Source organism: Cajanus cajan, chromosome 9 (assembly GCF_000230855.2).
Source record: "Cajanus cajan strain Asha chromosome 9, NIPB_CcT2T_4, whole genome shotgun sequence".
In the NCBI taxonomy this organism is placed as follows: Eukaryota; Viridiplantae; Streptophyta; class Magnoliopsida; order Fabales; family Fabaceae; genus Cajanus; species Cajanus cajan.
Window position 1 is genome coordinate 12,080,529 of NC_138525.1, and position 144,179 is coordinate 12,224,707.

The window sequence follows — 144,179 nt, forward strand, 5'->3', positions numbered from 1 at the left end:
TTGAGCTCGGCTATAAGCCAGGTTGGTACAAGAAGTATTTTTAAAATTGTTATTTATTAAATGTAAAGAATACTGTTCTTACCGGAGATCGGTCGTAGGAACGATCTGCTAGGCAAGATTAGTGAGCCTTCTTCACTGGGTACGCTTGTTGTTCCAAGGCGGGGGTGATACCTGCAAAAGAGACTCTGATACTAAAGTTAGTGTTTGTGGATGTATGAGTCTCGTATAAGTAATGCACGTACCTTTGTGTGAATTAGGGTTTCATTGGGTCTTGGGCCTGAGATCAGTTATGATCTATTTGGATGTCGGGCTGACGTTGTCTGACGCGTATCCGAGGTCACTTCATGCTGTGATGTCGAGCTCAAGCTCGGCATGACGATACGAATAGTACAAATACTTTTTTTTAGTTAAAAAAACTTTAGAAAACACTTTTGACTTGAATATTTCAACCACACTTACTTAGGGAGAGTGAAAAGGAAGTCGGGTAGAATTGTCACCTCAGTAGAATTAGTGTTGATTCTACTTTTTCTAGAAACAAATCAATATCATGGATACAAACGACGTCGTAATTCCAAAGTGTGGACTCAATTTTTAATTATTTTATTTTTTGTTTTTAATGGCAAATAGCATTCTTAAATTGTACTCATTGATGTGCTGTTATTTTCAAACATTTTTCTTTTTGAAATAATTCTCGTTTTTTTTAATCTTATTAACATTAAAAAAAGATGCATGCTATTGTCAAGTCTTTTTGTTGGTTTACTCTACAAAAGCGTCAAGATATCTTGATGACTTCGGTCCTAATAATTACTATTTAGTGTGATAAGTCTAAAATGGACCTCGTCATTTTGAAGGATGTAGCTTAGATCTTAAAAAAAAATGCAAACCAGATAATGCGATTGATAGGATTGTGAAATTACAATTAAAAATAAATTAAATTTCTCTTAAAAGTTTATAATACAAGGAACAACATAAATTATTTTTCATGAAGATATAAGCACATTTAATTGGTATTTTATCACATAATTAGTAAGTGGATTTTTAATATTTTAACATATTATTTAATCAACAAAACTGAGAATTAGGATTTAAAAATTCAATCAGAGAAACATTAGTTCAAGGTTTCAATCCGCCAGTAAAATTTTCATAGTTTAACAATAAATCTGAATTCTCAATCAACCTAATTCAACACAAATTTAATAATAATAAAAAACAGATTTAAATCTAGATATATGAATTTCATCAAACATGAAATACAATCCCGATCTCATAATTTTAATAAAATTCAAGAATAATGAATGGTTAAATTACGCGATTTAAGTTATTTTAAGTCTAAATCTAAATTTAAATCTAAATTTAGATATGAAATTAATCTTTAATATCTATTTTAGATCTAAAACAAAATTCATAATCATGAAAAACAAAAGAAAAACCTAAAATAAAGAAGAAGACAAACAAAGAATTCATTCGATAAAAAGATCGAAAACTCAAATTTTATCGAGTTCTTGATCATCTAGAATCGATTGACGAACTAGTCACACATCATAATCATGTTGCAGTAATCCAATTCGTAAGTAAGAGAGAAAATCCAATACAGAGAGAGGGAGAGAGAGAGAGAGAAAGAAAGAAAGAGAGAGAATTTAGAGAAAATTATAGAGAAAGCAACTCTAAAATCTGAAAAATTAGGAATATCATATCAAGTGTACATGTGTTACACTTACTTATAGACTACACTAATGGGTCTAATAATCTGAGTAATTAAAGGTTTAACCCACTAAATAAACTAATTACATCATTAAACAAATCCTAACATTACAATCTAAAAAGAAAAAGAAAATAATATGCAAGATCGCAACTTTACAATGCAATTTTGGGTCACTTAACATCCAAATTGGCCTTTTCTTCCAGTAGAGAAGTTGTAGAACTCTCTCTTATCTTTCCAAGGACACCTAGAACGCCTTAATCCAATGTCGGGAGTTCTAGATATGACCTACAAAAGAAATAATGTCAAAATAGGAAAAATTATGAAAATTAACTAGAATTTACAACTAAGACCAAACTGACTCACTAGAACAAATCAAAATTAATATATCACAATATGATACTAATAAAAGTTATATAAATAAAAAATAATGCATAGAAAGACATACAAAAATTGATCTATCAAATGCCCCCACACTTATTCTTTTGCAATCCGAGGCAAAACTCACTATAAAGCACTACCAAATAAATTTTTTTAAAATATACAAGACTATTAGATACCCATTTAATATCAAATTTCCTATTTTCTATAAATTTTGGTGATTTTTAAAAATATCAAAAATTAAAAAAATTGAAAAAGTGGTCTAAATGATGGAATTTGGCAATTTTCCACCTAGTTTACTCTTAAACCCTAAGCCCTAAATGGTGGAATTTGGGAGAAAGTTTGCTTAGAATCACTTTTACCTTTGGAGAAAAAATTTTAACCCAAAGAAAAAACTCTGAAAACGTGTCTGTGAGCAATATTATACAAAACCACAAAACTCAACAAAAATGGTTAGAGTAAGGTTAGTATAAGCAATTTCACAACACAGATAATAGGTGTGATAAAATCAATACACAATGACATGTATTGAAACCAAAATAGTTCACTAAAACAAATGTCAACCAATTCATCAATTTAAGACACTTATAAATGTAAAATAAGTCCAAAGTAATGTACTAAAATACGTATTAATTGTGCACTATCATATAGGTAGTGAGGCAATTCCTAAGCCTCCTTAGGATTTATTTTGATGTGTTTGATGAGATGTATGATGTTTGATATTTTTGTGGTTTTATGATTATGAATCTATTGAATTATGATTATTCATGTTGTCTCTTTAGGGGTTAGGGATGTATGCATAATTTGAGGGTTTCATGTGATTTCTTTGATTCCAAAAATTTTCGTATAAACATGCCTCAATATTTAGGCAATTTCTCTCTTTGTGATTAACCAAATAGAGTTTCATTTGTTGGTATGGAAATACAATGTTTGGGGCTACATGTTTAGTTAATACTCAAAATCACATAAAAATGTTAAGAAATGATAAAGTTATGTGAGTCGCATGTCTTGTGTGCAAAAAGTAACATTTGTTACTTGTAATCGTTACAAGGAGCCTTAAATGCTCGAATTAAGTTTCATGGTATTCATAAAAGATGTAGCCTTAAATGTTTGGTTTCTCACTACTAGAAAATTGTAAAATAGCGACCGAAATTTATCAGTCACTATTTAGCGACTGATTTAGCGACCGATTATGAATAATCAAAATAAAGACCGATTTAGAGACCAAAATAAGTCGTCAGTAGAAAATCGGTCGCTAAACAAGAAATTTTGATTTTTTTAGTGACAAAATTAAATTTGGTCGCTAAATCAGAAATTTTGATTTTTTTAGCGACAGAATTAAATTCAGTCGCTAAATATTAGTTAAAATTAGCGACAAAATTCTATTCGATCGCTAAATATTAGTTAAAATTAGCGACGGAATTGAATTTGGTCGCTAAATATTAGTTAAAATTAGCGATGAAATTGAATTCGGTCGCTAAATTAGAAATTTTGATTTTTTAGCGACGAAATTAAATTTGGTCGCTAAATATTAGTTAAAATTAGCGACAGCATTGAATTCGGTCGCTAAGTATTAGTTAAATTTAGCGACCGAATTCAATTCGGTCGCTAAATCAGAAATTTTGATTTTTTTAGCGACGAAATTAAATTTGATTGCTAAATATTAGTTACAATTAGCGATGAAATTCTATTCGGTCACTAAATATTAGTTAAAATTAGCAACGTAATTCTATTCGGTCGCTAAATATTAGTTAAAATTAGCGACGAAATTCTATTTGGTCGCTAAAAAAAACTTAAAAAAAATTATAAATTGCTTCAAAGTGATGATAATATTGTTATTGACTATCAATCCCATTTTCTTTTTTTGTAAGAGCAAGACATTAATTTATAATAAAAAAATATTTATATGCACTCCTACATAATTAATACCAATAGTTATTTATGTGAAAAAATATTTAGAGGTTTTTTTTACGATTGGATTTTTAGGCATTTTTTTAATTAGAGTATATGAATTTTTTAAAATTTCTTATTTATTTTGATCCATATTTATAATATATATTTCTAACTTATGATAACTTTGTTTTTAAATAAATTTTTATATTTAAATTTTATTGATAGAAGAGATGTGATTAGGGATGGCAATGAGGCCCCATGGGGGCGGGTAATAATAAATTCATCCCCACCCCGCTGAATGAAAATTAGCCTCATACCCACCCCATATCCGCGTGGGTATCCATGAATTTCTTGGATACCCACGGATATCCATGAATATTTATAATTTTTTTTAAAAATTCAAAAACTATATTACAAATAATTTTAAGTTTATATTTAATGTCATTGAAATATTAAAAATAAAAATTCAATGTTAATTTTGAACTTGTATTTAACGTTAATTTTGTTGAAATAATAATAAAAATGCAAGATAATCAATAACTTAAAATACATCAATCTCACACAAGTAAGTGAAAGTGTCATATCACAAAACTACAATAATTCAATCTCATAATTTCAAACGACAGTAAACAACTTAAAATACATAAATTTTATTACTCCAATCAAAGGTAGAAAATTAATCAAATTACATCCAACATAATTCTATATATGGATAGTTTTAGGGTTATGTGATAAAGGATAATTAGGATATTTAAGAAATATTATTAAACAGGTATCCACGGATATGGATATCATCATACCCGTCCCCGCCCCGTTCATAAATGGGTAAAAAATTATTCGTCCCCATTATCCGCGGGTACCTAATTAGCCTATCTATTTATTATCCGTAGCGGATTTTACCCGCAGATACCCGTAGGTGCAGGTATTTTTATCATCCCTAGATGTGATATCTTAAGGAAAAAAAGAATTATAACATCCTCTCTTTTTCTAATAGGAAGAGTACAAATGTATTTTCTTAACTATTAGTATTTCTTTATTGTTGTGTGATAAAATTGATTATTTTAAATTATTTTAGATTATTTAACTAGAATCTTATTAATAATTTACTATATGATTTTAATATTTTTGTATAACTAATATCTGATTTTAAACTTGATATGAAAATATTATGATATAACTAGATAAGATTTTAAATTAGTATTTTATTAATGGTTGATAACATTATATCTACCGTTTTAGTATTGAATTGATAACATGATGTGGCGAATGGTATATTATGACTTAATTGTTCAATTAATTTTGATGTGAGTATGTTGACATGAAATGAGATGTTGTATTGAATATGAATGTGATGTGATTATGGTTCCTCACACTTATGACCACGGATAGCATGACCCTTGGGTAAGTGATGCTCTAGGGATGGCATGACCTTGGCATAATGTGGGATGTGTGAGACAATTAACAAGTATCACTTATGACAGGATGACACGACCTTGGGCAAGAGATGCTACAGGCGTGACCTTGACATAGTGTTAATTATAAGATTTGTGTTGATTATGAATAAAATGTGATTATGGTTCCTCACACTTATGACCAGGGATGGCACAACCCTTGGGTAAGTGATGCTACAGGGATGGCGTGACCTTGACATAGTGTGGGATGTGTGAGGCAATTAACACGTATCACTTATGTCAAGATGGCACAACCTTGGGCAAGAGATGCTACAGGGGTGGCGTAACCTTGACATAGTGTTAATTGCAAGATTTGTGATAGATTGGTGTGATTGTGAATTGTGATGTGAAGATGATGCATGATTGATAAAATTATGATATATAGAAATCCTTGTGAATATTTCATTAAGTAATGAGTTATGATGAAATTGTTATAGATTTTCCTTGTGTGCTTTACATATAGATGTTTTCTTTTCTCACCATACAAATTGTGGATGTTTTAGGTGAGGAAGATCCCACTATGAGTGACATTTAGAATGCCAACAGTTGAATTGTGGGTATGTTCTAATATTGTGACATCGGGGCAAAGAATTTCTAGGACATAGATTTTTATATGAATTTGGAGTTGTATTTATTATTTTGAAAACAATTTGTAAACTCTTAGGTTTTATTTTCCAAGTTTTATTTTCAATTATTTTGGATATTGATGAACAGTTATGAAGATTTTACGTGAACCCTTTTTACCAACGTTGAAAATTGTATTCGTTAGTTTTATTTACATTATTACAAGATATGTGTTGGGGTAGTAAGGGTGTCATAGTATGCAAAAATTATTTTATATTGAAAAGAAATGTATTTTTTTTATTAATATTCATGATAAACATTTTGGGATAGAAAGATGTCACATTTAGTGGTATTAGATCATGTTAATCCATCTGACCTATGTGTTATATATCTTCCATGTTTCCCAAGTGTGTTTTGTGAAAATGTTGATGTGATTTACAAAGGTTTTGCTTGCTTTCTAGCAAAAGATATGATTAAAACAAGTTTTGAGCACTTTTGTAAAATATTTTTTCTTTAGCACGAAAATGATGTAATTTTTGGGGATGAAAACCCTATTTCAAAATGGTTTCTAGTGTTTAAAATGTTCTTACCAAGTGTTAAATATATGTTTACTCATTTATTTTGTGAAAAACTGATTTATGAGCAATTTAACACTTATAATCAAATTTTGGCACTTTTGATGCACCCATTGTTTTGTTTTATGCCGTTAGTTTCTAAGGTTATTTAATTTTATATTTTGACCTCAAAAAGGAATTTATAACATGGATAACCTTTTTGAAAGTATTAAGGTTTATTTTTATTATTTCCTATTGAAGAATTGAAATAATGCGTACCAATCAATAAAACAGTTAATTCATGAATTTTCTATGCTTTGTATAGTTTGAGGAACTACGATGTATATTGTTTTATAATCTAAATTCTAGCATGGCTAGCATTGAGAGTTGTGTAATTGGTTTACTAAGGACCACATGGTATTTGACTCTTGAACAAATCATTTCCCCAACCTTTATGAAATAATTCCTTTTCATTATCCTTCTTCGTCCCCATGCTCTTGACTTTGACCTAGCTTTGAAATTCCACTAATTCTTCCATTTGTGTATATTTTTTAGTTCTTCTTATTAACTCTTGCATATCCAAAGGAGGATTTTAACATAGACTATTCACAAATGCTCTTGGTTTTAATGTCATGTTCAATCTATCCATAGCTATGGTGGGATTTAAGTTTGTCATTTCCATAATGACTTTGTTAAATCGATCCATGAATGATCAAAGGGATTTTGACTTCTCTTGCCTTTAGTTTTCCAAAGCAAGGGATGTCAACTAATAAAGGAAACTTATGGCAAACTAGACTATAAACAAAAATGTTAATTCTTCAAATGAATCTATAGATCATGTTGGTAGCTTTTAGATGTTCATTAAGATCGGTCGAACCATCATATTTCTCCAGAGGAAGACTATTCCAATTATTGATATGTTGCATTCATGATCATTTGTGTAAACGAATGCCTATACGATCGCTCAAGACTGTTGGCTATGAGGGTAGCTATTGTTGGGATAAAAAAGGTATTAGGGAAGCTTGATCATAGGCTATCGAATATTGCCCCAAATTAGTCTATATATAAGGTGTTGTTGGAATATGATGAGAGAATGCCTCGTGAGTAAACTAATATATAGGTATCCAAGTTCTATTAAGACTTCATAACTTAGGGATGCCAAAATCGACCCAGACCCTACGGACACCCGCAAAAATGTTCGCATATGGGACGGGTAAATACTCGTTTATATGGGGATGGGTATATATGAATAACCAATTTTATTCGGACCCACAAAAGCAATAAAATGGACGTCTACTATGAAGCAGAGGAGCTCCCAAAGTATGGAGGCAACACCATATGACAACAAGGAGGCTTGAAGCCCAAACAAGTTGGTTTTAGTAGCCTAGAATGGGTTGTTCCAAAATCAGAACGGTCCGTTCCCAAATCTTACTAAAAAGACCTAAAACCCTAATTGAGAACGGGCCAAAACGGGCCGTTCCAGTGCAGTTCGTTATGGGACACGTTCAAATCTGGAACGGGTCGTTCCACCTTTAGAACGAGTCGTTCTAGGTTTAAATTTAGCTCATAACTGAATGATCCAAAACATGCCATTCCGAATCCGGAACGGGCCATTCTAGTCAGGTTTGACATCTATAAATAGCAGACTCGGGCACTATTCTCAGGGACGGAGAAAAAATTGGTCTAAGATTCCTTATAGCTCGAAAATCCTCTCTCTCTCTCTCTTTGTATTTCTTGAGATCTGTGACACATCTGTGTAGTGTGAAAGGTAGCCAAAAAGCACCTAATAGATCCTCATATCTAAAGATTCAACACGATAACAAGTTTAACAATTTATTCGCCTCACATTTTGTATCATATTCTTTTCTTAACCCTTTTTTTTTCTTCTTTTTTGATTTGTTGAAAATAATTTTATGTACAGAGTGTATGTGGTTTGTTGTCTTCAAGATTATTTTTTAGAAAGTATTCAATATACAATAAATAATAACATTAATTGAATAACATTTTTATCTTTAACGTTATTTGATTATGAGAGTTTAATGACTAGCCACTTGTTAGCTTGAATTCTTGTGTAAAGATTATTTCAAAAAAAAAATAGTAACGTTAACTCTATCTTTAGCGTTATTATGATCGTTCAACGTTTATTTATTTGTTAACTTAAAATATTATGCAAGTTTCAAATAAAAATGCAAAAAAAAGTTTTTTTCTTCACCTATAAAGGTTATATATAAAACATGACAAAATATATTTTTAGGGTAAATTAAATATTTATAAATTTTTGTAATTTTGTGTAATTAATTAAAGGTACTGTGTTTTTACAGGCGTCGTAGGGTGCTAGTACCTTCCCTACACGTAATTGACTTCCGAACCCAATTTTGATTTTGAAGATTATTTTTAAAGGGTTTTTCAATGTTTTCCCCTTAAAATAAAATATTGGTGGCGACTCCATTGAAAAATAATGTTTGGGTCATCCCGTTGTGATTCCGGTTACAACAGTATAGAACGAGTATAAATCAACAAAATTTAATGGGTATGAGTGTGGGTACAAGTGCTATGGTACCCAACCAACCCCGCCCCACAATTATATATATATATATATATATTAATATAATAATATAATTACTTAATAATAATTTTTTTAAAATTCTATTATGATATTATAATTGAAACCCTATCTAACCTCATTTTTTCTTCTTGCAATCTTGTGCTTCACCAATCCATTGTGTCCCCGCTCGTCGTCTACCTCACATCTTGCCTTTCATGCTTGTCACTTACCATATCCCTGTGTCATCTCCGTCGTCTGCCTTGCGTCTCGCCTTTCATTGCCACCACTTGCGTCTCCTCCTTGTGTCACCACTTGCATCTCCGCCTCACATTGTCGCTTGCATCTCCACTTATGTTTTTGCCTTGCATCGTTGCTCGCATCTCCACCTCGTGTCACCGCTTGTGTCGTCGCTCATGTCTCCACCTCGTGTCCTTCCGTCACCACCACATTGGGACTACTAATTGTTGGAAGACTTGTCAGTCGTAACTTTATATAACATCATATTAGAGCTGCTAATTGTTAGATTTAAAAGCTCTCAATTATTCTTACATATGTTTTATTTTATCCTCTGATAATAAAATGTTTTGATTTATTTTGGGAAAGTTTTATATTCCAACTTCAGCAAAGGTAATGGAATAAAACTAGAGAATGTATGAACCGATTGAGTTATATTTATACTATATTATTCGAAGAATGCTGATAGTTTAATTTGGTAGGAACTTTCAACAAATTGGTGTGTTTGTATGTGATTGTTGTAACACCCTAGGATTTTTTTAATAATTAATATGACTAATTAGGAAGATAATAATGATTTTACTTTATTTTATGGTTAACAGTTGTTATTTTATTTGTTTTAATTGATTTAATCATTAAGAGAAGAATTAGATATAATTAAAGATAAAGGGGTTTTGAGAAATAGATAGTCATTTATTAGAAGAGAGGCGGATAAGGGCGCATTATTTTACATCTTCACGTTCTTTGACGCTCTGGTGCTCTGAAGAGAACCCATCTAGAGAGTAAGGAGAATGGATAATCGGAGAGGAGACAAAGGCTTAGATTTCATACATTGCATCACTCTATGTAAAGGGGGGAGTAAGAACACTCATCTTTGGGAATTGGGTTTATGCATGAAGGATAGAAGGATTGGCTCCCAATTCCCATAAGTGCTATGTTTGATGAAATCTTGTTTGCGTTTGATGTTGTTTATCGAGTAGATTCTTGATATGAATTTTATTTAGTAATCTGATGCTTTTAAATTAATTAATTGAGTGTTCTGTAAAAAAAGGGTTAGAATCCTGAGGGAGAAGAATTGATAATTTTTAAGGGCAAGAGTTGTAGAAGTTTAATTTGATGAATTCATATTGAATGGTGGATTTTCTGAACATAAAACGAGTTTTGGTCAATTAGAATTTGCATGGTCAATTATTGCGATGTTTGTTTTGAGATTACTATTCCACTATTTGGTGCGTTTGGGTGTTGGATCGCATGTGGTGCCGGGCTCGGGTGCTTAGTGTTGGGTGTGCCTTCATATGTATGAAGGCACTGCCGAGACGTGTTGATGTCAGGTAGGGAGATATTTACACCGGGCATGGAGAGCTCAGGTACTCTTTGTCTCAACTTAGAGTTGGGCATGACCAATTGATGCCGAGTGGGACTAGTCAATGTCGAGCATGACCAGTCAGTGCTAGGTGTAGTTGTAGAAATCGAGTGTAGATGTCGGGCATGTGTTTCCATGTTAGCATAGACTGTCAAGAGGCTTTTTTATGATGTTTTGAATGGTGTTATTATCCTGTTGTCGATTGAAATAATGGGCCTCATACAAGTGGCACAAGAATGACTTATTTAATGAATTGTTTGGACAATGGTGTTGATGCTTGATTATATGATCATGGATGTGTATATATGCTTGGTGAATGATGATTATTATCTTGATAGTTAACAATAAATGTAGATGATTATAGATGTTGGTGAATGATGAACTATATGATGATCACGATGTATTTATATAGAAGCATTGCATGGTTGTGACATGCATCATACTTGCATGATTCTATGGTTCTGATGGAAACCTAATTTTGTGGTTCTGGTGAGAACCTGTTGGTGTTCTGGTGGGAACACTTTTGTGTTGGTAGCCTAAGGTTAACTTGGGGCTTAGGTATCGACTGGATATTCTTGATGATGATGAGCAGGTACCTCATGCATTTAGATGTAGGTGCACACCGCATTACATTATTGTGTATTTGTTTGAAAGTGTAATTTATGGTGTTTACAATTGAAATTGATGCATTAATTATTGGTATTGTATTTGTTATCATGAAGAGAAGGGGTATTGAGGATTGCGACCTATTCCCTATAGAGTGAGATTTTTCTCACTCCTTCTTTGTTTGTTGATATGTTTTTGTATGTTTTATAGAATATGATCCTTAGTCTTTGTATGTTTGCTTACTACATTGCTCTCATTTCTTCTTGCAAGAGCCTAATAACATATGAAAGATTAGTCTAATCTCCCATTGCTACCTACTCTGACATTTGTTCGGCTTATGAAACTCCAATGTTCTTTTTTGTAGTTACTATTACTTCAAGTAGTCTACCTACAAAGGAGACAACAATAATGACCCTCAAAATCAGCATAGTGAGTGCTAAAATGTACCTACATGAGGGCATAATGGTAATTTTCTTCTCCTTTATCATACCACTAGTCTTTGACTCGATGATCCAAGTTCCTCTTATTTATGGAGAAAATAACTATACCTACAAAAGTCACTCTAATGATCAAGTTAGTACTCAGCCTTGATTAAGATGTTGTAATAAATGTTGAAATAAATATAATAATAAATACAAAATCTAAAAAATTCCGTTTCATCTAACAACATATTACTATTTATATTATATTCTTATCGAGTCTCGATGATGAGCCAAAATTCTATTGTGATTTTGATAACCTTTTTCTTTATTTTGTTTTGAGTTTCGTATGACTCCTCAACCTCAATAAGCTCATGTCTTGCACATAATTTTAGCCCTTAAGCTAACATCTATAGTTCCCCGGATAGTCCTTAATTATGAGCCTACCAAAATAAAAAATTATCGAGAAATAAAAATAATATTATATTACAATATATACTATTTATCATAAATATAAAATATAATTTATATGCTTACAGATATCTATTTATATAAGTTTTAAATATAATTTATGCATTCAAACATAGTATTTATTTTTATATATAATTTTGTTTATATAAATTTTAGTTATGTGTAATAAACATTTAACTTGTGCAAACATAAACTAAAATAATAGTTATATTTAAAACTTGTATAAAGAGATTTTTTTAACATATAAACCATATTTTTTTATTTAAGATAATTAATTTATATTATGCCACAAGATTATTTTTAATTATTAATAACTTATTTTAAAATTATTAAATTTTAATTTATAAATTAATATGATAAAAATAAATTAGATCAAAAGTTAAAAAAGAATCACTAAAAATACTTCTTTTAAAAATAATTTCTAAATATACTCTCGTGAAAAATAGTCATTCACATTTACTATATTAGAGTTATTTTTATTTTATATAACAAAAGATTACAATAAATAAATGTATTTTACATATGAAAAATTATAATATAATTTAAATTTATAATAAATAATTTTTTTGACCACATAAATTTTATGATAAATAATTTATATTGTGATTTAAAATTATTTTTAACTATTGATTAATTTTTTAAAATATTATATAAAAATAAAGTTTATTGGATTAAATATGTTAATCTCTAAATTTTTGTCAATTTTTAATTTTGGTCCCTAAACAATTTTCTTTTACTAACTTTAGTCTTTGAAATTTTGCCAAATTTCACCGTTAGTCATTAATTTTTTTTTTCTCTTTAATATTTTAGTCCCTAACATCAATTTTTTTTTTATGTTAATGGAGAGAATTTTCAAGGACTAAAATTAAATAAAGTTTCTTCAAGAACTAAAAATAAATATTGACAAAAATTTAGAGATTAAAGATATATTTAATTTTTATAAACAAATAAATATAATAATTAAAAATTGAATGAAATAATAAATCATAAAAATCTCTAAAGACTTATTGAAGGAAAAATTCATAGAAAGATTCTCATAAAGAGAAGTCCTAAATTATTTATATCACAATAATTTATATGTTTAATCTTAATATCTTTCTATATCAATAATTAAAAATAATTTTATATTATAATATAAATTTATTATTATATATTTAAGATATCATTTATTTATATTCTTAAAAATGTATTTATTCTATATTTTAAATATAATATAATATATATTTGAAAATATTTATTTGAATAACTTTAATTATATAAAATAAATGATGTATAACACGTGTTGAAATTCAGTAAAAAAATAAACTCATGTTAAAATATTAAATTATTACATATGTAAATATAGGCACTATACTTGAGTCAAATGTTAATGATGGGATAGTAGAAGTAAAAAATCTAGATTCAAATCTATCCTTGTATTTTTTTTTTAAATGTTAGTTAATTATTTTTAATAAAAAAAACATAACTAAAACACGAATATGTTAGAAAACATAAAAGGAAGAAATTATTTTTTTATTATTGGTTGAAGATACTTTTATGATAAAAAAAAAGTTAATAAAATAATTTATAATAAGAGAATTGTTAGCAATACATTTTTTTAATATATTTTTTATTAGTTAAAATTTATTGAGAGTAATAAAATCAAAATAAAATTATTAAATATGATGTAAGATACACAATTTTTTTTTTTATATTTTAATAAATTTTAATCTATTAAAAAAGTGTTTAAATGTATTAGAAAATGTGTTTTTATCTATAGTAATCGAGTACACAACCTGATAAATTGTGGATTAGAGTCATTAAAGCTAAATATGGTTGTACGAATGAGATTCTGCCACACTTTGCGACGAAACAGAGAATGTCCAACCTCTGGCGCGATATTTGTGCAGCTTGGAATTTGGTGAAGCCTCATGTTCATCGGAGATTAGGTGATGGTGCAACTATTAAGTTTTGGTTTGATAGTTGGGTACATGTATGAGGCCTATTGGGAAAAATCCAAGTCTCATATCGACTAGAGATTAGGCAATTAAATAGTATATAAGTGGAAAACAACTCTCACTTTACAAGCCGGTTTTGTAGGGTTGAGTTAGGCTTAATCCACTATTCTAACATGGTATTAGAGCCATTTAGATCCACTTTAAATGGGTCACCCACCATTGATGCATGTGCCATAGGCATGAGGGGCTGTATTGGGAAAAAACCCAAGTCCCGCCTATCCTAGATCATTAAAAAGGACCACTCACCATTTATCCACGTACCAAGCCTAATAGTGCTGGACGTGAGGGGGTGTATTAGGAAAAACTCAAGTCCCACATCGACTAGAGATTAGGCAATTGAATAGTATATAAGTGGAAAGCAACCCTCACCTTACAAGCCAGTTTTGTAGAGTTGAGTTAGACTTAATTCACTATTCTAACAAGACCATCATTCAGTCAGCTTCTTCTTTTGTTCCTATTAAAGACCTTCACAAGCATGTTAAGGATTACGTTAATGAACAGGGTGAATGGGAGTTAGACCACATAAGAGAATACATCCCAATTGATACATGGTTGACCACTAAAAGACAACAAATTCCCAATGAAGGGAATGAGAGTGATATGATAATTTGGGGTAAGACTATGGATGAAACCTTTACTTTGAAATCTGCATATGAAACAATTGTGCAACACCATTTCTCAAACAAAGAACAAATCTTTAAGATTATTTGGCGTTGGTATGGTCCTGAGAGGATTCGTGTTTTCCTCTGGAGAATAGCCCACAATAGCCTAATGACAAATGCTTGGCGTGTGAGACGTGGTCTGACAACTAATAACTCGTGCCAAATTTGTATGCAAGGAGCAGAAGATAGTCTTAATGTACTAAGGGATTGTTCCTATGCAAAGGAAGTTTGGAAAAAAATTCTTAACAACCATACGACAGGGAAATTTTTTCATGATAACTTGTTAGTCTAGATGAATAAGAACCTCACAAGAATAGGATATTATCCTATAGATTGGGACATTTTCTTTGCCATAACTCTCGATTCCCTTTGGCATCGTCGTAACAAATTCCTGTTTCAAGATCTGCATATCAAGTCAGACCAGTTAGTGGCAGAGATTAATGCTCGTACCTATACCATCGCTAGAAGTCGAGTTCCGAATTCTTCTTCTACTGTCATGTCATTCAAGCAAAGGGTGACTAATTCTCCTATACGATGGACTCTTCCTCCAACTAATCATATAAAGCTCAATTGTGATGGTGCAGTCATTAAAGGAAGTGTAGCCTCATGTGGAGGAGTTATCCGTGATAACATGGGAAGATGTTTAGTAGCATTTTCATGTGAATTGGTTGTTGCTCTATTGCTAAAATAGAACTAAGGGCCATTCTTTATGGGTTACAAATCATTCAGTAACGTAGGATTAGAAGAAGAGTCTTGATAGAATCCAATTCCAACATAGCTGCTAATCTTATTAACAAGGGATGTTCTCACTCACATCCATGTTTTGATTTAGTTCAAGAGATTATAAGCCTGATACAACAAGAGGAGAAGTTCTTTAGATTTATGATTCTCCTCCTGTTTTTATTCAACCATTGTTACTAGCAGATTTGCCTGCTAATTTTTCTTTTAGTGGAATGTAATTTGGGCTTCTAGCCCCCTTGACTATAAAAAACTATAATAATCGAGTAAAAAAAATAGAAATAAAAAATGATGTTATCTTTTTAATTCTAAATTATAGATTTTAGATGAATTTAATTTAATTATAACTTATATATTATAAAAATACATATTTATTGCTGCCAACAAATACCTATTTATTAAAAATTGAATTTTAATATTATAAAATGCATTTATTTTTGGTATAAAATAGTAGAGTATTACGTTAAAAAGGGAAAAATATGGTAATGATAGAGTATAGAAGAGTTAGATGGCGAAGAAGATGGACGGCAACGCATGGTTCATGTGCAAAACAGAGAGAAAGAATAAGATTTGACTCAAACCAAATATTAGAAGAAACAGAAAGCGAAAGAGAAGAGGAGAGAGAAAGAGAAGCAAAAAAAATTCAATCAGATCGAATACAATCTTGACGTCCGCAGCAACACAACACAACACACCACTCTCTCTCTCTACTTTCTCTCTCTAAAAAAGAGCACAGCCAGAGCACAATACTCGAGAGAGATAGAAGAACAGCAACAAACCCTAGCCAAGTAAGGAGCAACTCGACCCAGCTCAGCTCTACTCAACTCAACTCATCATATTCTTCAACACAATTCCAATTCTTTTCCCATTCCATTCTTTTTTTCTTTTTTTGTCTCATCCATGTTTTCTCTGAAGTTTCAATTCCTGGTAGGTCTCGTGGTTTCCTCGCTTTTAGTCATGGATCGTTGATTTACTCCACGTAGGGTTCGATAGACCCATTTTATTTAGCTACTATTTTCGTTCCTTTTAGTTTCGGTTTTCTTTCGACTCAACGTGTTTTGCTTGGATTAAATTTCTTTTATATCGTACTTTTTTTTAATTGAGTTTAAGAGTGATCGAGAAAGAAGCTAATTTGGTAGAATTTTAAAGGCTTTTTGTTTTTTTTTTAATCCATGGACGTGGTTATGCAGTATCTAAAAGCTGACAACTAAAGATGGATTTTAAAGGCTTTAATGATTAGTGTGATATGTTGTGGTATTTTTATGCTTCTTTAATTTTTTTTAATTAGTGTATCGGTTTATGGGTGGTGTTTTGTGGACTGTTGTTGTTGATTTGGATCTGAAAATTCCTGTGTTGTGCAGAGGCTCATGCGGAGGGTTTTTGAAGAGTGCACATTTCAATGTTAGTGTTTGATTTGGAGGCACAGTAAGAGATTGGAGTTTGGTTTGAAATGAAACGTTGTGTGGGTTGAAATTGATAGTTTGTTTGTGGACATGTTTTGTGTACTAGGTTGTTGTGGTGGTGGTTGTTGTTGGGCTTAGGTTTGTGATTGTTTTGAAAGGGCAGTGATAGTGAAAGAATGGTGCCTCCTGGGCAACCCACGCAGATTGGTAGTGCCCAGTCTGTGTCACCGTCCCTTTTGAGATCGAATTCGGGAATGTTGGGGGGTCAAGGGGGGCCTGGGCCTTCACAAACTTCGTTCCCTTCGCTGGTTGCACAGAGAACCCAGTTTAACAACATGAACATGCTAGGAAATATGCCTAATGTAGCTTCCTTGCTGAATCAGTCTTACCAGAATGGAATTCCGAATTCTGGGCTTGCTGGCCCTGCGAGTAGCCAGCGTGCTGGAGGCGTTGATGCTGGGGCAGAATCGGATCCGCTATCTGGTGTTGGAAATGGGATGAATTTTGGCAATCCTATGCAATCAAATTTGGTGAACCATGGTTCGTCTGGTCAAGGTCAGGGTCAACAATTTTCAAATGCTTCTGGTAACCAGATGTTGCCAGATCAGCAGCATTCCCAGCAACTTGAAGCTCAGAATTTCCAACAACATGGTCAACAGTCAATGCAACAGTTCTCTGCTCCTCTGAATGCTCAGCAGCAACAGCAGCATTTTCAGTCGATTCGAGGAGGGATGGGTGGTGTTGGACCAGTGAAGTTGGAGCCACAGGTAAACAGTGATCAGTTTGGGCAGCAGCAGTTGCCATCAAGGAATCTTGCTCAGGTGAAACTGGAACCACAACAACTTCAAACTATGAGAAATATGGCTCAAGTTAAAATGGAACCCCAACATACAGATCAGCAGTTTTTGCATCAGCAGCAACAACATCAACAGCAACAACTGCTCCACATGTCAAGGCAATCCTCTCAGGCTGCCGCTGCTCAGATGAATCATCTCTTGCAGCAGCAGAGAATTTTCCAATATCAACAACATCAGCAGCAGCACCAACAGCAACTCTTGAAGGGAATGCCTCAACAACGGTCTCATCTACCACAGCAATTTCAACAACAGAATATGCCTATGAGGTCTCCTGCAAAATCAACATATGAACCTGGGATGTGTGCTAGGCGGCTGACACATTATATGTATCAACAACAACATAGACCTGAAGTAATAATTATGCTCGATATTGTCTTTTATCTGGATATGTATATCTTCTGTCTTATATGATGCGTTTCCACTTGATGTTATGCAGGACAACAACATCGAATTCTGGAGGAAATTTGTTGCTGAGTATTTTGCTCCTAATGCCAAAAAGAAGTGGTGTGTTTCCATGTATGGAAGTGTTAGACAAACTACTGGAGTCCTTCCTCAGGTCTGCTGCAAGTGAAAACCTTATAAAATATAATAACTATTACTGAATCTCTGATGCCTAGATAACTTCATATAAGTTAGTCTCTTGATTATTCAATAATGTCTATTGTCATGTTCCACTGTACTATTTTCATTTATTAGCATCTTGATTTTGACGATGTGATTTCCATATTATGTATCAAGCAACTATTGTCTTGAAAATTCTGTGGGAATCAAGGTACAACCATTTTAGGTTCATGAAGCTAACCATTAGTTTAAGCTAACATATTGATTGTTGAAATATTTTTAGGATGTGTGGCACTGTGAAATATGTAATCGCAAACCTGGCCGTGGGTTTGGTAAGTTCTTTTTGTAATTTTTCAGTTTAACTTTGTCCAGTTTTTTGGTCTGACACCATCTTCCTATTTGGGTTTGAATTTTTAAACATGTCAACTGTTTAAAAATATGATTGTGCTGCACTATCCTTTTTCTGAAGTTTTTGATGTGTTTTCAGAAGCAACTGCTGAGGTTCTTCCCAGGCTTTTCAAAATTAAGTATGAAAGTGGTACGTTGGAAGAGCTACTTTATGTTGACATGCCTCGTGAATATCATAATTCCTCCGGCCAGATAGTTCTAGATTATGCAAAAGCAATACAAGAAAGCGTTTTTGAGCAACTTCGTGTTGTTCGTGATGGTCAACTTCGGATTGTTTTCTCTCCAGACCTGAAGGTTGTTTATAGGAATAATTACCTTTAGCTTTTAACTAAAACTCAGGGCACATTATATTATTGACATTATCTTTACACCAAAAAAAAAAAATTAACATTTTGGTTGTTATTTCCTTTTCAGATATGCTCTTGGGAGTTTTGTGCTCGGCGCCATGAAGAGCTCATCCCGAGAAGATTGTTAATACCTCAGGTTGGTGATTAAATAATTTATTCACGGGAGCCTTTGTATCCCAGTCATGTATCAATAGATGCTCACAAGATGTTCTGCTATGATGATTATTAGATATTTTAGGCTAAGAATTAGACAGGATTTATATATTTGTGCCAATATTATTGAAAGGTTTGATTTTACTTGGTATATGTTTTGCCAAGCATCACGAAATGTATTCTTGGTTTTGTTGCTAGTTATGTAGTTTGCCAGGAATGATTTCTGTAGATATCTTTGGAGTAATGCTTATATATTTAGATTATTGATTCCAATGGCAATGGCAAGGTGTTGTACATTAGGGTTATTTATTCCTATATGTACTCTATTGTTGTATGCAGGTTAGTCAGCTTGGAGCAGTAGCTCAAAAATACCAGGCATTTACTCAAAATGCAACACCCAATTTATCTGTTCCAGAGTTACAAAATAATTGCAATATGTGAGTCCATTTTTTCTTGTTCTTTATGCTTATGTCCGAGCTTGAGACTTTTATTAATTATCCAATTGTGAAATTGTTATGACGTACCTGCAAAAATGTTGCTGCTCTTTCAAACTTGTACTTTCTTTGTTTATTATCTGGTAACTTTCTTCTTCTGGGATCATGCAGTGGTCCTTGGCTTATTTTCCTTTTGAGTTGGAGTTTATTATGTTCTCTTTTTGTCCTGTCTTTTTGGGTTATCCTGCTGGGTCTTTTTTATGATTCTTGTACTGAATGTGTTCATAGTGGTTTTTAATAAAGTCTTATATTGAATGTGTTTATGATATAATAAATAAAAGAACACATGACTTGGCTTACTTAATATGCTATTGGATTCTCAGACTACCTATGGTTGACTCCCAATAAATGGGAGATGGTACAAACATTTGTCTTATCCATGATATATCAAATTTTTATGGCTAAAGTTTTTCACCTGTGTTCTTAAGCCATTGCATGTGTCCTAGACTAAAAGAGCTTAGGAAATTGACATGTGTCTTGAAATGTAAGGTCTCATCATAATTGGGCTTCAGGGATGGGTCTGATTTGCCCACTTCCTATTTCACTTATACAAAACTTGTGGTCTAACTTGAGTAGGTTCACTTGATTTAACAAGTCTCTGTTTTCCTTTTCCTAATTCTACATGTTGCATTACTGCTTTTTCAGGTTTGTTGCATCAGCCCGTCAGTTGGCAAAAGCTTTAGAAGTCCCATTGGTCAATGATTTAGGATATACAAAGAGATACGTGCGGTGCCTTCAGGTAACGTTCTACTTGTTGAGGCATGTCCTTTAATATGTAAAGTTGAATCCCATTGTGATTTCAACTACTGTATCTGAACAGAGTGACAAATGTAGATTAGGAGTGTGTTCATTTAGGGATCACCTATCTTGTGGTCCAGTCATTGAGTTAATATTTGCATTGAAATCTTTCAAAGACTAAATATAAATAAAATCACTTCCTAAATGCTTTTCTTTAGTTTACATATTCTCCTTGAATATGTATTTCCATTTTTAATGTTGCAAATTTGATGAAGAAACCTTGCTATGTAGCACTTGGTTTCTTTGCCCAAATTTCTGTCTTTCTTGGTACTGTTGTAATCCTGCCTGTTGAAATGCTATTTTGGGAAAAATTGTGAGCTGAACACCCATTTCCCCGTTTTAAATAAAGCTTCTTACTTGGTCCAATGTTTTAGTTTGTGTCTAATTGACTGCAAAATATGGCAGTTTTTCTAGTTCACTGATAAATTCTACTTCTACATTGTTTCTCAAATCGCTGCTGACCCAGTAATGTTTGACTAATATTTTCATGGTGTTTTTTTAAATATTTTTTTGGTAGTTTTTGGGTGTGGTTATCAAAGGTATTCCTTTAATAACTTCATTGTGCTACCTACAGAGAATGTTATTATTTTTTAGATTTTCAATGGATAAGTTAATAAAAATATATTGGAAAAATTATGAAATTATGAACTCATCAGATATGTATTCCGATCTTTATTGAGTAGGGTCTACTGATTTAACATGACTAAGCTTTCCTTTTCTTATGTTGCAGATATCAGAAGTGGTAAATAGTATGAAAGATTTGATAGATTATAGCAGAGAAACAGGGACTGGACCCATGGGTAAGTTAATGATCTTTTGTTTATAACGCATTGTGAACGTGGATGTGAAAATGGTTATGAAAGTGTCCTGTTTAAATAAAAGGCCCCCACTATCTTATCCACGTATATTGTTGCAATGTTCATTTGCCATATCTAATTGAGCAATGGGCTTTATATAGATGTGGAAAGCCTTAATCTCAATGCATTTACCTTTGTTACTTTATATTATTATCTGGGTTAAATTATTTATTTAATCCACATAGCTTTTTACTAAATAAATCGAGTTTAGTCACCACTATTAAAACTGAATATAATGGTTTCTATAATTTCAAAACTATGTAAAATAATCCTTATTGTCAGATGCCATTATGTCCCTATGATCATTATTTGTATTTATTTATTTATTTATTTATGCCAGTGTAAACTGGCACATTGCATGTATGAAAATTATAGTGATTTAGGTATAGTAGAGGAACAAGAAATAAAAGAGACCAAATACATTGAGATTATTGATGTTGAATTTATTTGATATGATTTGTTAATAGTATGATTAAAAACATAAAGCATTAACGCTTATTTATACTAATGGTCTAATATCAGATCACAACCTAAATAAGGAAACAAATCATGAAATATTGGGAAACAGAGAAAATAATCTTAGAAAATTTAAGATGCTGTAAGTTATTCTGAGAATATAAATCAAAGATATTTTTGGATATTTTTCATGTATTTTAATACTCCTTCTCAGCAAAGGTAGTCAACATCGAGATTCTAGTTAGACTCAGGAAAGAGTCACAGAATCATAAATCATGAAATCTTAACACAAAATGTAAGATTCTGAGATATATAAAATTCAAATATATGCATCTAACATAGTATAAGTAAGAGGGGAAAAACCATGACAACACATGAAATACTTAATTAAGCTTAAATATCATAATTGTAGATTCATAAGCATAATAAAGTTGATAACTAAACTCCATACAGAACTGAAATGACCAACAAACATCTTAAAACACTGCACCGCAGTAGCAAAATAACATAAAACACCTAGTTTAGACTTCTAACTCTAAGACTCAATTAGTTTAGAGTTTTGACCAACAAAACATTTGAAGGTTCAGAGGAGGCACCACTAGAACCATCTGCGGCGCCAGCTGAGGTTGGGTTTGTCATCTTCAATAAAAAAGAACATAAACAAGAAACAAAACCCGCCAAAGACTTGCTAGCAAAACAGATTTGCATAGGAGGAGGAAATAAAAGAGTTATAAAGTGGGACTGCAGGAGATAGGTATATTTATTACCTTCGACTCTAAGGCTTTGACACTACATAAAGAGCTTCACACAGCAGTTAGTGCAAAGTGGATCTCCAGACACACTAGAGGATAGAGGAGAGTGCTCTGGTGCTCACAATATTTGTGCAGCTGTTTAGGGAACAGTTCACGAGAGGTTGAAGAAGGCTGGGGCAGTTTTGGGGGAGGCTGGGATGGTGTTTGGTTTAGTCGTTTAGGTCTAAGTTTTGATGGGCTTAGTTTTTTAGAAGCCCAAAACGATAAATAAAAAAATAACTTGACCCAAAACATAAAAAAATTGGAAAATGGGGTGAAAAACAAATTAGCTAGCAAACACAAGAAAATCAACGAGTCCACTGATTATACGTTCCAGAATAGAGATTTTATCAATTCTGCATCTAAACGATTCTGATCATGGACGAACTCACCCTTCCATGGTAGAAGCGTAGAATCATGCAATTTTACAAGGCAACTCGTGATTTTGACTACCATGCTTCTCATGCTAAAGGATAAAGCTTACTATGCTTTAAGCTTGTAACAAATATACTTTTAAACATAATATGGGTTGCACCAAACATTTCCAAAATGATTATCATCTTAGAGATCTGGTTGGAATGTTGCATTACAAAGGATTGAATTCATCACCTCATGCTTATGTCTCATCAGTGAGATAGGAGAAATCACCATTGGTGTTAAGAGTATTGTGTATGCTAATCATCTCATCTGTGCTATTGTACAGTTAGTTTAGCTGTAGTTAGCCCACTAAATAGCTGTCAGTTACTCAAAAAAGAAAAACAGCTCAGTCACTGTTGTAAGGTTTGCAGAGTGAGCTAGCTCTAGTCTCTAGTATATAAACTGATCTGTCTATCAGACTGTAATAAGAATAAACATTATTAATAACAGAAAATAGAATCACATATTGTCACTGCAATCTCTTTTTTCTCATTATAGAATTCTTTTAATCATTTAAGATTTATAATGGGAGGTTGTGTTAGGATATAGAATAAAGGGAATTAGAATAGTTATTAGTTAGAAAGATATCGTGGGCTAGGCCCATCACATCTATAAATAGGAGGTTACTTGGTAGAGGGGAAGATTCAGATTTGTTCACATTTGTAAATTGAGCATTAGCTCTTTGTGAAAGGAGAAATCCTTTGTGAAGGGGAAACCCTTGGAGGAGATATTTCTCTCCTATTTTTTGTTCTTTTCAACATATTCAATAAAATCTTTCTTTTCTTTATCTTTCCTAATTCTTGGTTCGTAACAATTGGTCCGATCTGCTGGATGTTCGAGGGAGAGCCAGTGTTACTAGAGATGGAGGAAGCACATATTTGGGCCAAGGGGAAGCTGCTAGTCTTTGTGGGTACAAACCCATTGGGGTGGATTGCTAAGGCTGAGAAATTCTTTGAAGTGCAAGAAATTCATTCTTTCCATAAGTTGCAATATGCTTTCATGAGCATGGAAGGAGTAGCAATGAGATGGTTCTACTTTTGGAGCCAAAAGAACCCAGATTCTGATTGGGAGTCATTCTCCACATCATTGATCAAAAGATTCTTGAAGCAAGAAAAGAAAAGGGACAAAGAAAGTTTGAAGATCAAGAATCATGGTGGCGAAAAATCTGAGATTAAGAAGAGACTCAATGAGGTTTCAGAGATCAAGAAACTCATTAATGAGATCACAACAAAACTTGGGGAAAAAGATAAGTTTCAGGAGGATCTTGATCACCTATTGCAAAAACAGGACTTGACAGAAGACATTGGCACCAGCAACCCAGTTCTGGGCAGATTCAAGAAACATGCAGAAAATACCAAAGGCAGTGAGTCAGATTGCAGAGGTGACCTGGTACATTCTTGGGAAAAACAAGTGGAGTTACCCACCTTTGATGGAAGCATAGAACAGAGAATTAACATGAAGGGTAGCAGTCTAAGGTGTAACAGTAACCTGTTGCAGTTCTTGAAGTTAGAAAACAATAAAAAAAAATAGTTTCAATCATCAAGAACAACACTATATGTGGTGGGGAAGACCACTTTCTAGGCGAGCCTTCATCATTAAACATTGTTGCATCTATGGATGACAACAGGACAATGGAGCCTAGGCAAAAGGAAAGTACGAAGGCAACAATTGTGATTCAAGTTATACGAAGTCCACCCTCATCTACACTACCACCGAAGCCGCCAGACACGGGTTTGTATGCAGTGGCAAAAGGGTTCGTTGCTGACCCATCATGGGTAGACAACAAAGAGACACATTCTGCTAGAGCAAGTGATTTGGCTCTAGAGGATGAGAAAGAGGAAGGGGTAGATTTGGAATTCTACAAAGTGGGTCCAATTGCCCAAACCTATGAAAAAGTAGTTTTTTAGGGGTGTTGTTTCACTTTAGTCCCAACTATAGTGTGTTTTGATGTCATTTTTTTTTGGTTTTCAGATTCCAACCTTGTGGACAAGGTTGATTTTCAAGGGGGTGGTATTGTTAGGATATAGAATAAAGGGAATTAGAATAGTTATTAGTTAGAAAGATATCATGGGCTAGGCCCATCACATCTATAAATAGGAGGTTACTTGGTAGAGGGGAAGATTCAGATTTGTTCACATTTGTAAATTGAGCATTAGCTCTTTGTGAAAGGAGAAATCCTTTGTGAAGGGGAAACCCTTGGAGGAGATATTTCTCTCCTATTTTTTGTTCTTTTCAACATATTCAATAAAATCTTTCTTTTCTTTATCTTTCCTAATTCTTGGTTCCTAACAGGTTGGTAGTCTAAATCCTAGCCAATTCATCTTTGAATGAAGCATTGTGAAAAAAGTCAATGGAATGATTGATGTTGCAAAAGACATCATGACAAAAATCAGATGGTTTGGGATGTGGATGAATTGGGGTCTATTGAACTTACTGCTGCACAAGTAGGCAACTGAAATCGATTCAAGGTATTCGGTGTCTCAGACTTGCCCTTGAGCAAGTATAACCAGGTGAATTGTGTGTGTGCGTCTACAAATGTAACATCATTGGAAACCACAAGTAGATATAGAAATGGTGCAGGGAACCACAAGTCACTAAAGATTAACTCAGAAGTCAGAAGTTTTAGTATAAACACTAGTGGATAGAGAAGGAAGTCTATGACCTTTACCAAGACAACAAGGGGCACAAAAATCAACGGCAGATTTATTCACAAAATGAAAATTACAATTTCAGAAAAACAATTTTCATTACATCATCACTTGGGTGCCGTTTGCCTAAAGAGGGTTTAGAGTGCCATGTGGGAAAGGAAATAGAATTGTTAGTGGTAGTGTTTACAACAGGACTGTGTACATAGAAAGAGACTGTAGAGCTAGATCTAAGAGTCTTACCTCTAAAGACCATAGAAGGTAATTTTTGGTGTTCATCACAGAGATCAAGTGAGAGAAGGCGTCACCAGCAGAAAAAATTCAATGGTTCAGTGTTGAACAGAAGACATTGTGGAGGAGGAGGAATTTGATTGGAAGTCATAGGTTAAGGTTCAAACTAAGCTCTTGATACCATATTGAGGATTGACAAAAAATAATTCAACAGCTCAGCGTTGAACGGTGGAGGAGGTGGAGTGGGACTTTGATTGGAAGCCATAGGTTTAGGGTTTGAGGATCAAACTAAGCTCTTGATACCATGTTGAGTTTCGGATAGAATTTAGAGCTAGGATTTGTAATATGTAAAATGAATTCACACCACTTGAAATTGATATACATTATACAATAGGTAGTTATAGTAGAGGTTAGAGACACTAAGCTCTGACAACTTTAACTAACTCTGAAGTTAGAGATGACAGCTGTCACTTTGAAAACTAAAAGGGGATAGTCTATTACTGCTGTACATGAAAAAAAAAATGTTTACAGAGTAAAACTATACTATAATAAGGTCAATCACATTTCTAAGGCCAGACTGCATTTGAGACAAAACTGGACCAAATTGCATCTGGAAAAAAAACTGGGAGGCTGCCAGGCTACATTTGGGACTGTGATAGGGGGTAGATCATAGTTACCAATTCCAGATTGTGTTGTGGAGTGACCAATCCCATAACTGGCAGCATGGATGCTATTGTGAAATTCTAGATGCATGTTAAATAATTCATAATTTCATACACGAGTGTGCGCACACTTGTGCAAATGCTCAAATATAAAATATTACCTGAAATTGGAGACATTCATATGCTGGTGATAGAGAACAGAGATGAAATCATGAAAAACCTGTGAGAGTGAGAGAGCATTTACTGCACAACAAAATGAAAAGACAGAATAATGTGTAAGAGAAAGCTGGGAAATGAGATTGAATTGAATAGAAGCAACAGAACAGAACCTTCTAGATAACAGATCAAGGCCAGAAGGTGCTGCAAAATGTCGGAAATTGCTGGAGAAGGTGCCAGCGAACAGTGTTTCACGTTCCAGAAACACAAGGGAGAACAGAACATCAGAGATGGTGCCAGAGAACAGCACAAGGTTAGTCAGATGTAAATGAGCCAAGCAGAACCGCAGAACAGAGACTATGGCATGAAGAAGTGATGTCAGAAATGAATCAAACAAGTCAGATTATTAGGGTGGGCAAGTTTACAAATTTGCCCCCCCCCCCCCCCCCCCCCCAACAAGCCCATGAAACCACACTGATTTCAGGGGTAAATAGGGATGGGTTCAATGTGTGAAAGTTATAGCATTAACAATGCATACAATTCTCAGCCATGAAAAGTGCCGCTTCAGCTGCGATGACCAGGCACAGAACCACGATGGGATAAACTATGGGCTAGATTCCATGTGGAACAAACATTGGTGGGTCCAACCACATCTGTGACAGATCATCAGGATCAGACCAATCTACATTTATTTATAAAAAATGCTATGGATTTTAGTAAATTCACGGAGGAATATTGAAGGTCACTGAAGACGGTACTGCTCTTATAAAATAGAATGGATATCCTGAGATTGATATTATTGACTTAATGTGTGTTGCAATATAGTGAAAAACATAAAGCGTTAGCCATTATTTATTTATAATAATACTATATCATAATCCAAAATAAAGAAACAAGTTATTACATATTAGGAAATATGAAAACTAATCTTAAAAGAGATAATCTAAGATACTCTAAATTATTCTAAAGATATGTACATTTTCTATATATTCAAACATCGTGTATGCTGCTGTAATTTCTTTTTCTCATTCTGGGCAAAGATGCTTTTGTTTTTAAATTTTAATTTTGGAACTATTCCTTCCGTTGATACAAGCTCTCAAGTCTTTAGTGCTTCATATGCTGGTTGGCAGATGGTAAGAGCACTTAGACAAATCATTCTTTACTGAGGTATAGTTTGTTTGGTTTCAAGAGAAGAAGAGGTATTTAATTATTATTTTTTGGGGTGGATAAAATAATTTACTAGTATACTCTTATAGTAGACAATAAAACTATTAAGCTGAATTATTAAAACTAAGGAATGAGGATACTTTAGTCAGCCCTGTTTATTTACTTGAAGCATCTTCTTCCCTTTCTGATTCCCCAAATATAGGAGGGGAGACAAAAATGGGAGGGGAGGGATTTTGGGTGGCCTCCTTATTTTCTCTTCCGTCCTTTCCGTTCCTCTCTAACCAAACACCATAAAAAGATGGAAAGTATAAGTGTGCATCTCTTTTGTTGCTTTAGACTTGGGAAAATGCGTACAAACTCTTTCCATAAGGTCTTGTTTCTTAAACAGGAAAGCTTTGGTCTTCAAGATAATTTGAGTTTGAACTTGTTGCAAAGTTTTTTTAATCAATAACTGCCAGCTGTTTGACTGTAATAATATACTGAAAATAGAATGTTTATTTTTGTTGTATTTTTTCAGACAGCTTAGCTAAATTCCCTAGGAGAACAGGTGGTGGTTCATCTGGACTTCATAGTCAGGCACAACAGTCTGAAGACCAATTACAGCAGCAGTCACAGCCACAGCAGTCACCCCGGCATATGGTGCCCCATACTTCAAATGGTGATCCAAACTCAGTGCAAACTGCTGCCATGCAAATTGCATCTAGCAATGGTGTGGCTAGTGTAAATAACTCTGTCAATGCAGCATCTGCATCAACCACCACAAGCACTATTGTTGGACTCCTCCACCAAAATTCTATGAATTCTAGACAAAATTCAATGAACAATGCAAGCAGCCCTTATGGAGGTAGTTCTGTTCAGATTCCATCCCCAGGTTCCTCCGGTAATGTGCCACAAGCGCAACCAAATGCATCCCCTTTTCAATCACCGACCCCATCCTCATCTAACAATCCCCAAACATCTCACCCTGCCTTAACTTCTGCAAACCACATGGGTACAACAAACTCACCAGCTAATATTTCCTTGCAACAACAGCAGACATCTCTTCCTGTTGAAGCTGACCCTAGTGATGCCCAGAGCTCAGTTCAGAAAATCATTCATGAGATGATGATGTCCTCCCAGATGAATGGCACTGGTGGAATGACTGGAACCGGTTCACTTGGAAACGACATGAAGAATGTAAACGGAATTCTGCCAGTGAATAACAGTGCAGGGGTAAATAGTGGCAATGGCCTGGTGGGTAACGGGACTGTGAACAGTAATTCAGGTGTCGTAGTTGGTGGTTATGGTACAATGGGTCTTGGTCCATCAGGTATGACCAATGGGATGAGACCTGTAATGGGAAATAACTCAATCATGAATGGAAGAGGAGGGATGGCATCTCTTGCTCGGGACCAAGTTATGAATCATCAACAGGATTTGTCAAGCCAACTACTTAGTGGGCTAGGAGCAGTAAATGGCTTTAATAATCTTCAATTTGATTGGAAACCATCTCCATGAGAGCCTTTGTAATCTTATGGATGTTGTGGTTCTTGGGCAGCTGCTTGTGCAGCATGAGAAATTCTAGAATTGCCTTTGGCCCGTTGGAGGTGACAGAATGCAATCGGTTAGTGATAGGTCGTTGTACTAATCTGTTATTTTATATATATAAAAGATGAAAATTTGTTGGCTAGTTTGGCTGATGGGGTTGATTTTTCTTTTGAATTCAAATGTAACTTTTAATTTTTGTATTTTTTTTTTAAATATCTTGATGGCATTCACAAACTTATCCATTACACACGCACATGCAAGAAACTTGATGCATTGGCCTGCAAACTGCAAGCGATTAGGAGCATATAGCTATGTGCATCAACAGTGGACAAGTCTGATAGCATTTTTGGATTTTAGTCCCCAGTAGAGTTTATGCTGATGAGCTAGAAAGGCCATGAAGACAATGAAAACTCAATTTATTCTCCCAAACCCGGAGTAATGGTGTCAAATTAACGTGGCATGAGAAATCATTGGATCAGTAATCGAAACTGGGAAGTGAATTGTAATGAATGGCTGAAGGAACAGCAGAGAAGAGTGGAGCTGAAGATTTTCCTCCATCGGGAATTTATACAATGTAATCTTTACAAAATGTGGATACAAAGTACTATTTAAAGTGTTGAAACCATAAAATGAAAGATGGTCCATAATTTATCATTAAGCATTCCTTAGACATTTTTTATCCACTCTATATGTCAGCATATTTCTCCACTGTTGCGGACAAAGTGGACTTGGGAACGGCACCAATTATGCTTTCTTTCTTTTCTCCATTTTTGAAGAATAGAACAGTGGGTATGCTTCTGATTCCGTACTGTGTGGCTATGTTGGGACAGTCATCTGTGTTAAGCTTGTAACATACAATTTTTCCAGCATACTCTTTTGCTAACTCATCAATGATAGGGGCTATCATCCTGCATGGTCCACACCATGGTGCCCAAAAATCTACCAGCACCGGGGTTTCACTTTCAATGACAAGGCTATTCCAGCTTGAATCTGTCACTACCCGCACTGCAAAATAGGGCCAGCCACTTACTACCAGCTAAATGCTTTCTCGGGAAAATAAAGGACATAATTTAGGTACAGTAATATCATATAATTTGTTGGTGTTATTTTTCTATCGGAATTAAAGTTTCACTTTGGTAATTGTGTTATTGTATATTCTCAAGTCTACATCAACTGTAAATGTATATTAATAAAGTGAAACTCTAATTCTGCTTGAAAAACAGCACCAATATTACCATACCAAATTTTGTCCGTAATAAAATCATAATTGAACACAAGATAAAGGATATTCAACTATTCATCACTCAAGGATATATACATTTGCGGTGCAAAATGTTAATGTCTGATATGAAATTTATTCAATGATATTTTTCAATACCCCTAATGTGCCCTTTAAAGAGAATGAAATCTATAATGGGAAGTTAAACTTAAACCGGAAAACCATTGTAAAGAAGACTATTAGTGAAATATAAGGTAATAACAATCATCAGAGAAGTGGGTTACCTTCATTTACCGCTTCACGAGCTTTGCAGATAAAACGAGATTTTCTGTTCTTGCCAGCAGCAGCAGAATAAAGAGATGATGCGTTTGATAAAGTTGATTTTGACAAAGATTTCTTGAATCCTCCGAAAGTGGGAAAAACAAGCTTCTCCCTTTTGCTGAATGGATGAAGAAGACATTGTTGGGGTCTGGCACCTGTGCCTACGGTGGCAACTCTCACACAATTCTCCAAGGCCATGATGCTACTTCACAGATAAACACCTTAGCTGAAATGTGCAGAAGAGTTTTCCTTGAGTTGTGGATATTGGATAAGCCAGTGTCTTTCTTAAAGTTTTGGATATTGTTATTTGAAGATTGTAAGGTTCTGAGAAGGCTCATATTCATGTGGATGTCATTGATGTTATGAAACCAAAGCTTTTGTCCCCACTAAAAATAATCCATTAACTATAGGAATCAGTAAGAGGTGTATATAACTGCATAGATAGAGGAGTGAGGAGAAAGTGTCCACGTATTTTTGACCCATAAAGTTAGGGATAAGTAGAAAAATTTTATAACCTTAAAAAAAAAAAAAGTAGAAAAATTTTATATGTTCCGATTTTATGGTACAAATCTGAAGGCGAGCAGTATATTATAAACATACAATATTTATAGAAAATATTGCCATTGGGAGTCATAATATATCACAATCTAAGAGTCATTTATTTTTCCGTCTAAAAATATTTCATATTTTTACAAATAGTTTCAACAACTTACGTCAACTTTGACGTATTTTATGGTAATCAATCAATTTTTTTTGTAACCGAATTAATTGAATTATTTGTTTATTAATTAATTGGTTAAATTTTTTTTTACATTAGTTATTTACCAAAAAAAATTGTAAATAGATTAATATTTTAAAATATGAATAAAAATTTGTTCAACGCAAACATTTAAGTTTATGTATATATTGTAGATACGAATAATGCTGGCTTTATAATTTTTTTTTTCAAAACTATGATTTTGAAAAAGTGCATGTAAGGTGAAACTAATGAATGTAAAATATGCAAATGTTGAAGTTACAAATAACAAGTATTTTAACATGTCTAATGCACAAATAAAGTATTTATTATATGTTACTAACATTTATAAAAAAAATTATATATATATCCAAATAAATGTTATATTTAAATATATAAATCATATTTAAAATTATAAATATTTTTAAAGATATAAATTATATTTTAAATTTATGATAAATATAATGTAGTACAATATTATTTTTATTAATTGATCATTTATTTTAAAATATTAAAATCATTCATAAATAATCATGATAAATAAAAATTAAATTAGATAAGTTTAAAAAAATTTAAAAATTTTCTCATAAAACAAATTTTTTAAATATACTTTCATATAATATAAAAATTTGTGTTTAATATATAATAGTTAATTACAAGTAAGGTGTTAGAATCTTGAATAAAATTTTGAGAATAAACATAATGATTTATAACTATATCGTGCCACTTCAAATGTACCTCAAGTGACGAAACTTTACATGCAATGTTTAAGTATAAATTATCTTCATATTTGGGTTTCTAATATCTATACTTATAAATACGTACTTGCCTTATCAGCAGATCAATATGATTATTGGAATATATATATATATATATATATATATATATATATATATATATATATATATATATATACACATATATATATATATATATATATTTTTTTTTTTTTTCAAAAGCGTGTTATTAGAAAATAAATAAATCAAATTTCAAGGTGGGTTTTAATTAGAGATGTAATATGCTAGTTACATATCAGTCAAATCAGTTAGAAAGTTGTTTTAATTGGCTGTATAAGCTCTTTATATCCCTTGTATTATCACATTTTTCATTTCAATACACTTCTATTTTTGAGATTTTAGAGTGTGTTTGAGAAAATGTGAAATAAAATTATTTCAATAATCTATATTCAATCCTTAATTCAAAATAATACGTTTTGAGACTCATACATAATCGTTGGTATTTCTACTCTTTTGGATTCATAAATTCATCATACGGCTTTGACGAGATAATCAACACCAATTCCTTTCTCCTTAACACGTGTGACTTTTCCTATTTGAAATCACGAGTTTTCAGCTATTAACAATAGCCATATATAAGAATGCACTTTTAACAGAAACTAGAAAATTCCTTCACTAGGGTCATTAAATTTCCACGCTACTTGTTCTTACCATAATCTTGCAAATACTTCATGATAACATCCTAGTTACTCCAATTTTTACAACGGGACATTTATAAAAATATTCTTACGTTCAAGTTCGAGAAGAGTTTTAGTTAAAAATTAGGTTAGGGTAGAATGATACCTAATATCTAGTAAAAATGATGTTGTCTCTAGATTTAAAGATAGTATTATATAATATTTCAAAGATAGTTTCCTATGTGATTGCGTATGGATATTGATATTGATTAACAAATATATATTTTACCAGGTGAATATAATGTACTTTTTTTTTTTTGAAAAAGGGGTAGATGTAGTATAACATCACTACCAAGAAAGAGATCCTAACTAGGTTAGCACCCCGCTCTCCATCAATCATATGCTTCACATCAGAAGTGCTAAAATTAGTAAGAAAAAGTAAAAGTACAAGGTGGGGGATCAAACCAAAACTAACCAAAGAAAGAAAAAGAAAACAAAGTTACAAGCCAATCAAGTTGCATATTCCGAAACCATATCAGGCAAACTTTATACCATCAACTTGCCCCCCCTAAATCTCCAAATACATTAAGAGAATTTAGCGAATTTGGTTGTCCTTGCTTTAGATCTTAATTGATATTCAGCATAAGTTTGCTTGCCCCTAACCAAGGGTGGACTATCAAACTTTGAGTCTGCATCAGCACCATGCAAAGTTTTTACAGCAAATCTGGTATTCCTGGGTTTGTGACCAGATTTAGCTGAACCAACTTTACTTCCCACATCTGACTCGGCTGATGCTTCCACATTGCAATCCACAAATCGACCTGCTGCACCAACTTGACGAACCTTAGCTGCTGCCTTCACATTGCCAATCACAGCTGTTACACCAACAGTCATAATTGCACCAGCTGCAGCATCAGCCTCGACACTAGAACTATGAGCCTTATCCGAGCAAAGCTGATTTGGATCATTTGAGATGTCTTCCAAAGATGGCATGCCTTCTAGCGAATTGTCATCATTATGACTTACCATAGCTGTAGCCGAATCAACAATTACACTTAACAGAATTGCAACAGCTGTTGCACCATATTTCTCGGTCATGACAGCAGCTAGTTCAGCAGCTATGATATTCTATAAGATATTCATATCAAGATATCATTAGAAGCTAACCACTTTCAATTTTACTTTATGATGATGAGTTGGGGTCTAGTGTATCATCCTAAATTTTCTAAAAGTATTAAAAGAATATTTTAATCAAATAAATAAATTTTATAATTATATTAAAGATTTTTTAAAAATGATTATGATTGTTTTTGTTAATTAAAGAAAGATTTGTGAAATTATTTGTTATATTAATAATTAGATATATAAATATATTTTTATTATTTTAACGTATTTTGATTATATTTTGTGATTTTGATTAATAGATAGATTTTATAAATAAGAATTTTTTAGATAAAGAAAATAAAAATTTTAAAATTATTTTATTTAAAGAAATATTATCTTATTTATTTATCTATAAGAGTTTTAAATAATTAATTGAAGTAATAATATATTATGAGAAATAATTTAAGATAATAGTTTATTTATTTGTTATTTTCAAAATATAGCGAGGATAATTAAATTGAGTCTTTTGTTGACGGACGACGTACACGAGTTGCAATTAGTGCTCTAATTAATTTCATTGGTAGGGTTGCCTCATTACACAAATTTGATTTGTGTGTCTTGTGATTTGGAGAAGGAGGAGAATTGAAGATGACTGGAGAGGACCTTAGAGAGCCAAACCTAGATTTTAGCGTCTATGAAGGTAAAAGAGGAGTGAGAATCTCGCTTCGGGGTATGGGTTATCCATTGGATAGTGTGATTGACCCCAATCCCATAAGTTATGTATGTGTGTGTGAGGGATTCAACTTGAACCCTGTTGTAATTATAATGTGTAATTATTGCCTTTTATGTGTATTGTATGTAATTGTATGGTTAAGTTGTGAGATGTCTCTGTTCATGAATTTATAAGTGCCCATGGGTTCTAAGAGAACCTTAAGAATGTATGTAATGTGTAAGTATTGGAGAACCAATTGTATATGTTGTAATTATTTGTATTAAGAAAAAAATTATTTAGATCATAGATACCTTTCTTTGAGATGAATTCATGAAAGTTGTGGGAATGATGTGTAATGGGAATTATGAATATATGACATGTTAATGTGAAATAAGTGAGTAGTATGTGATGTAAATATGAATAGGGGTGGGTAGACGGACCCGGGTCCGCGGACCGGTCCGTAAGTCCGCGGATTTTGCGAATAATAGGTCCATTTTTTTTAAATCCGTATAACTATGTCTAATTTTTGAGCCCGGCCTGTGAAGTCTGCGGACTTGGCGGATTTAATCCGCGGGCTCGCGGACTAGTCCGCGAACTTCACTAATTAATATTTTTAAATATTATGATTTTAATATTAAGTTGTGTATTTAATTTTTTAAATTATGATGACATTAAAATTATGTTTAGTTGGTATGTATTTGTCAATTGAATTACTTTTATGACATTTTGATGCTTTTATTATTGAAAGTTTGGTACTATTATTTAAGTATTTGTAATTATTTTTATTTTAATATTTTAGTATTTAGTATTTTAAACCATTTTAACTATTGATAAATTTTAGTATGATAAAATTTAGCTTATAAATAAAAAATATATTTTTTCTTCTAATTTTATGTATTTTTATTTTTTTAAAAATTATTTATTTTGAACCATTATTTAGGCCTGCGAACCGGTCCGTTATCCACAGATTTTGGCGGGCCGGATACGGACTTAAAAAATAAGTCCATTTATTTACGGACCGTACTTATCTGGCTCGTATAAAACGCGAGTTTTACGGACCGAGCCTTAAACGGGCTGGACCGGTCCTTACACCCACCCCTAAATATGAATACTTCATGTGTGGAATATGAGAAGTCATTATGTGATAAGACTAAGTATAACATAGCAAGGATACGACTTGTAAAATGTGTAATGATGTGAATGTGAATAATGTGACAATGCATAGAGTTTGTATGACATGCATCATATGCATAATGTGTTTTTGTGTAATAGGTATGTTGGGGTGCAAGCAAAGTCTCACATCTTTCAAACAAGAGAATGAACATAGGTTTATATACACACAATTGTCTCTATTGGTAGAAAGGTTTTTTAGGTGGTATCCAAAAACAAAACCGTGAGGGCTAGGCCCAAAGCGGATAATATCTTATCAATGTGGAGACATGTGTATGTGTGTGGTAACACCTAATGCTCAACAAGTGGTATCAGAGCTGATGGTCTGATCAGGTGACCGGCTTGACGAATATGATGGTTGGTAGGTGGATAAAGTGGAGGGTTAGGAAGCGTGTCCCGCTGTCATGAGGTCATGATGGAGCGGCGGTGCAAGCACTTAAAGTGTCACTTAGAGCGTGAGTAAACTCTATGGGCCACCATCGGATAATACTCGTGGATTAATAGTTTTCGTTGTAAGGGAGGGATAAACCATGGTCCTTTGTTTGAGGGAATGATTGTTGGGATGCAAGCAAAGTCTAAAACCCTAAACTCTAAAAGCAAAACTGCGAGGGATGGGCCCAAAGCGGACAGTATCTTACCAATGTGGAGACATGTGTATGTGTGTGGTAACCCCCAATGCTCAATAGGGTATGATATGAAATACGTTGTCAAGGAATGTTTCCTTGTATAAAAACTTGGGGATTAGTCATCCGGAATAGTTGGATTTGGAAAGCTCCAATCTCGCCCATTATGCATATGGGGCGGAATATTTATTTATATTCTTTTATTAAATTATTTATTATTAATTTAAATTATTAGGTGATTATTTTATCTTAATATAATATAGCTAAAATCTTAATTTAGTCTCTTATAATATTATAAAATTTTAATTTTGTCTCACTTCAATTTTTAAACTCAATTTAGTCCTACTTATTAAAAATGCTTGTAATATTTATCTTTCATCTAAATTTTACACATGTTGTTTAGGGAGTGCTCACGTGACCCTGAATGGGTTTGCTTGCGTGTTAAATGAGAGTCACGTTGGCTTTCCCTTCTCTTTCTGGCTCTACTTCACTTTCTCCGTCTCCTTCATCACCCTCTTCTTCATCTTCACCTCCTCCCTCTCTCCCCACGACCCCAAAACCTGGTTCCTCACCCCCCTCTACCACCACCACTCCCAGGGCCGCACCATCAAGGTCCAAACTTACCCCAATGAAACCCTTCTCAAAGTCTTCATCGTTGAAGACAGCCCCATAGCATTGGAAACCATTCTCATTGTGCATAGCCAAGGTCTCAGCTCATTCTACTACCGCCACCTCGCCAAATCCATCACCTCTAAGGGATTGCAAATGGTCTCTGTCGATCTCCCCGAAAATGGCTTTTTCAACAAGTTGGTTGAAGCTTCTGTGGAGGGTGTGACATGTCCAAGAGAAAAGTAAGAAAGACCCTTGATTTAGGTCCCCAAAAGATGGGAAAAGTGTTAGGGGAGGTTATTAACTCAATGGGTCTCGCACCTGTCCACTTGGTTCTTCACGATTCCATGTTAGGGTTTTGTTCCAATTGGGTCTCCGAGAGGGTTGAATTGGTGAGGAGTGTGACACTTATTGACGCGGCAACGAAGGGTGTTTTTCCTGTTTGGGTGGTGGATGTGCCACTAGTAGGGAGGTGGTGTTGGGGGTTTTGTTTGTTTATGGTAAGGTTGTGGGTTTGTGCTATTCCAAGAGGGTTGGTGGATGCGTTGAGGGTGTTGTTGAAGGGCAAGGATAGGGGGAGGGCGGTTGTGACTGCTACCAAGAAGGTGAATTCTTGCTTTGACATGATGGAGTGGGATGAGGGGTTGAGTGGTGTGCCAATGCAGGTGTTGTGGTCTGCTGGCTAGTCTTAGGAATGGAGCCGGGAAGGTGACCGTGTTGTCGGCAAACTTCCACGGGCCACTTTTGTTACACATTCTAGCTGTTGATGGGCTCAGGTGAGATCAAGATTTGTTATTTGTTATTCATAAGGGGGTTGCTGTACCCCCGATAAATGAGAAGTTTTGGTACTGTATCTGATGTGTATGTAAACATCATTTAAATGTCATGTCAGCCTTTTAAATAAGAATTATTTTTTATTTAAATTTTTATATTATTTATTTTTAAGTTTTTATTAATATTTTTATAATTATACGATGAGCACCGTGATTTCTCCTCTCCCCTCCGTCTCCCTCCTGTACTCCCACCTCTCCCCTGCCCCTCCCTCCTTTCCCGCCCTGTTGAGCTCTTTACCGTTGACGCTGCCACCAACCCCCTCGACGAGCTTGAATTCATGGATGAAACCCACTCCCCTCCCCTCCGCCTCAACCCCTCCCCCTACTTCTTCAACTCCCTCGCCACAGCCATTTGTCGCTCCTCCCTCCCCTCCTCCTCCGCCCTCCACTACTCCCTCCTCTCCGGTCACAATCTCCATTCTCCGCCGATGAGGTTTTCGCGCACACGTTTCACGCGGGGATTAGGGTTTTTGCAGCGAAGCCAGCAATCTTGGCCGACTCCATGGAAACAAGCGCGTAAACACTAAACAGAGATAGACACAGGATAAGAACGAGAGGGAGAGAGAGAATATGGAGAGAGATATCAAAATTCAGAGGAGATTAAGGGAGAATGGTGGTTTGGGATTGGGAGGGATGAGCGGAAGAAAAACGGCCATGGGTATGAATGAACCGTTTTTTATGTTTTTGTAATTTATAATTAGAGAGAGAGGAAGGATGTTGAAGAACAATTACTTGAAATGATTGAGTATCCCTCTCCGCCACGCTCCTCCTCCACGACTCGCCGGCAATCGCGGTCTCCGCCTTCGCTGTCTTGCTCGCTGGCCCGCAGAGAGGGAAGAAATAGGAAGCCTGAAAGATTCGGAAAAAAAAAATAAAAAACATGAACTTCATACGTGGATGTGAATTTTAAATAATTAAAAAATTATAAATGACTTAGATTTACACGTAAGTGACACATCATCAACAGTATCGATACCTTTCTTTTGTAGAGGGTACCGTAGAAATTCTCTATTCATAAACCATAAACCATGAAGTAAGAGAAGGGAAAGCCAACGTGCCTCTCATTTAACACGTTGCCAAACCCACTCAAGTCCACGTGGGCACTCCCTAAATAACATGTGTGAAATTTAGGCTGAAGATAAATATTGCAAACATTTTTTATAAGTGAGACTAAATTGAGTCCAAAAATTAAAGTGAGACTAAATTAAAATTTTATAATATTATAAGGAACCAAACTAAAATTTAGCCTATAATATATTATTTACCATAGTTGTAATCACCAATACCAAATTGGAAATCGGTCGAGAATCGGTTCAATTAGCCTAACAAATCGTTCTGCAAAGAATTAATGAAAAATTGGTAAAATTGGTCAAAATCGATAAATTACTGATCAAATCAGTTTGAATAATCCAATTCAAAAACTTAATTTTTATTTTTTAAAATTTAATTTAAAATATTTTAATTAAAATAATATATAATAAAAAATTATAATTTAAAATAATTTATTTTTAATACTTATCTCATAAATATAATTTAATAATTTATGTTAATTTATAATTTTTAATATATTTATTTTTTATAATTTATATTATATTAATTTGATATTTCTTATTTTAATTTTTTTTAGGGTTTTATTTAAACTTAAATATTATATTATATATAATTTAAAAGTTTACGTGTATATTAAATGTTAAAAATCTATAAATGATATTTAATTTTAATATTTAATGTTATAAAATTATAATATTTATTATTATTATTATTATTATTATTATTATATTTATATGAGTTTAATCACAATTTGAACCATTGAATTTTGAACTAATGTTTAGATTAATTCAATGGCCAATCAAATTTTAAAAACATTATAATTTACTACTATTTTTATTATTAAAATTTATAATCATAAGACATGAACATAATTATTTTTGTAAATTAGTTAAGTACAATCTTATTATTTATTTAAAAAATTAAAAAATATATTTTATATCTATTTTGAATTTTACCTCTTTCCATCCTAAAATAGACCGTCAAAATTGACTATAAATTTATGATTATTATATAGAAAATATTTTTTTGATAAAAAAAATTAACAATAAAATTATATGCTTAATTAAAAAATATAAAATGTGTTAAATTAAAATTTGAATATAAACTTTGTCCTAGGAAGGGATGAATTCGTTTTTTTTTTTTTAAAGTATATATACAGGATAACTAAAAAAATTTGGGGGTGGCAAGTGGTGATATACGTAGTTCATCTTTGGTAACCCACATGTGACCTTGGGTTAATTTCTAAACTAATTTCCAATATTGAATTTCTTCTTAAACTCTCTAAATCTAATTAATACATATGGCATTATGAAGCAACCCGAGGCTGTTATGCTGCAATTTTACAATCCTAAGCCTTTTATTTCTGTTTCTTTTTCAGTTTAAACTTCTTAATCCAATAGGTGTTAACATGGAATCCTAATTTAACTTCAAGTCTACACTCTACTAATCATTATAGGTCTATTTTACTTTCCTAAAAACTTACTATGCAGATTGCATTGTTCCCAAACCGAAATTACAGCCAAAATAAAGTAACAAACTAAAGATTAAAATAAGGTTTGATGCAAAAGCTATATCTGAACAATAAGTTTTTTTAACACCATCACAAGCTCAAATTCAGGGTTGAAGACCAAGTTATTCCCACCTTTCTATCCTTATGTCCATGAACCTTATATTTTATAAACCCATACCTAAACTTACCAACTTCATGTTTAACAGCATTTTAGGTTGTAAATATTCACATTATACATAAAATATAATCAAGGAAACAAGGTAACTATGGGATATATCAAAATACTTGTGAGCCTATCTTCATCTCATACCAATTTATTGCTACTCATAGCTCAAAGTCCTCAACATCATTCTAACTGGTGTCCAAACATGCTAAGTTGTTAACAGAAAATTTAAATCAACTTGACATAAAAATTTGGATTCAACTATGTAGGAGTTACATACTTCTAAACAGATGTTTAGTTACCTACTACTACTAGTCTAAGTATAAAAAAGCTTACTACTTCAACCCTCAGCTCATAAGTCTTGATCAAACTTTCTCTCTGTATTTTTATTTTTTATTTTTCTATTCAGCTTTGTTTTTAAGTTCATTTATGGTAAAGAGATTATCTAAGGCCGTAGAAAAATAGATTATGCAGCAATAATAAGAACATGTACCTACTTGGTAGTAAATAGGTTTAAGAAAAGAGTTCGTCTAAAAATATGTTCCGAATCATCTTTCAAATATTAAAATATTAATATTTTTTAATAAATTTATTATAAAATAATTATTTAATTTAATATTTTATAAATTAAATTATTATTTTAATTATTCAGAATGCTTTTCAGAATGTCGCTTTGGACATTCTATCATTTTTTTTAAGAAAAGAGTAACGATACATCATCTAAAAATATGTTCCTAATCATCCTTCAAATATTAAAATATTAATATTTTTTAACAAATTTATTATAAAATAATTATTTAATCTAATATTTTATAAATTAAATTATTATTTTAATTATTATGGAATAATGCTAGCTCTCTTTCTTTTGGGTATAAGCTTAAATGCAGGCAAGGCTAAAACCGTTTCAAATTTTTCTTCTTTTTTTCACCATTGGTACTTTTTTTTTAATATACTTTTTAGGCAGCTTTTAGAACCTTAATCAATGTTCTTTCTATTCTAGAATATATATATATATATATATATATATATATATATATATATTTATTTATTGATTTATTGATTTTTGATTGAAATATATCTTTAGTCCTTTAAATTTAAAATAAACTTATTTTTAATTTCTCAAATATCAGTTTTAAATTTGATGAACCGAAAATAAATTTATCTTAAATTTGAGAAATTAAAAATATTTAAATCTTTATATATATAAACAAACAATCAATTATGCTAGAAAACGTAAAGAGACAATCTGTTTCATTTCCTTAAACCTTGAGCACTCTTGATGAAGCAATCCTACAACCATCTTTAGGTGCATATACGTGGTACATTAAGATACTGCCAGACAATGAAGATCAAAATGCATTGGTCTTTGTAATTTATACCGGAGCATACTTGAGGATTTCTCAATATAACAACTTCCATGTGAACAGTTTATCATAACCAAGACTATCCGGACAAAATTGACCTAAGTATACACACAAGACTTGAATAATGTGATTACCAACCAACAACCAAAAAACACTGATTATCATCTCAAAACGAATAATCCTTCAAATCAGATTTTGAGTCACCCAATTCCAGGTCTGCCATGCACTCTTCCTCAGTAAGTGGTGGGAGTTGCCTTGTCTTACGCTTCATATTGTGTTTGTGCCACTCACTCTTGTGATGTTCCCTGTACAACTTAGAGTCATCAAAAGAAACATTACATGTGTTGCACTTGTTTTGCTTTTGTTGTCCCTCAGTAGACCTACTTGTAGATGAAATTGTTTGCTTTTGAATTTTTTCATTCAGTTCAAGCACAGAATCAAGATTTTCTTTGGGCAACGGTACAGGCGTATCCTCATAATCATTGTATTGCTCCACTTGGGTATCCCCGTCCACATAAAGAGAGTGTGCAAGAACTTCAAATCTTCCATGCATCTTATTCATAACAAAGTCGTGACAATCCTTATATAGACCAGGTTCCAATTCAAAAATCTGCAATCCAATCAGAGATTATACTGATATCCCTCAACACATCATGCAGATATACCAAAATCACACAATTTTTGGAAAGGATAATATTCCCATCCGTTAAGTGCAAACAGGGACAATACAGAAGTAGCATTTGAAACTCAAGAATCATGCAACAGTTATGAAATAGACTTCCCCTTTGCAACTTTGATGAGATATTTGATTGCCTTGGGGAGCTAAGGCCAGGCAAAAAGGCCAAAAATGCAGCTGATTTTGCATTAGTTACTCGTTTTTAGTTTAACAGATTGACAATGTCTATAACTAACAAAACAACAGAAACATACCAAATATCAGTCATAATTACTAACAGCAACAACTGAATACAGTGTCATGTCATTTGTAGTTTCATTACATTAATGAACATAGGCTCAACCTTGAAAACAATAACCACATAAAACATCAGAAAGAAAGTTACTGACCTAATCCTAGAATTAGATCATCAACACATGTAATTGGAAGTTGACCTTTTACAAACAAAGCTTATTTGAGCTTATGAAAGTGGTTTGTGACTTTCTTAGTTTCTTATAACTTTTTTTTAGCTTATTTCAACATGCTTCATGAAGAAACTTATCTTAAGATTATTTCACAAAGTTTAATAGTCAAATTTATGAATAACCTCAAATAATAAATTTATATTAAAAAAAGTGCTTAAATAAGTTGTTTACCCGAACACCCACAAAAAACATGATAAGAACACTTTAAAAACAGCCATAGCCATGCTTAATTTCACTTTCAAGACTTACTATGGCAAGTCCAAGCAATCAGAAAACCAGGACAACTACATTGAAAATGGAATGGAAATATGGAACTAAAGTTGTTTAAAGGAGAAATATCGAGCACTTACAACAGATGACTGAGCAGAAGATCCTTCTTTAGAAATAACAGTAGCATTCCATGCATTCAACTTTTCTAAAAGTTCAGGCACTTGGTCCTCAGAAGCAGTGACTCGTATTCTCAACGGACACCGTTTTATAGGGAAGTGCTTTTGAAGCTCTTGAATCAACTCGAGAGCCTGAATTATATATAAACACCAATATAACATGTATGGTCACCATAATAACATCATTTTAACAATTAAATAAATGAGAAGATTACATAATAGAAATATTTAGTGATGGGAAAAGTAACCTGCTTCTTGGATGTGCTGTGTGGATCAACAGCGAAATGGATTTCCCGCATGAGGCGTTCAATCATACTGATAGTGTAAGGGCGCTGAGTCTCGGGATTGTAAGTCTTGTGCATCACTATGGTCGCAATATCCCTGAACTGACTCGACAACAGTGATTCCCTCTCTTTCCCAGCTACTTGAAGCTCCCCTTTCTTTAAGATCTGTCACCCCCAAACAAAAAAAAATGTTGTTTTTATTGAACACTCTTCTTGACACTTTCTACTACTAATTGAAAAATCACAAATTTGAAAGGATTCTAGCACTAAATCAAGATAGACTCACAAAATTTGCAATTTCCAAGACAACAATAAAGAGTGTTAGAAAGAACCTAGCTAACATATCTCGTCATGAAAAATACCATCAACATTCTCTTCCTAAGACTCTATTACTAGTTGAAAACCACAAAAATTGGGTGGATTGTACTACTAAATCAGGAGAGAATCATTACACAAAATAAAAAATTCATGATTCCATGGCAATAAAATCTAACTAACATATTTGATGATGAAAAATACTAGCAAGTAGCCAGTCTCTACCTCTAAGCATATCTTGGTTTGGTCATCGGTGCCAAAGGCTGCAATCAAATCCTTGGACTTGGCGAGAACCCCTTTGGAAACATTGGAATACACAGTGTGGGACTGCAGCACTTCATCCAGGTCCTTTTCCCTGTAATAATATTTTTAAATCAAAATCCTAAACAATAATAATAATAATTAATGAATTTTGGAGATTACACGCCAGAACGCCAAGAGAGGACGGTGTTAGGGTAGCAAGCGATCTCGAAGCGCATGCCATGCTTCTTGAGACGCACCGCTGCGACGTTTGTGAGCCTTTTCTGCCCAATCGGCTGCACCAGCGTCCTAGACATCTCTTTCCTTCTTTCTCACTTCTTCAACCTCATTCAACAATTCAACTACGCTTTCTCCTTAGGCTAATAGGCTTCATTGCCAAACAAAACAGTTTATGTTTATTTTATCTTATGTATGAAAACCACACACTAGCAAGCCCATTTACCCTGACCCATGTTCGCTAAGGCCCAAAACCACGTTAGTGCCATAAAGCCCTATAATACGCACGGAAAAGAATTGCTCCTGGTCCTTGGAAAGGGCACCAACAAATTAAGTTAGTCGATAATTTATAACTAATACTTTAGCATGTTACTTCAAATAGTAAATATTTATTATATATAATTAAAATTTATAATAAATTATATATAAATAAATATTATATTTAAATATATAAATATATTTAAAATTTGTATGAATAAATATTTTTAAATATATTAGTTATATTTTATATTTTAATAAATAACTTATATTATAACAATAATATTATTTTTATTTATTGATAATTTATTTTAAGAACATTAAAATTTAATTTATGAATAATCTATATCAATATATAATTTATAATTTATCTATAACAATATATAAAGGTGCTACAATATTTTGGTAATTGTTTACCTTCGTTTTTTTGTATAAAACAATTCAGTAATTTTACTTATTCAAAGTGGTTTTTCCTTTAATAAATTATAATTATCCTACAATTTTATAACTTTCACACACAAAATATTTATAAGATATGGAGTTTCTTTATTTTGCTAATAATTTTTAATTGAATTAGTCTCTAACCTGTTGTGTTAATGTGAGAGGAGGTGGGTTGCTAATTGAGTGTGTAGAATTGTGATGAGACTCAAAACTTCTTTAGTTAATCATGTCATCGTTTTGATTTTAAAAAATGGCGATCGTTCTCTTTTAGAAAGAAAAAAAATTGTGACCCAATTTAGCTTGAACTAGTATACATACTATTTAAATGTAAGCATCAAAAACGCGTTATGGTGAGCTCTGATAGGGTTCCTGAGAAAGGAGATAATAACGATACTGCTTCAAAGAGGATGATCTCTTGTAGTGTAGTACCAAGAAAATCAAAGAGATTGAGGTGAATGCATCAAGAGGATCCAGTATGTATAAAGAAAAGTTGTTGATTCCAGTAGAAGAAGATCCATTATGCCACAGATGGTTACATTGCATGAAGATAAAAGTGTGCTTGACAATATCCCTAAGGAAACAAAAGGAGCTTCATGTCAAAAGGAAGTGGTCCCTCTTTCTGGTGAGGAGTTAATTTCTTGGGCTACTCCTTGGAGGAACACTTTGGTGGTGAATGTTTTAGGGAGAAAAGTTAATTTCAATATGATCAAGGCAAAACTTCACACAAGTTGGACAAAGAATGGGAAAATCAAAATTATAGATCTCCACGATGGTTATTATCAAGTGGCTTTTGGGAATGAGAAGGACTATAAATTTGCTTTGTTTGAAGGGCCTTGGATGGTGACAAATCATTATTTGATTGTTCAGAGGTGGAAACCGCTTTTCCTTATGCAAGTTGAGCAATCTAGGAAAGTTGTGCTTTGCATTAGAATTCAAAGATTGCCTATTGAGTTATACAATGATGTTTTTCTTAAGAGAATTGGCACATCCTTGGGAAACTTTCTAAAAGTGGATCGATTAACATAATTTATTCTACAAGAAAATTTGCTCGTATTTGTGTGGAGATGGATTTAGAGACACAGTTAATTCCTTTTATTATAAGGACTTCAAACTTAATCTTGAGTATGAAGGTTTGCATGCTATTTGCTTTAAGTGTGGGAAATTTGGTCACTAGAAAGATAATTGTGTTGAATTTTAAGGGGAAGTCAAGAATGATAATCAGTATGTAGTAGTACAACCTCTAGTCACTGAGGAAAAAATAATTTTGATGAAGATGGTTGAGATGTTAATGTCGACTTTGAAGTCCCAATTTAGCAGATATTATTAGAGATTAAGCTAATAATCACAAGAGGAAATTATGAACCTTTGTTAATAACTAAGCATACTATGTGAAAAAAGAAATATAACGAAGGTGTGACTTCAATCCAATTTTCAAAAATAATCCTATCATTGTGCCTCCAAATTTAAGGTGTTGACACTTAACACATGAGATCTCAGAAATTATTAAGAATGAGTTAGGAAACAGACTCACAACTAAAGACTATAGTCATAAGGCAAAGGAAAAAGGGGATATGGGCCCATCAATTATAATATTTAAGAGATTTAAAACATAATTAAATATAATTTTTATTAAAAATATATTTACTTAATATAATATATAATATAAATTATAAATTTTATACCAGCATTTATCTATAAACTTTGTATGTTCCCATCGAGAGATTATAAAACTTTTTAAATAAAAAAAATATTAATAGGGGCGTAATTGTACCATTGTGATAGGTGAGTTTTGTTCTGGGGTTCAATATATAAAAAAACAAAAAAGAAAAAGAGAGAGAGGGAAGCCGTAGGTCGAAACTCAATTTCGCAAAAATAACAAGCCTTGTGTGGCGTGCGTCGCCGAACTATCTTAGACAGTGGAGAATGACTTCGTCGGAGGCCAAAACCGAAACCCTCGATGGCGTCAAAGAAGAGGATTCTATCGTTGACAACAAATGCGACAAGTTCTACGATGTCTATGGTCCCCAAGTAATTTTTCCACTTTCATGGCTCTGTTGTTTATTTATTTTTAACTCCTTCTTTAGAACACACTTTCTGTTCCTCTTTTGAATGATGACTTTGAGCGTTATTTATTTATTTATTTATTTATTATTAGAATGTGATTTTAATCACGAGGAGGTGGTTTTAATTGTAACTTTGGGATGGGATATGTTGATTTTTCAAGTTTGAGTTAGAGCAAATCCATTCATCTGACCAACTTTTTAACATTATGAAATAACCTTTTTCTTTATAGCGGATTCATGGTTGTTTGTGCAATCCAATTGGGGTGAAAAGTGAAATGGTTCCTAATTTCTCCCTTTTGTGTGTTTAGGGTATGGCTCTTATGTATTTATGTAGTGCTTTTAAGTAGTTATGCTTTTTGTTGTGAACTGATACAGTTGTATTGTCCCATGAAATGCTGAAGTAATGTGTTCATTATGGTGTTATTTGTTACCACACACACGCACGTAAATGCAAAGGCGCACCAGCATAGATTACTGTTGGTTGGTCTTTTAAATGCTGTCCTAAATTGCAATCTGCAATAGTTTTGCCTTGTTATGCTTGTGTTGTTTGTCTCCTCGTGGGTTTTTGTTTTGTTAGTTTTTAGTTAATGGTTTGTTAATGTTTGTGCTTTTGCAGGGCAAGGCGGATGTTGTTTTCAAAGACGATAATTCTACTCTGAATCTTAATGTAGGCTTTTACCACCATTGTGTGACTTGAAATTCAAATCAAAGTAGTGATGACTGAGTTTTCGCTTGTCAAACAGGATGTTCAAGGACTTGTAACTTGGGTGCTTGGTGAAGGATTTATGCCGTCATGGATTTTTATCAAGGTGCAAATTGTCTTTTTTTTTTTCTTTTTTTTTTTTCCAGGCTTTGTGTGTTTCACTGGTAGTGATCTGAAATTTCTTTGTTATTCTGATATGTTTTGTAGCAAATGTTCAACATTTTCAATCTTTTCTCAATGTTGTGGATGTTATGGACCATACAATATAGTCATACTGGTTCTGCTTAATATAATTTAGCTTGGGCGTTTAACAGGCTTTGAATGTCTCACATAACTAGTTTTCTTTTGTTAGTTTAACAAAAAGACAGGTTTTCTCAATCTTTATGCCTCTTAAAGTGAGAATGTCATTAGGCTTGGAAAAAGGTTGTTAGACTCCCCTAAAATGCTTTAAGATTAAATTTGTGTTGGCTATATGGCATGAGTTGATCACTCTTGTCAATTTAAAATAGCCATAGACCTTCAACTTTTACCCTGTATGGCATATAACATTTTAATTTGCTGCAATCACTAATGTAGCACTCATGATTTGCAGAATAAACCTCTTATTCCCAAGGTGGTTATGCTCTATATGCCGGGCCTGGATGCAGCTTTGTTCTTGTCGCAGTCTAAAATGCTTCCCAATTTAAAAAAAATCTGTGGCAAACCAAGGCCTCTCCTAGCTCTTAGGTCTGTAGAAAATGTATATATTTCTTTCCTTTGAAATGTAATTTCTCTGCACTTAAATTTTTCTCCTTTTTTTTTCCTGGCTAGCTGTGTATCAGATGGTATGCAGACGATTGATGCGCTCCTAACATGCAAGGTGAAAAGAAAAAGGGACCAGAATAGTTCAATTATGAGCAAATCTTCCGTGGCATCTCAACAAGGTATTCATTATTCAAACCGATATATACAAATCTCTTTTAGTATGGAAAGTAGGTCTTGAATTTGAGGTTCTTTAGATAAGTTAATGGTAAAAAATTCCTAGTGGCTGTATTTAAAATGTTGTCCTGTCAATAACGCTATTTGGACTGCCTTATTATTTTTTCTACTCTACTAATCAAAGTTAAAGTGTACAACTGTGGCTGAAAGCCTGGAAGTCCTCGTGTAGTTGATATCAGTCCCTGTATTTTGCCTAGTGCCTACTATTAATTCTTAAAATTTTTGCATTACAGCAAAAGGAAATGCATAATCTGGAATCCTTTGTGTTAAAATATTCTGTATAGTTGATGCATGTTGTCTGACAATGTTGAAAAAGTAAGCTATTAAATTCAAATTTCTTAGGAATGTTTGTCTTTTGGTTTGTATATATGTAATATTTTTGGGGTTGGGGAAGAGATAAAAGTAGGGATGGATACAGAAGCTTATTAGAGTGAGGGAGGGGTAATAATAAATTTAAATAAACATTAAATTATAAATAAATTTATAATCGGTAAATATATCACACTGATATATCTAATATATGAATACCAGTTTTTAAAATCATAAAATTCATCAACAATATTGAATATATATCAACTTTCAATCAGTTTATCAATATAAAATCAAACAAATAATTAAAAATGTATCTTTGACCTTGTTCTTAAATTTATTTTTTACCACCTACATAGTTTAAAATGATCTCTCAATTATAACAATTGAAATAAGAAGAGTTGATCTCAAACAGATTAAAGGAGTAGTTAAATAATAAGTTAAATATTGTCTTAATAACTATATCTTTATTTTTATAAATACATTTTATCATACTATATTCTTCAAAGAGCCAAGGGAGAGGGAGAGGGGAGCAAGGCCCCTGCTTGCCCTCCTCTTGTATCTGCCCCTGGATAAAAGTCTTCATTATAGTTGACATAAACATGGCAATGATTATTCACGTTATGCCCTTATTATACTTCCTCCAGTCCTTTATATAAGATCCAATTACTTAATTCACTAGGATTAAGGAAATTGGTTAATTTAGTTGATTGCGTTAAATTATTCCTAAATTTATATTTATTTTTCAACACTACCCATAACATTAATGAGGCTTTTACTCTACCAACTACTTATCGAATTAAGAGAAATGCATTAATTAAAGGTATTTTTTTTGTCAAAAAAAAATTGACGCTAGATACATTTTAGATTGGTTCCAATAAAAAGAACCAAACACTATTTCTGATTTGGTTCTTACAAAAGGACTGGAGGGAGTACGTTGTAATGTTTGTGTATATATATGTGTGCATGCTTGTTAATGCTCAGGAATGGAATTCCTGTTAAGTTAGCCAGGAAAATAGGCTCCTTCGAACTAGGACTTGATCTGATATACATAGTTTAATTTTCATTTGTCATTATATTGAAATTACATTGATTACTTAGACCAGTGATGTCTGTCTTGTAACTTTCCTCATGGTTCATTCTCAGTTCTGAAGTTCTTGAGATTTCACTTCTATGTCTAATTTATATTTGATAACCCTTTAGTATTTTCTTTTAATTTGGGATTCTTTTTAAGATTACCTTCTCTAGAGTTCAAGTGAAAAAAGTTTTGAATCTGGCAATTCTAATACAAGGCAAGTCACAAGTGTGTTGCTTTTTCCACATGGATGGAGCAAGTTATTTGAGCTGTTCTTTGCTGATTGTATCACCAGCATTCCGTTGCAATTATATAACCCATAACCTATATAAATTTGGCCACTTTATAAAATGTGTCATCTTCATGCAGAAGGTTCTTGTGACAACCTATCATTTACGGAGCTTACAAAAGACATACCTTTCCCTGTTACATACTATACACTGTCAGAGAAAGAGCTGGAAGATAATGGATATTCTGTTAATAAGCCAGGTGATTTTTTACTCTGCTACCAATTATATAGTTAATCTTTACAAACATTTGCTTACTAGACCAGTATTTTTCTTTTGGCCTTTTCACAACAGGTTTTATTTCTACTTTGCCTGCACCTTTGGGATCTCATTTTAATGAGATGTTGGCACTTGATTGTGAGATGGTAAGTCGATCAATACCAATTTGGTTAAAAGATAAAGATACTGCTGTTTTTATCATTTAGAAATGAGGTTCTGGATGATGATAAACTTATCAGATTTTTTCCAGTCCATGGGAGCAAGTTTCTGTGTTTATAGAAATTTGTTCATATTGTGTTACTCCCTATGCTTATAGAATATTTATTTACTAGAATGAGATTAAACTTTGTTTAAAATGATGATTCATGAATCACAATGTGAAAGTGATATCTTGTAGAATTTTCTAATTCCCAATCTACAAAAGACATTGGTATTATTTTTTAAGGGCTAAATTATACTTTTGGTCCCTCTATTTATTTTTAAGATTTAATTTGGTCCCACTATTTTTAAATGGTTCAATTTTGTCCTATGATTTTTAAAAATGTTCAATGTTATTCTTCTGTTCAAATTGACATTAACGACATTAATGAAATCCGATGAAAGGACAACATTGAACATCATTTGAATATTAGATGACCAAATGGAATCATTTAAAATGTCCAATTGGATCCCATTATTTTTAAAATGTTCAATTTAGACCACTAATTTTCAAAATAAATGTTTAATGTTGTCCTTTCACCTAATTTCATTAACATCGTTAATATCAATTTGGACAGAAGAGAAATGTTGAACATTTTTTGAAAATTAAAGGACCAAATTGAACCTTTTGAAAATAATGGAACTAAATTGGATCCTAAAAATATAGGGACTAAAAATATAATTTAGCCTTTTTAAAACAATGAAGCTTAAAAATTTTCTGCAACCTTTTCAAATCTGGACATCTTTATCTCCTGGCATTTCATTTTTTTTTAATTTTTTTATCTTGAACTCATTTATCTCAATGCACAATTGCATCATTAATTGGGATTGACCATTGATGCACCAAATTTCACTTGTTTAAGACTAAACTCAGTACTAACGATTTTATTTCATATTCATGAAATTTTGATGGAGATAGCTTGTTGAATATAGTGGGGAAGTGAGAAGCAAAGAGATAGAGATAGGTGTTTCTTTGTGAAATTGATTGATTATACAATACTTAGGTTATGCAGAACATCTATATATAGAGATTCTTAATAGACTAAGTGGGGACTATTTCCTAGGCAAAGAGTAAATGGGTGCTTCTACTAATTCCTATGAAAACTAAATGCTTTTACATGTGATTTATTAACTGCATGTTATTTTAGCATTACAGAAAATATAGATTGAGGTTTTATTGGGATGCATAGGCAAAATTTTAAATAACTTCATTCCATACTGTGACAGATTAAAGTGGTTTTTATAGCTATAGATATCCTGTACATATGTAATCTTGGTCCTTATTCTTTTTTATTTTTTATTTTTCAATTGTGTAGTGCATAACAAGTGAAGGTTTTGAGCTGACAAGAATTACTCTAGTGGATTTCAAAGGACAGGTATTCACTGAATTTATTTTCTGAACTAGGTTTTGTTAAGTAAATGCATCTATTACTGATTTTAGTAGGAATGGTCATTAATTTTTAAATTTCAATAAATAATTATCATTCTAATTCTTTATATCTTGTGTTTGTTTCTGTGTGTTTAATTCCATCGAGATATATATAAATTGGCACGTCTTTCCTTATTGAAGCTTGTTGAACTTGGAGGCATTGTTATCAATCTCATTCTTAGGTAATAGTGTAGCTGCTGGCCCCACGACTGCTCTAGTGGGATAGTGCATGGCAGGATGATAACAGTTTTGAATATAATAAATATTAGATACAAATAAATAATTTAATTGCACGTATATAAATGCTAATAAATAAAAAATAAATGTAACTTTGTTTTTGATTAATATTCATAAAGTCTTGAAAACGAACTAGTGAACATAAAAAATCAAGGACCATATAAGAAACAGAATAAAAACAGAGACCTATTAAAAGTAGGGAAACATAGAGACCTGTCTGAAAATAAAAATAGTTGAACACACGAGGCTAACCCTGCCACTCTGAACATGACACACAAAGAAACAAAAATAATAGAGAAATTACAACACGCTGAAAAATAAAAAAAAAGGGATTGGCCTGAAATGATATTTGCTGGATTGCTGGGTCAATGGGCCAGATGCGGAGGTCAGCCTTAGCTGAGTTTCTTGGTCTCAACTCTCAAATACCAGCCAAGTCTGAAAGAAAGGTTTGTTGATCTCAAATCAGATGTAAAATATGGGAAAATGACAAAAATACCCAAAATAAGCTTGAATGGCACAAAGAATAAAATGGACAAGTAGGGGATTTTATCCTTTGAAAGAATAGCATCCGCAAGATCTGTGATTTTCCACTGTAGCACTAGCAGCCATGATTTGTGGCTGACTCTGCTCCTTCAAAACACTTTGACAGTAAATAAATAGGTGCTCAAGGCTGCCCAACGATGCTCCTGTGCGATAGCAGCGTTATAGTGCAGGGTTGATAACTAGGAAGAAGTTGTTTCTTGAGAACCTTTTTTCACAAAACTCTATGTTATGTTCCTCATCATTATATTATTGCCTTTTGGCCCTTAGAAAAGTACCTAACTTTTTAATTGATGATAAAGCTATAAGTATTTGTCTACAAAACACTTCATGCCATTGCATAGAGATTCTGTTTTGGTTGTCTTTTATTCTGCCTTGGTTACAATCTTTAAGAAATTGAAGTAGCCATTTTACATATTGAGACTTGGTCAACTCTTTAAAATTAGGAATATTTATGTGCACAGTGATGCCTTATTTTCTAATATTTATCTTTTCAGGTTTTGATTGATAAATTGGTTAAACCATCAAATGCTATTGTTGATTACAACACAAGGTAAGATGTTGTTTGAGTATCAGTCAATGTGCCAGTGCCAGTTAATATTGGATATTAAATTAGTATGTCGAATGTTATTCATAAGTCATAAGTTGATAAAACTAATCAGCACCCATATTATAAATTTGAGGCCTTATTCTTGAATGTGAAGACATCTCTTGATGTATTTTTTCACGTGATACAAGGCTTCACCATTATTTAGCACTTCTTTTCTTTTTTAATATTTTTTAAAATTCTTAAATTCTCAACTGTTTCAAATTTTCCTTCTACATTGAGAAACCTTTCATATCAAATCTCAGCTTTAATTGTGTTAGAATTTATTTTTTTAACATTAAAGTTTCCTTTTTCATCTTAAATTGCAGATACTTATAATCTCAAATTATTCCTTTTCATTTTTTTTTAATATTTTGCTTTCTCCTTAGATCCAAGCTACTTTTTATTTATTTATTTTAATTATATATATTTCTTATTATTTGAAATATTTTTTTAACATGTTAAAGTTTACTTAAAATAGAAAATACCCATACAGCAATACTTGTTTCTTCTAGTGCTCCCCCTAGGGCAACTGAGTAATCTGTATACTGGGTGAATTATTATATTATGTATGGGGTTGAAATTCTGAATGAAAATGAATAGATTAAAAGGATGCTGTTAGGTAACCCAAATTCTTTGTGGCAGAGATAGGCTATAAAGAGATTGGGAGATAAGACTAGGGGCATGCTTTATAGTAAGAGGCTGGTCTCAGGGAATGATCTAGGGCCCTCAAAATACTGAGAAGAACATATTAGAATGTTGTTGTTTCTAGTGCTAGAAATCCCTAATTAGATTGAGAGACTATTGGATGATGTTCTTCAGTCTTACGATACTGTTAACTATTTGTAATGAAAGCAAGCAAGTCAAAAACCAACATAAAAGTTGAAATATAAAAAAAAGGTGAAATTTTTTTTCTTTATGTCCTATTTTTCTGTCTTCCTATGATTTTAAACAAAATTGTCAATATCAAATAATGATTATGTTGCGCAGATTTAGTGGAATAACGCCTGAGATGTTAGATGGGGTGACAACAAGTCTGACAGACATTCAGGTTCTGTTACATGAGTTGTCTTGATTTAATCTTTGTCTTATTTCACATTTCAGTTTATAAGTTCGAACTACTGGTACAGTGATAAACAATTTAAGTTGAAACTATTTGTTTTGCTATAATGCTATTTAACTTCAGTTGCTTCCCATTTTCAGGAAGAGTTCATAAAGTTGGTTTACAAGGAGACTATCCTCGTTGGGCATTCTTTGGAAAATGATTTATTAGCATTAAAAATATCTCATGACTCAGTCATTGACACTGCAGTATTATACAAACACCCTCGAGGATCATCCCATAAAACTGCTCTACGGTTTCTTACTAAGAGATTTCTTTCAAGGGAGATACAGCAATCAGAGAATGGACATGACAGCATTGAAGATGCTAGAGCTACCATGGAATTGGCACTATTGAAGATAAGAAATGGTTAGTAGTTCTTCTGCATGCATTATTGCTGCAATCTTTATCTTGGAAGTTTTGAATGCATTACAGTTTAAGTGCATATGCAGATACTCTTTTAAAGCAAATGTTTCACTTTATCATGTGTAGAGAGCTATTACCATTCGTATGTGTATGAGTATGTTTATGCATTAAAATTTGTGTTCATTATTTAATACCTCATCTCAGTTGTTTTATGTTTGGCATTGCTTTGAAATTGAGCAGCATTCACAAGGGAAGGTTTTGAGGGTTTATCCTGAGAAGGAAGTAGTGGTAGCTCTTTAGTTAATACTGCCGGGGTATTTTAGAAACAGCAATTATTTGTGTGATTAGGAGGATTGATAGGATTGATTAGGTTAATGCAGTGTTATAGAATATAGGATATACATAGGAATTTCGCTGCACAAAATGGGCAGGGGGAGTAGAAACAGATAAGATTGCAATGCAGTTTAATAAGGGAGTTCTTCCTTGAAAGGTCACCTTGACCTTGTACATTGAATCAATAATACAAAAGACGTTATTCATGATTTTCTGCCAGTGTTCATCTTAATTATTATTTATTTTCTTGGGTTTGTAACACTGGTAACACACTACTCATATGAGGCCTGAGTTGTGATTCATGTATGTCTTGAACTGAAGACTTGAGAATGAAGGGAAAGTAGTTTTATTTGCCATCAACAAGCTTTTATTTTTTTCTTTATATTTCTGTATTGTCCCTTTATCTTACATGGTTTGCCATGTTGTTTGCATAACTGCTGTGACACTCTTGTAACAGGGCCTGACTTTGGTTCCCCCCCATCCTTTACACGGAAAAAGTTCCTTTCTATTCTGAGTGAATCTGGCAGAACTTCCTCGGTGATTGATGATGTATCCATAGTAAAACGGTATGCCTCTGAGTCCTCTAATGCAATTCCTGTGACCTCTGATGATGAAGCACTTGCAAAGATCAACAAGGAGGTAGATGTCTTACCTGTGCATACAGTGTTTTCGTTCTTATTAACATTTATAGCGTCTTTATGGTCTTGGTTCATTTGTTATTTTTTTGTTTCAGGTGAAGAATGAAAAGGTACACTTTATCTGGACTCAGTTTTCGGAGCTACACTCGTACTTGAAGAAACAAGCTGAAGATTCTGAAAGCTTGAATAAAAGACTGGCAGAGATGATGGCATTACTTACATGTCAGAATAACTTTGCCAAAGGGAAAGGCTTAAAGTTGAAACCCACAGCTGAACTGAAGGAAATTCTGGCTCGCATGGATGCTAGAATTTATAAACTGTATTTGTCATTACCCACAAATGCTATGATGATAATTTGCACTGGTCATGGAGACACTGCTGTCGTTCGCAGGTAGATATGCATGCCCTTTTAAAATCCATGTATTATATCTAGCATGGTTTGGTTTGGATTTCGTCAAATCTGTTACCCAAATTTATCAAGATAGTTTGGGTTGAGTTGGATTTATCTAATTTTTCTATCAAATCTGAACTGAGAGGGTTGGTTTGGATTAGGTATGAAAAATCAAAAGCTATCTTGGAAATTTTAAAAAATTATATTTTTCCTTACCATTTTCAAATGACATTTTACTGATTTATGTGCAATTTGATTTTTGTCTTTCAAATATATGATGTATATGACTTGTAATATACTGCCTGAAAGTATGTGTAGTGGTGTCGTGAATTTTTTATGGGTTAGGTAGGTTATTTTTGGGCTCATGGGTACTCGTACTTGTGAATGCCCCTATTAATTGCTGTGCACTTTTCACCTTACAAGTTACATTAACATGGTTGGGAAGAAATGAATCACTAGGGTTAGTCTAGTGGTGAGGGTATGGGGTTAATACATATGAAGTTGTAAATTTTAACCTCAGTGTGACCATTGTGCAATAAAAAAACATGTAAGAACAATTTAATGTTTGACCCTAGAATGATGTATATTTCCACGAGTCCTCATACAAAATTTCCTCGACAGGGTATATACAAGTGTCTGTTTGTATAAATCTAGAAGTTCCACCAGCCCTAGTTAAATATGACTGGCAGATTTGGTCATGTAATATATTGATTCCCCAGTGCATGGTTGGTCCTATATTTTCAAGTGTAGATAAGAAACTAAATATATGATACTTGGGCCAGAAAAACTCCTTTTTTGCATCTTTAATGGAAGCCCCCTAAGTTGACTTGGTGATTTTGATTGTATGTAGAACATTTAACATTTATAGGAACAGATCTTATATGATGCAATCCTTTGCCCTAGGCTAGCTTAATTTTTCATAAATCACTTGATGATATGGGACAAAGTCACCATTTATTAGGGTTCCTTCCACTTGTACTATCCACTAGTCAATGGAAGCTTACCCATTAGCCCAACTCTGGTGTGTGTGGTCCTGGCTGACAAACATTACACATTGAAACTTACCCATTGATGTAATTATGCATTTGAAAGGTCAATTAATTTATTGACTTTAGACAGCCGGATCATAAACAAAGCTAGGGTTGTACTTTTTTTTTAACATATTTATTTAATTCGAATTGACTTGTGTTTTAACTTGAAAAATGTTTTCTGTTTTTTAACTTTGTTTTCTCCCTTTTTGAAGGCTGAGGAGAATGCTTGCGCAACAGAATGACAGTAATTTATGTCGTGAAAAGATAGTGGAAATATTAGAAGAGGTTCAGGCCCGAGCTGAAGTAGCCTTGTGTTTTGTAGGTGTTAAGCATTGAGTATAATTATTAAAATATGAGCTGAAATTAGGTTTTTTGACATGTGATGAGTACCCATGATTTGATGGTAAACATTGTAAATGTAAATATTGTGGCAGAGATCTTAGAGCAGGAGTAGTTATACATGTGTATGCCATAGAAATGAGGGAAAAAAATTGTAAGTGGCCAAAATATATTAAACGGTTCATTTTCTGTTGAAATATTTTATTCAGCAATTGCTTAATTTTGTACTCATATTTTCTTTTGTCAGAATTTTTTTTAGTTCAAAGACACGTCTGAATCACCTGTTTAATTAAGTACTTGATTAATAATTTTTGAAATAAAAAATAATTCATAAACTATTAAATTTATTATAGTAAATTTAATAGAACTTATGTGAATAAATTTTAATGTAATTTATTAATATAAAGTTAAAAAGGATTCATGAAAATGTCAATTATTTTTTATTAAATTTTAAAAAAAAATGAAATTGAAGTTGAAAGAAATTCACAATACCTTCAACTACTTGTCGTCATAAGTTTATTTTTTGTTATTATACTTGGATATCGTAAACATTTGTTATAACTCTTCAGTATAAGGTAGATATCATGCATTCTTTTTATTTAGACTGTTTTGAATCAGGACATGAAAAAGAAAGGTGTATGACTAAAACAATTGGTTGTGATTAGAAAATTTGTAACATCAAATTTATCTAATATATTTGAATTATGAATTCAATTTTGTACACATTAAAAGTGTTTACAATAAGTGTTTAAATATTAAAATTGACTAACTCTTGATTGGATAAAACAAATAATAAAATATGACTAAGTTAACAAGTAAATATCATTCACTTACATAATTTACTTTTTTATTTTATTTTATTTTATTTATTATATATATAAGCAACCTTTAATCAAATATGCAAGAAAAATATAAAATTGCATACTTTAAAATATTTAATTATTACAATAAAAAAAAATCTTAATTGCCAAAGACTCATCAAGCTACCGGTTGAATTCGAGAGGAGTTGCTTAAATCATAAAAAATAGACATGGGTAATTGTAACAGTAGGACTCCTTTTAAGAACTTGATGGATGATCATTAGAACACTATTGAGAGCCACTTAAAAAGGACACTTTGAGAGATTTCTTTTGATAAAATGTTGTCTTCAATTATAACATTCTAGGACACTATTGAGACAATTCTTTTAATATGGCATCTTTGTTCTTTTTTATTATTGCTAAATTATTTTTTGAACAATTCACGTTTTTTATTTATTTTATCAGATTATATATACTTATTGCGTTAAACCAAAGTCAAATCATAAACACGTCTACATATTATAGTGCACTTCCATCAATTATCAAAACCTTATGCCGTAAGCTACAAGCCTCTCAACGTGACATCCTAACCAAAATGAAACACAAAATTAAGCTAACAAGAAATGATGTCATTACAATCCTAACCATCGATAGGTGTTTTACGTTGTCACATACTCCATTCATTGGCCTCCAATCCATCCACGTTAAACACATCAAAGTTTTGTATTAGCATAAGTCGCACGTTAGTATACATGTGAGTCTGAACCAAGCATGCACAAACATAGAGATACAGACTGAACAAGCAAACAAACACTACAATGAGTCACCAAAAGAATTTGTGTTGATCTTAGTCACTTCCACGCTGAAGCAACGATCAAGTTTTTGTCCTCCCAACCAAAATGAAGTGCCCCCATTTCCTCCTTTATCTTGAACCTCTCACAGTACTGCTTAACAATGAGTTTCCTTATTGCTTCCCTCACATTTGTGCTCATTGGTGATGAAGTGAACCCGGCCATCCTCAGCCTGGCCCTCCACTTTCCAGCAACCTCGTACCGTTCTATCCGGTCCTCGCCCTCGCACGCGATGATGTTAACGATGTCCTTTGCCAAGCATTGCCTCTCAACATTCATCCTGTCCTGGCTCTCCCTGGGGAGAGTTGCATCAAGCGTGTGAAACACAGCAGAGTAGTAGTTGTAGGCCTCAACAAACCTCTGAAGAAAAGGGCTAGTGTTTGTGTTCATGTCTTGCTCCACAACCGTCACAAGCTTCGGATTCAAGCTCTTAACCATTCTCAGAAGTTGGTCCCTCTCATTCACGGTTGACACACTTTCATCAAGCATGTGATGCAGCTGGAATGCAAAATTCACCACCAGAGCTTCCCCTTGACGGCAGTTGAGCATTGGCGGCGTGACAAGCGATGTCCTTGATGCCACGGCGTGAAACTCGAATGGCAAGCCGAGTTCCTCGGCGAGCTTTTCAAGGCGTTGTCCGACGATGTTGAGGCCACCGACAGGTCGCTGCACAGACTCAGGATCATCCACCCCGGTCAGTCTCACATGAGGTGGCCTACCTGGCATTGAAGCAAGTGTTTGTATTAGAGTTATGTATTGAGTTCCCTGGCTGATGTCAAAGTCTACTATGTGAACCTTCTTTTCATCTCTAACGGCCTCAGCTATTGCGCCATTTGCAGCCATGAATCCGAATTTGAAGCAAGGACAGACCTCAAACAGTATCTGCATTGCTGCTAAGCGATCTGAAGAGGGAGGTTCCTTGCATCGCAAGGCTTGATAGATGCATTTTCCTGACGAAGCCACGCGAGCCGCAAGTCCTTCCACCATGTAGGCTGCAATCCTTTGGGAAGGATCACCCTGAATTGAGACAATTTGCCTCAGATTGTTGATCATAGATGTTGCTTCCTCTTCATTCCCTTCTGAAAGTGCTCTAGCACAATCATATAGCAGTTGCTTGGGGGTCATTTCTTTGGTGCTGCTACTTATGCTGCTAAGATTGGAACAATCTGAGGATGAGGACTCCTTTGGTGAGTCATGGAGCAGCATATCTTGAAGGGGATTCGCCCACTCGGCCACCTCGCGATCAATCTCCATGCTTTGAACTGTCTCAAATATGTCTTCCTCCTCCTCTTCTTCATCAGAAAGCAAAGCCCTCTCCAGTTCTAGCAGTTTTAGTCTCATTTCTCCGTCGAAGTCAAGGCAATCCGGGCTCTCATTTTCCACGAAATTGGACTGAGAACTGCCGCTATGATGCCTTGTAGACAAGATGGAAGAGTCAAAGGGGTTATCAGCAATGACAGAAGCTCCTGAACTGGCTCTGAGAAGGTAAGAAGAAGCAGCATCAGGGTGAACTGAGTTTGCTGATATGCTGGAACTGGATGGCTCTATCAGCTCTTCTGTCGGCGAATCGCGGAAGTACTTTTCATAACTGATCTCACTGGAGTAAGAATTTGTTACGTACATGTTTCTGTGCTTATCTGGAGCAAAACTGTGGGAGGACAAGCCTGGTGTAACATCAGTTCCCTTTAGTGTGTAGAGTTTAGCATTCCTATATGATGCATCAGCCAGCTCTGTAGATATAACCAGTGACATAGTTCTCCTTTTGTTCCCTCAGCACATACAAATTTTCGGTCTGTAACAAAAACATCACAAAGATTAGTTAGGAATGTGCCATAAGATTTGCAATCAATTAAACTTATTGGGCTTTATTTTTTTTTTGATAAAACTTAAGTATAGTACCACTGATACGGTTGATGATAATCTCCGATTAGAATTGGAGTTTCATCTTAGTACTATGCATTAATATATATTGCTCAGGTCTGCATTAATATTACTGAGGTGAATTCCAGTTCTAATTAGAGAACAAAACGAATCGTACTTATGGTACTGTACTTGAGTTGTCCTTATTTTTTCTCCCCTTTCTTACCTTGAGAATTAAAAAAACAAGAGCTCACTGATGAAATCTTGTTGAACCTTCTAGGATCTCTTCTTTGCTAAAATTGGGGAAACAAAAGGAGAAGAGAGAAACATTAGAAGACGCTTTCAGTTAGAATAAATAACCAATCTAAAAATTGAAATGAACCTATGCAATTGTGTGCTTTGGACATAAACAGAATTTGTCGCATCCTTAGATCACCAGTATGATTTTGAATGTATTGAATGAGAAAATATGATCTTACTTAGCCAGCAAACAGAATTAAGACTACCCTTTTATAAAAAAATTAGCTATTAGCTTTGGTCAAATATGAATTCAGTGTTTGGAAGAGAAAAATAAATATATTTAAGGCTTGTTATTCTTTAGAACTTATGCCTGCAGATATTAAGCTGGATTACCATCCAACCAACATAACCAAACGCATTCTTGAAATCAAATGAAAATACCCTTCAAACAAAAGCTTTTGTATTTACCTAATATTCTTTAGACATTAATCTTTAAACTTATCTGCCACTAGAAAGTGAGGAATTATTTGCCTTTTCAAATATTTGCCAGAAAGAACAAAGAAATAAATCTCCTGCTATGAACACAAATTTTTTATGTTAAAAGTATGAGAGACTGATACGACACTTATTCAACCACAGTTCCAATTCATTTTGATTGGATAGTACCAATCACTGTGTTTTTCTATGAGAGTCTTAGGAGCTAAATTAAGTATCCCCTACGACGAAACAGAAAAGGATAACCAAAAAAACAGAACAATTAACTTTTGGAGAACCAACCTATGATAGGAAAAATCAAAAAATCCTTTATCAAAAAGCTAAATTCAGAAACTAGAGAGCAAAGACCAATTTTACGTAGTCTCCTAAACTTCAATTCACAATTAATCACAAGAATTGTAACTCTTATTTGAAGAAGCCACCCATGTTACAAAAATTAAACCATATAATATAATCAAGAACTAAACAAGAGATAAAGGGTACCTGATGCAAGTACAGGAAGATGTAGATGATGCTCCAAGAGACAAAGAAAAAAACTCAGCCAAGGCTTTTGATTTTGACCAAGTGGCAGAGCTTTTGATTATAGCCAACCCAAAAGACAAGACAACCTTTGATGACTCCTTAATATATTGAAATTTCTTGTTTCCTTAGGAAGGTCAGATTGGTAGAAAAGCAACAAATCAGATAAACAAAAAACAATTAACAAGAAGGTACTTGAGAATTGATATGCACAACCAATCAAATCTAATAAATATAGATGTAGACAAAGGAAGAAAAAAAATGGAGGTATGTTAAGAGGAATTGAGCAACCGGATTAAAAAAATAATATGAATTTATGAACATATGGCGTAGTCTAAAGAGGCCCATTTATTTATTTATTAAAAAATGGCAATCATGACGACTATGTGTGCTTCTGGAACCGAGTGAAGTGGTAAGAAAGTGGAAAAACAAATCCACCTAAAATTAACGAAACTTCTTGGAATGCACTTCAACTTGTCTGTCTCAGACCAAAGACATTGGCCACACGAAACTATGACGGGACAATGACATAGATACCCATCACAGACGGTGCAAACTGAAACCAATGTACACCGTTGGATTCACCTATATCAGCAACCATTGTGTTGGCAATTGTGTCTTTTCACTCTATCCTCAAGCCCTCAATTCCAACCTCTAATATGAAAACTAAGTTTTATCGACACAAACTTATTTATATTATTTAAAGAGTTGAATGATTCTACCTGAGCTGGGAAAGATAACGAGAATTGAGAATCCATATATTTCAAAATAATTTTTTTATGATAGCATTAATGAAGTTTGAGTATATTACATGATAAATCTTACACAGATGTATGGGAAAAAATTTATTGTCACTTTCACTATAGATAAAGTTAAAAATATAATATGCAAGAAGATTCTTATAAATTGATTTTGTTAAAAATATAATATGAAATGAGGATAATTTTTATTTTATAAATTGATTTTGTTAAAATTATAATATACTAAAAAAGTTTTATCTTACAAATTAATTTTATAAGATTAAGTTAACATTTAATATAAATTAATTCGGAGATACCTGCTATCTATATTCACACACCAAACTCAATAAAAACAAATCTATATTAATTAGAGACAATACCAAAATATAGTATATAAGTAAAGGAATAACCAAATCTATATTAATTAGAGACAATACCAAAATAGAGTATATAAGTAAGGGAATAACCTTACTTACAAGTCGATTTTACAATATTGGTTTAAAGTAAAATGCGTTCTAAGACAACTTATATTTTTTCCCTCCTAATAGATCCTTTTACATCTTTTTTCTACTTTTTTTAAATAAAGTTTTACGCCATATCTTTTTTTAAGGTCTTCATCTAACATTCCTGATTCACCTTTTATACTGTGTAACTTAGGGAAGGTAATACATAAAAGATAAGTGTTAGCAACACACTCCTTAATATATTCCTTTTAACACACTTATTCTCATTTGTTAGAATTTATTGAGAACTATAAAATTAGGAGAGAGAGAGACATTGAATAGGGGTGGGTCCCACCAAATATTGTGTTTTCTTATAAAGTTTTAACCAATTGAAATAATATGTTTAAAAGAGTGTGTCTGAGAGTGTGTATGAGAGTGTGATGCTGACATTTCTCTGCTTAAAAATTTTACATTAGAGTATTTTAGAAATTTTATTTATTATTTGTGCCTTTTATAAATATTCATCAAGTTTGATTCTAATTATTATTTGTAGGTTTTATAGGTAAATTACATGTATATTTATTACATTTGATCCCAAATTCATTTACACGCAATTACTCTAATTCTAATAATACAATCTCATACAAACTCGATAACTTGTCATAGTGGTTAGACACTTTACATTTATATATAATGCTTTTAAAAATTTACTTGACATTGATGTAATTTTTAATCTATTTTAAATTTATATCAAATAAAACTTAATTAATATAATTTTGAGTGGATACAAGACGGGTATAGGTATACCCAATACCCGACAGGGATGAGGATGTGGAGACAAATCTCATACCCTATCAAGTATGAGGATGGAGATAGATATATGGTATGGTAACGGGGATGAGGATAATGAAACTTATACTCGTCCCATTCCGTTGCCGTCCCTACATGTACGCAAAAATTTTCTGGGCCAACAATAATTATAGTATTACAAACAAGATTAGCCTTTGGTTTAGTGGGTAAAAAAATCTATGACAAAAAAAATAATAATTTAACCTTGTACATATGTCAAGTAAAATAAAAATTATTCACATACTAAATTAACTTGATTAATTAATAATTAGAAAGATCTTAGACCTTAAATTGTTGGTAATTTAGATGAATGAAAGATTGAAATTTTTAATTAGTTTTATGAATAAAAAATTGATTTATAATTATTTGTCTACTCTTTTCACATAAAAAATCTTGGAATTGAGATAAATACGAGTCGGATTGGACCAATTCCTTTCTTATCCAAACTTAATTTTTTGATTGATTCATTTTCTAAAATCTAAATCCAACTCAACTAAGGTCAAAAAATACAAGAGTTAAGGTAGAGTCAACTCATTTTTAATACATTATTAATGTTAATATTATGTATAATTAAATTATAAATTAAGGTAGTATCATGTTATAAAAAAAATATTAATAATTAGATAACTTTTTTTATTATTACTACATAATAATTTAATAAAATTTATACTTTTTAAAAGAATATAATATATTAAATGACCTAAAATATAACTTGAACCTATTTTAAAAATGGATCGAATTCAATTTAAAAAATAAAGTTTGTCCAAATAAATCTCGGACGGGGCCGGTTGGGTGATGCTAACCCTTATCTTACAACGCGCTAGAAACACACAAGTGGGACTATGCAAATGGGCAATCATATGGCATTGTATGTAGCAACCAAGCCACACACTTGTTTCTTTATGTCTCAAAATTTTGTGTAAAATTTCAATCGTGGCTAGTGACCTTGAATCTTTCATCATATCATAACCCCATGACGTGAGTTTCTTTCCTTCTTTTGTAAGTGGAAATGAAATTTAACTATGTCACCAACACGTTCCATTTTTTCATTTATTTACTTTTTACATAAAATAATATTCGATCACAAGATTTTCTTTATGTTATCTTCAACACCTATGCGGAACGAACTTTTAATACCCAAAATTGTGAAAGTGGGAATAGGAAAATAATTGTACTTTTTGACCAAGTCATAGTTGTGCAAGCCTTCCCTATTCTTTTCCTAGTTCAAACCTTATTACTTGCCACCAACACCAATATTGGTGGGTACCTCTCGACAAATTTCTTTCCCTTTTCTGCTACCGCGTGAGATCTTCAAAGAGCGTTCTACAGAAAAAAGACACAAAAGCCCTCATCTTTTGGGTTGGTGTAGTGGTTAGATATCAATGATCTATGTAATAAAAAATTATTAGAATACAAGTCTCACGTCAATAAAATAAGATAAGACATAACAATTTATATAACACAAACATACTTCAATGATTGAGAGACCTTTTGGGTGATGACTAAAAGCAAAATCGTGAAGATTTAGACCCAAAACAAACAATATCTCATCATTGTAGAGTATGCTCGTGTTAATAACCTTATAAAAATAACTCTTATAAAATATTCTCTCAGACAAATACCAAAATAAATAACCCCAACTTTAATATCTGAGTCGCAACAAATATCTTATCATTGTAAAATATTTAACTCTTATAAAATATCCTATCAGACAAATACCAAAATAAATAATCTCAACTTTGGTATCAGAACTACAACAAATACCATAAAAGAAATCCATAAAAAATTCATGTTTAATTTTTAGTATAAAAATACGTTAGATTAGCAATTATCACACTATTGCGAACGGAATTAATCTCTAATTCAATAGGTTAAGAGAAACCGTGATAAAATAAAAAATAAAAAAGCCCTCATCCCCTCGCATTATTTTTGAGTAAAATGATGACACAACGTTTCAACAAAGATGAAAGTAACATGTTTGGGAACCAAATTACCTTGTTGTTTTCATATAGAATAATTACCTTTTCTAATTTATTTCTTCTATGTTGATTAGTGGGGGAGGGACAAATGTATATCCAATGGTTTCGTGACTTGTAGTGTGAAATGAATCGAATGTCACCTCACGTATGTCTTATTATAGAAATTGCAAACATCAAAGAGATTAACATCCACACAAGTTATATTTATTAGCAATTATGTCTTTATCCTTTCCCTTCTTCTTATCCAAACGGACCATAACGAGAGTGGAATTATAAGACAAGAAAATAATTGACATATTTGAATTTTTAAAAAGTACTTACACTCGTTGCTCATTTTTGTTTATAATGTTATCTAATAATAATGTTTGAGCTGTACGTAACTGTCTCCACTTTTGTATCATTACAATCACCCTTTGATTGTATCTAACAGATTTTCATGATATTAGCTGGGAAATCTTTAGACAATTAAGTACAATTAATATTATCATGAATTTGATGACTAAGTGGCTTTGATGACTTAAGTGTCACCGCAATAAATATTACATGCCTTCACATATTTGGACTATAAATATAATATATAATATATAAAAATATATATTTATTTGATATATAATTATATATTAATTTTAAATAAACTTTAATAATATATTTTGTGTGTCATTATAATTTTTACATATATTTTTAATAATATATTTATATACTATATATTATATAAATAAAATAATTTTTAATAATAAATATTATATCATTATAGAATATGTGTTATTATATATCAACTTTTTTTTTGTAGTATACTTATTAATAAGATTGATTATAGTAAAATGAGTTAGATAGTTTTATTTTTAATCATGTGAAAAATCACAATTTGACTCTTTGTTAAAAAGAGAGATATTCATATTTAAGATCTGATTATACGTACCGTAAATAAATTTATTTTTAAAGGATCCACATGAAAGAAATTAATAAATAAAAAGTCATAGTCAAATTAGCTTTTGTCTTTGTTTCAACATGTTTGGTGTAAATATCAAATATTATATATAGGTTTATATGTTTGACTGATTTTTTGTAAGGTTCAAGTATGTTTGAATATTTTTTTTTATATATATACTTATTGTAGAAAAATAAATGAATAAAAAAATTTATAAGGTAAATGTATAAGCTAATATATTAAACCTCTCTTATATTAGTTTGAAATTTTTTTTTTTAATTATATACATAAATTAGTTTTAATTTATGAGGAAACTTTTTCATTTTTTTATAGAAATATTTTTGGAGAAGTACCCAAATAATTCTAAAAAAATATTTCAAACTTTATTAAAATTAAAATTTGAAAATAAAGTAGAAGTGAATTATTATTATTATTATTATTCTTTTTTTTATAGCTTAAAATAGATTAATATAAATATATTTTTTCTTGAAAACAATCTCTTTCACCCATTTTTTTCAAAGGCAACTCTGTTTTCTTTGTCTTTTATAAAATTAATATTGTTTTTCATAAAATGTGTCTTCTTTAACTTAAGTTGTTCGTTTACTTTTATGGAAAAGAAATAAAGTTCAGAAAAACTAAAATTGTCAGACGACTTTCATCTTATTTATAATTCTTTATTTTAAACTTTAATTTTAAAGACTTTATTTTCTTTGTATTTTATAAAGTTAATATTGTTTTTCATAAAATGTGTCTTCTTTAACCTAACTTGTTCGTTTACTTTTATGGAAAAGAAATAAAGTCCAGAAAACTAAAATTGTCAAACAACTTTTATCTTATTTATAATTCTTTATTTTAAACTTTAATTTTAAAGTGATCTTGAAACTAACATGGGATTAAAGTGAAATCATACATTTATTATTATTTTTTTGGACTAGTGATCAGGAAACTAAAATTCATGAACTTAGTTTATATATCCTTCTAATTTATGGGAGTTTTTCAATTGAGATAAGTATTTGACTCTTAATTTTAAAAAAAAAAACTTATAAGTTTTTAATTGTTTATAAAATAGTTAATTAGAGAACTTGTCTGAAAGTTAAATTATATAAATTGATTTTAATTTTAAAAGTTTGACTTGTTTTATTTTTATTATTTATAATTTTTTTCAATATGTGTTTTTTATTATTTAAAAGGAAAAGTTATTTTGTTTTTTTTTATTAGTTTGTGTGTATTGGGCTTGGGAACATTGAAAATCCCTTTGGTCTTTTGCATTTGGCACAACTTTTCCTTTCCATTTCCGAAAACAAAGGCGACCACAGAGACTTTGGGACACGGTTTTCCGCAAAAAGAATAAAGCAACGTATCAAATCCTTAGCATTCATCATTGAAGATTTGAGTTATACCTAACCAAAGAATTTAATTATAATAATACTCATTCAGACTAATATTTAAATAAAAGTTGTTGAGATTAAGAAAGAGATCACATGGAAAATTAGCTTATATCTCGCCATTTATAACGTTGTTTTGTACTTTTTTCTGATTTCATATTGGGCCATTAGATATGGGCCTTAAATCAAAATGCTCAATGAAGGCATTTTCAGTTGTGTGGTCAAGACTCAAGAGTAAATGGAAATTTCTATGCAAAGGGATTTTTTTTTCTTTTTCTTTTAATTAATAATGTTCTTTAAATATATTTTTAATCTTATAAAATAAATGAGTTTCGATTTTGATCTCTTTAAATTTTTCCTTATTTTTCATCTTTTAAAATTTGTTAATATTGTTTTTAATCTTTGTAAAGTATTTTTGATCCTTGTAAAATATGTAAACATCAAACTAGAGTATAAATGTGAATTTATGTTATTAACTATCCATCCTAAGCTATTGAAAGCTAAACAAATTTATAAGGAGACTTTTAAAGAAAAAACAAAAAAAAAAAAGAAGGAAGGGAGTAATGCTCAAGAATTATGTTTTCTTCAATAGTTCATCATCAAAAAATGATAAATAGTGTGTTATTGATAGTGAAATTTGTTTCAAATTTTTAATCAAATGTTTTAATTATTTGATCTCAATTTGAGATTTTTTTTTTTTGACTATGTTATTAGTGCAGGATATCCACCAGCCTAGTTGGTATTTAATCTCTATCACATGTACGTAATAAAATTGATACGTACATGTGATAACGAGGACTTTAATATTAGAGCAAATGTAAACAACTAAATTCAATTTGGTAAGCAAATGAATGAAAAAGAAAATGTAACATTGTACAAATGAATTGCTAAATCAAATCGAAAATAAAATATCTATTTTAAATGGTTATCGAAGAATATTCTAATGACAAAAATATATTTTAAAATAGAATTTTATTTTACATTTATTATACCAGAAGTGATATAAAAAAAAAATTGAGATGACTTTTTTAAAGTTAATTTGAACTTTGTTACATCCATGTAACTTGAATTGATGTATCGATGTAAAAATGGACTTTTTACACATGTTAAAACCAAAACCCAAAGTAAGTTTTAACCGGTATGAAAAATCATATTTTTACATTGATTTAAGTGTAATATTTATTATTAGATAATATATAAAAAAATTTAAATCATTTGAAATTAGATATGTAAGTTTATAAATGTAATATCATGAAATATAATGGTTGAATGTGGAGAATTTGTATTTTATAAAAAGTTATAAAATGCTTCATTTTACTAATTTATTTTGATATTATGGGGTTAATAAATCTTGATTCTCTCTTTCTTTATATTTTTATTATGAGTGATGAAAGGATTTAATATTATCCATCAAATTTAACGTGTAGATGAAAAGTTTCTTTTAAAACCTTACATCATAGTTTTAAAAATCGTACTGATCATCAAACCGATTAAGATACTGAGTTACTAGGTCAAAGGTTGAATCACTGAGTCATTAATTGAATCGCATAACCCAATTTTTATTAATTTTTTTAAAAAAATACTTATAAATTTCAATAAATTCATATTTTATTTTAAATTTCCATTTTCATCTTATTTAAAATTATATTTTTATTTTAAATAAAGAAATACATAAAAAAATTACATGTTAAACTATATATTAATATAAATTAAAAATATAAATAATATGTATATATATAATATGCTTGCAATTGATATCACAAAATAATATATGTAATATCTACATAGATATTATATTATTAAATATATAATTTAAAATTAATAATGTACTATAAAAGTTATTGAAGTTGCATATATTACAAACAAATACATTAGAACAAGTAGTCATTGTTATGTTTAATAAAATTCTTTGCTCTTCCATTAAAAGATTCAATTTTTATTGTTATTTTGTAGTTTGTGGTCCCTTAAAAAATTATGGTTGAACCGATTTGACTCACCAATTTACTAGTCGAACCAAAAAATTAACCGACTCAATCTAATTTAAAACTGGTCGAATACATAACTAATATAACTTAAAATTCAGATCGACTAAACCACTAATTTCCAATTCAAAACCGGTCCGATCAATTTTTAAAACATGTCTTACATGACTTATCTTCTATTTTCTTAGGCTCATTCTCTATCTCTTGCAACTCTCACCTTTCTTAGGGGCCATATTAGGTGAGAAAATTTTTTATTATGAGAAATGAAAGGATTTAATAATAATCATCAAATGAAATTTAATGATGTAGATGAAAAGTTTCTTTTACGCTCATTCTCCATTTCTGACGATTCTCTTCCTTACGTGCTTTGCCTACCGCCATGTTCTTCCTAGTACATGACTACCTACTTTCTATTTTTCTATAAATTTATTTTGCAAATCTTTCAGATTTTTTAAGTAATCATCAACTTTAATATTTTTTTTAAATATCTAGAGAAATTTTGCTCATCTTCTGAAAATTGAACCAAATAATTTTTTTTTAAATCTCTCCATTTCCCTTTATTCCCCCTACCAAACACTGTATAATAATAAACAACAGACATGACAAGGTTTTCCAAATTTAAAACTAAATTGACCATTTATTTTTTAAAATATACTCAACAAACAAAACATAATCCATTAGTTAAAGCATAGACAAACCCACAAGCCCATCACCCTAAACGGAAACCCAAAGAACTTGAAATAGGAAGAAAGAGGAAACAAATATATAAAATTATATAAAGGATATACTCTTCTTCTTTATAACTGTTGTTAGTCTCTACACCTTATTGGATCATTATATCCTTTAATTATTTAAAATAAAAAATAAAAAATAAGAATTTTTAATAACTAACATCTTTTAAATTGCAATAATTTTTTGTACATACTCTTTGTACAACTATCAACTTATTTATTTATTATTATTATTTATTTTATTTTAAAAATTAATAAGCACAAAGTCTCTTCCCCCTATTAATAAATAAATAAGTAGAAAAGAATACAAAGAAAAAAAGGTGAAAAAGAAAATCACCTTTGTAGGTGGCCGTGGTGATTCTTGTTTTGTTTAAGACCTTGGCGTTAGGCTAGCCAATATACGGGCCCTTTCCCTTTCAGCAGCCATAGATGAGGCCGAGGCCCAGCCTCAATGGAATGGGCCCAACACCCAACTTATGCACAGGTCTGGCTCAGTCCACATTTTTTATTTTTCATTTTATTTTTGTTATTTATATTTTATTTATGCTATTAAATGTATACGGCTTTTGACACTTGTCACTGAAATAATCTAAAATTATTCCAAAAATGTAGTAAAACATATTTGTTAGCTTAGTTGAGTTTAGAGTAATTAAATAAACAATTACATTAATTTTTAAGTTTATGTTAGTAAATTACTTTTTTTAATAAAATTTATTCTTTCTCATTAGTTTATTTTCTTTATTTCCATATTTGTTATGGATTAAGATTGAAAACGAAAATTAAAATAAAATATAATAGATTTTTTTTTTCATATTTATTCTCCCCACCCTTAATACAATCAAGTAGGTAGCAATAACAACGTTTATTTAAATTGTAAGTAACTTAGAATTTATTTGTGTAAATTTTTCTACAAACATTCTTAAGAGAAAAATCAGGAAGGAGAAACAAAATAAATCTTTTCATAAGTTAAAACTAACTTAGAATGTATAAGTGAACTTTGTAACATCATGTTATTCATAAAATATAATATAAATATTTTATTAATAATTTTTATATTTTTATTAATAAAAGTAGTTAAATATTTATTTAGTTATTTAATATATTTTGGAGTATAATATATGATATTTTATTAAAATATATTATAATATTTTATTAATTGATGGGAAGAGAACTTGTGACTATAAATAATTCTTTTAACTAGAGGATTAAAGGGAGATTAGGGTTTTTAGAAGAAGAGTTTTCTGATCAAACCCTTTATACGTCTCTATTTTCACGTACGCGTTTTAGAACTTAAGGAATAAGAGCAGGAAGGAAATCACTTCAAAATTGTGCACCCCATCATCTAGAGCTTAATTATCTAGGTAAGGGGGAGTAAAAAACCTCGCTATGGGTGTGAGCTTATCAGCTTTAGGGAATCTAAGAATGAGTGTCACCAAGTTGGAGTTAAGCATAGGACGAATCCAATTTTGCTGAAAATTTTGGAAGACAAAACTAAAACATCATTATCGATGATATCCCAAAATGCATGGTAAAATCAGCCCCCAAAATCATTAGGACATGGAGTGCTAGAACTATTCATGGAAAAAACAACAAATTTCACCTCCTTCCTTGTAAGAACATTAGTGATGGAAGAAACTTAGAGAAGTGATGGTTGATCTCCTCCTAGCTCCATCTTCAATGTCCAATATTCTCTTGAGGCATCAAAGGACTTGCACGGAAGTGATATTTGAGCTTCAAAAGCTTGAAAGAAGCAATAATGGAGGTTTGGTTTCTTCTTCTTAAAGAAGAAGAAATGGTAAATCAAGGCACAAATGAATGATTCCTTTGTGAAGGTTCTTAAGGAGAGAAATTTCTCCACGGTTTTGGACCCTTGAATAGAGAGAATTTGTTGAAAAATTCTGATCTCATACTTGAATTCCATATTTAATCCAATTGAAAAACTTGGAATTGGTTTAGTTAGGTTCACCAAATGATGGTGAGACCTACCTAAATCAATTCCTTGGAAAATATGAAGAAAAACAAACCCAATATATAAAATTTGGCATAGGCCTAATTCTGGCTTAATTACTAGTTGCACCTACACACCATACTATTTGTCACCCCACTTCTACTACTGAAAATATAAAAATGAATGACCCTTAATACAAGGTCAAATGGAGCAAAAGTCTACTGAAAATTCCATTGGAAAATTTTGTCAGAAATTTCTGACAGAAATATCTGTCAAAATATTCTGACGGAAGTTTCCATTGGAAATTTCCGACAGATATTTCCGTTGGAAATTATAATTTTTTTAATTTTAATAAATTTATTAATGTAACATCCCTCATATTTGGTATCTCAAGGGTTCTATTTCACGACATTTCACTTTTTAGCAGGTCAAGCACGCTTAACTGTGAAATTCAAATGAATAAGCTACCAAAATGTATATGTATGTTGTCAGTATAACTTGTACAAATTAATTCATTTAAGTCATCCTCAAATATACAATCTTATACTTGTACTATAATAATAATATATAATAATTTTATATTACGAATAATAATAATAATAATAATATATTCAATTATTCTTTATTTATATGTACTTATTTTTATAATTAACATCTACGTATTTCTATTTAAAACTATAATTTAAATTATTTAATTTTATAATTTATAATGATAATATAATTTATAAAATTATAAATATTTATTTATTACATACTTATAAATTAAATTTTAACATTTTAAATAAATTATTAATTAATTTAATATATTTATTTACCTTAAATCAAACATATAAAATTCAAAAAATGTATTTATCCTTGTTTTATTTTCTAATTATCAACCATTAATAAAATACTAACTTAAAATCTTATCTAATATTAAGATACAAAAATATTAAGATCATATAGTAAATTATCAATAAAATTTTAGTTAAATAATTTAAAATAATTAATGTTCAATTATATTGTTAATTAGCAAATAATTTATTCCAAAGCTAATTAATTTTTTTATATATTTATTATTAGTAAAATTTAATAACTTTTAATTTAACAATTAATTGGATCGTTGAAATTCAACACACACCATGAGTTATTGAGCAGAATAACTTTACCAAGAGTTATTTTGTAAGTTATCTTAAATCAAACATATAAAATTCAAAAGATGTATTTATCCTTGTTTTATTTTCTAATTATCAACCATTAATAAAATACTAACTTAAAATCTTATCTAATTATATCATAATATTTTCATATCAAATTTAAAACCAGTTCTTACATTTTCGACAAATATAAATTTGTTGAAAATATTCCATTAATAATATAGTTTTTCCTACAAAAAAAAATTTCATCGAAAATATAAATTTTCCGACAGATTTAATTTTGTTTTATAAGAAATCATCTTCGATTAATATAACATTTTGTATATATGATTTAAGAGTAAAGAATTTTCAATTTAACAGTTGAATTTACAAAATTCACATTTAATATAAAGTTATTGAGCGGTGTAATACTTAGTAAAATTTACACCGGTGTAATTATAACTCCCCTTATATATATATATATATATATATATATATATATTAAATGTGACTTTTACTAAGTATTATACCGCTGAATAACTTTATATTAAATGTGAATTTTGTAAATCCAACCGTTAGATTGAAAGTTCATATATCTTAGATTATATATACAAAATTTTATATTAATCCAAGATGATTTGATACTTCATTTTAATAAAACAAAATTGATATAATATATTCACTTCAAAATACACTAAAATATGAATACTTTGATTACATTCCAATTGTTGTTCAATTTTAAAAAAATTTGATATACACGTATAAAGTGATATGAACTTTCAATTTAACGGTGAAGTTTACAAAATTCACATTAATATCAAGTTATTGAGCGGTGTAATACTTAGTAAAAGTTACATCAGTATAATTATAACCCCCTATATTATATATATATATATATATATATATATATATGTAATTTTAAGCTTTATTACTTCTAGAAAATAAAAAATATATGTTTTTCTTCTAAAATATAAAACAACTATTTATGTTAAATAAACTAATATATGCACTAATTATTTAATAGAAAACTCATGAAACACACAAATATGAAAATATTCACACTTGAACTTGCTTACTATAATTTTAAAGACAATATACTAACATCTCTAAGTATTTTATAAATATTTAAAAATAAATATATTTATTTAAAATAATTGTTAAGATCGAAAATATTAATTTAGAAGGTTTAAATATATTTTAGTCCCTATAAGATGAGTGATTTTGATTTTGGTCTTTGTAAATTTTTTTCATTATTTTTCATCTTTGTAAGATTTATAAAGATTGTTTCGTACTTGTAAAAATGAGTAAAATATTTTTCTTTGATTTTCATCCCTCTAAAATATAAATTCACTAGTTTGATTATTTTAAGGTAGATAAATAATATTTATTTTTGAAAACTAGATTTTTTTTAGAGGTGTTAAATATTAATATGATAATAGTACGTAATTGTTGTAGGTACACCTAAGATAATTATTTATCTTTTTAAAAAAAATAAAAAGTAGTTAAAAATGATTACATAAAAAATAAGAATTAAAAATAAAAATACCAATTTTAGAAAATAAAAAACAATTTTTTTTACAGAAACTAAAATCAAATCTTATTAATTTTATAAGGATTAAAGACATATTTAAGTCATTTTAAAAAGATAAAATTAAAGAAAAATATTTTTTTAAAAATAAAACTAAAATTTAATCATTTTATAATATTAAAAATAATATTTATAAATTTCAAAAAAAGTGATCATTGGATTCCCGAAGAGTTCAAACAAAGGACATTAGGAAGTGCGCTATGGTCTTAAATTTTTCGACAGAAACAAAAATCCGTCGAAAATTTTCGATGGATTCATATTTCTGTCGGAAATATAAATCCGTCAGAATCTTCCGTCGAAAATTTTCTGTCAAAATTTCTGACAGATTTATATTTTTGTTAGAAATTTTCGACGGAATTTTCCGTCGAAAATTATCTGTTAGAAATTTCTGACGGATTTATATTTCCGTTGGAAATTTCTGATGGAAAATTTCCAACGGAATATTCCATCGGAAATTTCTGACGAAAACATAAATTCGTCAGAAATTTTCCGTCGGAAAATTTATATTTTCTGACAGATTCATATCCGTCGAAAATTTTTCGTTGAAAATTTGCGTTTTTCTTGTAGTGCCAATAGTGTTTTTCATAGGGTAATTGCTATGGTGCTAGTTTGTTTGAGAGGGTTTGGATGCCCCTTTTGTCATCACCAAATCAGATGTTGACACGTGTGTTGAATAAGATGAGTCATGGTTAGCTCTCACATAATTGGTCAAGGGGAAATTTTGAAATTTCACTTGGGGCAGTAACATTTTTTTTAGAGTTAATCATTTATAAACTGCTAATGTAAAATTTTTTACATTGACAACCAATCATATCTTTTAAATTATTTTATTTTATTTTTATTTCATTAAATAAACAAATAACATGACACTATTAAAAGATATGATTGGTTGCTAGTGTAAAAAAAATTTATACTAACAGTGTATAGGTGATTAACTTTTTTTTTTTTATTTCCCTAACAACTTCTTCTTCCAATAGCTGCTGCCGCTGCATCCCAACAACGTCTATTACCAACCCGCGCCCTATTATTCTTTGTCAAACACCGCTCGTCCTTTCCCTCCCCAAAACCCCTCACCTTTGCTGGAAAACCCTAAACTTACGATCGACCACGCTGATCGCGTCGCCGCCGCTTGCTGTGCCCTTCGCACTGACGGTGACACTCCGTCTCCTGGTGGAAGGTCTCCTAGAACGCACTTGACACTCCAATTCGATTCATGGAACTCCTTGGGCATCAAAATGCAGCGAGTTCCTTCGCTCCATTGCCTCATGATCACCGAAGGCAAGGTATGTGTCATAATATCATATCACTTGTCAAGGATTTTACATTGTCATCGACGGTGGAAACTGTTGGTAGAAGAAGTTGTTAGGGTTTGGAGCATTGGCGGAGTGCTGCGGCAGTGAAATAAAAAATGTTACTTCCCAACTGAAATTTTTAAATTTTCCCTTGACCGATTATGTGAGAGCTGACCATGATTCAACTTGTTCAACACATGTGTCAACATCTAATTTATCGATGACCAGTGGCGAACCTTCTCTATGACAGGGGGGAGCCACGGCTCCCCCAAACTTTTCCAAATTTTCATATATATATATATATATATATATATATAATTTAGGGTTTAATCAAGTGAGAGGAAATTAATCTAAAGGTTATATTTTAACCCTCTCATCACTCATAATAAATTTCTTCTATATATACTCCTACCTATTTTTTAGTTGAAGTATGTTAGTAATCTACACTAAAATTTTAGGAAAAAAAATCACTCATTTATTTTGATTTGGTTAATTTGTACAAAGGATATTATAGTAATTTAATTTAATGTTAAATGAAAATAAATTTTTTTCTCTCTCTTATTAACTTTATTCTCTAAGTCGTTTATATTTTTTTATTTGTTCAAAGAGGGGAGACATCATGAGAGATGAGAGAGAAATGAGTTAAAGAAGGAATTTAATAGGAGAAATATAAATAAGTTAGAGAAAAAATATAATAAGAAAGAACGAAAGAATTTAATTGGAGAGAGATAAATAAGTTAGAGAAAAAATTTAATAAGAAAGAGAAGTGGGTTGGAGAAGGAATTTAATAAAAAATAGAAACAACTTAGAGAATGAAGTTAATAAGAAAGAAAAATATTTTATTTTTATTTAAAATTAAATTAAATTACTATAATATCCTTTATATAAATTAACTAAATCAAAATAAATGAGTGATTTTTTGTCCTAAAATTTTGGTGTAAGTTGCTAACATACTCCAACTAAAAAATAAGTAAGAATATATTATCATTCCTCACATATATATATATATATATATATATATATTAATATTATATTTATATATTATTATATTATTAATTATAATAAAATTAAAAAATTAAGTAAAAAAAGAAATTTTTTTTATTTAATAAAAAATTAATTTATAATTTTATATATAAAAATAATAATTTGGAACCTTCAAACTTTTAATCCAAGTTCCGCCACTGTCGATGACAAAAGGGGTACTCAAACCCTCAAACAAACTCACACTAGCAATTATCTTTTCACAAACCCCGATTCCCTATTTGAGGGCTGCTTATGTTGCACCTTCATAACCCCAACTCAGTATTCTTGGCTCTACAAGTTGCTAGAGAATAACCAATGGCTTTATAGAAATCACAAAACATAGGCAAGCGTTCACAAACAAAATCAACAAAGATCACAAAACCTTCACGATCCACTAAGATTTTATCCCAAAGCTTATGTTAAAGATCAACATCCATAAGAACTATTAGAGTTAGGATTTTTTCTATTTTCCTTTGCTGATATATTTTCTGTTATTATCAATTACTTTTTGTTAGTTAGTTAGTAACTATCTTTTTGATAAGAGTTTGTTAGCTCTCTGTTTCTCAAGTGCTGTATATATACAACACAGTACATGTATTTTCTGCAGCTTGATGAAATAAACAATTCACATTCTTCATTCTCTGCGCATATGACTTTTGAAACACTAATATGGTATCATCACGGTAACAACCTTCTTCACTCTTCCGCATGCCATTTTCTTTCAATTCTTGCTCATTTTCTTGATTGACCATGGCAAATTCAAGCCAAAACAATTTACCACCGCATCATCTAGTAAATCCGGCAAATCCATTATACCTTCACCCCGGAGAAAATCCGGCGCTCATTCTTGTTTCTCCAGTTTTGACTGAGACCAATTTCCATCAATGGCAACGTGACATGATGGTTGTTCTTGAAACAAAGAACAAAGAGAAATTCATTACTGGCCAGTTTCCATGTCCTCCAATCACCGATCCCCTTCATGATGCATGGCGTAGATGCAATCGCATGGTGATGGCTTGGCTTACGCGATCCATGAGTCCGTCGATAAAGCAATCTGTGATGTGGATGGATACTGCAACTGAAATATGGACAGATCTCAAGGATTGATTTTCTCATTCTGACAAATTTCGTGTTGCTGATCTTCAGGATCAAATCCAAAATTGCAAGCAAGGTGATTCTAGTATTTCTGAATACTATACACGATTGAAAATTCTATGGAAGGAAATTGAAATGTACAGATTAGTTTTAATTTGCACTTGCTCCCCATCTTGTTCCTGTGGACTTCTTCAAAAACTGCAAAAAGAGAGGGAAGATGATTGTGTCATTCATTTTCTTCGCGGTTTGAATGATGAATATTCGCAAGTGCGTTCTCAGATCATGATGATGGATCCAATGCCATCAATTGTCAAGAGCTTTTCCATGATTCTTCAACATGAAAGGGAATTTGTTGGTAACTCTTCCAAACCCTCTTCTCAGGATTCTATTGCTTTCACTGTTTCTCGTAATGATCAATCTAAATACAATAGCAAAACCAAAAATACTATCACAGTGAACAAAAATAATACAAATTTTGGAAAACCTTCTGGAAGGAACAATAAATATTGTGAACACTGTAAGAAAACCAATCACACAGTTGACACTTGTTATTGGAAGATTGGATTTCCTACTGGATACAGAAAATCAAATAAAGGTACTTCTTCTAGCTTTGCTGCTTCTGCTAGCTTGGTTGAAGTAGCTCCAGACACAGCCTCACATCATTCTGACTTGGTTGAAAATGCTAACTGTGAACAAATTAGTTTCTCAAAGGAACAATATCAAGCTATCATGGCTCTTCTTCAAAATTCAAAAGACAATTCAACCTCTGTCAATCATGCTCAGACCTCAACTATTAATCATTCAGGTGATGTTTCTTGCTCATTTTCATGGATCTTGGACAGCGGTGCTACAGATCACATTTGTCCATCTAAATCTTTATTTAAATTTCTCAAACCCATAAAACCCATTACCATAAGATTATCCAAATAATGCCATTCTCAATGCAAATTTTTCTGGAAACATTCACCTTGGAAAATTGATTCTTGTCAATGTTCTCTATGTACCAGATTTTACTGTTCATCTTATTTCTATTCCTCGACTTATTTCCAACATCAATTGCATGGTCATCTTCTGTGATATGCATTGTTTAATTGTGCAGAAATCCAATTTTCAGATGATTGGAGCAGCTAAGCAATGGAATGGCTTATTTTACTTGCAAGACTCAAGTGACTTGGACTCACACGAATCTTCTTTAAATCATGTTTCTCCTTCTTTAAATTTTTCAGATGTAACTACTACTGACAATTCTATGTTGTGGCATCTTCGATTAGGACATACTTCAAACAAAGTGTTAAAGCATTTGTCTTCTAAATACAATGATATTGTTTTTGATTGTCTTCAACCTTGTGACACATGTCATTATGCAAAACAAAAGAAACTTCCTTTTCCTGTTAGTAACTGCAAAAAGTTCTAGATTTTTTGAACTTATCCATGTAGACATTTGGGGCCCTGTTGCCACTGCTTCTATAGATGCTTTTAAATATTTTCTATCTGTTGTAGATGATTTCAGTAGGTTTACTTGGATTCATTTAATAAAAACTAAATCTGATGTCAAATTCATTCTTCCTTCTTTCATTTAATTAATTGAAAATCAATTTACACTCAAATTACAGAGAATCCGATCTGATAATGGTAAGGAATTTTCCTTAAATGATTTTTTCTCTACAAAAGGCATATTTCATGAAACTTCATGTGTTGAGACTCCTCAACAAAATGGTATTGTTGAAAGAAAACATCAACACTTGTTAAATGTTAGTCGTGCCTTATTGTTTCAAGCAAATTTACCAACTTGTTTTTGGTCCTTTGCTGTTAGACATGCCACTCACCTAATTAACAGATTGCCTACTCCCTTTTTGAAACTTAAAACTCCTTATGAACTTGTGTATGGTCATGCTCCTGTTTTAAATACCTTAAAAATATTTGGTTGCCTAGCATATGCTAACACTATTAGTTCTGGAAGAACTAAATTTGATAAAAGAGCTTCCAAGTGCATTTTTCTGGGTTTCAAAGCTGGAACTAAAGGATATATTTTGTATAATCTTCAAAACAAGTCCTTTTTCATTTCTAGAAATGTTATTTTCTATGAAAACAATTTTCCGTATGCCACTAATTCTTTACAATTGCCCAACATAGACACTACAAGTAGTATTACTGACACATCCCAATTTGACTCTCTTATTCAATTTGACACTACTGATTCACCTATTCCTACATAGAATATTGAATCTATTTCTCATGATTCTGTCCAAGTTACTGAGCCTACTGCAAGAGTCTCAACAAGGATTAAAAAGCGTCCTTCATACTTAGCTAATTATCATTGCCCAACAATAGCTTCATCCAATGTTACTTATAGTACCAAACATCCTTTACATTCTAATCTTTCTTATTCTAAATGTTCTAATTCCCATACTTCCTTTTGCTTATCTGTATCTAGTACAATTGATCCCACTTCCTTCAAAGAAGCCAGTGAACTTGATTGCTGGAAGCAAGCCATGATGGCCGAATTACAAGCTCTAGAGAGGAACAACACTTGGTCATTGGTTAGCCTTCCTCCAGGAAAGAAAGTTGTAGGATGTAAATGGGTTTATAGAACCAAATACAAAATAGATGGTTCCATTGAAAGACATAAAGCAAGACTTGTGGCTAAAGGTTTTACACAAACAGAGGGGGTGGATTTTTTTGAAACATTTTCTCCAGTAATCAAATTAACTACTGTTCGATTTCTTCTGTCCATTGCAGTATCTTCCGGTTGGTTTTTACATCAAATCGATGTTGATAATGCATTTTTACATGGTGACCTTCAAGAAGAGGTTTATATGAAGCCACCACCAGGATTAATTCTTCCTTCATCAAACCTTGTTTGCAAATTACAAAAATCTTTATATGGATTAAAGCAAGCCAGTCGACAATGGAATGCAAAATTAACTTCTGCTTTAATTCAATTTGGTTTTACTCAAAGTCCAGCTGATCATTCTCTTTTTGTAAAGCATACTGCTGAATCATTCATAGCACTTTTAGTCTATGTCGATGATATAGTGCTTACAGGTAACAATCTTTGTATAATAGATCAAGTAAAAGATTATTTTGATAATCAATTTCACATCAAGGACCTTGGTGAATTGAAGTATTTTCTGGGCTTTGAAGTTGCACGATCTAATAGAGGATTGGTCTTAAATCAAAGGAAATATTGTCTTGAAATTCTTTCTGAATTTGGACTTACTGGATGTAAACCAGTCAATTCTCCAACATATCCTTCTGTTAAACTAAATGAAGATGAAGGTGATCTTATCACTGATCCCACTAGTTTTAGAAGATTAATTGGAAAACTTCTATACTTAACTAATACTAGACCTGATATTAGTTTTGCTGTGCAACAGCTTAGTCAGTTCATGTGTAAGCCCAGAACTTCACACTTACAGGCTGCATTTCGGGTTCTTAAATATTTGAAGAATGCACCTGGTACAAGACTCTTCTACCCTGCTCATCATTCTCATAGAATTCAGGCTTATTCTGATTCAGATTGGGCCACATGTTGCATTACTCGCAAGTCAGTTACAGGATACTGCATCTTTTATGGTAATTGCTTAATTTCATGGAAGTCTAAGAAACAAAATACTATTTCTCGAAGTTCGACAGAGGAAAAATACAGGGCACTAGCTTCAGTGGCTTGTGAACTACAATGGCTTAAGTATGTTGCTGATGATTTATATCTTGCAATTCCTCTCCCTTTTCCTACATTTTGTGACAATCAATCTGCCATACAATTAGCTAAAAATCCCTCTTTTCATGAAAGAACCAAGCATATTGAAGTGGATTGTCATCTCATACGTGCAAAAATTCTTGAAGGTCTCATTATTCTTTCACATGTTCCATCTAAACATCAACTTGCTAATATGTTTACCAAGTCTTTGTATCCAGCACCGTTTCAAGCTAATGTGTCCAAGTTGGGCTTAATTAACATCCACAACCCACCTTGAGAGGGGGTATTAGAGTTAGGATTTTTTCTATTTTCCTTTGCTGATATATTTTCTGTTATTATCAATTACTTTTTGTTAGTTAGTTAGTAACTATCCTTTTGATAAGAGTTTGTTAGCTCTCTGTTTCTCAAGTGCTGTATATATACAACACAATACATGTATTTTCTGCAGCTTGATGAAATAAACAATTCACATTCTTCATTCTCTGCGCATATGACTTTTGAAACACTAATAAGAACCCTGGAAAAATGACCAAAAGAACGATCAACCGTAGCATCATCCAAAGAGACAGGGATCCCAATACCACGTGCAAAAGCAAATAGAATGCGAGGTCTCCAATATTCTTGAGGCAAACCTAAAATATGACTCAACATTGAGTCATAGTTTGCTTCACGGATGCTGGGTTGAAGTCTGGCGTCCAAGAAAACATGCGTAGCATACTAGGTTTAAGTGCCCAAGGGCTTTAAACCAAGACCCTCCATTGATCTTTAAGCTAAGAGAAGGAAAATTCGAAATATCCCTTACCAAGAGAGATCATGCGCCAATAACCCCAATAGTGTGTTTGGATGGAGAATTTAAATGAAATAATTTATTTATTTGAAGAATTTCAAATTTTGAGGTGAAATACCTTGTTTGGATGAAGAATTTATAAGGAATTTGAAATTCAAGAATTTGTGAAATTCCTTGAAATAGTAGAATTTAAAATTCTCCCAAAAAAAGTAAGAATTTAAAATTCTTCATATTTTTTTTTCTTATTTCACTTATATATTTTATCTTATCTCTTATCTCTTCATGTTTTTAATTATTGAGTATTCAAAAATATTTTTAAAATTATTAAATATTACTAAATATTAATTTTTAAAATTATTATATATTTAAAAATTAGCTAATATTTATTTTTATAAAATTGAATTTAAAATTTTTAACATATAAATATATTTTTAAAATTAATTTTACCATGGTTGAATTAAATTATCATATCCAACTTAGGGATGACAAAAATACCCGCACCCGCGGGTATTTGTGGATAAAATCCGCTACGGATAATAAATGGATATGATAATTGGATACCCGCGGATAATGGGGACGGATAATTTTTTACCCGTTTATAAATGAGGCGGGGGCGGGTATGATGATATCCATACCCGCGGGTACCCATTTAATATTATTTCTTAAATATCCTAATTATCCTTGTACTACATAACCCTAAAACTACACTCTCTCATCTTATTTTCTTACAAAAGTGAGGTTGATGAAGTTACCGACATGTGTTAAGCATGTTATAAAATTATGTTGGATGTAATTTGATTAATTTTCTAGCTTTGATTAGACCAATAAGATTTATGTATTTTAAGTTGTTTACTTTCATTTGGAATTATGAGATTGAATTATTGTAGCTTTGTGATGAGACTTTAACTTACTTTTGAGATTGATGTATTTTAAGTTATTAATTATCTTGAATTTTTATTATTATTTCAACAAAATTAACGTTAAATAAAAGTTCAAAATTAACATTGAATTTTTATTTTTAATATTTCAATGACATTAAAATATAAACTTAAAATTATTTGTAATATAATTTTTTTAATTTCTTAAAAATTTTATAAATATTCATGGATATCCGTGAATATCTGTGGGTATTCAAGAAATTCATGGATACCCGCACGGATATGGGGTGGGTATGGGACCAATTTTCATTCAGCGGGATGGGGGCAGGTTTACTATTACCCGCCCCCATGGGACCCCATTGTCATCCCTAATCCAACTCAACAATTTTAAATTCTTGGTATTTAAAATCAAAGTAATTCAAATATCAAGGATTTAAAATTTCTTAAATTTGTAAAATTTCTCATCCAAACACTCCACAGAGGTTTACAAAGATTTTTCAACTTGGCATGCAAATCTTGAAACTTTGGAGAAGTAGACCCCTTAGGCAGAGACAGACGACCATAGAGACAAGTTTTACAGCTAGCCAAACATGTTGCATATTCTGCTTCCAAGATCATCACCACAAGCGTCTCTCCCTTCATGCATGGCATTGGAAGCCACGATAGAGGTAAATCGTAAGCATTGTGAAGAGCTTACGCGAAGGTCTTCCAACGTGGTAAAGGAAACATGAGCAACCATGAATGAATGCATGAAGCACGTACAACCCTAGAAATGCAAAACCCATAAAAGGGGCATTCGGAGAATAGAATTCGGGACCTCTCGCTATTTTTTTTTTAATTAACGCTTATATGAGATATTTATAATAATATTTTATTAATTAAAACACTTTTTTATTTTATTTTTATATTTCCTAAATAAAAAAATTAAACACCTATATATTTATATTTTTTTTAAGATTACCAATAAATTTATATTTATATTAGTAAATCACTTTTTATTAATTTAACCAATTTCTCCCATAGTAATTTTCAATTTATATGCTTATTTTTAACATATTTATAAAATTCAATATATTTAATTTTGTTGAAACAACTGACATTGTACTTAATTCTCAAATTTTAAGGTTTTGGTTCAAATTTTAGATTTGTAAGAATAGTTAATTTTTTGATAAGTCTTCGTATCTATTGTACCTCTTTATGCCAACCTACTTGAAATTTCTTCATCTTATTATGATGTCTTGATCACTTAAGCTTTAGCTTTTTAAAAAAATATACTTAATGTAAAAGATATTTACTAAGTAAAACGTGCTTTTATAAATGTATACTTTAATTATATCGTTAAACAAAAGTGTTAAATATATAAACCAACTACAGAAAAATTTTAACTAATTGTAATATAAATTAATACAAAAGTTGAATTTTGAAGAGAAAAAAAATTTATTTTTTAGATTTTTTTGATGAGTGTTTTTTTAAGTTACTTTTACTTCCTTTAAAAAAATTTCAAATTTAGTTTTGGTCTTCCATTTTTTTTTATTAAATTAACTTTCTTAAAATAAAATATTTTGAGACTAGTTCTTATTTATACGTTTAGAAGGAGAAACTTTTTGCATGTATTTTAGTAAATAAGGACCGATCGACCTAAACATTTTATTTTCATAGAAACTAATTTAATTAAAAAAAATTGGTGAACTAAAATTGAATTTGAAATTTTTTTAGAGAGACGTAAAGGGAACCCTTTATACCTCTAAATAAATGATTTGTGGTATAATATATATTATTATAATTTATATATAAGAAGAATCAATTATAAATTGACAAATTAAATTTTAAAATTATAAAATATAAATTTTTTAAATTGTATCAATAATCCATTTTTTCTTGAATATGAGTAAAGCATCTAATTAGAGAAAGATACAGAAAGTTTATGGTTTAGAAGTAACGTTTACTTATTTTCTTTTCTAGGTGATATTTAATGTATATGTAATTGTATATTAAGAATTCAAGCCCAAAATTACTGGTGAAAAAGAAATAATTTCATGTTAGATGATTTATTTATTTATTTGAATATATAATTATTTTATTGTATGAAATATTCACCAATTTTACTGATGATTAATTATTATAAAAAAAATCTATTTATTATCCTTCTAGTGAGTTCTTCCCTCCCAATATATTCTTGAAAAAATTTATAAAAATATGTTTAGTTATTATTCAAATTGGTTGACTTATACACTAGGTAAAAATTGGTTGACTTATATACCAAGTAATATAGTATAAAAACTATTTAAATTATTACCACATTAATGACTAGTATTGTAGAAATTGCATTAAAGAGATCATTGATTGACTTTAATGATTTTTTTTATTAATGACTAGCGTATTATTTATGACAAAATGATATAAAAGTAAATTTTTTTATGATACTTTTCGTAAGAAATAAATTAGTAATAGTGCAAAAAAGGACCAAGATAGTATACTAAATTACTGAATAATAAAAAATATTTTTTTCTCAACTATATTATAAAGAGTTGGGAGGGAAATATTTATCTTGTATGTGTTAGACATGATAGATCAACATGATATTCTCAAATTTCTGTCTATGTTAAAATAATATTTAACCAACAAAAATTATACTCCATGAACACAAATTAATCCTCAGTTGTTATATTTAAAATATTGCATGGACCATTCCTGTAGATAAAAAAATCTTATGCTTACTTATGATCCTTGAAAGAGATTATTTGCTTTAAAAATATTAATTCATTAAAAAGTAGAGATAAGATGATCTCAACTTCACAGAATAATAAGATAACTTTCATAAGACTACAAAGTTATTAAACTTTTATAGTAATTTATTATAGTTTCACACGAAATTTGAATAATAACTAAACATATTTTTATAAATTTTTTCAAGAATCCTCTTTTTAAAATCTCATAAAAAAGTAATTTAGTTGGAGATAAGAGTTTTTCGATACCAACCGCAATTTTAAGATTACATCTGACACAAAAAAGTCCAATAAATTAAAATCATATTTGAAATTAAAAGTCAGAAGATAGAAGTACAATCCGGTTACTTCAGGGGAAAAAGAAAGGCACGTTCTGGTAGTACATGCTACTCGGATGGAAAGGCTTTTTTATTTTATTTTATTTTTAATTTTTTTTTATCTATTAAGAATTAAATTTGGTATTAAAAAATTTATAATAACTCAAATAATTTGCTCAATTAACTAAGGGAGACTTTTGGTATAAAGATTGTATCTTTTGTTATTAAAAAGCATATGTATTACTAAAAAATAAGGAAGAAGAGCGCGTATCTTGTATTCTTTATTGTCTTTCACATATTGGCTTTATGCAAAAAGTTCACGAGTTTCTAATATAATCTTTATTTTCTTTTAAAAGATTTTTCAAAATTTAAATTATCAAACTGAATTAAAGTCAATAAATAAATAACATGAAGATCAAAAGTAAATATTTTAATAATCTGTAACGAAGACGGTGTGTTTTGTCTTCACTTTTTATTAGATTATTTTTTTAAAATTTATCTACTGTTTTACTTTTTTTTCCCCTTGTATAAACTATCCTTTACACACATTCTCTCTTTTATTTAATTCTTATTTTAAAAAGATCAATGATCCCCATATCTATAATAAAGGATATAGTTCTTTTTAGTGTCAACTTTTGATTTAACTACGTTACCTTTTAATCATACTTTAAACTACTTAATACTTTATCTTTGACTACGCTCTAAACTACTCCATATACAGTTAAGTCCATTGATTTGAAAATCAGCTTGTCGATATGAAAAATCGACGAATCAGTAAAGTGACGAGTTCAAATACACCACAATATTGGTATATAGAAAAGCCGATAAAAGAACTAAAATGAAATTGGTAAATAATTTTTTATGATAGGTAAACATTAGTATAACCCACAAAAATAACATTTAATGATAATTTTGTAGTGACAAAAATGTAATTGTCATTAAATCAATCATAAAATACATGATTTTGTGATCAATAAATATTAGTTGTTAAAATTTATTATTTATCATTTTATATATGTAATTATTAGTTTAATTAAAAATTTCAACAATTTAGTAAGTCTTTATACCAACTTTCTATATAAATATTGATAATAGTATTAATGTTTTTGGATGCATCAGTTATTATTTAATTGTTGGTAAAAGAAAATAAGAATCATTTATATGATTGTTAAAAGATAAAACAATGGCTGGAGAAAAAAAAAAGAAACTTTGGTGTCAACATCTGAATTTCATACTTCATTATTTGATATATTTCTTAAAAAAAAATTAGCAAAAGATATTTGTCATTTTCTTTTATATCCTAGATGTAAATATTGATGTATATTTTATTTGAACTTTATATATATATATATATATATATATATATATATATATATATATATATATATATATATTTTATGCATAGTTTTAAAAACCGGACCGGTCATCGAATCGGTTAAGGTATTGGGTCAGTGGGTCAAAGGTTGAACCGGTGGGTCACTGGTTGAACCGCATGACTCGATTTTTATTAAAAAATATTCATATTAAATATATTTATACTTATAAATTTTAATAAATTCATATCTTATTTTAAATTTAAATTTTTCTATCTTATTTAAAATTATTTTTATTTTTATTTTGTAAAAAAATACATAAAAAAATTACATGTTAAACGGTATATTAATACAAATTAAAAATATAAATAATATGTACATATATAATATGCTTGCAATTAATATCACAAAATAATATATGTAATATTTACATAGATATTGAATTATTAAATATATAACTTAAAATTAATAATATACTATAAAAGTTATTTAAGTTGTATATATTGCAAACAAATATATTAGAACAAGTAGTCATTGTTATATTTAATAAGACTCCTTGCTTTTTCATTAAGAGATTCAATTTTCATTATTATTTTTGTGATTTATGGTCCCTTAAAAAAATTAAAAAAAAAAGAAAAAGTGGTTGAACTGGTTTGACCCACCGGTTCACCGGTTGAACCGGAAAATTGACCGGTTCAATCCGGTTTGAAACGGGTCGACTGCATAACCGATCCAACTTCAGATTCGGACCGGCTAGACCACCGGTTCCCGGTCCAACCGGTCCGACCGGCCGGGTCGGTCCGGGTTTTAAAACACTGATTTTATGCATCATTTTAATTAGTATTATTAATATCTATTTTATCACTACTATTTCAAATATTAAACCTTAAATTAATACTTTTATAAATTCATAGTCTAGTTTTAAAAACATTTGCTAAATTTATTATTTTTAAACTCTCATATTAAATTGTTAATAAAAACTAAAATTTATACAAGGAAACATTAAAAAAAAATTGTCCCATAATAACATAAGATATAACCCTATAGTGATATATGACTTGTAATTAAAAACTACTTTTACAAATACTATAGATATAATATATGTTGTTATATTGTTAAAAAATGTATGCATAAATAATAGTAACAATTTAAGTTGTTGAATTTTATGTAAATATAATATTAAAATTATGTATAGATACATATCAAATAGATTTATATCTATACTATAATAATATTTTTTATATGTTGCTGTATATAACATTTCATTTCTTGTATTGAAAGTGACATGTATATTTACAAATATTTTGTTCTTACATATATGATGAATGTAGGTAAAATAAAAAATTATTTCTACCTACAAATATTTAGTGTAAGTAAACTCAAAATACTTGTATTTACAACTGTTTATTGTAAGTAAAACTTATATAACTTACATAATAGATAGATGAATTGTCTATAAATAAATATAAAATATTTATTACAATTTTTCAACTTCTGGTGGTGACAATTTATGCTCATCCCTGCAAGTGATTTTTCTTATAGAATTAATAATACTTAAAATATGTGTCCAGCCAAGCATTCAACTGATAATAATAAAAGAAAAACACAAAAGAAATTGAATTTTTCTTTCTGTTGGGCAAGAATTTGAAAATTTAATAATGCCAAGGACATACCAAATAAGACTTAATTTCCATTTGTTCAGTTACCTAGGGAAGATGTATGTTGTGTTATGACAACTAAGGTGGTTTCAAATCCACAACAATCCCTAAAACAGCTCTTTCTCTCTCCACTTTCATTATTTTCTTTGGTACTTCTCTCTCTTGTGCTTCACTTTCAAGAAATTGAATCCAAAGTGATGGCCAATTCTCAAGCAGCTTCTGAGAGCATGGACAGTGAGTCTCGCCGTCGTGTTCATCACTGGAAAGAAACAGAAGATGATAAGCTCCGCCAACTTGTTCAACAACATGGACCAAAGGAATGGAATACTATTGCTGAACATATGGAAGAAAGAACAGGTATATCTATGAATCAAATGTAGTAATTAATTAACTTGAATTATATATATAGATATATATCTTTCCCCTTAATGGTTTTTATGAGAGATCTAATTCAATTTTTTTTTCCTGTTCTTTTAATACTAATGCATCTTGAACTAAATTGAGTAGATCTTGTTATCTTTTAAAGATATCTAGTGCCATATTAGTGAGAACATGAAAAATAAGACTGATTTGATTTTTCACCCGAAAAATGAGATTTGTTTGGGAAAAGTAAGAAAAAACCTTTAACTAAATAACTATACATGAGTGCTAAAGAACAACTAGGTTCGCCTAGTGGTAAGGATTTTAGTGTAGATGTACAAAGATTTAAGTTTAAATTTTAATATAATTTTTTTACTGATAAAAAGAGATTTTATTTAGCTTATAAAACTTATGTATGATTATTTGGTTAGAATCATGCTCTTACAGGATATTTTATCATCTATTTACTAATTAGTTGCATAAATATATGTCACTTAAGGTTAACATATTTGATACTTCTCAAGTGCATATGGCTATAGAAAAATGTCATATACTAAAGATAAATCTATATGCTTTTTTAGGATATATATGTTCTGTTTTAGGAAATTACAATATTATATATTATAAACATTTTAATTTTATGCTAATAGTATAATATGTTATACTAAGAGAGGATTGCTTTAGTATATTGAGAGGATGGAAAATGAAAATAATTTGGTATTTGGTAGGCAAAAAAATTGAGAACAATTTTTGAAAAATGAAAATAATAGTATAATTCTCAAATAAACATCTATATAGAGTAATAAAGTTTTATTTTACTTATATTTTCATCATAATCAGTTTGTGTATGGCTATTTAGTTAGAATCATGTTCTTATTTTACATGTTGTACTGGATATTCTATCATTTATTTATTAATTGCATAAAACTCATGAGTAATTTCGATCATATTTGATACTTTTTATGTACATATATGACTATAAAAAATCATGCATTTGTATATATACTAACAGATACTCTATTCGCTTCTATTAACAGAAATTAAAATTTTATATACAAACACTGCAAATTTATATTAACAGTATATTATGTTATACTAAGAGAGGTTTGCTTTACTATAAAAAAATTACAGGCTATAAAAAAATTACAGGCCTATATTTTTTTTCTGTCTCTCACTTTTGTGAATATTAGACAAAATTGAGATGCACTTCCTAATTAAGTATAATTAATCATGTTTGCTAAATAGAATTGAAATTTTATCTTTGATAACATGTATTTTCATTTAGTACAAATTTTAGTAATATATATTTAGGTATATTAATAAAATAAAATTTTAATTTTGATTAAAAATTAATGTAACTATATGTAAAAAATTATATCTAAATTTTGTCGGTATAATTTTACTTTTGAATAATACGGGTTAATTTTCACTACTTTTTTTGCAGGCAAAAGCTGCAGATTAAGGTGGGTGAATCATCTTGATCCTAAACTCAACAGAAACCCATTTACAAAAGAGGAAGAGGAGAGGCTTCTTGCAGCTCGTGAGTTTTTTGGGGCAAGATGGGCAATGATAGCGAAAATCTTCCCTGGTCGAACCGATAATTTTGTGAAGAACCGTTGGCACGTTACTGTAGCCAGAAAGAGAAAGGAAGAGTTTAGGAGAAGAATCATGCAAGAGCACAATAACCGTTCAAGGGCTTCCTCTTCCAGAGACAACAATGCCTCACTTGCAAAGCCTCAGCCTCAGGAATTACCACTCTTTGGGCCAAGAAATGAGTTGGGGCGTGGAGCACTAATGATGAGGCAAGAAAAGGCACACGCAACCTTGTGCCCTAATAGTTGGTTGAGCCCTTCAAACTTTGGATCTGTTCCATCTTTTGCTGAAACTAATTTTCCTTTGGTGGGTCCATATTTGAGTGTGCAAAGGGTTAATGCTGTTCCGGAACATTTTGGATTGCTTCGTGACGCAAGGATTAATGGGAACTTTGGAGGTTTGTTTGGTAACTCGTCATCATCATCTGCATTCACAAAGTTTAGGGCTTCTTCTTCCTCAGAGAAAGGGAAAGCTCGTGAGGAGTCAAGTGATAGTGGAGGGAAAGAAATTACTTTCTTTGATTTTCTTGGTGTTGGTGACCAGTGATGTGTTGTTAAATTTCTCGTTGGCCTTAATTTTCTCTATTTCTGGCTAGTTTTGGTTCAGACACAAAGATTTTGAAACTCTAGACTATTTATGTTCGTGATTTGCCTGCGAGATTAATTAGACTGTTAACAAAGATTCAACTCTTTAGTCTTTAATTATTATATTTTTTTTCTTCTAAATAGTATTTTCATATTTTTATAATATTTAATTCGTAATTTTAATCTTTCAATTTTCAATTTAATAATTTTAATTTTTTAATTTTATAAAATTTGTAATTTTAATTTTCTCTCTAAAAATTTATTTATTAATTATTAAAATTGTAATATTGGTTATGATTAGAAATAAAGATTACAAAATGTATCCTCGCCCTATAAATACCTGTAAAAAATACCTTCAAATTGGAAGGATAAAAACTCACATAAATGAGAATGGAGACCAGATTACAAATTTCCCACAAACTTCAATAAGATTAAGGATGACTATGAATACTATATAGTAGCTATCTCGTTGCCCTGCACCGTTATTTATATATGATTAATTAAAAAAAAATCTTATCGTAAATTCTTAACTTAAAATTCTATATTAATTGCAATTCTTTATTTATTTAATTAGAGTTATTGTAACTTTTTTTTGTATTTTAATTTTTAATTATTATTTTAGTTAGTTTAATCTTTAGTCTCATCATGTTTTAGGGGGGTGTATTGGTTTAGGATTTCGTAAGATTTTAAAAGACTTTTTTTGAGTAAAAAAGTCCATTGGTATTCAATCAGGATTTTATGTCACTTAAAAACAATCCACTGGTATTCAATATAGATTTTCAAGATTTTTTAAAGAGTCTATTAAAATCCATTGGTATTCATTTGAGATTTTTTACAACTTAAAAACAATCCATTGGTATTCAAAAATATAAGGATTTTAAAGAATTGTTGTGTGAGACGGATTTTAAAGGACTTTCTAGTGTTATCTATAAATACCAAATTCACAAAACAATCCCATCCAAACCCATTGGATTTTGAAGGATTGTTTGAAGTGACTTTTCAAGTGTTTCAAGAATTTTAAAGTGAGTTTTTCATCTTTTTTTTTCTATGCTCCTGTTTTCTCCATTTTTTTTCTACTAATAATACTGCACTATTGTTCATTGCTCATATATAATATTGTAGTACTGTTCCCATCCCATTCTCCTATTTTGTGAAACTTTAATATGTAAATGATAGTGTCATTGACTTGCTCTATTTTTCTGTTCGTTCTCTTTAATTGACTTGCTTTATTTTATTCTATGTAGTTGAATTTGTTCCTTTATATAACACAAAAAAATGCTTGAAATTTCAACTTTTAAGTGATAATTTTTTTATAACACACGTCAAAAAAGGAAAATGATGAAAGATGAAATTGATATCATAATCTACAATATATATATATATATATATATATATATATATATATATATATATATATATATATATATATATATATATATATATATATATATATATATATATATATATATATATATAAAAGATGAATTTGAGTTAGGGTTTCTGTGAGTAGAATGAGATAAAATGGATCTTTTATTTTTTAGTTGGGGGAAGAATCCTCTCAGCTTAAAAACTGTGATCTCGCTCCATCTCTTGAGTTTGTTACTCTTATCCCTCCTCCTTTTATGACTCAACAATTATTTTATTTTTTTACTATGAATTTTTCTTTTTATTTTTATATTGTGAAATTAGGATTTTTTTATATTTTAAAAAAGAAAATTAACATAAGACATTGCGGTATCTAATTTTTTAGGGTTTAGGATTTATGTCTTCATTAGCTTATTTTTTAAAAAAGGAAATATTGTTAAAATATTTGTTAGAATAATTTACATCTATAAATATCGTTAAAAATTATCATATAATATATAACTAAAATAATATTTTTTTGTGGATTGTGGATTTCTTAATCGACGCCAATTTTTAGCTCCATTTCGAGGTGTAAGATATCATCTACAAGATTTTGCAGGTCAGGATAATGACCCTGAAAATGAGAAAAAATTGTTCAATCTTCGTCATGCATCTTTAAGGAATGTGATCGAAAGAATATTTGGTATTTTTAAATCATGTTTCACAATTTTTAAGTCAGCACCTCCATTTTTATTTAAGACACAAGTAGAACTTGTGTTAGTATGTGCAGCACTACATAACTTTCTACGTAAAGAATGACGTTCTGATGAATTTCCAATTGAAGCGGTGGATGAACCTTCATCTTCAACGTTACCGGTTAATGAAGATCATACTTTTGAGCCTATTATTCAAACCTAGGAGCAAGAGCGAGAAGACGCTAATGCTTGGAGGACTAGTATAGTTATGGATATGTGGGTGAATGATATTTAAGAGGATAGGATATTATGAAAAATTATTATTATTATTATTTATCTAAACATTATTATTATTTTTATTATTTTTATCTTTGACTCTTTTTAAATTTGAATGTATGAATTTATTTTGAAATCTTATCAAACGTCAAAAATCCACGAAAATTCTACAAAACTCACAAAATCTCACAAAATCCATTAAAATCTTGATTTAAAAGTCTTGCAGAATCCATTAAAATCCTGATTTTAAGTCTTGTAGAATCCTGCAAAATCTTAAAAATCATGAAAATCTTACAAAGTCTTTTAAAATCCACAGGATTTTTTTTAACTAAAAAAGTCCTTTAAAATCCTAATCCAATACACCCCCCTTAGTTTCACAATAATAAATAATATTTAAAATTAAGAGATAAAAGTTTAGAGATTATCTCATGATAATGTGATTAATATATAATATGTGTGTGCACATGTCTATAATTATTAATAGCAAGTTTTTAAATAAAAAATTTAATTGAAAATTTTAAAATATTTTAAGGTTAATGTGGTAAATATTATCTTTTTTTTTTTTTATGTTTATATATTTGTTTTGTCTTGATATTTTGTATTTTTTAGTTATAAAAAAGTAGTTATTTTAACTAGTGATTGTGAATTTCTAAAAAATTTCTATATATTTGATATCTATCAACTTTATTAGTAAATTTGAAAATTTGAATTTATAGAGAAGACCACAATTTTTTTTAATATAATAACTTTGTAATTATTTTGTTATTATTATTATTATTATTATTATTAATTTAGTAGGAGCATTTTTGTTAGTCTTTATGAAGCATAAATGAGAATCATTATGTCAATTTAGTGGGAGCAGTTGGGGAATTAATATACCAAATATTTTTTCTTTTTTGGTAAATTATATATAAGAGGTTTTAAATTTGAACCTCAGTGCAACCATTATATATATAAAAAAAATTTGAATAAGTTTAGAGATGATTAAGTCTTGTTGGCCTACTAGGCATATATGTCTATTTAGTGAGGAATCCATAAATTTTAGGTAGTGGAGACAATACTTACTCATATATTTGTAGTATTAAAAATTTTACATATAACTTTTAAAAGTATAAATATATATCATAATTATTTTTACAATTTTTATATCTACAATTATAATTAAGGATGGAAATAAATCGGATATGACTAGATTAAATTATAATTTAATAGATTTGAACCTAACTTTCTTTAAAATTACATGTCTTTAATATGACTTATTTATCTGTCATAGATATTTTTTTAAATGTTTGGTTAGAACTACAATCTTAAAGACTTACTTTATAATAATTTAACACTAATAAAATAATAAAAATAAATATGTTAAATTTTATAAAAAAAAAACAAGTTTAATTTTTTATGATATAAAATATTTTTAATATCTGATATAAATTTTTAGATGATAATTTATTTTAAAAATATTTTATAATACAAATTCAAAATAGAATATAAATCTTCTAACCTTTCCTATTTTTATTTTTTTAATCAACGTATACAATCTTACAATCTTTACTATTTTGATCTTTTTAATCAACGTATACAATAAATAGAAAGTATAAAAGGTAAACATGCATAGTGAAAATTTTATTTTATCAAAAAATAATTTTTTAATATATTACTTTATATAAGTGAACATTAATATATATATATATATATATATATATATATATATATATTATATAATTAAACTTTTTTTAAAAAACTAATTCATTATTAATGGGTATTCTTTATCACATATGAGGACTAATCTCCTTCAAAAATTTAAAAAATATTAAATAAATGAACACCTCCTTCAAATTTATATTTTATACATATGATAATTTATATATATATATATATAAATATTATTAGAATATAAATTTTATTTTATAAAATATATTATTTTTTGGATAAAAAGAAATATATGCATAAAATGGTAGTGGGGGCAAGTGCCTCCACTATCTCCTATGTAGATTCGTCCCTGTGTCTATTTATACATCTCGTATATAAAACAAGCTATGTAAATGAGCTGTTAGGCTAAGTAAAATTTTAAACAGGTCAAGTCATACTTTTAAAAAAAAGGTCTATAATGTGTAAATAAGATAAACTAGACTCAAAAGCCTAACCGACCTATTTCGAGTTTTGTTTGCTATTAATGCTAATATTTAAATGATTAGAATTTATATTCAGAATTTTATGTTTCTAATATTGTTTGATTATGAGTTATAACTATGTTTGAATGATTTATAGTTGTGTTTGGATAATCAAGAGTGAATTTTAAATTTGGTTATAACAATTATTTTAATTAATATTTTTCATTGATTTATTAATTTTATACATAAGTAAAGTATAGGTAGTGGGTGTGGATGTGGGTGCAAATACAGGTATAGATATGAGTATGTAGGTACTCAACGTGTGCAAGGTAGTGGATTAAAGTTATTATTCGTACCAGTATATATGAGGATGGGTAAAATTATTTTTTTCAAATTCAGGTATGTGGACGAGTATTATAGCATTCTACCTAGACCTTACTCATGTCATCTCTAACAAGGGATGCAAATAGGTCATACCTTAAATAGAAACTTATGATTTGTTCTATTTAAAACCTGGTTTGACTTAACTTATTTAATAAATTGATTAAGTTTAAGCTTTTATAAAAGTTTATTTGGTTAAAAGATTGGACTTAAGCTTTTAAAAAATATGATAGATTAGCCTATTTATCTATATAATATAATTAAAAATTATAATACATATTATATTTTTAAAATTAAAATGAATAAATAAATGTGATAAAAAAATCAAATTATTACAATTATTACTACACAACGATTTACATTTTCTATTTCTACAAAATTAAGAAATTGAAAATAGAAACTCTAATAATCGTATCCTCACCTACAGTTTTAATAAGATTATCCTCTTTTATCATACTCTATGTATGAGTATACGATAATGTACACGGATATATGCATAAATTGTCTCTCTTATATTAATTATTTTTAAATATAATTTTAATAATATTGAAGTAAATTATATTTTTTATCATGCAAATTAAAAAGAGATATATAATAAGTTAAGTTTATACTTTAATTTTGTAGAATAAGCTCGACTTGTATACTTAAAAAGTCTAGTAATATTCTCATCCCTCATCATGATCTATTATTAAATATATAACATGACAATTAATACATGATGTTTAGGCTAAATTGCACTTTTAGTTCTTATTTTTATCTCATTTTCATTTCATTCTATTACTTTTATAAGAAGATGTAAACTAAAGATTAATTAAAACTTATCCTAAATATTATTAAATATTTTTTTTATCTCATTTATTCAACATGATTAAAATTAATGTTATAATTTTAATAATTAATGAATAAATATTTATTGAAGGTGTTAAAATCGTAGATTTTATTAAATTAACGGAATAAAATTATGAAATTAAAATTAAAAGGTTAGAATTACTAAATATTTCAGAAGAATTAAAAATACAACTATCGAATAACATATAAGGGAAAAGGTTGATTGTGAGTAAGACCTGGGTTCTGAATTGCGATGCAGTTTCAACTACAGAAAATTGAATAAATTTATGGATTTTAGAATGAAAATGATATTGAGACGGTATTAGTTGAATGAAATTAAGTTGGTTGATACGATGTAGCAGCAGGCCTAAGACTCTTGTCTTTTCAATTTGAACACAATTATTTGATATAAATACCGATTTAATTAATAAAAATTTAGGATAAACTATCTTTTTAATCTCTCTAAATTTATTTTATTTTATTTTCTTGATTTTGAAAACGTATCATTAATCGTCTTTCAAATACATTTGATAGTATTTAAGAAAGTTATGCACTAATTTTATATTATCTTTAATAACAAATCACTGATATAGTGAATTTATTGACATTTATAATACATTAGATAATATTTAAAAATAGCTATAAAATATTATTTAAACTACTTTAAGGATAAAAATAGTGTATTTTAAAATTAAAAAAACTAAAATAAGACAAAAAAATTTAAAAAAATTAAAATTAAACTTGAAAATTTTTGAAAAGGCTAAAAACATATTTTGTCTCATATTTACAAGTATATCGGCATAATAGAAATTAATCCATTACAAACACATCATATTTTATTCAACAAGGTTTAATAAATAATATCCCATTTTTAAAAAAAATTATTTATGTATTATTTAATAAACGTAATTAATATCGGTTTCACAATTATACCAATTATTAAATTTTGAATCAATACTTTTACCAATTTATCAATCAGCCTAGTTTTAAAAACATTTGTTAAATATATTATTTTATAAACTCTAAATTATTCAAAATATCAAATTTAATTTTTTTAAAAATGTGTATGAAAATCACAGAAGAAATTGATGTTTTTTTTTCTTTTGGACAAAAATTTGAATTCTTAATAATGGCCAATGACACACCAAATAGCACTTAATTTCCATGTGGTCAGTTACCTAGGGAAGATGTCTGAGTTGTGTTAAGACAACTAAGGTGGTTTCACGTACGTCCACAATCCCTAAAACAGCATCTTTTTCTCTCTCCACTTTCATCATTTTATTTGGTACTTTTCTCTCTTGCATGTGTGCTTCACTTGCAAGAATTGAATCCACAGTCATGGCCAATTCTCAAGCAGCTTCTGATAGCATGGACAGTGTGTCTCGCCGTCGTGTTCACCACTGGAGAGAAACCGAAGATGATAAGCTCCGCCAACTTGTTCAACAACGTGGACCCAAGGAATGGAAGGAAATTGCTCAACATATGGATGGACGAACTGGTATATCTATGAATCAGATGTAGTAATTAATAGTTAACTTGAATTATACATATATCTTTCCCCTTAATGCTTTTTATGAAGAGATCTAATTCAAATGGTTTTTTTTCCTCTTTTTTTTTTATTTTTTTAAAATACTACTGCATGCAGAACTAAATTTTGTACTGGATCTGTTTATTTGTTAAAGATATCCTGTGGAATATTACTGAGAACATGAAAAATAAGAATAATTTAGTTTTTGACTGGAAAAATGAGATTTTTTTTTGAAAATGGTAAGTATAAACCTTAATTAAATAACTATTAGGCGAATTCGCCTAGTGGTGAGTGTTTTTATGCCAATGCATGTAGATTTAGGTTTAATCTTTCTTGCTATCGGTATAATTTTTTCCAATGATAAACAAAAATTAAATTTTATTGAGATTATACTGAAGTTATGTATGATTATTTGGTTAGAATTGTGTTCTTAGTATATTGAAAGCATATAAAAGGAAAATATTTTGGTATTCGGTAGGCAAAACATCGCGAACAATTTTTTAAGAAAGAAAAGTATAATTCTTAACTAATTAAACAAACTATACAGAGTGGTAAAGATTGATTTTTTACTTATATTTTAATCATAATCAGCTCGTGTATGATTATATAGTTAGAATCATGTTCTGATTTTTCATGTTGTACTGGATGTTCTATCATTTACTGATTAATTGCATAAAACTTGATCACTTTGAGTAATTTTGATCATTCTGGACATCTATTTATTTTAAACACTTTTATTATTATTTTTAAATGTTTGAATGCAAATTTAAAAGAATTTTTAGAGTTTTTTTTTTCTAAAAAAAAAAATTCAGAAAAAAAATTCTTAAAAATAGTTTTTGTCATTTGGAGTGTTCATATATTTATGTTTTTCCTTTTGAATAATATGGGTTAACTTTCACTATTTCTTTTGTTTTTTGCAGGCAAGAGCTGCAGATTAAGGTGGGTGAACCATCTTAATCCCAAGCTCAACAGAAACCCATTTACAAAGGAGGAAGAAGAGACACTGCTTGCAGCTCACAGGTACTATGGGGCAAGATGGGCAAGTATAGCGAGACACTTCCCTGGTCGAACTGATAATTTTGTGAAGAATAGTTGGCATGTTGCTATTGCCAGAAAGAGAAAGGAAGAGTTCAGGAGGAGAATCGTGCAAGAGCACAACAACCGTGCAAGAAACAACAATGGTTGGATCTACTTTACTATCTTTGGATCCACCTTTCCTCTGATGTATCCACATGGGAATGAGCAAAGGGTCAATGCTGCTCCAGAACACTTTGCAAGGATGAATGACAACTTTGGAGGTTTGCTTGATAACTCAGCATCAGCATCAGCATCAGCATCAGCATCTGCATCTGCATCTGCATCTGCATCATCATCATCTGCTTTCACCAAGTTTAGGGCTTCTTCTTCCTCTGAGGGAGGACATGCTGATGAGGAGTCAGATGATGGTGGACGCAAAGAAATTCCTTTCTTTGATTTTCTTGGTGTTGGTCACCAGTGATGTGTTGTTTCTAAATAACTTGTTGTGTGGCTTGGGATCTCTTTATTTCTGGCATGTTTTCGCTTTGTTGTGATTTCGAAACTCTAGACTATGTGTGTTCGTGTCTGCATGAGACTTATTATTATTATCGTTTGTGTTTGAGATTTGTGAGACTGGTGAAAACAAAGATTCAACTCTTTGTTCTTTTATATATTATGCTTTTTTCATGAGTCTTGGGTCCCTACCAGTCATGCATGCTATATTATTGGGCTATTGCTCCGGTGCCCTCTTATTTAAAGGGGTTTTGGTGCCCCTCAATATAAAAGTTGGGTTTTTAGGGACAATAAGGTAAATTGATCAATTTATCAATTTACTTTATTGTCCCTAAAAATCCAACTTTTGTACTGAGGGGCACCAAAACCCCTTAGGGCACCGGAGCATTCCCCATTGCTATTCCTTTGTGGACTCATCTAAGGGAAAACGTTGATTGCGACTGCTGAGACCATGGTTCTGAATTGCGATAATGATTGCAATTGCATTTATAGAAAATTATTATAAAAGATAGAATTTAAAATGAAAAGGGTGATGAGATTTATAGTATTAGTTTAACGAAAGCTAGTTGATACAATGTAGCAGTAGGACTAGGACTTTTTTTTTTTTTTTTTTTTTTTCTCGATAAATTTTCCCTTCATTAGCCGTCATTGAATCATATTAACTTTAGTAAACAGAACATAATTAAGTGCGTGCTTGGATCTATGTCATCAATCCATATTTTCTATAGCAAATTCACATCAATTTGATGAAGAAACAAGTAATATTAACTTCTTATTCATATTTTGATATGTTTGATACAAAATCAAATAGACACTAAGTCAAATATTTTGAACATGAAATCAATTCTTACTAAAATGTCGCCTTTTTAAATAAAATATTTTGCGTAAATTGTAAATTCTTACAATGTAAATTAGATTCTCCTATATACAATTAAAATGTAAAATATAATTAATTATTTATACCTATGATTATTGATAAAAAGTTACTTCATTTTTTCTTATACTTCTCCAAATATTGAACAAAAAATAAACACCATATAATATTATCAATAGACTCAGTTTCAATGACAAACAGAGAGAATGAATATATAATTAGAAATAATATTAGAAAATAAAGTTTTATTGGTGAGTGTGAAAGATGAGATGTTAATATATATATATATATATATATATATATATATTAATTATGATGTCAAATTAATGAAATGAGATATTTAATAATTATTATTTTTTATGTTAGAATAAAGTTATATTATGAATATTCAAATAATTTTAAAATTGCATGCAATTTTATATATTTGATCTAATTAATAATATCATCAAATACAACAGTTGAATTTAAGTTTTATAAAAAATATTAAATGTATTATTTTACTAATTTGACAATATTGTGTCAATGGATTATGACTCATATATGTACACATGATGTTTTCTAACTTATATCCCACTTATTTTTTTTAGTTGAAGTAAGTTAGCAAATATTATACATGGGTGCATTTAAAAAATACATAATTATAATTTGTTAACTTACTCTTTCTAAAAGAAAAGTAGGTGTGTGTTAGCAAATTCTACATATATATATTTGCTAACTTACACCCATTTATTTTTTAATTGAAGTAAATTAGCAAGTTACACCTGGGTGCATTTAAAAAAATGTAGGTATAACTCTTTAATTTACTTCATTAAAAAAAAATAAGCGAGTATAAGTTAACAAACTCTCTCTCACACACACTGTTTAGATACAAACAAGTTTGAGATCGATAAAATAAGAGAAAAAAATTACAACTTATAAATCATACACATACTCCAAAGTTAAAGAGACATTTTGGGTGATGACCAAAAGCAAAACCGTGAGGGCTTAGGCCCGAAGTGGATAATATCTCATCATTGTGGAGTATGCTTGAGTAATAACCTTATAAAAATAATCCTCATAAAATATTTTCTCAGACAAATAACATAAAATAACTCTAACAGTGGTATCAGAGCCGCAAGGTTGGATGCGATAACTCCTCATAACTCATAACATATAATGTCATATATAAAGACATGTTCTATTGCATGAAAGGTTAGGTCTCTTGTTTGAGGGGAAGATTGTTGGGATACAAACAAGTCTCACATTGATAAAATAAGAGAAAAATAATAACTTAAAAGCACACGCATACTCCAATGTTATAGAGAGGCCTTTTAAATGATGTCTAAAAGCAAAATCGTGAGGCCTTAGGCCCAAAACGGATAATATTTTATCATTGTGGAGTATGTTTATTTTAATAACCTTATAAAAATAACTCTCATAAAATATTCTCTCAGACAAATACTATAAAATAACTACTTTATATTAAATTTAAACGATCCAACCATTAAATTAAAAATTTTTAATGAATAAAAAATTACTAATCTTTTTAAAATTTAAAAATTATTTGATACTTTGTTATATAAATTCAAATTTAAATATAATATACTTTTATTAATTATTCATATAAATGGATCCTTATTTATTTATTATTATTATTATTAAAATTTTCAAGTTTCAACTTCATAGTTGTTACATTTATTAGAAAGACTAATAAATATATGAATATGATGTAATATTGAGTAATTATTTTTGTAAATGTAATAAATGTTATTAATTACTTTATTACATCATGAAACATATTTATTGGGTTTTTCTAATAAATGTAATAAATGGTTGTAAAAAAAAAAACAAATGACGTAATTAATATACATTTTGAAATTTGAAAATAAAGTACTTAGTTAAATTCAAAATTTAAAGAAATAATACCCGTTATGACCATCACACTTATGGAACATAACTATTAATAATGGAACTATCTTATACTGAAAGGTTTATATTTGAAATCATAGGATATATGCATACTATAACATGTATATAAATATTAGAAACTAAAAATAACTACAATTATATATATTATATGTACAATGATCTAGTATAAAAATAATATGAAATTCTAAGAGTTAGTCAAACACAACTATACAGACCCTCTAAAGGTAGTTGTCGACTACATCACCACTATATTCGCTCCAAGAGCCCATTTTGGCTAACCCTACCTTTCTCCCTCGAAAGTCATTATTATTGCAATCCACACTTCATGGAAAACACACAAGGGTAAACTAGATTTAAAAAACATACAAGTATAGAAAGGATTAACATCTATACTACTCTCCAACATGTAAACCAACCAAAACACTCTATATGATTTACAACATACAACAATCAACTTGTTTGAAAGCTAAGCACCTAAGCAATTTAAACATTCACCACAATCATACCATACAACAAGATATTCATCCAAAGAATATGAACAACAATCAACTCACACAACATCACATGCACACACCACAACTAATGCGTCATTATGCATCTACCTACAAAGATCTCTTGATACACACGAGCAGTCTAAGTGGCTTGACTTTACTAAACTAACCTGATCATTTTCATGTCCAATACAACCGTTGGATCAATAATTAAAGTGGGGTACCAAATCCTACCTTTGATTTCTCGGATGTCACCACTTACACTAGGAAAGTTTGGTTCCACCATTAGGACTAATATAGTTGGGTATATACATACTATGACCTTGACATGCATTATCAAATCGCATATGGAGTTAGCCCACTAACTATCCATAAGGTACCACAACATTTCCAGTGATCAATTAAGGGTTATAGTCCTTAACTTCATACTTTACTCTACATTGACTAAGGACCAAGAGGAGATTTAACAAAATCCACTCCAAGAGTTTAACACATACTCAATGAGGGTTTTCAACAATTGGCATCCTAGAGTGCCAGAACAAGATTCCTTATTGGGATCTTCAACTTTTAAACAATACTCTCTTCTCTAGCCTTAAGCTAATCAACATGTTTTAATACCTACAACATTCTTAGCATCAGTACCCTAACATGCATCATCTATATATATTACCCCAGGTCAACGCATATAAAGATCAAACCACACCAATCATAATTAGCATATATACCAATGTTATACACATCATCAAAGACACTACAAGAAAAATGTAAATTACCGATAGATATAAATCTGTCAAAATATTTATATTTTGGACAAAAAAAAAAAATTCGTAAGAAAATTATATTATCGATGGATAATTTTTGATAGATACAAATTTGTCGAAAAATTTATAGTTTTGACAGATTTTACCGACGGATAATTTCTAACAGATACAAATCTGTCGAAAAATTTATATTTCTGATAGATTTTACCGACGAAAAAAAATTCATGGAAAAGTTATATTATCGACGGATTTATATTTGTTGAAAATGTAAGAATTTTTGACTAAAACTTTCAATAGATGCTTAAGTCAAAATTTTCTAACAGAATATAACTGACGGATAATGGTTTGTCAAAAATTTCATGGTTTTTGACAAGAGATTTTTGATGGAATATCTATCGAAAATGGTTAATATTCCGTCAAAAATTTGTTATGTCAAAAATGTTTAATATTTTATCAGAAATTTCATCCATTGGAATGTTTAATATTCCGTTCGATAAAAATAAAGATGATTAAAATTGACAATCATATATTAAAAAAGATAATTAAATTTTAAATATATATATATATATATATATATATATATATATATATTCCAATAAATTGTTATATAAAATAGACTAGTAAATTATGTATGTATGTATGTATGTATAGAGAGAGAGAGGAGGAGGAGGAATCAAATGACTCACAAAGTAACTCTTGGTAAAGTTACTCCACTCAATAACTCATGGTGTATGTTGATGAATTTCATGGATCCAACTGTTAAATTAAAAGTTCTTAAAGTTTACTAATAATTTATATAAAGAAAAATTGATTAACTCTGGAATAAATTATTTGCTAAAAATATAGTTGAAAAATTAATTATTTTAAATTATTTAACTAGAATCTTATTGACAATTTACTATATGATCTTGATATTTTTATATAACTAATATCTAGTTTTAAATTTGATATGAAAATGTTATGATATAATTAGATAAGATTTTAAATTAGTATTTTATTAATAATTGATAATTAGAAAATAAATCAAGTGTGAAAATTAATTTTCATAAACACCAATTAATTATTACATGCTATGTGTGTGTGAAACTTAATAGTCATTTTACAATAGAATTATTGTGTGGAGAAACTTAATATATAATTACTAATTATTAATTATAATTTCAAATTATTGGTCAGTGAATATTAATTGTAACAATATTATACAATTTTTTTTTATAATTAATGATATTAAAAAAACTTTGATGGGAGAAATTATAATACTATAAGTTTTTAATTATTGTCTTTTAGCGATAATTATTTATGTATATAGTATTTGAAGTGTGTTGTGAGACTTTGAGTGTTGAGAAACTCTTAAGAGTTTGTTTAGTTTTAAGGACCTCTAGTCAGAGGTCCAATTGATCCTAAAGAGAGAAATTATTTAAGGTTTCTATTGAGAACTGAGTCTCATAAGTTCATGTCCTCCAGATTCTGGAGAGATAAACTAGAGAAATGTGCTCTGGGTTCGTGAGTTTCCTTCTTCTCTAAATTTTCTCTCAATTGGACAATTATTCCCTAGAATCACTGAAGTGTTTTTGTACTTTGATTTAGGTCCCTTATGAGCTGAATCAAAGTGTTTGGTGTGGATTTCTTATACTCGAAGGTTAGAGCAGTGTCTTTCCTTCTTCTTTCCTAGACTCAGTTCTGGCTAAATTTGTGACACCCTCTATCCCGCATACCATAACACATAAATAATAAAACATTTAAATTAAATTTTCTCCAATATTAATGTTAATTTTTGTTGATTCTTCAACTCCTACATACAAAAAATAAATATTTATAATTTTTTATTAATAAATATATAACTATTTATAATAAGAGAATATATTGAATAATATATTTATATTAACTGTTGAAAATTTGAAATGAAACTTATAATAAATAAACGCTCCTATTATAATTTAAGAGTATATAAGACAAATAAAAAAAACGTTGTAATTAAAAAAATAGAAAAATGACAAAATTATTCTATTATAACACTTTTATATTTTATGGTGCTTGAATGTATTAAATAATAAATATAAATATTTATAATTTTTAACATCAAAATTAATCTTATTAGATTGGGAAAATAAGATATTAATATCATTTTGTAATATAATTTTATGATTTAATACTTTTTTCATAAATTATATTTAAGTTTTATATTTGGATTGTAATTAATAATTAATTTAATATATTAAATTGTATTCTTATTTTAAAATATAATAATTATGCTGAATATTTATGAAATTTTATTTTTAAAAATATATACATCATTATTTTATACATTATATATAATATAAATAAAATAAATATAATTAATTTCAAAAAATTAAATATATCCTTCCAACATTGTATCGACCACTATATTAATAAATATATAATTTAACTTTTACAATGATATACATGTATATTTTTTTCGAATTGTGTCTCATAAATATTTCTAATTAATTAAACCTTCATATGTAACAATTATGCGAGTTTAGTTTGTCTTATTAAACAGAATAAGATATTTATCGCAAGTGCTACACTATGCATATAGCCTCCCATTTAATTGAATATTTTTTAGTTTACTTTTCTCATATTGTTACTCTTCTTAATATTATTATTATTCTTCATCTTTTTAATAAGTTTATGTTAGGCTTTGAAATAATATTTTCATTATAACAGAATTGAGTGTCGAGGAAAAAAACATAAAATTCATATTAGATATTGTGGCATAGGAATTAACACATTGGAAAAATATGTATATAAATCAATTTTATGTGATCTCATAATTAAAATCTTTATTATCAAAGGTTCGATATAAAAGATGATACTATTATTAAATATGTACTTCCTTTATTTTTAATTATTTAGATTATAAAAAAAATTATTAAATATGTATTAATTATAATATAGAGTCAAAAAATATATTAAGCTCCTTACTGTACATTAATTAATAAATGTTATAAAATCAACTTTTCCTATTCTTATAAAATAAAGATAATAATAATTTTAAAATAAATAGAATATACTTTTGTTCTGACCATTAATTCGTTGACATCGTTAAGATTACCGCATCTGAAGTATTATCCGCTTTGACGCTTGTTGGATCGTCACGGATTTATCCTTGAAAAGGCACTTTAGTAGGTTAAAGGAAGAAGATGTTTATAAACTACCTTAGCCTTGATTCCTAAGTAATATGAAACTTTTTTTAGACATACCAATTTTAAGTCCCCCAATCGAGGCTAAGGAACAAGAGTAACCTAGGTCCTCCTTCTAATGTTAATGTTCTGACCCTAAGTCTGTTGGCATTGTTAAGATCACCGCTTTTGAACTAGTGTATATTTTGGCATTTGTTGGGTCATCACAATTTTATCCTTAAAAAGACATCTCAGTGAGTTAAGGGAGGAGAGTGTTTATAAACTATCATTAGTCTTGACTCCTAAGCGATGTGAGACTTTTAAACATATTAGAACAAGCCCCCTAGTTGAGGCTAAAAGGCAATAGTGGGGTAAAGGGTGTCACATCAAAATGCTAGAGAAATCTCTAACTTCTTTACACTAGGCAAGGGGTTTCTTGTTTGGTGTCGTTTTGATGAATTCCTTGAAAATAGATGATGTCATGTGTGACCTGGATCACATGCTGAGCGATTTTGTTTCAGAAGGGTCCCTAAATACTTAGCGCTAGGCTTGGGAGTATCCACACAAGGCACTATTTAGGTAGAGAAGTCCCTGATCTCTCCACACTAGGTGTGGGCACCAACATGCCGAGCATGAATCTGGTAGAAAGATCCATGATCTCTCTATGTTTGGTGTGATTTCTAGCTCATTGAGTGCCATGCTACTATGGAAATAGGTTTAGTGTATAAGGGTAAGTTAGTAGTGGAGAAGCATGTGAGGAGTACTTAATGTGCGATTAAAACAATAAAATAATGAATTTAGTACTCGTGCTAAAATCAAGAACACTACTAGAAAATTGCAAAATAGCGACCAAAATTAGCGACCGAAATTTATCAATCGCTATTTAGCGACTGATTTAGCGACCAAAATAAGTCGTCGCTAGAAAATTGATCGCTAAATAAATTTTTTTAATTTTTTAGCGACGAAATTAAATTCGGTCGCTAAATTATAAATTTTGATTTTTTTAGCGCCAAATTAAATTTGGTCTCTATTTCAGTCGCTAAATTATAAATTTTGATTTTTTTTAGCGACGGAATCTAATTCGGTCGCTAAATATTAGTTAAAATTAGCGATAGAATTGAATTCGATCGCTATGTCGGTCGCTAAATTATAAATTTTGATTTTTTTAGCGACGAAATTTAATTCGGTCGCTAAATAGTAGTTAAATTTAGCGACGGAATTAAATTTGGTCGCTATTTCGATCGCTAAATTATAAATTTTGATTTTTTTTAGCGATGAAATTTAATTCGGTCGCTAAATAATAATTAAAATTAGCGACGGAATTGAATTCGATCGCTAAATAATAGTTAAATTTAGCGAAAGAATTGAATTCGGTCGCTAAATTATAAATTTTGATTTCTTTTAGCGACGGAATTTAATTCGGTCGCTAAATAATAGTTAAAATTAGCGAAGGAATTGAATTCGGTCGCTAAGTATTAGTTAAAATGAATTCGGTCGCTAAATTAGAAATTTTGATTTTTTAGCGACGGAATTGAATTCGGTCGCTAAATAGTAGTTAAATTTAGCGACGAAATTTAATTCGGTCGCTAAATTAGAAATTTTGATTTTTTTAGCAATAAAATTAAATTCAATAGCTAAATATTAGTTACAATTAGCGATGTAATTCTATTCGGTTGCTAAATATTAGTTAAAATTAGCAACGGAATTCTATTCGGTAGCTAAATATTAGTTAAAGTTAGCGACAAAATTCTATTCGGTCACTAAGTAAAACTTAAAAAAATTTATAAATTGCTTAAAAGTGATGATAATATTTTTGTTGAGTATCAATCCCATTTTCTTTTTTTTGTAAGAGCAAGAAATTAATTTATATTAAAAAAATATTTATATACACTCCTACATAATTAATACCAATAGTTATTTATGTGAAAAAATATTTAGAGGTTTGTTTTTTACGATTGGATTTTTAGGCAGTTTTTTAATTAGAGTATATGAATTTTAAAATTTCTTATTTATTTTGATCCATATTTATAATACATATTTCTAACTTATGATAATTTTATTTTAAATGAATTTTTATATTTAAATTTTAAATTAGTATTTTATTAATGGTTGATAATTAGAAAATAAAACAAGGATAAATACATTTTTTGAATTTTATATCTTAGATTTAAGATGAATAAATATATTAAGTTAATTAATAATTTATTTAAAATTTTAAAATTTAATTTATAAAAATAATATTTTAAAAGAGAAGGGTTATAATAACATCGATGTGACTTTTACTAAGTATTACATCGCTCAATAACTTTATATTAAATGTGAATTTTATAAATTCAACCGTTAGATTGAAAGCTTTTTACTCTTAGATCATATATACAGAATCTTATATGAATTCAAGATGATTTGATACTTCATTCTTGTAAAACAAAATTGACGTAATATATTCATTTCAAATAAAATATGAGCACTTTGATTACTTTTAAGTGGTTGTTTAATTTTAACAAAAATTGATATAAACATATAAAGTGATATGAACTTTCAATCTATCGGTTGGATTTACAAAATTCACATTTAATATAAATTTATTGAGCGGTGTAATACTTAGTATAAAAGTTATACCAGTGCTATTATAACCCTTCTCATTTTAAAATATATAAATTATTACTTAAACTTTTAAATTTATAATAAATAATTTAAATTGTATCATAAAATTAATTTTAAATAGAAATAAGTAGATTGTTAATTATAAAAGTAAGTATATATATAAATAAAGATTAGTTAAATATAATATAATTATTATTATTAGTAATATAATTATTATATATATTATTATATATTTATAACGGTCCAGATATACCAAAATGATAAAGATCCAAAAATAATATAAGTATGAGATTATTAGATAGTTGAGAATGACTTAAATGAATTAATTTGTACTACTTATACTAACAACATATGGATTTGCTTTTCGGTAGCTTATCTCATAAGAACTTCACAGTTAAGCGTGCTTGACTTGGAGTAATGTAGGGATGGGTGACCTTCTGGGAAGTTTCCAAAAATTGTGTAATTAAGGACAAAACATGCTAAAAACTTAAGTATTGTAAAATAAAATCCTTAAGAGGCCAAATATGAGTGGTTCATAGCAACCAAATTTGCGACGTCTATAAAATTTAATAAAATAAAAAATAAATATTTAGCGATCGATTTATTCGGTCACTAATTTGGTCTCATACACTTCAGCGACCAAAATCATTTCAACCATTTAGTGACCGAAATTTTTGGTCGCTAAATAGAGACCGAAAATTTTTCAGTCGCTAAATAGCTTAGCGACTAGGGTTTTAGCGACTGATTAAATTCGGTCGCTAATTCGGTCACTAAGGTAAATAGCGACCGATTTTTTGCAATTTAGCGACCGATTTTGGTGGTCGCTAAATTGCATATTTTTTGTAGTGACATTTTTCATTGACCATTACACTGACTAACTAGGACTTGTGTTAATTTTATTATTGCATTGATTAGGTAAGACTTATTTTTCATTGAGAAATGGATCACATTTATGTATAACATGTATTTAAAACACTTTTGATTATATATATGGTTGACATTTACCATCTTTTCTCATTTGTATGCAATTTGGTCCATTAAGAAGTAACATAGAAGATATAGACATTTTGAGTGGAATCTCCATCCCAAGAGAGATATTTGTGGTCATAGCAAACAAGAACACAAAAAACTCATTATTAATATAACCATTGTCCCTCCCCAAAATTAAGAGTGTAGTGGTGTAGGAAAGTAAAAAAGAAATCACAAAATGTGTTATGTAGTCTCATAGCAAATGGTTGTAGGGTTGTTTTTGTTGCGCACCGGGGGGGTTACCACACATATACACATGTTTCCACATTGGTGAGATATTGTCCGATTTGGGCCCAAGCCCTCACAGTTTTGCTTTTGGACATCACCCAAAAGGCCTCTCAATCAATGGAGACAAGTGTGTGTATATAAACCAATGTCCATCCTCTTGTTTGAACGATATGGGACTTTGCTTGCATCCGAACAATCCTCCCCTCTCAGAGTGCTTGCACCGCTGCTCCATCATGACCTCTCTCATAACAGCGGGACACGCCTCCTAACCCTTCATGTTACTAGGAAGCCTCTCTTCCACATGGACCTACCGTTAGGAAGACTTTCGACACAAGAGATCGTAAACTTGGATCCACCTGCCAACCATCATACTCGTCGAGCCGGTCACCTCAGACCATCGACTCTGATACCACTTGTTGAGCACCGAGGGGGTACCACACATATACACATGTCTCCACATTGGTGAGATATTGTTCTCTTTGGGCCCAAGCCCTCACGATTTTGCTTTTGGATATCATCTAAAAGGTCTCTCAACCAATGGAGACAAGTGTGTGTATATAAACTCATGTCCATCTTCTTGTTTGAACGATGTGGGACTTTGCATGCATCTCAACAGTTTTCTCAACAGGTAGTTGAGTGAGGGAATCTTAGAAGGTAGATAAGTGTTTTGCAACTAGTAGGAAGTAGTTGTGTAGTGGTGTTTTGTATCAATAGATGGTTAAGTTCTTGAATAGCAATTGGTTGTGACTTAGTGAAAATCTCACAAGGTTGTGTAAGGACTAGATGTAACCTAGTTGAGATAAACCAATATAAATCTTGTGTTCAATCTCTCTTTCCTTATCTCCTTACTTGTTTATTTAACTTACTACTTTCATTATTATACTACTAGATAATTTGAATCATAACCAAGTAAACTCAGAAACTGTTTTCAAAATATATATTCAATTCCAACACTATATAGATTGGTCTTCTGATTAATAAAAATATTTAAAAAATATATATTTTTTAAAATAAATAACAATTCAACCTCATTCTTGTATTCTAACATTTACTTCAATATTTACTATATAATAAGTTTTTTTTTATATGACATTTTTTCTATTTCATTTCAGTTTTCATCTATTGCTTTATTGCCTATTGTTGGTGTTGTCCTTGGTTCAACTCTTAACAAATATCAAGTATGTTATTTTATTATTTAAGACTTACATTATGTGGATTGAGAATTGTGAATTGAATTTTGGTTTGTTGGTACTTGTGAATTGAACTAAGAATTATACTTTGACTTGTTACTTTATAATTTATTGTGGGAACTATAAACTTAATAAGTAAATTTATTTAATTTTGAATATTGCAGTCATGAACGTTGATGATATTTTTGAGAGTATGAAAAATGATTTAGATACAAGGAAAACTTCACCTAATACAAAGAGAGAGTCTATCCTTGTTGCTAATCTTTCTATTACTACTATTGGTAATAAAAGCAAGAATAGCAGGGTGATCAATAACCAAACAGAGATGATGACTTTTGTAATTAACTTGTAGCGATAGTGTTTTATGACTCCACAAAAATAACTATTCATATTTCTGTCATATATGAAGTTTAAAGAGACTTCACTATTCACCAACACCAAGAAAATCATAAAAAGGAACTTGTTTATGACCACTATCCTTTAGCTCATCCTCTGGGGAAGAAGAAGCCCCTTCTTCAAGGTTTGAATCTTCATCAAAACTTTTCTTCTTTGAATCCTTCCTCTGCATCCATGCCATTAGAAGGTTACATTGATTCTTAACAGCAACATCGGTTCGACCAGGAAATTGCTTGGCTATTTTTGGCCACCTGCTTCCATAAACATCGTGAGCCGCAAGTAGTCTCTCATTTTCCTCTTCTGAAAATGGCGTTTTCTTAAGTTCTGGATCAAGGTGATTGAACCACCTTAATCTGCAGCTTTTACCTGGATAATTGAAAGTGATAAAAACCCACAAAATACATTCAAATGAGAAAAAAAAATGTTATGTACAGTACAATGATTCAATCACAAAACTATCATTTATGTCAAATTTGTTAATTCTTACAAATTTATCTTAAAATTCATATCTATAATGATTTTTAATTGATTGATAATGTAAACTGATAATGTACGTATGTGGGTACATATAAACTCAAAACAAATATAAAAAATATGAAGTATTATTGTTACTTCTATTGTAATCTTTCTCTAGTTAAAATAAAACCCTTTTTTTATTATATAAAATATTCATTGCTGTAAAAATAAAGATTAATCTTTGTTATAGATCATAAACACATAAAATAGATATATTTTTCCTAAGTGTACTTCATACTAAAGTACTAATAATATGATTAATTATGTATATTAATTTTCTATGCTAAAGTAATCCTCTTAGTACAACTTATTATACTTTTAACATAAATCCACAATGATGTTTATATTATATAATATTTTAATTTCAATTAAACAACGACGTCAAAACTAATTAATAAAATAATTAATGGAAGCAAAGAGAGTTTATCCATTAGTGTATGATTTTTTTTTTCACATAAGAAATATCTAATATATATGATTAAACTTACTCAAACTGAGATGAATTTTATGCAATTAATAAATAAAAGATAGGATATACAGTAAGAACTTGAAAAATAAGAATTGGACATATGCCAACTAAATAATAATACACAAGTTGATTATGATTACATATAAATAAAATCAATCTTTACTACTCATATAGTTCTCTAGTTAAGATTTATTTTTCTCATTTTTAAAAAATTGTTCCAATTAATTAATTATTTTCTGCCTGTCTAATAACAAATTATTATAATTTTTCATGTTATAACTAATATGCCACTAGATATCATTGATAGATAACCTGATCTAGTACTCAAGTTAGATCTTGATGCAATACTATTCACAGAATAAAAAAAAAAACTTTGATATCTCGGCCATAACATGACCAACTTTATTTTTATAAGGGAAAGATACATAATCCAACTATTAGATTCATAGACATACATACCTGTTCTTCCTTCAATATTCTTCGCAATTAAATCCCAGTCATGGGGACCACGTTGTCGAACAAGTTCACGTAGCATTTTATCCTCAGCATGATTCCAATGATGACATCGTCGGGAACACTTATTGGTCATGCTCTCATTATAATTAGCTGCTGAAGAATCTGTCATAGTGGACTAAACTCTTGAAAATGAAGCGCAGCAAAGACAAGTCCTAAAGAAGATGAAAGTGGAGAGAGAGAAACAATTATATATAGAGAGAGAGAACCTGGTTTAGGGTTTTGGAATAAATGCAAGTTTAGTTGTCTTCAAATGATATCCTTCCAATGTATGTCTGCCATTGCTTATTAAATATTCAAAATTTTCTAAATTAAACTTTCCTTTATTGTTATCAAAAATCTATGTATGTATTTTATGATCATTTTTAAAGTAGCCCCAACTATTCTAGTTCTGGAATTACCACAGCAACACGTTATTTCAATTCCACCAGTTTGGTTATTTTATGGTTGTAAGTAAAGGGACGTTTCTGGTCTTGATGAAAGAATGGTTGATTTTCCTCGTATGCTAAGTTTACAGGTAAAATGAGCACACATTCAATGCTTTTGGAGGAAAAAAAAACAACAAAAGCGGAAACTGATGGTTTTGTAATATTGCATGAAGGGTTAGGGTGGTATGATTCTTTTGCATTAATAATTTATTTTTTACTGTATGTGGACTGGTATGGTTAGGAAGTTATCAAAATCCGTTTGTTTTTGTCTTTTCTAATTTGGAATGAAATTTGTTTGCAGAATGTCTTGATTTGATTTTGTTGGTCATTTTTGACATTTCTTGGGTAATTTTTGGCTATCTATTTTCGAAATAAATGACTTTCATAAAAATAAAATGTCTGAGCTCATATGTAGAATCTTAAATTTTCTGAGGGATAGCAAAAAGATTTAGATGTAATTTATGGATTATCTTATTAGAAAATAAAAATTATTCAAATCATTCATACTTTATATATACAAAAAATATATATTAATTTTTAACTCAAACATAGTATACATAATTTTATTTTATATATCTCAAATCCGGTAATATCTAGCTAAAAGCAGAAAACTCCTTATTTCCCTCAAGTTCGAGATTTCCCACTTAAGAACAATTTCTACGTACTTTAGAAAGTTTAATAGTTATACCCCCTTTAAAGATCACATGACCAAAGTTGTTTGACCTTAAGGGCTTATAACATAAAGTATTTTTTATATTATTTTATCTCAATCACCGAAATTATGTTCGATCAGTTCTTGATCAACTTGATCAAGTTCTGTTATTTTTTACAGAAATATAATAGTATTTTTTTAAAAATCACTTCTAACTCAACCTATGTATTCTTTTAAAAATTCTCAGTCCTTTTTAAGGTTCAAGTACCAAATTAACTTTTATTCTTTCGATCTATTAAGGAATAACATAGAAATAGATGATATAATCATCAAACATAATAAATGAAATATGTAATGTATTCATCTTAGACAAACGAAAGTATTCTATTTGAGAGAGTTGTCAAAAAAGACATATCATCACAACCAATCATCTTAAGCTATCTTTGTTTGTACGATCTTAAAAGTAGTTCTTTATAATAAAAAATTGAGTTTGTTATCATTAAAACATACATTCCTAAGGGATATAAAATCATCCTTTGATCTAACAATAGGACATTGGTAAATCTACTAATAGTTGATAGCCTGCTTGGTCTCTAGTTGCAAGTCATTAATAAACTTCACACGTTTTGATTGCTCATTGTCAACACCATTGTAGCAGGGACAAAAAAAAACCAACGGCTCAAACATAGCGATGTACTCTATCATCATGTAGTCACCCTACTTCAACCCTAGGAACTCTATCTCTTTCTTGTTCTTCGCATCTTGAGGGAAATACTTTTCTAGGAAAATCTTTTTGAAGTTATCCTAGTTGACCAAAATTTCTTTTACAATGATCCTCCACAAAGTGTTCTACACCACTAGAACCCATCATCTCTAGATAACTTGAAGGTAGCAAGTATAAATTTTGAGCATTAGGGTACTCCGTTGGCTGGAAAGACATTCTCCACATCAAAGATACACTATATAACCCATCTAGATCACATCCACCTCTGAAGGTAGGCAGATTAATATGCTAAAGCCTAGATAGCTAGTTGGTCCCAACAACATTTGCATTTCCTAACACATATGAGCTATTCTTTTAATGCATCAACTAACGCCCAATCGTTCCTTACCACCATAACTTTTCTTATTCAAAGAAAAGTGCACAAGGTTGAAAACAACATAAACATCATAAAACTTAGAGTACATAAAGAAACATGTTGAACACACATAACACACTGACCGGATGAATTAACTTGCTCTAATACCACTAAATTTGACACATGTCTACCCCACAGCATAATTAATAAAGCTTTTAAAAATAAAAAGCAATCAAATTATAAAATATTTAAAAGACATCTTTTAAGTAAAAGAGTTCACAATTCTTTAAATAAAAAACTCTTTAATAAGAATATTTAAATAAATCTCAACATAATTCGAAAAACAAGGAACAAATTGTCTATTTACACAAAGCTCCAACATTAAAACACAAAATGTCATAAGGTAAAATAAATTACATTTATAACTAAGAAATGCATAAAACTCTCTAGCTTCGATGTCACACTATTAGAGCTAGATCATGGAATAAAAATCAAAGCACTAAGTTTCTTCTCCATCAAACCCATCCTCATGCACTTGTTCTACTTCTACTATGACGATTAATCCAACTAAAACACAACACAAAAGCAAGCAGTGAGAATATGTCTCATTCATTATAGCACATATAAGACATAAGGATAGAACTAACACATGTATATCCATAATCGTTATCAATATAAAACATTGGTTATTCCAAGTACATCTATCATCAACATCCATACAGTTAATCCCACAAATATCAATTGTTATTTAAAGAATCATGTTATGCATGCCCTTAACTCTACATGCATGTACGGTACCAATCTCATCATCACCATCATAGGGTAGCCTATGAATCATGGACCAGATCATTACACATTAGGTGACCCTCTCAATCCACTCTCAACCAGAGGATATCTACCAAGATCTAATGGAAATGTTATAGTCAATCATGGTTACCTCACATTATTGTAAGAGGCTCCCAATCATAACACTCCTAAGGTCTATATAGTTTACCATAGAAACCCTTCTACATAGATTCACATCACCTCCCTAAAGAAAAGTGTGCAACTAATTAATGCATGTAATTAACAAATAAGACAACATCATAAACATCAAGCAAATGCAAAAATTTAACCAACTTGATGATTCTGCCAAACTGTAGAGTCTAGACTTTTCCATAGTAGACTAAGCTCTGCTTGGATTTCATCATTGTCAATCGTAGCCTGGACTTACAAATCTTATTAACATCACCATACCTAATCATCATCACACATGATCATAATATCATCCTCATATATTTACAAAACATAGTATCACACACTTAAACTCAAACACTTATATAATCCTTCTTCATATCTTTATTTCTTGATTTTATCACGAGTACTAAATTCATTATTTTATTGTTTTAATCGCACATTAAGTACTCCTCACATGCTTCTCCACTACTAACTTACCCTTATACACTAAACCAATTTCCATAGTAGCATGGCACTTGATGAGCTAGAAATCACACCAAACATAGAGAGATCAAGGATCTTTCTACCAGATTCATGCTCGGCATGTTGGTGCCCACACCTAGTGTGGAGAGATCAGGGACTTCTCTACCTAAATAGTGCCTGGTGTGGATACTCCCAAGCCTAGCACTAAGTATTTAGGGACCCTTTTGAAACAAAATCGCTCAGCATGTGATCCAGGTCACACATGACATCATCTATTTTCAAGGAATTCATCAAAACGACACCAAACATGACATCATCCAGGTCACACATGACACCACATGTGGCTCATTGCTCCCTTATGATGTTTATATATTCTAGTGGCAATGGTGATCCATCTATAAATATCTGTTAAGAAAAATTAGAAATTAGTAATATTTCATAAAATATAAAAGGAGAATTTAAAATAAAAACTTTCAAATTTGTAAAACTTACTTCAGTCCGCCTAGATATTATTTGTGAGTCGACAATAGTATGAATTGTCTTCGTTACAAACAAATGCACGCAACAATATTGTCCATAGGACAAGGCAAATAACCAGAAAAGTAAGGGACTAAGCTTGTTTTTCTTCCACTTTGTTCTTGCTTTTCTAGATTGACTCAGGTCCCAAAAATCCATGTATATGTGATCATTCCCCTTATCCACACTCAATTTATGGATAATAAATCTACAAGGTTAGAAATAAAGTTAGAAAAATCTATTAAAAGAAATAATATTATACTACATTATAATAAAACAACATCAAGTTAAAATAAATATTAATTAAATAACATACCTCCATAGATATCACCTTCACTAACCTATGAGGCCATTAAAGGAAGGCGTTCAAGACCTGCCCATTGTTTGAACCTTCTGTGTGAGCACAAGAACTCTAACCTTTAGGTGTCGAACATGCAACACTGAAACCTTAACTATATCATCTCCCATGGTCTGATAGTGTATAGTGGACCCCAACATGTGAGTCCTCCCTATTCCCACGGGATCGATTGATCCATCGACGAACAATTCACACCAATTAGATGTACCAATGTTAGTGGCAGTAACAGAGGGATTAGTAGTTGGACATGATTCCCTTTGTACTCACACGTGCAACAATTGGTTCAATTAGTGGACTACTCTATAGAAACTGTTGGCTAAGTGACTACATATGCTCTTCTAGTTGCCTTTGCATGTTCTTTTGTAGCTGCCTATGAATCTCCTCTTCCATCTGACTAAATTTGTCTCATAAGTTGTTATAACCTTAAACATCTTTAGTTCCACCAACTGGTCCACTATGCTAGATGACTATGAAGATGATTATGGTCCAAAGAAAGTCCATAGGCTATGACCTCCACCAACAGCCTGAACCTGACCTAGGTGCTCAGACTTCCCAATGACAATAGTGAGTATATCTTGTCGTCTATGGATAACAAAAGATCCCTCTATGAACTGTTGTTTCAGTATATCTTGCAATACACGACACAAAAACAATTTAATAAAACCCTATTAATCCATGTGTTAATTAACATCATATGTATATATAACAAAATTATACTTATTATCTTGCTAGCAATCTCCTCTGTAGCCTTAGTTGTAAGCTCGTCCATTTTTTTATGTGGAAAAACTCTTATAGTTCATTGTGTGTGCATACTGGTGTTAGTGAATTTGATATCTTCTTAGGAAGTGGAGCTACATGATTATTAATAATATTTTTTCTACATATTGTGGGGGGTTGATTTGAACTAATTTGTAATTAATCAGCCACTTTCTATGTATAATGCATTAATGTTGTGTCCCATTCAATTTTCAGTGGCTTTTTCTTGTTGGGATGTGAATTTATTATTCCCATTTGGATTGGTCTTAGATCACTATTTATATATGTTGAATTATCTTAAAGCATGGTTTTTCTAGGACTAAAGATATGGTTGCTACATTCTACTAATGGATTTGGGATAAGTTTCATTATTCCCTCCATTGTTTGTAGAAGTATAGGAAATGGGTTATATATTGCAAAAGGGATGGAAGAAAATATCTTTGGTTGCAGATAGGAGAATGGAAGTCATAATTTTTACACTGAAAATTGAACAAATATAGATGTGACTGACACCTTTGATTTGATTCCCTTCCCATGCTCAAAACGGATCTTTAGAAAACTCAACCAAGATATCAAATTTAATTAACTTCATCTTATGGATATTATTAATGCAACACCTTGACTATTGCCTAAGAATTAGTAGTTAGAAGACAATATTACTCTAGTGAAAGGAAAACATAACACACAAACAAGCATAATTTGAACCAAGAATTAACTGTTAGCTAAGAAAAACTTTTGTGATGGCTTGAAAAGTTATATTATCACCCATGGAAGTGTGTAGCAGAACTGGACTAGTTAAATAGATCCATGCACTACAATAAAATGGACTTTTAGTGGCATTTAATATGACTTTTAGTGGCAATAAAAATTGTTACAATCTTTTACCGGCATTTCACACATTAGTCATTGTATGCAGTGTCGCTAAAACATTTACCGGAAATTATTCTATATGCTGGTAAAGACCCTCATAATGGTCGAGAAAAGTGTATAACTTTTTGTTTTATTTGTTACTGGCATTTAAAATTGCCGCTAAAAGTTTAAGAAAATATTTATAATACTCTTATTATCTTATTTCTAGTCGATGTAGAACTTGTAAGATAAGTACAAATACTCTTTAGTTACCTTATTTCTAATTGATGTGGGACTTAGAAGATGAAGGTTATCTTCTAAGTATATATTCTTTAATTTTTTTAATTATGTTATCTTCTAAATACCAACTTAGAATAGTAAGTTATAGGCCTAACTCAACCTTATAAAACATACTTGTAAGGTGAGAGTTATCATTCACTTATATACTCTTTAATTATTTTATTTCTAGTCGATGTGGAACTTAAGTTTTTTCTAACAAATAATTGTCACTAATAGTAAATTTTGATGTGATGTAAATACATTTGTAGTGGGCATTATGCAATAGTCATTAATATTCTTATTAAATAATAAAATAGAGGTAATTAATTTATTGTCATTAAATAATTAAATAATTGTCTGTGTAATACTAAATTTTGTTGTAGTGATGGTAATGATTCAAGTGAAAACTAGCCTCACACCAAGAAGAATGGATTGTTTACTAGTAACCATCCAACATTCCGAACCAAATGTAGACAAAATGATATTTTATATAAAAAAATTACAATAGTTGACATTTTTTTAATTTGATAAAGCATATTTATAAACTTGAATTACTTTCACTTAAATAAAGGGGAGACTAACTACGAGATCAACTAAGTAGCGAAGAATTTGGATAATGTGTAGAATCCTAAATACTACTTCAAACTTTGGTATTATGAATAGTTTTAATGATAAAAGAAATAAAAAAAATTAAGGGGAGACATTTTTGGTCTTTCAATTGTCAAAATCAATACCATCTCATATCAGTTAAAAGCACCACCAAGAACACCTCAACCCCATCTTCACGATAAGTGAAAATATACATATTCTGTCTATAAAATATACATATTCCACACAACTAATCATTGGTTTTGCACATGTATGATTCCAAAAACTTCAATGGATTTAAATAAGCAACATTAACCATACAATTAATCATGTAATTAGACCTTAAACCCAAAAGTCAACATCTAGAGGAATCTAATAATCATACAGGTAATCAAAAACAATAATCATACAGAGGAACTCAATACATACCAACGACCACGACGAATAGGCAACAATAGCGAATGGACAACAACGACGAATGACAATAGCCAACTACACGATGGTGACTGGGCACTTTAGGGAGGGCGCAACGGAGACGAAAGCACCGAAGAACGATGGCCAGTAGCAGTGACATTAAGAGTTGGGTGAACGGTGAAGACAGAGAAGAGGAAACACGATAGAGCAAGGTGGGGGAACAGAGTAAGGAAGCATGCTATGAACGCAAGTTTCAAAAGTTTCTTACCACCTCAACATGGAGGTCAACTCAGATGAAGAAGATTAGTTTTTGACCTAGCTTTTATTGGTGTCAAAAGTAGGAGTATAAATTTATAAGTTTCTGAAATTTACAAGTTTTTTCAATGTTTAAGTTTTGTACTAATTGTATTTTACTATGCACATTTCATATCGTTTATGCTTTGGACATATTTGCTTAATGAACAAGTCTTCATGATGCTCTACTTATGAACATTTTCAGGGGTGTATATTTTTTTTTAGTCTCTCATATTTGTAATGTTTGCTATGATATATATATATATATATATATATATATATATATATATATATATATATTTGCCTTGGTATATATTTGATATATTATGCTTTGATATAGATTTTTGTTATGAAACATACTCTATGTTTTGCTCTATAATATATTTGCTTTGATATATATTGTTTTGCTTTAAGTATGACTTAATCTAATTTTAAAATTAGATTTTTTTTTTTCGAATGAAAAGTTTTTATATGATTTCATCATGTCTACAAAAGCTCTAATAAAAAACCTTTTATGGAAGAATCATCTTTTAAGGATTTGACTTTTAACCTCTTACAGAACCTAAAAAATGAACAGAAAACACTACAAGAAAACGGAGAAAAAGCTGCAGAAAATAAACATCGATTAATAGTTGACGCAAATACTGTCGGAAAAGTCGAAGCTATTTTAAGATGTAGTGTCGGCTTTTCCGACACTAAATTTAAAATAAATATTTTAAGTTTAGTGTTAAAAAAACCGACGCTACATCTTAAAATTGCATCAGCTTTTTCGACAATATACGTGCTCTGAGAGAGATAAAGATAATTTTTCAATGTTATATATGCATGATGTGTTCTGGTACACTTGGTTATCAAGTTCACTTAAGACCTCAAGGTTCACAGATCGAGTCCCGGGAATGTTAAAAATATGAAAGAATGTTAAAAATACGAACAAATAAATGATAAGCTGGAAAAAAAATATAAAAAATAAAATAAAATAAATTTTGTGTCAACGTAATGTCGGCTTAACCGACAATAAAAAATTAAAATAAATAAATTTGTTAGTGACGGCTTAGCTGACACAAAAAAAATTGTGTCGACTTATTTAGTGTCAGCTAAAAATCGACGAATAATCGACAATATTACATCGATTTTTATGATTTAGAGTCGGCTTTTGGCCGACTCTAAACCGCAACATTCTTGTAGTGAGATAGAATGAAAGAAAAGTATGAAACTAAAGCTAAAATCTAGACCCTAAAAATTTGATCTAAAAATCCCAATATATAGTAAAAATTAGGGAACATTTTAAGCACAATCGTGCTTACCAGAAAGTATAACCATGCTTAATTACAAGTGTGTGCTTCTACATCAGCAAGGACATGCTTCTTCAAGCAAGGAGTGCTCTAAGGGGAAACAAGATTGTGCATATCATCAAGCATGAACATACTTTGTATCATGGACGTGCTTCATGTTGAGATTTCTGTTAAAACCACTTTTGTTATCACTTTAAATTACTTTTGTTTTGTCAACGGTCTCAAACACAGCAAGTATACCGGCCGTTGAAGTAGTAAAATTATCGTATCCACAGGGATTAGAAGGTAACATAAGCATTTATTGACTATTCGTGACTAAAGAATGATTCCAATTCGTAGTTTGTCATGTGAATGTGAATTACAGATCATTACTATTGGAAAGTTAAACTATAAAAATATTTGTTTGTGAGTGGAAAGGGTAGAAATGGTATTATGGTTTTGTGAGATTGTGGGGTCAGATTTTACCAAATGTCAGACTAATGAATCGTTAATCTCTTGTTACATACATTGCTTAGTCAACCCATAAGTTTACTCAAACCTAATCCCTTAGAGCAAGAGCCTAGATGCGGATATTGAATATCAATTCCTTGAGTACCCAATATCTACACCTGCATTACGGGTTAGGGTTTAAGACTACTAATGGGCTAAGCTCCATTCCTAGATACATTTCTCACTAGGCATTTGTTTCAGAGCTAAGTTCAATGGTTATTTTCCAACACCCAATGGAACTTATATCGTGCAAAGGAGAATCAATCCAAGCAAGCATTATGAATAGAAACATACACAACAATGAATGAACAACATATATATATATATATATATATCATGGAAAACGTAAGGATTACAATAGAATTCGTTGGTTACATCTAACCCCACAAAAATGGGTAGAACCACTCAAACAATGAGGGTAAATAAAAAATAGAGATGAAGAGAGAAATGAAGAAACCGAAGGAAAGACCCACACACGAACGGCTCCAAGCTTCGGGAATCCCTTCCACAGCTCCTAAAACTCGCCCCTGTGTGAATGAGGAGAGAAACCCTCGAAAATGTCTTCAAATACGAGCTTGGGGAGTCAGATTAGGGTTACGCGCCCGGCGCATAAGTCTTCGCGCCCGGCGCAGGACCTTCTAGGAAGGTTAAGTACTCTCTGCCTTAGGGCACACCCGGCACAATTCCATTTATGCCCGGCGCGAATATGACTTGCAGAGGTGAGACACTCTATTTCGCTCAAGCCCGGCGCAGAACCTCTTCTCTGCTCCTTAGCTTCTTAGATTTCCAATCCTATGGGTCTTCAATCCTCAAGTCTCTAGCTCAATACCTGCACAAAAAATGAGGTGTATTAAGGTATTGTTAGCTAAATTTGGGTTAGTTATATCTGCACACAAAATGAACCAAAAAGAGAACAATTATATTGCAATGGTTCAGAGGATGAGTGGAATTGTTCAATAAGTCTCATCCAAAAAGAAGTATAATTGAGACTTAAAACTTCATTAGTAGTAAAAGTATGCTTCTTGCAAACATGATCATACTTCAATTAAGCACAATCATGCATAATGCTTCACCCATTTTTTCATCCTTTTTGAACTTTATTCAGATGAATGCTCTCTTTTACATCCTTTTACCTATTTGCTATATTTTTTTTAAAGGCAAAGAAAATTATATATATATATATATATATATATATATATATATATATATATATATGATGTTGGTACCAGGGGTACCAAAGGCCCTTATACAAGATTTGGTGTGCCTAATGACCGCACCCCCTTATACATTACATACCAGGAACCACCATCCCTATTTATCATCAGCCAACTAGTCCTATTATGCAAAGTCTCCTACCCCGAGTATGCATAGGCCAATATTCATTTGCCACTAAGAGAAGGAATAAGAAAATGATTTATCAAGAGATGCCAACCACGACCAGGAGAACATTATTACCTGCTGTCCAAGCTTTTGTTCGTCGAACTCACCTTGCTAAAATACACATTGGTTTCTCATTTTCCATGTACACCAACACATCGCAACCCACAATACCCACCATCTTTCCGTTTGGACTTTAGAAGATATTATAGAGGGGGGAGCCGAGAAATTAGAGAATGCATTGTGACATAAAGGTGTCGGGCTCCGCATCAGCTGTATCCACTTTTTCCACACTTTATCCACATAAGTACAGGTGAAGAAGACATGTTGGATTGTTTCTGGTTCCTCATTACAGAAAGGGCAAAGTCGTTGGTCTATGTGTACTGCAACATTTCTGTTCATTAGTTGGTCCTTTGTTGGTAACGCATTTAGGAATAGCCTCCATGTAAATATTTGAACTTTTGGTGGGATTTTGATCCTCCACACCACAAATGTAAACTTTATTTGTTGGGATCCTATTGTCCTTGTATGCTGATTTCACAGTGAATATACCATCCCCATCGAGTTCCCATTCCCACTAGTCTGTCCTGTCCTCCCTCTAGAATTCCTCTTAGCTCCTCCACATGCTCTAATTCCCAGGAAAACCATGGCCTACGCCAGTCTAATCTCCACTGCCACCTCTCAGAGCTCCAATACCCCATATTATAAACCAAATTGTGTTGCTGAGTTGAAACCAAGAAAATTCTACTAAACCTCATTACCAACGACTCATCAGTTACCCACGAGTCAAACCCCAAAACCTTGTTCTTTTGCCATCCCCTATTTTCCAAGTAACTGCATCCATAAACCAATTGTTGTTATTCTCCCCTCTGGATGCCAACATTATATCCTGCCACCATAACAACATTCTGTTCGTCAATGAGCCTTCCTCAATGGCTGCCCTGACACCATATTTGGATACCAAAACTCTTCCCCATAGGGAATTCAGTTCATGGAATAATTTCCACCTCCATTTTGCAAGTAGTGCATCATTAAACAAGTCAAGTCTTTTAATGCCCAAGCCTCCCTCCTCCTTAGGCATGGTAATTTTGTTCCAGGAAACCCACGCCATTTTTGCTTCATCTTTCTTGGCCCCCCACAAGAAATTCCTCTGCAACTTAGTGAGTTGTTTTACCACTAATCTCAGCATCCGGTAAAATGACATGAAGTACAACGGTAAAGATGTAAGAACAACATTAATCAGGCATACTCTTCCCGCAATGGATAGAGTTCTAGCTCTCCAAGAAGAAAGCTTCTTAGAAAACTTCCTAATAATAGGTTGCCAAGTAGTACATCTTCTAGGATTTTCCCCTATTGAAATACCCAAATACTGAAATGGGATATTTGACAGCTTGCAGTGTAGCTATTTAGAATATGATATCAATGTCTCCCTATCAACACCAATCCCACCAAGACTGCTCTTTGCAAAGTTCACTTTCAATCCACTAGCTAATTCGAAACACCAAAGAATGACTTTCAAAGTTTTAACATTCTCAAGATTATCCTCAGCAATGAATATAGTGTCATCACGTATTGTAGAATATCCACTGGTACCTTACATGAGCCCACTAATACACGTGAGAACAACTTCTTCTTTATTGCCTCTCTAACTAGCCCTGTCAACCCTTCTGCTATTAGGACTAACAATAACGCTGCAAGGGGGTCTCCTTGTCTAATCCCTTTTTGGACATTGAATTCCTTGGTTGGGCTTTCGTTCACTAATACCGACATGGATGACGAGCACAAGCATTCCTTGATCCAACTAATCCAACAATCGTCAAATCCAAGTCTTTGAAGCATGTATAATAGGAATGACCATGACACTGAATCGTACGCCTTTTCAAAATCAACTTTGAAAAAAATGCAAGTCTTCCTCATCCGTCTCACCTCGTCAAGAGTTTCATTTAAAATGACAGCACTTTGTAGCAACCCCCTACCCTCCACAAATGCCATCTCTCTCTCATCCACCAATGAAGGTAGTACCACCTTCAGTCTCCTAGCAAGAGTTTTGGCCAATAATTTGTACATGCACCCCACCAGAGATATTGGTCGATAGTCGTTCAATTGCATTGGATTATCAACTTTCGAAATTAATGATATGAATGAGGAGTTTGTGCCTTTTGGGAGCTTTGCATTTTCATAAAATTGTTGTACAAAAGACACGTAAAAGAAGTCAAGTTTGCCAACCATATCGATTCAAATATGTATCATCCCAATAATTTCAAATTTACTAGATTATCATATTGGTTCAAATATGTATAATCCCTTTTATCGATCATAGGAGTCCAACCATTTTGCAACATATACGTAATGTTAACTGATGATATAAAAAATAGCAACAAAAAAAGATCAAGGTAAAAATGAGAAGAAACAGAAGTATATAAGTTAATGTTTAAAAAACATTAAAAATACTGGGAAAAAAATATACAAAGGTATATATATATATATATATATATATAGAAGGACAACATAAAGTAACTAATTAGTTTAAATTTAAATTTTAAAATTAGCCCTTATTTAAAAAAAAAAAAAACTATTACCTTCTATATTTTTTAGATTGGTGTAAAATTTAAGAAACATTATAGAAGATAATCTTTCATATCAAATTAAATTAACTATTTTCCTTTTTAATTCATTATTCGTCTAAATAAAAGTTTAATATACTTTCTTTAATTATTTAATATAACACTTATATGAAATATTTATCAAACATTTTATTAGTTAAATATATGTTAGATTTTCTTAATAAAATATTTATAAACCTGTAAATTTATATTTACATATTTTATATTTGTAAATATTTGTTTTATTAATTCTACCTGTCTTCCCTTGATATTTTTTTTATTTATAATCTTAGTTTTCAAAATATATTTATAAATGCCCATATATTTAAGGTAAAAAAATATATTTACCTATTAAAATAAATGAGACGTTCTTGTATATATGTATACATTAAATATAAAGATAATGTATTAAACACTAGTAATAATTTCTCGTGTTAATTGTAACATCCTATATATCTTTATTTTTGAAATTTATTAATAAATTTTTTTTAATTAATTAATTGGAAAATAAAATATTCTAAGTAATTTGATAAGATAATAATCATTAATTATCTTTTTAAATTTAAATATGTGAAGTTAATTATTAGGGCTTTTATTGATAGGCTACACGTACGGGCACTAGTAGAAAAAAGGTAATTTATGTCATTGTATTCTCATCGGACAAAGAAAAATTCGACGTTAAAAAATGCGGTGGTATTTTTGTAATTAAGTCCAACTTTTTTACGTCGGACCTCATAGGGGCCGACGTAAAATATCTACAAATTTCAAACTGTATGTCGCGTACGTCAATATTTAAACAAGAAAGCTTTGAGTGTCTGTGCCATTCGATTTTTCTGAGTTAAGATTTCGTTTGAGTGTATTGCATCTGAGTGTATGTTTGCGCGTTTGGGTGGTTCTTGATTTTTTGACCGATTGCATTGGGCTCGCGTTTGAGGTTAGTTTAGAAAATCCTTTCTTAATATATTAGCTAATATGTTGAAAATAAATGTATGTATTGATCTATTAATATATTAGTTAATATTATCCTCTTCTTCGAGTTTGGGTGGATCATCGTTTGTTAATATATTAGTTAATAACAGGTAGAAAATGCTTTGCATTTGAGTGGATCTGCAAGCAGAACGGCCCGTTCTGCTTGCACGCGTTATGTTTTTTTTTTTTTGTTTCCAACTTTTTTACGTCGGCTCTTGTGAATTTACGTCTCCCGCATTTACGTCGGACCTTTTTCTGACGTAAAAAGCTTAAAATAACCGACGTAAATTAGAACCCTGAAGGTTAGCATCAATCAAGATAAACGAGGAGTGAGAACATCGCTCTAAAGTATGGAGTAATTGTTGGATAGGGAGATTGACTTTCAATCCCTAGGACATGTATATGTATGTAGGAGAGGGATTGAACCCAATCCTTGTATGAATTTATCTTGTATGAATGCAATAATTCAAAATATATGTGTATAACATATCTATTTGTATTGCGATAATGATGTGATTGTGAATCTATGAGTGCTCGTGGGTTTTTGGGAGACCCTAAGGATGTCTCTAAACCCTTAATTTGAGAACTAATTGAATGTTTGTAATTGTATATCTGAAAATGAAAATTAATTAAACCTTAGACACCCTTTTAATAGATTAAAATTGTTGAAATCGTAGAACCCACATATTTGTAAAATCGTGAATTATCGAATATCATGTTTTATTGATACCATGTTGGGCAATAACTTGGGCTCGTTGAGCATGGGAACCATAAAATGGTTGTAGCCTTGACCACGTCGTACATAGGCTTGGCCACGCCAAGTGTGAAAGCTCAAAATGCTTACAATAATATTAATGTCGAGCATGAGTTTGGTCACGCCAAACGCAAGAGCTCTAGTGGCTCCTTGGATGCATGTCACCCGGCACGGGAAGAATCACGTCAGGCTTAACCTTGCCAAAGGCTTGTAGCCTCACACGTGCTAGGAGTAGGGTGTGTCTCACTAGACACGGCTCTATTGTAGAACCTAAATTTCATATGCGTATAGGTGTATGAATTGTGTAAATAAGTCATACTCATACTATGATAAGTGACAAGAGATTTGTGCTAAGTGAATGAGATAAACAATAAATCGTGAAGTAATTGTTGAGAATTATAAATTGATAAGAGATTTCTTGTTAAAAGTGCATAAAGTCTTGAAGTCATGCATCATGTGCATATGTGTTTTGTGATGAGTATGATGCAGACTACATTGTTAAGGAAGATCTCTTGTGTAAAAGCTTGGAGATTAGTCTATGGGGATAGCTTGGTTTGAGAAGTCCTAGTTTCGCTCATTGTTTGCATGGGGTATATCTAGCACAACTCAGTTATCCCGACGAAATCCTAGTAATATATCCTTTTAGTGAGAGTATTGTGATGGTTTGATCCAACATGTACTCTAATACTACTCAGCCTTTGGGAAGGGAAAAGTGTTTCTGCTAGCACCACATACATATAGTTAGGAGAGTCTAATCTTGATATGATCATAACATATAGCTTGTATTTGAGTTATATATATTGATTTATATTGTGATGGGATGAAGTATGAATTGAGTTGTATTGGTTAAAATTCTATCATGTTACTTATGTATTGTTTGGTGAAATATATGATTATCTATTTAATTATTTTGTTTGTGTGTGGCTATTCAATCTTATTCTACAATGACAATTGAAGATATGTTCTCACTCTCCTGTTTCTTTTGGGGATATTTTTATGTGTTTGTAGGAGACAACCTTTTTGGAGGGGTCTAGTTAATAAGAAGATAACTCTAACACCTATGACATCAGAGATTTTGGAACATGATTTTATGGTTTTTTTTTTCTAAGGACCATACTTTATATTTTATATGTATTTCTTTAAATATTTGAAATAATTAGATTTTTCATTTGAGTGTGAATTTAAGATGTGATACCTTTTACTTTTATATGAGTTATTCAATACAGTAACTTTTTTCATAAATTTTATATGTTCATAATATTATGCATGATAGGTAGAGGGTATCACATTAATTATTAACTATCTACATGTTGAAGGTTAAATAATTGAACGTAGGTTCCAACATAAATTCATATATTTTCAAGAAAAAAAAATTTACTTTTTAAATTTTTTCTCTAGTCCTTTCTATGAAATGATATTGTAGTTTACATTATCATTTTGTTTCTTATAAAAATACTGGAAGCAGTGTTTGGTAATCCATATATGGAATCTTCAAATTAATATATTAATTAGAGCTGTCAAAATACCGGTGAGCCAATCCGATCCACCACGAGTTCGAGTCGGGTTGGGTAAAAAAAATTAAAAATTTCAGTATGGGCCGATTTTGAACCCGACTCACTAAGAACCTGACTCACTCGGGTTGAACTCGTGGTGAGTCGGGCTGACCAACCAACCCGTAATAAAAAAAATTATTGGGCCAATGCAGCCCATTAGGGTTTCAATTTGAACTTCACAAATCACTTCAGACCCTCTCACTCTCACACCCTCAGACTCTCTCACATGGTCACCATACCGTACCAGCCACCATAGCTGCCACACCACAGCCACCATAGCTGTCACCACACCGCACCATAAGCCACTGCACTGCACCGCACTGCACCGCACAACTGTCACCGCACCGCATCATGAGCCACCGTGCGCACCGCGAGCCACCGCCGCACTGTGAGCCACCGCGCACCGCGCACCGTGAGCCACCGCGAGCCACTGCGCAAATCAGACATGTATATTCTGCAAGCACCGCAAGCCACGTGCGCGAATCTTTTTTTTTATAAATTCGGTGAGCCAACCCGTTTAATCCACCAACCCGTGGTAAGCCAGGCCAGGTTCAAATTTTTTTAGCTCACTAATAAATAAGTTAGGTTAGGTTGACCCACCAAATGGTCAACCTGTAATAAGTCGAGCCGGGCCGAGCCGGATTAACTACCGTGACAGTGGTTTAGTGGCTGTTTTGTTGAATAGGTCTCTAATTATTAATTGAATTTAGCAACTAGTACTGAATTTTCGGCCTCTAAATGTATTTTTTCTTATTGCATATTTTTTGATACATAATTTTTCACTCTTTGAAACAATTTCTTGAAGAAAAAAAACTATAATTAAAACATCTTTTACGCTAATTGTCACCCTTTCAAAAATGTAAGTCTGTACATTTTTTTTTTATAAAAAAAGTTACACTTTCTTCCCATAATTAACATACAAATATTATAGCTTACTATATGTATAAATAAATTTATGTCCTTATATATAATTTGAATTGAGATGAGTAGTAAGAGACTCACGCCGCTCAATCAAATTATGTGATTAAAAATCAAATTCTAACTCTTATGAATGCAACAAACTCAAACTAGGAAGTGATACTTATTTATTTGATGTTTATCAAATTTTTATGTGTTCGATGGAAAACGCTTATTTGTAATGAATAGAAAAATAAGTAAATTAAAATTCTTAAAAAAATTAATATAAATCTAAATACAAATATTAAGGAAGTATTTAATTGATTTTATTAATATAGTATTTTAATAAATATTTACATAAACTCTTATTTTTCTTCTACAACATTAATTATACATATTTAATAAATATAATATATTTATTGAATTTAATAAATATAAATCTAATATATGTACATTAAACATACAACTGAATACATTTATATTAAAATTTCTTATTAAATAAAATGAAATTATCATAAATTTAATACTTCGCATATATATAATTTATCTCACAATTTCTGTTTTTAATAATTATTTTAATAAAATATTTTTAATTATATTAAAAATTTATCGAGTGGATGATAATATAGTAAATAATAAATATTTTTGAGTATATTGAATTTAAAAATCTTGTAATGAATAATATTCATTGGCTAAAGTTATTTTTATTTTTCAAATAATCTAAATATATAATTTAACTTAAGGATGGATATATAGTGTAATACTCACGGCTAAAAAACACAAACTAATTTTGTTTCCATGTTTTAATATAAGAAAAGGGGTTACTTTTTGTCACCAAAAGAAAATATAAGAAAAGGGGATATCTAGCGCAATATTACTCTAGAGATGGCAATGTACTTTTCTTTAATTATGTTAAGTTAAATAAACTAATTATATATTTCAACCATATAATATAATACGTTCATTTTTATAAGAGAGAAGTGTAATTTATTTTAAAGTTATTGAACTTTTTATGTATTTAACAATCTCACGTCCCACATATGTCTTGTTACTGCGATATCGATATTCGCACAGCTTTCGATAAATTTGATTAATAACTAAATAAGTTTTATATAGAAAAGTGATTTAGTTGGAAATAAAGTATGAATGATTTGTACAATTTTTATTGTTGAATAAATAATTATTCATATATTACATCTACGATTTTGTTTATCTTTTAGAAAAAGCTTCATATTTAAGTTCGCCAGTTTCATTCTTTTTATACAAGTAAAATGAACTCTAGCATATACAAAAGAAATACCAAAACTGACCAATAAAATCAAAGAGAAATCAAACGAATTTCATTCCAAAATAGACAAACAGATTTTGATAACTTTCTAATCATATACCACTCCACATTCGGTAAAAATAAAAATAAAAATCATCATTGCAATAAAACAGACCCTCCTGCAGTGCATTTAATTTAATATTACAAAGAAAAACTTTTTATGCACACTCGTATGCTTTTCTATACTTAGAAAGAGAAAAGAAGAAAAAAATATATGAGTGACAGGTATAATAGGTATACTTTTTATCCATATGAAAATCGAATTCATACTATAAAGAGTTTACGACAACTCAATAAAAAGAGAGATATTAAATAAATATGAAATCAAACTCATACTATAAAGAGTTTACGTCAACTCAATAAAAAGAGAGATATTAATAAATATGAAGTGTCAAATTGGGTTTGAAATATTTAAAAAATTTAATTGTGATCCACTCGCTCAATATAAAATAGTTTTATACATTTTAACTAATCAGAATATACTATAAATAATAAATTTATCACTTTTTACACTATTAGTTCATCAGTATTAAACCCATATTTAAATGTCAAAATATATTTACTCCATCACAAAACCAGGTGTAGCCACTCCTTTTGTCTCCAAAGGGTATTTTTGCTGTACACTAAGCACATGTGGGAAATCAACCATGCTATGGAATTGATAACGAGTTGCCTGTTTATTATAGAGCTAGAATAGTTTGAAAATAAATAAAATGCATGTAAGTCTAAAAATAAAAATAACAGTAATAAAGGAAAGTTTAATTTGGAAGAGAATTTAAATATTTAATAACCAATGGCCAATGACATGCCAAATAGTTCTTCATTTCCATGTAAAGTTGCATAGGAAGGATATACATCATATTAAAATAGTTGGAATACAAGTTTAGAAATATTTTTTAACAAAAAATTTACTAGAAAAAAAATATATTATTTTTAAACAATAAGGTTTTTAAAACTTTTAACTTGTACCACACTTTTTTAAACACTCTCTCAATAGTTGAATTTATTTAAAAATATAAAATTTGATAAATTATACACATCTTATTTAATGACTTTCACACATAATTTTGTGATTTTCAATTAATTTCAAACAAAACTGAGGGCGATGAGATAACTGTATTGTTAGCACTTTGTTTATACCAACTTTCCATCCAAATCCCTAAACCATCCTCTCTCTATATATATCCTTGTTCCCCTTTTTCCACTTTCATTTTCTTATGACTTGTCTTTGTTGTTCTTCATTTCAAGAGTTTGAGTCCACACACAGCCATGGCCAATTTTTTAGCAGCTTGTGATGAGGACATGACCATCAAGCCTCGCCGACGTATTCATCATTGGAACCACGCTGAGGACAAAAAGCTACGCCAACTTGTTCGACAATACGGTCCCTATAACTGGGATTCAATTGCTGAGTACATGGAAGGACGAACAGGTATATCTATCAACCAGATAGTGTAATTAATTACTTGGATTATATATATCTTTCCTCTTATAAATAAATTTTGTCATGTTATCTCATAGATCTAATCAAAGCTTTTTTTGTTTTTCTTAATTCCATTGCCACTAGAGCTAAATTGAGTACTGGATCATGTAATCTATTATGGATATCTAATAGCATGTTAGTGAAAAATGAGAATAGTTTTCCATTTGACAGGCAGAGAAATATTAGAACAATTTTTTAAACATGAAGAAAATAAAGCTTAACTGGAGAACTATATTTGTAGCAAAGATGTATTTTATTTAGATTTAATTATAATCAACTTATGTACGATTATTTAGTTAGATCATGTTCAATTCTTATTTTTCATGTCCCTACTGTGTGTGTACCATAATTTTTTTTATTGATGGTATAAAATTCGTGTCGGTTTGAGCAAGTTTAATCATATATAATATTTATTATGCACACGACTATAAAAAAAAAATAAAAAAAAAAGTCATACTGGTGGATAAATTTTATATTCGATTAGCCTTTGTTCAGTGGAATTTAAAATATTATATAAAATAAAAATTATTGCGAAATATGTTGTATTAGACTAAGAGAGGTTTACTTTAATTAGAACAGATATTAGTACTTTAACAATATGTCTCCATGTTTATTGTTCCTACTTTTCTTTCTTTTATTTATTTATTTATTAATGTGCTATAGATGATAGATAAATCTCAGGGTGTCAACATTGTTAAAATACATTGGTTTTATAGTGATACTTTGTATGTCAAAAGTTTTATTTAAAAAAATTAACACTGAAAATCAGTATAAATAATACGTCATTTGATTAGGGTAAACCTATAATAAGTGAGGCTAAAGTAATAAACATAAAAGAATTATGTTTAAAATTTGTTACATAAAAATAAATTATAAAATTTTGTACTATAAATTACAATAAAGGTAAAAAAAAAAAAAAAAAAAAAAAAAAAGTAACCCATATTTATCATAGGTTGTCACTTAATTAAGACTGAAGTTTGATTCCCAATTTCATTATGATGTTGAAAAAAAAAATGTGGCCAATGTTTTAAATTATAGTTGTATGTAATGTATTTTGAATAATGTGTTTTCATCACTTTTGAATGTTCAGGTAAAAGCTGCAGATTAAGGTGGGTGAATCATCTTGATCCTAGACTTACTAAGAAGCCATTTTCAGAAGAGGAAAAAGAGAGGCTACTTGAGGCTCACCAAGTTCATGGGCCAAGGTGGGCAACAATTGCCAGGCTATTTCCAGGCCGAACCGATATTGCTGTCAAGAATCAATGGAACCTTATAATGACACGGAAGCAAAGAGAGGAACTAAGGAAGATGAGCAGCTTCGAAAACGGTTCAAACACTGAAGAAATGGCTTCTTCTTCTTCTTCCTCGGACAAAGAGTCCAAGGATAGTGGCCATAAACAAGTTCCTTTCTATGATTTTCTTGGTGTTGGTCAACAGAATTGAAGTGTTTTTAAACTTCATGACACCTATTAGATCTCTATTTTCTGGCTAGTTTTCGTCTGGTTAAAAGATTTTAAAAGTTATGGATTATGAATATGTTTAGTTACAAGTTTAGTTTAGAAGAACTTTTGAGAGATTTTTTTTTATATTAAAAATAAGGAATTTCTTTTAGTAAAAAACTCTTAAAAAAACTTCTATCTTGAATCTAAATAGACTCTAAATATTATATTAGAGTGATCAACAAAAAGATTCAACTTTAAATCTTATCTTTTTTTAATTATTTTTTATGAATCTTTTGATGTTTTTTTTTTGTTGTCTCATCTAAGGATAAAATTCATTGGGTCCAAAATTTTAAATTGCAATTATTATTATAATTTCATCGTAATATTTGATATCCTAGAAAATCATGAGTAATGTAGCCAATGTGACTACAGTTGCATTTTTTTTAAGTAAAGCTATAAGTTTTAAATCCATCAATAAACTATTTGTTATTAATTTTTATAAATTAAAAAAAAATCACATATGTTAATAAAAAGACCACCCTTACCATTTCACATGTGAATCCCTCACCTATTATTAGTGTGATACTCTTATACTCTAAAATATTTTAATATTATTACTAAGTAAATAGGCTCCTTTTCAATTTAACTTTTTTTTTTCACACAAGGTAAAAGAATTAACATTTCAAATCTCTTGTATAAAACTTTAATTGTGTTAAATAAGAATAAAACAAGAGTAAATTCGCAAATAAAAAATGTTTAAACATTAAACCCTTATAATTTCTCAAAGGAAATCCAAAACTAAAAAACAACATTCTTAAGATCAAACACAAAAAAAATATCTACTAGTCTTAAATGTTACAATAATCAGAGCAATTTCGTTAAACATAAACCGAAGATTAAACTTCATCTCCCATAGGCATAATTAAACTCATCTACCTAATCAGTTCTTGCATATGGTGTATGACCCAAATAAAAAGAATAAGAACAATAAATACAGGAGTGAGAATATATCTCACACATATAAGCACATATGAAAAATAAAAAATAGTATCTAAGTACAACACATAACATCATTCAAGCCAACTCAAACATCAATAAATCATTTTCATTCAATACATCAACAGTAAAATCTACGAACATTTATCAAGGACTTGTACAAACTCATGCTCCTAATTTATATACATGTAGTACCAATCTCAAAATTTTTCAAAGATGATCCAAATGCAAAGTAGCATATTACAAAGTAACCTATGAACACATAGATTGGATCACCACTTTCTGGGTGACCCTTTCAATCCACTCTTGACTAGGAGAAAATCTATCAAGATCTAGTTGGGTCTCAAAATAGTCCATGGGTCACCTCCCATACTCATTAGAGGATCCCTACCAAAACACCTCCAAGGCCAAGATAGAAGACTATAGAAACCCACATGCATAAATTAAGTACCACCTCTAAACAAAAGTATATGCATGAATGGACTCCAAACAACTTCACCAATCATAAACAACAATAATGCACATGCTTAGAGCCATCATCAATTTGCCAAATCTCTTTATTTGGATTTCTCCACAAGACCAAGCCATGCCTAGATTTCACCATTTTCAAGTCTCTGTCTGGACTTTCTCATATCATCATCATCATCATCATGAGCAAACATTTCATGCAAGGTTCTCGAGTCAAACAACAAGGCCTATTATCTCATATATCTCATAATGTTTTCTTATCATACCTCATCACACACATTACACACAAGCATCTCATATCACACATAATGTTATCATGCCATGCATAAACATCACATATCATTATTCTCATTTATATCTCTTTACTCTTATTACTCACTAAGTCATTATCCTTACTCCTCTTGTTTAATTACTTAATTATGGTCACACTCCATTTCTTCTCATCGTTTTCCCAATTATACATATTATAGTCACCCATTTCCCTTCATTATTAGGTATTATACCTCACATACCTCAACTAAATGTCATCTCATGGTTTCTCATCCCTTCATTGGCTATTACACTCATACAGTCACAATATTCAATTATAAGTCTCCTACAAATTAGTAATTAGTTTCCCTACCATGCCACTTCTTACTAGTCTCATCGTCACATAACTTCCTCCCATTACCAAACTCTTATTTGATTAAGTTAAACTAGCTTTATTATAGGCGAGCACGAGAGCAACACGAGAGCAGCACAGGCGTGTTTCGGTCTAAGCATAGGAATTTTTACCTTTAAGTATGGGCATACTTCCCTATTGAACCCAACATGGGCGTGCATCCCTCTAAGCACAATCATGATTCACTCTCTTTAGAGAAACACATGCATGTTTCTCTAAAGCATGATTGTGGTGCCTCTTGCACATGCCTACATGAGTGTACTTCTCTTAAGCAAAATTATGCTTCTCAATTTAGAGTTGTGAAATCTCTTTGGACTCAGATGATTCACACATAGTTCTTACCCTTTATTTCTTTGTTTTACATCACAACATAAAATTACCCTCTACTCTATATAATTGCTCCAAATTAGCATCATACACTGTTAAGTCTCAATTTTACCTCTTTTTGATGAGACTTATTGAACAAATTCCACTCATCCTTTGAACCATTGCAATATAATTGTTCTCTTTTTGGTTCATTTTGTATGCAGATATAACTAACCCAAATTCATCTAACAATACCTTAATCCACCTCATTTTTTGTACAGGTATTGAGCTAGAGATTTGAGGATTGAAGATCTTTTGGATTGGAAACATAAGGAGCCAAGGAGCAGAGCAGAGTGTCTGCGCCGGGCGTAAGATGACGCTGCGCCGGGCTTGAGAAGAACAGAGCAGTGGACTTTTGGAAGTTGTACATGCGCCGGGCGCGAGACTCCACCACGCCGGGCGTGATCGAGGCAGAGAGTACCTCAATACTCTCTGGAACGAATTGCGCCGGGCTTAATAGAGAATTGCGTCGGGCTCGCTCTAAGGCAGAGAATGCTTGAAAGTCTCTGGAAGACACTGCGCCGGGCGTAAAAAGTAATTGCGCCGGGCTTATAACGAGGCAGAAAGTGCTCAGAAGACTATGCGCCGGGCGCGACAACTTATGCGTCGGGCGCAGAACCCTAATCTGACCTCCCAGGCTCGTATTTGAAGCCATTTTCGAGGGTTTCTCCCTCATTCACACATTGGGCGCGTTTTGGGAGCTGTGGAAGGGATTCTCGGAGCTTGAAGCCGTTCGTGTGTGGGTCTTTCCTTCGGTTCTTCATTTCTCCCTTCATCTCTATTTTGTATTTACCCTCTTTGTTGAGTGGTTTCACCCATTTTTTGTGGGGTTAGATGTAACCAACGAATACTATTGTAATCCTTCTGGTTTTTATGATATATATACATGTTGTTTCATTCATTGTTGTTTATGTTTCTATTCTTAATGCTTGCTTTGGATTGATCACCATTTGCACGATTTAAGGTTCCATGGGTATTGGAAAATAACCTTTGAAACTAGTTCTGAAACATATGCCTAGTGGTGATTGTATCTAGGGATAGAGCTTGACCCATTAGTAGTCTTAACCCTAGCCCGTAATGCGGGTGTAGATATTGGGTACTCAAGGGATTGATATTCAATATCCGCATCTAGGCTCTTTTTCTAAGGGATTAGGTTTGAGTAACTCTTGGGTTGACTAAGCAATGAATTTAACAAGAGATTAAGGACTCATTAGTGTAACGTTTGGTGAAATCTGACCCCACAACCTCACAAAACCATTACCATTTCTACCCTTTTCCACTCACAAACCATTATTTATTTATAGCTTTCATTCCAGTAGTCATGCTCTTCGATTCATATACATGACGAACTACAATTTGGAATCATTCTTTAGTCACGAATAGTCATTAAATGCTTATTTTACCTTCTAATCCCTGTGGATACGATATTTTTACTACTTGAACGGCCGGTATACTTGCCGTGTTTGAGACCGTTGATGGAATTAAACTAAATTTCAATTATAACAAAAGTACTTCAACGGAAATTTCAACAAGTTTTTGGCGCCGTTGCCGGGGATTAGAATGGCGATTTAGTATTTATAGCTATTTGTGACTTGTTCCCTTACTTTTATTGCAAATTTCTATTTCAGCAACTAATTCTTTGGGCTGACTTGTGCACTCTAGTCTTTGGTTTTCTCTTGTATGCAAGGTACTATCCGAACCAGAGGTACTGTTTCTTCTGAGCCATTGTTGAACGATCCTGAGATTGAACGCACGGCAAGGAGGAATAATAGCAATAGGAGGAGAAGGAGGACTAGAGCAAATCCAGTTAGCCAACCAACCATTCAGTTTCCTGAAGCTTTTGTTTCTGACATTCCTGAGTTCACTATGGAAGGTGGAGATGGTACTCACAATAACAATCACAACCGGAGGCGCACTATAGGTGATACTTTCACCTACACTAGCCCGAGGGAGTTCTCAAGCATTGTGAGGCCTACAATGAACGACAAACTAGCAGAAATGAAGCCTGCACTGCTACAGCTTATCAGTTCTCATCAATTTTCTGGCCTGGATCATGAAGACCCACACACTCATCTCTACACTTTCTATGAGTTGTGTGGTTCAGTTGGAGTTTCTGGGGCTGATGAAGAGGCACTTTTCATGAGGTTGTTTCCATTTTCTCTGAATGGTAAGGCTAAGGCTTGGCTTCATTCTCAGCCAAACCAAAGCCTGACAACTTGGAGGGATGTGGAGACCAAATTCTTAGCCAGGTTCTTTCCCCCATCTAAGAACACTGAAGCCAGAACTGCTATTGCTACTTTTGCTCAAGGTGCTGATGAGCCACTATGTGAAGCATGGGAGAGGTACAAATCATTGTTGAGGAGGTGCCCGAATCATGGTTTTGAGGTGGAGCTTCAAGTTCAAACTTTCTGTAATGGGCTACAACCTCAAACCAAGATGATATTGGACGCTTCTTTTGGAGGGTCAGTCATGTTCAGAACTGCTGAAGAAGCTATCACAATCATTGAGTCCATGGCTTCCACAGACTTCAGGAGCCAGCATGGTAGAAGTTCTTCAACCAAGAGAGGAGTTTTGGAGTTGAGTACTCAAGATGCGGTGTTGGCTCAAAACAAGATACTTTCCCAACAAATTGAAGCTTTGAATCAACAGATGGCCAAGCTTCCTCAACAACTTCAAGCTATGCACTCTAATGCTCCTCCTATGCAACAAGTGATGGCATGTGATTTTTGTGGAGGTGACCACCCTAATGGTTATTGTGCCGGATCTTCTGATCCCCAAGGTGCAGAAGTGAATTACATGGGGAATCAAGGGCGGCA

The 144,179-nt window shown here is 30.8% G+C and overlaps 9 protein-coding genes, 1 non-coding gene and 1 pseudogene across 19 annotated transcripts; 6 read left to right on the top strand and 5 right to left on the bottom strand.

The window, feature by feature from the left end:
* Window positions 1–968: 968 nt before the first annotated feature.
* Window positions 969–28,501, bottom strand: LOC145951653 (uncharacterized). Of its 7 annotated transcripts, none has more exons than XR_014429525.1 (5): window positions 27,352–28,501; window positions 26,987–27,170; window positions 26,819–26,900; window positions 9,223–9,541; window positions 975–1,987 (listed from the first exon to the last, which is right to left on the bottom strand). XR_014429525.1 is itself a non-coding variant. In XM_083063273.1 (4 exons), exons 1-3 carry the CDS (start codon window positions 27,362–27,364, stop codon window positions 26,867–26,869), a joined length of 231 nt encoding a protein of 76 aa, XP_082919399.1. In that variant the 5' UTR covers window positions 27,365–28,501; the 3' UTR covers window positions 974–1,987; window positions 26,819–26,866. The 7 variants fall into 7 exon arrangements, 3 of the variants coding, with proteins under 3 accessions (XP_082919398.1, XP_082919399.1, XP_082919400.1); XR_014429524.1 differs by having other exon boundaries at window positions 976–1,987; window positions 9,223–9,544; XR_014429523.1 differs by having other exon boundaries at window positions 973–1,987; window positions 26,819–27,170.
* LOC109818488 (transcriptional corepressor SEUSS) lies at window positions 16,093–29,649 on the top strand. Of its 3 annotated transcripts, XM_083063271.1 has the most exons (11): window positions 16,093–16,365; window positions 16,509–16,556; window positions 16,939–18,188; window positions 18,274–18,393; window positions 18,682–18,730; window positions 18,886–19,100; window positions 19,221–19,289; window positions 19,646–19,743; window positions 20,446–20,539; window positions 21,329–21,398; window positions 28,498–29,649. In XM_083063271.1, exons 3-11 carry the CDS (start codon window positions 17,157–17,159, stop codon window positions 29,475–29,477), a joined length of 2,727 nt encoding a protein of 908 aa, XP_082919397.1. In that variant the 5' UTR covers window positions 16,093–16,365; window positions 16,509–16,556; window positions 16,939–17,156; the 3' UTR covers window positions 29,478–29,649. The 3 variants fall into 3 exon arrangements, with proteins under 3 accessions (XP_082919397.1, XP_020239569.1, XP_020239561.1); XM_020383980.3 differs by lacking the exon at window positions 16,509–16,556 and having other exon boundaries at window positions 16,093–16,504; XM_020383972.3 differs by lacking the exon at window positions 16,509–16,556.
* A 393-nt stretch (window positions 29,650–30,042) lies between these two features.
* LOC109818500 (uncharacterized) lies at window positions 30,043–31,417 on the bottom strand. The gene is made up of 2 exons (XM_020383986.3): window positions 31,011–31,417; window positions 30,043–30,512 (listed from the first exon to the last, which is right to left on the bottom strand). The coding sequence occupies exons 1-2, from the start codon at window positions 31,243–31,245 to the stop codon at window positions 30,193–30,195; spliced, it is 555 nt and encodes a 184-aa protein (XP_020239575.1). The 5' UTR covers window positions 31,246–31,417; the 3' UTR covers window positions 30,043–30,192.
* A 10,788-nt stretch (window positions 31,418–42,205) lies between these two features.
* Window positions 42,206–45,099, bottom strand: LOC109817060 (sequence-specific DNA binding transcription factor). Its single transcript, XM_020382257.3, has 5 exons — window positions 44,884–45,099; window positions 44,686–44,815; window positions 44,110–44,310; window positions 43,826–43,993; window positions 42,206–42,945 (listed from the first exon to the last, which is right to left on the bottom strand). The coding sequence occupies exons 1-5, from the start codon at window positions 45,015–45,017 to the stop codon at window positions 42,502–42,504; spliced, it is 1,077 nt and encodes a 358-aa protein (XP_020237846.1). The 5' UTR covers window positions 45,018–45,099; the 3' UTR covers window positions 42,206–42,501.
* A 2,353-nt stretch (window positions 45,100–47,452) lies between these two features.
* LOC109795022 (Polynucleotidyl transferase, ribonuclease H-like superfamily protein) lies at window positions 47,453–58,691 on the top strand. Of its 2 annotated transcripts, none has more exons than XM_020354429.3 (14): window positions 47,453–47,664; window positions 48,316–48,366; window positions 48,443–48,508; window positions 48,995–49,128; window positions 49,213–49,325; window positions 51,137–51,253; window positions 51,346–51,416; window positions 52,785–52,844; window positions 54,172–54,227; window positions 55,251–55,311; window positions 55,464–55,731; window positions 56,519–56,700; window positions 56,795–57,090; window positions 58,334–58,691. In XM_020354429.3, the coding sequence occupies exons 1-14, from the start codon at window positions 47,560–47,562 to the stop codon at window positions 58,455–58,457; spliced, it is 1,704 nt and encodes a 567-aa protein (XP_020210018.1). In that variant the 5' UTR covers window positions 47,453–47,559; the 3' UTR covers window positions 58,458–58,691. The 2 variants fall into 2 exon arrangements, with proteins under 2 accessions (XP_020210018.1, XP_020210017.1); XM_020354428.3 differs by having other exon boundaries at window positions 47,454–47,664; window positions 51,134–51,253.
* Window positions 58,692–59,868: 1,177 nt separating this feature from the next.
* On the bottom strand, window positions 59,869–63,682 carry LOC109814362 (scarecrow-like protein 1). Its single transcript, XM_020378774.3, has 3 exons — window positions 63,190–63,682; window positions 62,198–62,264; window positions 59,869–61,903 (listed from the first exon to the last, which is right to left on the bottom strand). Exon 3 carries the CDS (start codon window positions 61,861–61,863, stop codon window positions 60,112–60,114), a length of 1,752 nt encoding a protein of 583 aa, XP_020234363.1. The 5' UTR covers window positions 61,864–61,903; window positions 62,198–62,264; window positions 63,190–63,682; the 3' UTR covers window positions 59,869–60,111.
* Window positions 63,683–91,698: 28,016 nt separating this feature from the next.
* On the top strand, window positions 91,699–94,313 carry LOC109795572 (uncharacterized). The gene is made up of 2 exons (XM_020355115.3): window positions 91,699–92,059; window positions 93,507–94,313. Exons 1-2 carry the CDS (start codon window positions 91,774–91,776, stop codon window positions 94,199–94,201), a joined length of 981 nt encoding a protein of 326 aa, XP_020210704.2. The 5' UTR covers window positions 91,699–91,773; the 3' UTR covers window positions 94,202–94,313.
* Window positions 94,314–100,377: 6,064 nt separating this feature from the next.
* LOC109795382 (transcription factor MYB117) lies at window positions 100,378–103,110 on the top strand. Its single transcript, XM_020354859.3, has 2 exons — window positions 100,378–101,372; window positions 102,323–103,110. Exons 1-2 carry the CDS (start codon window positions 101,177–101,179, stop codon window positions 102,898–102,900), a joined length of 774 nt encoding a protein of 257 aa, XP_020210448.1. The 5' UTR covers window positions 100,378–101,176; the 3' UTR covers window positions 102,901–103,110.
* A 33,359-nt stretch (window positions 103,111–136,469) lies between these two features.
* Window positions 136,470–138,995, top strand: LOC109805640 (transcription factor MYB52-like). Its single transcript, XM_020367813.3, has 2 exons — window positions 136,470–137,379; window positions 138,521–138,995. Exons 1-2 carry the CDS (start codon window positions 137,217–137,219, stop codon window positions 138,871–138,873), a joined length of 516 nt encoding a protein of 171 aa, XP_020223402.1. The 5' UTR covers window positions 136,470–137,216; the 3' UTR covers window positions 138,874–138,995.
* A 4,048-nt stretch (window positions 138,996–143,043) lies between these two features.
* Window positions 143,044–144,179, top strand: part of LOC145951940 (uncharacterized) — a 5,553-nt pseudogene continuing 4,417 nt past the window's right edge.
* LOC145952228 (small nucleolar RNA R71) lies at window positions 143,639–143,744 on the bottom strand. Its single transcript, XR_014429907.1, has one exon. It is a non-coding gene; the product is annotated as a small nucleolar RNA R71 (small nucleolar RNA).

What these genes read in the sequence shown, in the direction of transcription:
- LOC109818488 (XM_020383980.3), top strand. Translation starts at nt 17,157, where the DNA reads ATGGTGCCTCCTGGGCAACCCACGCAGATTGGTAGTGCCCAGTCTGTG. An exon ending in CAAACCTGGCCGTGGGTTTG is followed by an intron (nt 18,731 to 18,885) that starts GTAAGTTCTTTT and finishes ATGTGTTTTCAG; the next exon opens with AAGCAACTGCTGAGGTTCTT. An exon ending in TTACAAAATAATTGCAATAT is followed by an intron (nt 19,744 to 20,445) that starts GTGAGTCCATTT and finishes CTGCTTTTTCAG; the next exon opens with GTTTGTTGCATCAGCCCGTC.
- LOC145951653 (XM_083063272.1), bottom strand. An exon ending in ATGAATGTCTCCAATTTCAG is followed by an intron (nt 1,988 to 26,818) that starts GTAATATTTTAT and finishes TTTCTTTTGTAG; the next exon opens with GTCATATCTAGAACTCCCGA.
- LOC109818500 (XM_020383986.3), bottom strand. Translation starts at nt 31,245, where the DNA reads ATGGCCTTGGAGAATTGTGTGAGAGTTGCCACCGTAGGCACAGGTGCC. An exon ending in TCGTGAAGCGGTAAATGAAG is followed by an intron (nt 30,513 to 31,010) that starts GTAACCCACTTC and finishes CCTATTTTGCAG; the next exon opens with TGCGGGTAGTGACAGATTCA.
- LOC109817060 (XM_020382257.3), bottom strand. Translation starts at nt 45,017, where the DNA reads ATGTCTAGGACGCTGGTGCAGCCGATTGGGCAGAAAAGGCTCACAAAC. An exon ending in AAACCAAGATATGCTTAGAG is followed by an intron (nt 44,311 to 44,685) that starts GTAGAGACTGGC and finishes TGGGGGTGACAG; the next exon opens with ATCTTAAAGAAAGGGGAGCT. An exon ending in CTTCTGCTCAGTCATCTGTT is followed by an intron (nt 42,946 to 43,825) that starts GTAAGTGCTCGA and finishes ATTGGATTGCAG; the next exon opens with ATTTTTGAATTGGAACCTGG.
- LOC109795022 (XM_020354428.3), top strand. Translation starts at nt 47,560, where the DNA reads ATGACTTCGTCGGAGGCCAAAACCGAAACCCTCGATGGCGTCAAAGAA. An exon ending in TTCCGTGGCATCTCAACAAG is followed by an intron (nt 49,326 to 51,133) that starts GTATTCATTATT and finishes ATCTTCATGCAG; the next exon opens with AAGGTTCTTGTGACAACCTA. An exon ending in GACACTGCTGTCGTTCGCAG is followed by an intron (nt 57,091 to 58,333) that starts GTAGATATGCAT and finishes CCCTTTTTGAAG; the next exon opens with GCTGAGGAGAATGCTTGCGC.
- LOC109814362 (XM_020378774.3), bottom strand. Translation starts at nt 61,863, where the DNA reads ATGTCACTGGTTATATCTACAGAGCTGGCTGATGCATCATATAGGAAT.
- LOC109795572 (XM_020355115.3), top strand. Translation starts at nt 91,774, where the DNA reads ATGACAACTAAGGTGGTTTCAAATCCACAACAATCCCTAAAACAGCTC. An exon ending in ACATATGGAAGAAAGAACAG is followed by an intron (nt 92,060 to 93,506) that starts GTATATCTATGA and finishes CTTTTTTTGCAG; the next exon opens with GCAAAAGCTGCAGATTAAGG.
- LOC109795382 (XM_020354859.3), top strand. Translation starts at nt 101,177, where the DNA reads ATGTGTGCTTCACTTGCAAGAATTGAATCCACAGTCATGGCCAATTCT. An exon ending in ACATATGGATGGACGAACTG is followed by an intron (nt 101,373 to 102,322) that starts GTATATCTATGA and finishes TGTTTTTTGCAG; the next exon opens with GCAAGAGCTGCAGATTAAGG.
- LOC109805640 (XM_020367813.3), top strand. Translation starts at nt 137,217, where the DNA reads ATGGCCAATTTTTTAGCAGCTTGTGATGAGGACATGACCATCAAGCCT. An exon ending in GTACATGGAAGGACGAACAG is followed by an intron (nt 137,380 to 138,520) that starts GTATATCTATCA and finishes TTGAATGTTCAG; the next exon opens with GTAAAAGCTGCAGATTAAGG.